Source organism: Rana temporaria, chromosome 8 (assembly GCF_905171775.1).
Source record: "Rana temporaria chromosome 8, aRanTem1.1, whole genome shotgun sequence".
Taxonomy (NCBI): Eukaryota; Metazoa; Chordata; class Amphibia; order Anura; family Ranidae; genus Rana; species Rana temporaria.
The window spans coordinates 138,657,877-138,802,055 of NC_053496.1; the positions used below are offsets into that span (position 1 = coordinate 138,657,877).

A 144,179-nucleotide genomic window follows, 5' to 3' on the forward strand; every position below is an offset into this window, starting at 1 on the left:
ATCTCGCGGCGAATCCGCCGCAGAGACCGCCGTTATCGTGTACACCACCGCCCCCTGAAAAGATGAATATCTCGGTTGTGGCAGCAGCTGCTGCCGTTACCGAGATATTCAACTTTAAAAACAGGACGTCTTTTTGACATGGGGCGGTGGTCAAGTGGATATACATTTTTTTGTTCACAAGGATAAAGATTTTCATTGATTCATGGAAAAATTGTGGATTGGTTTGACAGCAGCTTTTAAAGGAAATGTTTAGGACTTTATTATTTTCACTTATTAAATTGATGTAAGCCACTTTGGGGAGTTATGTAGCCCACTGAGTGCTGTTTTTTTGTGTAATTGCATATGTAAATTACTGTCTAATGCAATGCAGCATTTTGCAAAAAGTTAAAATGTAATAGGTGAATACAATACCTGAATCTGCCCTAACTGTAAGACAATTTTCATATATTAAATGCCACCCTGAATTCATGCCACACACCTACAGTGACCTGTAAAAAAGACTGTGTAGAAGAATCACATTATCGGAGGTGGCAGCAGCAATGTAATTGACACATCATTTTTCTTAAAACTAAAATAAATCACCTAATGACAGAAGCCATCATAACAACCTTCTTTCTGTCCCCAGGGTCCTCACATCAAACACAGTGTGTTGATAAAAATAAATCATTTGCTCCTTACTTTGATTGATTAAGCTAAGTAATTCCTTTCTTGGCAAAGCTGATTAATCACTTTAGTTGTAACTGGTGTTTGTCAACAGAAGAGATCCTGCCGTCTTGCTATAGACTCCAAATTTACTGTTGTTTACAAGGTAAACTGAAATTTGAAAAATCTGGATGAAAGGTTGGTTTGGAAATAACAGCAAACCTATGAAATTAGAATTTTCTTATTTAAATGAAATAGAGAAGTTTGCTTACCTTGTGTTCACCAGCTTTTTTCCTTCTATGTAAAATATCTGACACTTCTACAGATTGTCACATGATACTGAAAAAATCTTATGATTTATCAAAGAGAAATACATTGTTGCTAATTTACTATTACCTTCATATAAAACACTTATAAGGCCATGTATAGAGCAATTCATTGAAGAAAAAAAAAAAGACAAAGGAGTTTTAGAGCCCATTCACACAGCGGCAACATGACTTCCAGCGCGATCTTGGGAGGCAACTTGGACACGACTTGAGTATAAATCACAGCGCAACATGAGGCAACTTACAAGGCAACTTTAAGTTGCCTCCAGGACAGGAGGCTTTCCAGTGGCCAATCAAACAAGAATCAGCTCTGTGGGAGGGGGGAGGGAGGGGGTTGTCTGAGAAATGTATGTTCTCTTCATGTATTGTTGCTTCTGTTAAGACAGTGACTTCTGAGGCGACTTCCATTGAAATCAATGGGTACAAGTTGCCTACAAGTCGCCTAGAAGTCGGATTGAAGTAGTACAGGAACCGTTTTTGAAGTCGGAGCGACTGCAGTAGTGTACATTAAGACGGCTCGATTCACTTACATTGATTTCTTCATGCAGCCCGACTTGAGGCGACTAGGGGCGAGTCGGGCGACTTGGGGTGACTTGAAGTCGGATCCAAAGTCGGACCTGTGTGAATGGGCTTTTAGTGTGTGTTTATTTGATAAAAAAGAAACAGAAAATCTTAAGATTGTGTAAAAGAGACATATACTGGATTTTTCCGATAGATATCAGAATTCTGTATAGTTTACGACTGGGATCTTTCTTACTTTTTACAGTTAGTTAGTCTTGTTGAAAAAAGACATAAGGCCATCTAGTTCAATCAAAACAAATAAATGTATCTTTTATCAGGGAATAACTGATTAGAAATATTTATGTGGTTGAACTAGATAGAAGGACCAGTGTCTTTATTCAACATTACCAACAATGTAACTATTTGTGTATATACTGTACTTCCGTTGCACTGAATGTGGCGTCAGTGTGACCTGGAAGCGATGATGGATACAGGAAAAGGCCGTTCCTTTCCTGTTGGGGCAAGTTTTAAAGCCCTGTGTGATCTGACATGTTCTTATATATACCGTATATATACCGTATATATATATATATATATATATATATATATATATATATATATATATATATATATATATATAATCACAGTGTTCCCATAAAATGGCTGCTGAAATTCCCACCTATATAAATAATAAAATATACCTATATAGAGCCCACCAGATACAGTCTCAGACAATGCAGCAGCAGCAGCAGCATCCCCAGATGCTGAAAAAGCACAAATATGTGCCTGAACATGTCTTCATATATATCTCCAAAAAGGCCCATAATCAGGTGACACTCCTCAACCAATAAACTTCTTTTTATATATATATATATTTTTTTTGCCTACAGTTCACAGTTAAAGGGACCGTGTGGGCATTATTTTTATATACAGCTCGCTATCCTTTTGGGCTGCTGTTATAACACAAATGGGTATCAGGCAAGCTGCATATTAAATGTTTTTTCTCTAGATGTCATGTGTGGTGGATACAGGTGAAGATCCTAATGCCCATTGTATATGAATAATAGGTGATACCTAGTTTACTGTCTTTTTGTTATCTACAGTTTACAGTGGGGAGACCCTCTGGGTATTCTCTGGCCCAGATTCACAAAGCACTTACGCCGACGTACAAACCAATATGCGCCTAAAAACAGGCTACACCCCACCGACGTATCTTGCTTACGCCGGTGTAGAGTGGGCGCACATTTAGGCTGGGAGCATGATAAAGCTCTCATTGATTAGCCATTCAAACATGCAAATGAGGGAAATACGTTGATTCCCGAACGTGCGTGTGCCTGGCGCATTCTACGCGAGATGCGCGTAAGTTGTACGTCCGGCGTAAAGTTATTCCCCATAAAGGAGGTGCAACCCAGCAACAGACATGCTCAGGTCTGCACCAGGGAACACAAGTCCGCATATTGTGCGTTGGACGTGTGTCTGGCTGGGCGTACTTTATGTTCACGGCGTACGCAGTGATCCGGCGTAGCTTAGGCAGTTGTGCCGGCGTGGCTATGAGCAGGCGCAGGGGGGTGCGTCCACGTCACGGCGCATGCGCAGTTCGTGATACGTACCTGTCTGGCGCTCGGCCCATCATTTGCATGGGGTCATGCCTCATTTGCATGGGCTCACGCCCACTTCCACCTACGTCGGCATACGCCTTACGAAACCCACGCCACGCTGGCGCAGCGTTGGGAGCACTGGCTTGCTGAATGCAATGCTTGCCTCTCTGCGTTGCGTTGGCGTAGCGTACAGTGTTTGCTCTACGGCGGCGTAATGTGCGCCTTGCTTTCTGTGAATCTGAGCCTTTGTGTATACATTTGTTGCCTATGGGCCGGGGTGCCATCTGTCAGAGACACTGATTGCACAAACAAATTTAATATGGCTGACTATCTACAAACTGTGTACATTCTATGTAAGTGTAATTGTAGAATGGTACCGATCTGTGATATTCCTAAATTTTTTCATACAATATGAATGTTGTTATATTTGGATGTAATACTGTAGGTTTATAAATTGAAGGTACTTTTCACTCTATACACTGAGGAAGAGTTTATTTAAACATGTTGGGTCATCCACACGATCCATACACAATCTTTTTATTGTATTTTATGAAAATGTGTCCATTTCTAATGTGTATATATACTAGTTGATATTGAAAGTCCCTCCACACTTCTGTTTAAGATTTCTTGTAATAGACTAATGGGATGATGTCACATTACAGCAATGTGCCAAAAATGACAGCCTTATGTCTATAAATGTAGACGCCACCAGGAGTCCTTGGGGAAAACAAAAATTTAAACTAGTTGGGAAACCACATACAATTGCCATTGAAAAAAATGGTTATGCAGCAAGCTAGCTTAAAAGACATCTTGTTCCATGTTTAGTGAGATCATTTGGGTAACTTTTGTGTCATATTAAACAAGTAATTAAATATAAAATGGAATAAACAAATATGTTCAGTATGTGTAATGGATTGGCTTACAAGGTTATCCCTGTTACTGCGGTTATCATCACATTGTATTAAAAGCATGGCACTTCTGGCAGGGCAAGACCCTTTCTATTTAGTCTTCCACTCTGTCAGAGTATTCCTGCAGTCTAAAAGATAACCCTTTGACCTTTTCTCCATCATGGGATTTAGGGAAATGTGGGTTATAAATTAGTTTAAATTCAGTAGCAAAATACACAATGAAGGGCTGCCGATTTCTGTCTGCTCTTTCTGTCAGCACACAGTCTGCACAGAATAACAACAGTCTTATGTAAAATAAGGATCAGATTTTAATTACAATTAATATTCACCACAAAAAAGACATTTGAAAAATGCATGTATTACCATGCATTTTACATTCAAGTAATTTACTTTACAACTTGCATTTAAGAATAAAAACATATATTAAACTATAAGGTCTTGTAATTCAGTTTTATGGCTCATTTGCTAGTTTTCAGTGGTCCGGCAGAGTGCCAGACATGTATAATGGGGTAAATAGCATCATTCTAGATAATTGGTTGCATACAATCTGTAATCTATGTCTGCCTTATTTCTACTATATCCTTGCCAGATTTTTGCAGCCTGTTTCCATTTATGAAGCAAACACTGACATGATGGAATACATATCACCTCCTTTGGTGGTCAGCCTTAATTATTTGGGTTTTAGTTCATGTGACTGTGCTAATGAGTATATAGCATGTATGTGTGTATATATATATATATATATATATATATATATATATATACACACACACGCGCACACACAATCTCTACATATATTTAGGTTCACATAAGTACAGAGCTTTGTGTTTTTCTCACATTTGATAACTTGGTGAATACAGTTTTTGGTTTCTGTTGTCATCATCATTAGTCAACATGAAATGAACCGTCCATACACCAACATTATTGCAGGTGTTGGTTGATAACTAAATGCTGATCTTAGCTATTCAGGCCCCATACACACCATAGAATCTATCCGCAGATAAATCCCATCAAATGGGTTTCTGCGGATAGATCCTATGGTGTGTACACGCCAACGGATATTTATCCGCAGAGAAATCTCCCCTGGGATGGATTTCCAGCAGATGGATATTTGCTGACATGCACAACAAATCCATCTGCTGGAATCCATTCCAACGGATGGATCCGCTCGTCTGTACAGACTTACCGGATCCATCCGTCTAAAGGGATTCCCCGCACGCGTCGTAATGATTTGACGCATGCGTGGAATTCCTTATATGACAGCGTCGCGCCCGTCGCCGCGTCATAATAGCGGCGACGGCGCGACACGTCATCGGCAGAGGATTTCAGCGCGGATTTCAATGCGATGGTGTGTACACGCCATCGCATAGAAATCCTCTGAAATCCTCGAGAGGATTTATCCGCGGATACGGTCCGCTGTACCGTATCTGCGGATAAATCCTCTCGTGTGTATGGGGCCTCAGGTGTGATGACAATTTTCATAAAAAAATCTCTAAGGGAATTTAACAAACGAATAATTGTCTGATTTTTTTTTTTTTTGCTGTATATAAAGATTTTCAAACAGCTGTTATTCATGCAGGCAGTTTAATGTTAGGCTTTCTGAACCCTTTTTTTTTTCTATATTATTAAGGAAATAAATCTTTACCAGCTATGGATCAAATACATCACCGAGGTCAAAATAACAAAAACTGATCCTGTGCTCATACAAGGCAACACAGAACTCTTAGTTTATTGTAGAAGTGAAGCTTTGATATTATTACAACAGAACTGGAAACTTAAATGAACTGGCACACCAAGATTAAGGTTTCAGTAGATGTGATGCCTAAATATATGAAACAGCATGCAGTACATAGGTAGGCCATATTTGTATAACCGGGGAAACAATGAAATGGGCCACAGGCTCTGTATCCAAGAATCAGAGGTCTAAATCTTAATATGCCGCCCATGAATTATAGCTGAAAAAATCATTAGTGACTTTCAAATATTACTTTCAAATCTTCCACGTAGTAACTTTCTTTAATCTATCAACATTTAATCCACACTCTTGTGCTACCTAGAATAATGTGCAAAAGGACTAAGATATTGTCTGAACAAATGTATGTATCTAAAATTGTCACGTAGCATTACCCCATGGTAATTTCAGGAAAACTACAGATTTTTTTTTTTAAACAAATACATATTTTTGTGCCCTTAACTGCTATCCATACAGTGATATGTTTTTTTTTTTTTGGTTGTGTAGACACCCCTGCACCTTAGCTCTTTATAGCTGTCCATTTCCGAATCAGGTAAGAAAGCATAGATTTTCCCAATGCAGTAGAAACTTTTTTAATCTCTTAGCTCTGCTGTCTGCTGTCATAATTTAGTGGTGAGGAGAGATAATAAATTAAGTTAAGTTAGTCAACTATTTCTACACTTTCTGTAGTGGTGTGATGTGGTGATGTAATGTATACCTGAAACAATGTGTGTGTGTGTGTGTGTGTGTGTGTATAGGTGGAGGAGGAAACCTTGATGGGAAGTGGAGAAGACTTATGTCAGCAGGACTCCAGCGCAAATGTGAAAAATGTACTGACTTTTCATATGTGCTTGCACACTTGCTACAGACATGAGATGTATAGTGAAGCTAACGTTAACAAAGTATCTAAGGATGCTTCATTGGCATACCTGTGTTTGCAGCAGCTATGACTACACACGACCGAGAAACTCGTCGTAAAAGAAACATTTTCCTCGACGAGTTACTTGTTAGGCTTGTCAAGAATCTTGTCAAGCTTTCTTTGCATACACACTGTCAAGACAAAATCTTGTCGTTCTCAAACGCGGTGACGTACAACACGTACGATGGCACTATAAAGGGGAAGTTCGATTCCACTGGCACAACCCTTGGGGTTGCTTTTGCTAATCTCATGTTACTGCGTGTTAAGTAAAAGTTTGGTAAGAGACGATTCGCGCTTTTCAGTCTGTTACAGCGTGACGAATGTGTTATCTCCATTACGAACGCTACTTTTACCGAAGGTGCGCTCCCGTCTCATACTTTATTCTGAGCATGCGCGGGTTTCTAAGCATACACACGAACGTGTTTCTCGTCGTAAACCAGCCCGACAAGAAACACGACGAGGAAATTGAGACTCCCAACAATCTTGTCGAGATCCATGACAGTTTTGTTGACGAAAAACATACACACGACCGTTTTCCTCGGCAAAAAAGCTCTGCCACCAAGTTTCTTGATGGATTTTGTCGAGAAAAACGGTTGTGTGTACGAGGCCTTAGCTTTCCCCACACTGAGAACAGAAAATGTTATATTTACCACAAACTCTTTTCTATCATCCATTTGCTGGTTGGTACAATCACATTAAAATGTGTTTACCCACATTAGGTAATAAAATTGATTACAGTGTTCAACATCTACATTATGTTACAAATATGAAGAAGCAAATAAATTACAACAGTTTATCTTCGATCTCATGATAAACACCTTTGCTTCACTCTACAGCATAAACTACTATGGGATTCATTGTATAATCATCATGTAGCATAATATAAAGAGCAAGTACTTCTTTGGTCAAGGATATCCTTCGTATTTCACCCAAAAAAATAATTCTGGCAAAAACAGTCTGCAAGGGCTTGGGTTAGTTTTACAGTTCTCAGGAAAATAATATTGACAAGAGAGTGTTACTATTTAATAACCCAAATCCCTAAAAAATGCCAGAAGTCATGGGTAAGGTGTTGTTGGGAACCTGTTTGAGCTCGCTTGGTAAGATAGGAATAGTGTCAGAAATTGTCACTTCGTGCTCATTGTCCTGTTCTTCAAGAATGCCTTCCTCCAGGGGGATAATTTTGATAACCTTTTCCTCAAAGTGAACTTGTTTCTTTTTAGCAGAAGAGTCTATAGAAGTATCTATGTGAACTTGGTCTGTTGTCTTAGGTGGTTGACGATCCTTCTTTACTTTGAGTATGCTCCTCATTTGGGTTAGTAGAGACTCTCTCTTCTCCCGCAGGGAGCCATTGAATGTGTAAGTTTGTTCTGTGTCTCCAGCTCTTGTCATGGCAATGGCTGTTGTAGAGGGGTCTGTGTAATGTTCAGCCTGCAAAACGCATTCCTTGCTCTTAGTCTTCTTCCGTTTACTCAAGAAAAGATAGGCAAGACCGGTGACAATTAACATGGTTCCTGTGAGCAGATATAAGAAATTGATAAGTTATTGATTTTCTATATTGTACTAACATTATCTAGGTTAGATCTGCATAGATTACTAGTCATGTGTTTCATTTAAAGAGTTAGTTCACCTTTGCAGAATAACTGATTATGCAGTTAAGGGGCAACAGTACATAAAAACAAACTTTGCATCAATGAACAAAATTGGATAAAGTAGAGCTGCACGATTCTGTCTAAAATGAGAATCACTATTTTTTTGACTTAGAATAAAGATCATGATTCTCTCACAATTCTCACGGCGTAACATCATCTTTCACATACAAAAAAATAAATAAAAAATTGGGCCAACTTTACTGTCTCGTTTTTTTAAATAATTAATTAAAGTGTATTTTTTCACGAAAAATTGAGTTTGAAAGACTGCTGCGCAATTACAGTGTGACATAAAATAGTGCAACAACCCCCATTTTATTATCTAGGGTCTCTGCTAAAAAAATATATATATAATGTTTGAGGGTTCTTATTATTCTAGCAAAAAATACAGATTTTTAACTTGTAAGCAATAAATGTCAGAATTTTTTTTTGTCTTTAATGCTGTAATGTTTTAAAGTTCTACAGTTTAATGATTCAATGATCTAATGCTGTAATGCTTCAAAAAGTTTTAATGTTTCTAATACTTCTATTTCACGTCTCCTGTCTGTAGTAATAATATGCAACTTTGATATATATTTTATAGATTTTTTATATGTGTGTTTTCATCTACAACCACATCCATGCATTTGCATATATATATATATATATATATATATATATATATATATATATATATATATGTATCTATATATATATATCTATATATACATACACACATTTGGTTTTATCTAATTTAGAGCGCTGGGATGTGGACACCTTTTAAGTAAAGGAGAATTTAACATCCATTATGTGATACAACTTCCAATCAGTTGCTCTTCTATGTATGAATCTATAAATCAATTACACTATGCAGACATTTGTTCTCATTCTCCAAGGCTCTGATGAAAAGGGAACCCCTCGAAACACGTCAGCCTACCAAAGCATCTGCCCTTGCATGGGCACTACTCATTTTAAATGAACATGTTGTAATCTAGTCTCTATAAATACGTAGTAATTTATTTTTATTTATTTATTTATCTTCTTGGTTTTAATAAACTGTATCCATTTGATCCATGTGTTAGATCACGCACCTTTTTCCTCTTTCTTCACTTGGCTATCTACGGACCACCCCAGGTCAGTCTAGGCAGCGGGATTCGCATGTTTATCCTACACAAACTCACCATCTGAAATTTCTACCACTTCACACCAATACCGCCTTTACGAGCGCAGGAGTAATATACTTTCTGTTCCTACCTACACTATGTCTGCGCTCTCTGATCGACTTTGGTACTATGTCTGTGGTCTCTGAACTACTCTTGTAGTATGTCTGCGGTCTCTGATCCACTTTTGTAGTATGTCTATGGTCTCTGAACATCTCCTGTAGTATGTCTGATTGGAGAGCAGCAACCCTGCTCAAAGACGGTGGGGAAAAGTTCTATCAGGGGACAGGAGGCTGAGTGTAAGTAGATGGAGGCTCTCTTTGACGTAAAATAAGGGATGGAGGCTGCGCTTGAGGTGACAAATGCTGTCTAACAGTATACCACAAGCAGCCTTTATATAAATGTTATTTTAAATGTATTTGTACTTGTAGAACTAGGCCAGAGAGTAGAAAGAGTGTTTTTTTATGTTTTTAACTTGAAATGTACCTTGGTGTCCTTCACTAAGGTCTGTACTTAGAAAATGTCTGCCACAGCCCTGGTCCATGCCTATTTCTGCACTGACCGGTGAATACCTTTTTCATAGCGCCGTTCGGCACTTAGAAAAAAAATAAGTAGGTTTTGTGTTGCAGTTTGGACACTCTGCCTAAAAAAGGGTCACCATCACTGTCCTAGGTGATCCTGTGTCTGTGTTTTTGTGTTTTAGTAAAAAAATGCCTGCTATACCTTATTTCACAGTGCCGCTCGGCGCTCACCTGACTGACCAGTTCTCTTTTCCTCTCCTCCTCTTGTCCCGACTGACGTCAGTGGGGGAATATCGGCTCCTTCGGCTCGAGCCTTCAGATCGAGAGGGGAGAGAAGTGGCCGGTCACGTGAGCGCCGAGCAGCGATGTGAAATAAGGTATAGCAGGCATTTTTTTAATAAAACACAGACACAGGAGCACCTAGGATAACAAGGCAGAGGATTATATAAAATGTCTCAGTGGGTTAGCAACACTTTTTCACACTGAGAGCACTGGCATTGTAGGGGTACTGATGGCATTGTAGGGCACTGATGGCACTGTAGGGGCACTGATAAACACTGTTGACACTGTAGAGGCACTAATGAGCATTGTTGGCACTGTCGGGGCACTGATGAGCACTGATGGCACTAATCTAGTGTGTGAGAAGAGGAGAGAGAAACACTGCAGCAGCACAAGCGCAAGCTGAACCAACCTTTAAGCCAGTTTGTTGACAAGTGTTCGCTTTGTCATTGAATGGAGTGATCACGTGGTAAAAGTCCACTGTAATTGGCCCTTTACCCCAATCCGTGATGCACTGGGTCTCAAGGACACAGCCATCATGGACACTTCCAGCTGCGCGCCCCAGGGGGGTGCTTGAAAAGCACGAGCACAGGAGTCTATCATATGATGGCCTTCAAGAACTAGCTGGCCATGCTGTAGTTGTTGTTTGGCTATAGCATGGTCGGGAAGTGGTTAAACACTGCTCGAAAATAAAAAGGGCATTTTGTTTAGTTTTGTTGTGTTTTATTGTATAATGGTTGTGAAAAAAAAATCATTGTTGCAAATCATAATAAAAAGAAAGTTATTTTTTTCCTTAAAAAAAAAAAAACAATATATATGTATTACCTTGTTATCTTAAGTAATCACAAAGTTATTGCCAAATAAACAGGTCCATAGCAAAAATTGCTCTTGTCCTTGTGAACAGGTGTGAGAGGCGCAGTGGTTAACTCAGAGGAAAAACCCAAACTAGGACTGGGGTTACCATGGCTGTCGAAGCATAGGGTGTGCTCAGATAGCAATATGATCTTGAAAAGCCTGCAAAGGCCCAGACATATGATTTGTTCCACCTTACAAAAAAACAGTTGCACCAGAGGTGCTCAACCGTACTCAAATTCTGGAATAAGTGGTCTAAAACTGTTAAGATAAAACAGTGTTTTAGGCACAAAAATTGTGTGGATGAGTTGGTGTCCCATGTGGAGCAAAATCCTGATAAAGACCTCCAGGATCTGCCCTCCAAGCCAGAAACCCCTGGAAACAGGATAAGGTAAATAGGCCACTAAATAGGCCACTAAGGAGATGGGTGAGACATCTGTGGGTGCCAGATATGAATGGCCTCCTAGCATAAAAGGAGTCTCTTCTGTGAGAGAGACATTGCACATAAGGTGCTGGCAGTGCAAAGGACTGGGAAATGTGGCTGCCAGTTTACACCACATAATATGAGCCTATGGAATGTGACATGGGGAGGCTTATGCCACTGTTTGCCAAGCCTGTTCTAGCAGCACACCTAGAAATTGAGATTGGAAGGTAGATATGTCCTGTTTTAATAGCGTCATGACCAGCATAGTCATATTAAACTCACCTTGGTTCATCCCAGTCTGATATACCTTGCCAAATTTGGCTCAGTTCAAATAGAAATACTGTGTACCTGGCAATGTTCAAGACTACCCAACTATGGTGCTCTCAGTGGAGACACCTAATGGAACTGTCAAACATGTCTAGGGTGTGGTTAAGGTATTACACAGTGTAATAATGGGCTGTGCATTGATCCAGAAAACCATAAACCAAAATGTATTTAAACAACAACAGAATTCTTAAAAAAAAATCCAAAATCATAGCATACACTTTCTTTTTCTACTATCAGCCTGTAAAAGTAAAAATTTTTTTATAAGCTTTCCTGAAAAATCAACTTTCATGCTGTTAGTGCTGCCAGTCTGCTGGCCATCTCCACAGCTTCCTCAATTTCCAGCATGCTTTGCAGCTTCTTCTCTGCTGTGGCCCTCTCAATTTCTAAGGACTACATATCCACTGGCACCTTGCTGCCTTCAAGCAGTAATTCCAGTACTGACTGCACCTATTGAAATTCTCCTTCTCAGCACCTCTGTAGTAGACACAGGCTCTGTCCAATGTGTGACACAGCAGTACCTGCTCACAGGACATAGTGAATGTATGCTGAAGAATTCAATGAAGTATGTTCAAGATTGTTCATATTAATAGGAGTATACTAGAAATAATTGAAATACAATATGGAAATGGGCGGAGCTGCATGCTGACTTCACCTTGTCACCGAAAGTCACCCAGAAGTGTGTCTATGTGCCAGCCAGAACGGTTCTCATTATTGCCCAATAAATCTTACATACTTGTAAGTGAAATATAAGCTTTAATAAATATCCCTATGGGATTTCATACTATGTGGAGCATTTACTCTTTTATTTCATTTTGAGCACATATAGCAATTGGTTAGCGAAAGGAAGCTATATATGGGCTTTATTTATTTCGGCCAATATGCGGATCAGAGGAAGAGCATGGGAAACGTTGCTTGAGTGGATTATTACATCATATGCTGTTTATGACTTCTCTAGTACTAGAGCAGCGGTTCTCAACCTCTTAGTGCCGTGACCCCTTGATAAAATTTCCCAAGTTGTGGGGACCCCTAACAGTAAAATACTTTTCGTAGCGTAGGTTGTCAGCACCCAAGGCAAGACAGGTAATTTGGGCCCCTAACCCATAGAAATGTAGTGGTCCCTGAGCCCCTCCACTCTATTAAAACCTCATATGGTACATTTTAGGATGTACCGCTCTATCTCTTTGTTCTCCTTTCTTTCCCTTTTATCTCTCGCTATCCAAATTTCTTGTCTTTCCCCATCTATCTCTAACCATCTTTTTTTTCTCTTATTCTTTCTCTCTCTTTTTCTTTCTTCCTCCACTCTTTTCCTCTCCCTTCCATGTATTCTCTATTTTTATTCCTTCTCTTACTCCTTGGGGGGGGGGGGGGGTGAGTGGCAATGCTTGGGGGTTGTTCTGATCACCCTTAGGTGCTCTTGATCATGGTCATCTGCTGATCCAAGAATGTAGTGGGGCCTTTTAATGTCAACTAGAATCACAGGTAGTGTTACCCACTGTCTCCGACTTTGTGGTTTCTCGTAGCAGTGACACCTATGCAGAAATCAGGAGATGGCGTTTCCTCCAGCCCCTCCCACCTCACAATCCTCACCAGTCAGTGGACCTCTAGTCTCTGCCCCCCAGCCATGCCATGAACTGAATGGGCGGCTGCAAAGAGGCTGAGTGGGCAGACGTGGGCTCCAGGAACAGCCCAGCTGGGCAGACGCAAAAAGGCTGGGAGAGTGGTGCAGGCTTCAGGAACAGCCCAGGATTTGGTGACCCCTGGCAAATCATCATTTGACCCCCGAGGGGGTCCCGACCCCTAGGTTGGGAACCACTGTACTAGAGGGTCATATACAAGTGGTAAGCCAGCATTTGGGCCCGGATTCACAAAGCACTTACGCCGACATATCTCGAGATATGCTGCGTAAGTCTAACTATGCGCCGTCGTATCTATGCGCTGTGCCCACAATCTGAGATATGCCTAAAAATAGGCTTCCTACGACCGACGTAACTTACCTACGCCGTCGTATCGTGGGCGCATATTTACGCTGGCCGCATTTGGCGCTCCCATTGATTTTCTATGCACATTTGCAAATGAGGGAGATACGCCGATTCACGAATGTAGTTGCGCCCGGCGCATAATATACGCGGTTTGCGTAAGTCGTACATCCGGCGTAAAGTTATTCCCCATATAGGAGGCGCAACTCATGCAAAGGTTTGGACCAGGGAACAGAGCCGTTGTATTTTACGTTGTTTATGTAGTATGTGAATAGGGCTGGGCGTAGGTTACGTTCACGTCGTAGGGCAGTGCTCCGTCGTATCTTAGGGAGTAGTTCCGACGTGATTCTGAGCATGCGCACAGGGATGCGGCCACGGGATGGCGCATGCTCCGTTCATTTTAAGTACTTCTATGGCACTTGCCCCATCATTTGCATGGGGTCACGCCTCATTAGCATTGCTCACGCCCACTTCCACCTGCGCTGGCTGAGGAAACCCAGCGTATCTTTAAGAGCGAGTGCTTTGTGAATCCAGTGCTCGCCTTTGTGCGCTGCGTCGGCGTAGCGTATATTAGATACGCTACGCCCGCATAAATATATGCCGATGTATGTGAATGCGGGCCTTTGTGTCTATTTGGTAGAGGCAACTCTATTTGGTGTGGGAACACCGTTCAAGATCCTCTTGGTGGAACATTTTGATTATAAAAGTATTTTTCTCTCTCACAGTGTGGAATTTTGCACCATTATTTTGGGACTATCTGGGCCAGATTCACAGATGAAATACGCCGGCGTATCTACTGATACGCCGGCGTATTTTCAAATTTCCCGCGTCGTATCTTTAGTTTAAATCCTCAAACCAAGATACAATGGCATTTGGGTAAGATCCGACAGGCGTACGGATTCGTACGCCTTCGGATCTTAGGATGCACAACTTTGGCACCCGCTGGGTGGAGTTTGCGTTGTTTTCCGCGTCGGGTATGCTAATTAGCTGTTTACGGCGATCCACGAAGGTACGCACGGTCGTCGCATTCTCTTACGTCGTCGCTAGTCGGCTTTTCCCGGCGTAAGGTTACGGATGCTATTTCAATGGCTTATATTTAGACCAGCCATGTTAAAGTATGGTCGTCGTTCCCGCGTCAATTTTTTCTTTTGCGTAAGTCGTCCGGGAATAGGAAAGGACATAACGCACGTTGCCGTTCCAAAAATTACGTCGGTGCGACGTCATTTCGCGCAAAGCATGGTGGGAAATTACAAAACGAAGCATGCGCAGTACGTTCGGCGCTGGAACGCGCCTAATTTAAATGATACATGCCCCATTTGAATTAGGCAGGCTTGCGCCGGACGGATTTACGCTACGCTACCGCAAGTTTACAGGCAAGTGCTTTGTGAATCAAGCACTTGCGCTGAAAACTTGCAGCGGTGTAATGTAAATGGGATACGTTATGCCGCCGGATTTGTCCATGAATCTGGCCCTCTGTTTTTACTTTCTGTTAGTTTTTTGGTCTAGTGCAACACAATTGGTTTATAACATTAAAATAAATAGTCGTATTATTTACATTTTTGACCAAAGATATGATTAAAATTAACTTTATAGGAAAGATATGACATATATACCTATATAATTGCTGGTTATTTTTTTATTTACTTTTTTTTAAATCCATACCTGACCTGTTGTGCTTGGATTATATACAATGTTTTTTTTAAATGCATATTCCTTCGAAAATGGAGAAACTATTATGCAGCCAAAATTGTTATATTATTCTCCTGACAATAGTTAAACTAATATGAACCAATGGTCACTGATGATTACACTGAATTCATTCACATTCCAAAGTGCTGGGGGAATCCCTACGAATGCCAAAGTAGGAGTTGAGGGATTTCAATAATGTTGAGTGAGTAAACCAATAATTGGATCAGAACTGTTTCAGAGCTGGGCCTCCTGAAAAACTAGGCAAGGTTAGAATTTTCATACAATACTCGGGACGCTTATTTAGACTCCAGGAAGTATTCTTTGTTAACTAATTAAATACAATATAAAAATAGTGGAGCAATTTGTAATGTTCTGTAAAAAGTATATTTATAAAAGAGTACACGTAGAAAGAGAAGTGAATTATGGCGCTAAGTAGAGGGAGGTTGGTGAGATAGGGACTTGTGGATGGTTCCTGGGCAAAAGTTTTATTGAAGTCAGTGTAATGGAGAGATAGTGGCAGGCACATGGAGTCTGGCTGAGCCCAAAAGCGGAATGGAAAAACGTCATGATCTGTGTAAAGAAGAAGGTGTGGGAAGCACCACTATTTAAGCACAGTGTGTTATTAGCAAATAAAAACAAGGATGTTAATAAAAATTTGCACTTGCATTAATTGAAAAGTTCAACACATGCATTCCTAATGGAGGAACTGCAGAGCTCGGCAGGGTCAAGGCTGGGTCTCTAGGTTCAGGCTGTGGGAGCTGCTGGAAGGTGATGTTGGTCTGGCTGTGGAGGTTCCATGGGTGGCGGTGGGTCAGCCACAAAGCAGAGGGTGGCTGGAGTATGTAACAATGAGCTGACAGGCTGGAGTGAAGGGATGGATGTGTAGCTATCGGCTGGTGGCATGGAGCAAAGGAGCCAGAGGCAAACTGAAGCTGGAGCCGAGACAGCGATGTAGGCAGGTTCCAGGAGGAGGAGGTGGGTGGCATGGCTACGTGTTTCGGGGGAAAAAGGACTACCCATTTGTCAAACCATGCCATCCTATTGGTCTGAGTACTTATAAAGGCAAATGGGGAGGATACTGGGCGGGGATATGCAAAAAAAGGTAATCTGGCTAAACAGATTGAAACAGAAAAAAAAAACAATTCCCGACGCCAACATGGCAGCATACTTGTGATAGAGCTCTGCCTCTTATCCACTCCCTCAGGACCAGTAAAAAGCATAAATAAAGGAGTAGTTATTCCCCCCCCCCCCATTCTTTTTTTTCCCTCATACCTCAACGCGCCAGCAAGTAAGTAGTACTATGTCCCCACCTCTTCCTCAGTGCAGCCTATGTCTGGGTTCAGCCTCTCCCAGTGCACAGTCCCAGTGCTTGGGCTGCTAAATGCACTAAATAGCCTGGGAGCCCCTTCTGTAGGCCTTGATGGGGCCTGCAGTGTTTCCTCATTAGAAAAATCTGCCATTATGTAAGTGGCAGCTATTTCATTCCTTTTTTCTTTTGGTCCCTTGTACCACACAGGGTTGCCTTTCTATTTATTTCCCAAACATATGTTTTTCCCTTTACCTTTTGTCTTTCTTGCCTCCCTTTGTCTCTATTGTTGGATAGTTTTAACTTTTTTGTCTCCCTCTTGCTTGCCCGGGCAGAGATCCATGCCACACTGCCTGGGATATCCACGATGTCCCTATAGGGCCGGAGGAGCCGCCCAGTGCTGCTTTTCTTTACTGAGGTCGCTCTTGATGATGTCATTTGGCCACACCGGGGCCAAACATGCGTGCTGGCCAGCAGGGAAGGTCAGGCGCCATCTTGGTTTAAGGCAAGGGGTGCTTTCTTGCTATCAATGGATGGGGAGTCCTGGGGGGGGGGGTATCTTGCTCTCCTGGGCAATTCAAAAGGCTTAGACTGTCTTTGTTTGTTGGACATTGCATAGCCACTTTGATCTGGTTCCTGCAAACCACATAACCTACTTTCCATGCTTTTTTGATGCAGAAAAAAAAATGCTACAATATTTAATATTTTTGGTTTCTGTTTAATACCTCTTTAACCCCTTAACGCCCGCCGCACGACTATATACGTCCGCAAAATGGCACAGACAGGCAGATGGCCATATATATACGTCCCTGCCTTCTAGCGGGTGGGGGGTCCGATCGGGACCCCCTCCGCTGCGTGCGGCGGGCGGATTCCCTCGGGGAGCGATCCGGGACGACGGCGCGGCTATTCGTTTATAGCCGCTCCGTCGCGATCGCTCCCTGGAGCTGAAGAACGGGGAGAGCCGTATGTAAACACGGCTTCCCCCGTGCTTCACTGTGGCGGCGTATCGATCGAGTGATCCTTTTTATAAGGGAGACTCGATCAATGATGTCAGTCCTACAGCCACACCCCCCTACAGTTGTAAACACACACTAGGTGAACCCTAACTCCTACAGCGCCCCCTGTGGTTAACTCCCAAACTGCAACTGTCATTTTCACAATAAACAATGCAATTTAAATGCATTTTTTGCTGTGAAAATTACAATGGTCCCAAAAATGTGTCAAAATTGTCCGAAGTGTCCGCTATAATGTCGCAGTCACGAAAAAAATCGCTGATCGCCGCCAATAGTAGTAAAATTTTTTTTTTTTATAAAAATGCAATAAAACTATCCCCTATTTTGTAAACGCTATAAATTTTGTGCAAACCAATCGATAAATGCTTATTGCGTTTTTTTTTACCAAAAATAGGTAGAAGAATACGTATCGGCCTAAACTGAGGAAAAACATTTTTTTAATATATGTTTTTGGGGGATTTTTATTATAGCAAAAAGTAAAAAATATTGCATTTTTTTCAAAATTGTCGCTCTATTTTTGTTTATAGCGCAAAAAATAAAAACCGCAGAGGTAATCAAATACCACCAAAAGAAAGCTATATTTGTGGGGAAAAAAGGACGCCAATTTTGTTTGGGAACCACGTCGCACGACCACGCAATTGTCTGTTAAAGCGACGCAGTGCCGAATCGCAAAACCTGGCCTGGGCATTCAGCTGCCTAAAGGTCCTGGGCTTAAGTGGTTAAGGTTCATTCACACTGGTGTATTGATATGTACACCCATGCAAAGGGACTGTCTTCACCTGTGCAAGATGCAGGTATTCCGTGCAGACCCATACAGGCAGCCTGCATTCTGATCCTTGCATCAGACCCACATGGGAGTACATTTGAAGAAGCTTGTGCAGATCCGTGCAGGTCTGTGCAGCCAGCCACCTGTAATTGATCTAAACCAGGGGTGGGCAATTATTTTTTCGATGGGGCCACATGAGAAACTAAAAATATTTTGGAGGGCCGGGCCAAAAGGCTAAACTCAATACTGCATAAAATCAATTGTATTTCTTTATAAAAAGCAGTAAATATCATTGTTGGACAACTGGTACGAGTACTTGTTATAGTTAAACAATGAAAAAGTGAGGTTGCCTTACAAGAAAAAATTTTTTATTAAACAAAATTTCCCAAAACAATGAACATTTTCCACTATTTGTGACTCATATTAGTGAAAATTATGGTTTATGTATGTCTTATTGTCTTAGTGATTGATTCACATCACAACTTCATTGATAGCTTTTTTTTGTATGATTTTTAGTTTTGCTCATTACTGCCACACACGTGCAATGCATGGCTGCATGTGTGTGGCAGTGATGAGCAAAAGCAAAAATCATACAAAAATAAGGGTATCAATTTCAAATCAATGAAGTTGTGATGTTAATCAATCACTAAGACATACATAAACCAGTGTGCCATCAATTGCTGCCAGTGTGCCATCAATTGCTGCCAGTGTGCCACCAGTGTGCCATCAATTGCTGCCAGTGTGCCATCAATTGCTGCCAGTGTGCCATCAATTGCTGCCAGTGTGCCATCAATTGCTGCCAGTGTGCCACCAGTGTGCCATCAATTGCTGCCAGTGTGCCATCAATTGCTGCCATTGTGCCATCAATTGCTGCCAGTGTGCCATCAATTGCTGCCAGTGTGCCACCAGTGTGCCATCAATTGCTGCCAGTGTGCCATCAATTGCTGCCAGTGTGCCATCAATTGCTGCCAGTGTGCCATTAATTGCTGCCAGTGTGCCACCAGTGTGCCATCAATTGCTGCCAGTGTGCCATCAATTGCTGCCATTGTGCCATCAATTGCTGCCAGTGTGCCATCAATTGCTGCCAGTGTGCCACCAGTTTTTTTTTTTAAAGTTTATTTTCATACATTTTTCTCAGTTGTACCTTATCCTCTTAATTTGTCTCCTTTTCCCACTCATTTCTTCCTTTTTTCCTATTCTCATTTCTCTATCATCTTTTTATTTTTCACTCGTATTTTTTCTCTTATTTTCCTCTGCTTTTCTGTTTTCCTTATTTTTCTCTTTATATAGTCCCCTTTTTTTCCCTATCTGTTCTTCCCTCTTCTTCCCCCTTTCTTATCTCCTTTTTGCCAGTGCCACCATTCATCTTTATCGATTTACACTTTCCTGTCTCCTCCTCCATTACCCCCTTTCTCGTTTACCTGTTTTGCTTCTTCTGTGTCTCCTTTACTTGTCTCCCGATCTGATGGCTTCACTTCACACGTGTCTTCCTCCCTCCTGTTGTTTTTTGTATGGACGTAATCTGTCTGGGTGGGCGGGGTCTCCAGACGTCATACGTCATCAGCGGCCCCAGCCCTGGCAGCGTCGGCTTGGCCTAGCTACTGCAGGCAGCAGAGCGTGTGCGGGGACAGCAATAGCTGTTTTGATTGGATCCGACCTGCTTCCTAGCAACCACGGATCCCTGCACAGCACTCATGCTGTTCAGTGTCTCCGGCTTCTCCCAGCCCTGCTCTGATGATAGATGACATTGGGCAGGAGAGCCTGGAGACTAGAGGAGACACAGGCACAGCCGCATAGAGGGAGGTAAGCGGTGACTGCGGCCTGTGTTAACCCTCTCCAGGCCGTGGTCCCCGCTTACCTCCCGCTGTGCGGCCCGGTCATAAACAAATATCGGACTGCGGGGCCCCCCGAACCTCACTCAGCTGCGGGCCCCATAGCGCCCGCGTGGGTCGCTATGGCGGTAGTTCCGCCACGGCCATCCACTACAATGCTATTTCTAGCGATCCGCCCGGGGGCCGGATTAAAAGGTCCGCCGGGCCGTATACGGCCCGCGGGCCGTAGTTTGCCCACCTCTGATCTAAACAGACTGCCTGCACAGGTTACATAGCAGGTTGAAAGAAGACCATGTAGTTCAAACAAAAAAATCCACGGTTTTGTTGTCGGAATGTCCGATCGTGTGTATGCGGCATAAGAGTCATTAACCTCTACTCTCTGAATTCTGTCTTTTTCTTTCCATTTACAAATTGATCTTTCCAAGCATGTAGACGTTACCTTACACATGAGCCATGTGTGGGGAACTGTGTCAAATGCTTTTGCAAAATCCAAGTATACCACGTCCACTGCCACTCCTCTGTCCAAGGTTTTACTTACCTCTTGATAAAAATAAATCAGGTTTGTCTGACAACTTCTGTCTTTTATGAATCCATGCTGTCTGCTGCTTAAAATATTATTTTCCAGCAAGAACTTATCTATGTGGTCTTTTATTAAACGTTCCAGTATCTTCCCAACTATAGAAGTTAAACTAACAGGTCTATAGTTACTTGGTAAAGACTTTGATCCCTTTTTAAATATGGGCACCACATTGGCCCTGTGCCAATCCAGTGGTACCATTCCAGTCATTAACGAGTCCCTAAATATTAGATACAGTGGCCTTGAAATGAAAGAGCTCAATTCTTTTAGGATCCGTGGGTGGATGCCAACTGGTCCAAGTGCTTTATCCACCTTTATTCTGTCTAAATATTTCTGGACCATACCACTTTTGAGTCATTGTGGAACATTTGGGGCTGTGTCACTACCACCCTCATTATGGACATGAGCTCCCCCATGCTCCATTGTATACACAGAGCTGAAGAAAGCATTTAATAAATTAGCCTTCTCTTTGTCCCCAGTCACCCACTCTAGATTATTTTGTAAAGGGCCTACATGCTCAGATGTGAGCTTTTTACTATTAAGCTATAATATACAGGTCTGGACAGTACACCTGTGCATTCCATGGATGAAGGTGACCCCTTTGCATGGGGGGTATGGATTGGTACGCCCATGTGTACAATGAGCTATAATGTCTCGTACACACAATCAGTTTTTTGGACTTTTGGATTGAAATGTGTCTTTCATACACACGGTCACACTAATCTTGTCTGAAATTCCCAACATCAAGAACGCGGTGACGTACAACACGTACGACGAGCCGAGATCAATGAAGTTTAATAGGCAGTTCGGCTCTTCTGCTTGATTCTGAGAATGCGTGTTTTTTTTGCACGTCATAATTGCATACAGACAAACGCGATTTGCGTCAGGAATTTTTCCTGTCATGAAAATTGAGATTCTGCTCTCAATCTTTTCTTGGCCAGAATTCTGACAGAAACAGTGTGATGGAGCATACACACGGTCGGAATTCCTGACAAAAAGCTCACATCTAGACATGTGCAATGGCAACACTATCTTACATGCCTCTAGTGGCCATCCTCAGTCGCTCGTAAAAAGTATACCCTATAGTCAGTATATTAGATTAAAGAGAAATTGTGTCCTCAATAAAGATTATGAGATAGCTGCTAGGGACCTATACTCCCGTTTGAGGGACAGAGGATATAGTCATAATACCCTTAAGAAGGCCTATAATCGAGCTGCCAATATTGACCGCAAGGATTTGATCTTCCCTCTCAGGAGGGTCAACACCTTGCAACCAATACGTTTGCTTACTCAATACTCTACCTGCCATGTACAGTTTAGGGAAATTTTGGATAGGGCCGACAACACTGTGAGTAAATTCATTAAGGACCGACCGGAAGTCACTTACCGCAGAGCACCATCTTTAAGAGACAAGCTCGTCCAGAGTCACCATAATCCTTTGGAGAACTCAGCATATGTGATCAATGGTACTTTTTCATGCAAGGGATGCCCCTTTATCCTCAGTGGATCTACAGTCGTGTTGCCCGGTGGACGCACCCACACCATTTGGCATCGGGTCACATGCCAAACCATTGGCGTGGTATACCTGGCCAAATGTCTGTGTGGGTGCTTCTACGTGGGCAAGACTAAAAGACCATTCTTTAAGCGTATATCGGACCACATAGGACCCATACGGAAGAAGCTATCCACCACCGCCATTAGTCGACATGTGGGACATGAGCACAATTTTGAGCCTACTATGGTCAAATTTGCTGCTCTGGAACATGTGCCCACACATGTCAGGGGTGGGGGCATTGACCGTAGTCTTCTGCAACTCTAAACCAAATGGATACAAACCCTAAATGCCACCCAGTACCCAGGGTTGAATGAGTATATCAGTTTTAAATCCTTCTTATAGGGATTCCCTATTCTATGTTACTTTCTAGATTTATCTCCCCTGGGCTGTATTGAGTAGTTGGCCATGCTGCTCCTAATTGACCGCCTGGGGTTCTCCAGTAAGGAATTCATGATGCCTTCCATCCTGCATCGTTTGTTTGTATTTTTCCCTCCCCCCCCCCCCTTTACTCTTATCTCCCCGTTTTCCTTCATGTGTTTCTCTTCTTTGCCCCCCTTTCTTACTTTTTTCTTTGCTTTCCCCCCTCCCTTTTCCCCCCTTCCATGTCCCCTCCTCCTCTTGTATCCGTCTGCCCTTATCCCCTATTTCCTTCGTATCTGTCCCTACTCTTTACCTTGGGCTACCAAGGTATTTTGTCATTACCATCTAATACACATGCATTAATTACACTTATTTTATGAATGCCTTTTGTCTTAATAATTATTTTGGATTGTGATCATCACTTGAATCATGTATATATTCCTGTCTGCAAACTGTTTATGTGAATCGCTCTGCCACTGTATATGCGCCTTTGCCACCCTGCCGTTACCTATGGTGGGTTTTATGTCCCTGCCTTTTTTTTGTTAGTAAATGTATGGGACGGTTTCCTTAGTTATTAAGCTGTGGTTATGTGTTTCTCCGCCACTGGGGGATCTTTTTATTACTCTGCGGGACTTTTCCCTGTCGGCGCTGCTGCTGGTGTTTGGTCCTCCTTAATTCTCCCCTTCCATTCGGACACCCAAGGGCTTCACTTTTGTGAGCCCGTTTTTTGTCAGTGTCTTCCTCCCTTGGACTGTTGACTAGTGCCCACTCTATCGGCGGCCCGGCCCCTCCCCGCCATTGGTCAACCTAATGTGCCCATTGGCTGTACCGCTCTGCGGTACCTGTCCCTCCCCTGGCGCGTCGTGATTGGCCGTTTCCTCGGCCTTCCCCCCTTTTCAACCCAGGGGATGCTGGGGACTGTAGGCTGGTGTCCAGCTCTCCCTCGGCGCCTGCGCACTGACATTGCGTGTCCGCCCACGTCCGACCACGCCCCCTATGACGCGCGGACGTGTGGGAGGGGCTGGCGGGTATATCTGGACCCTGCCTTGCCGTGGAGCTTCAGTGTGTTGTACACTCCTGTGGAACCACCTATGCTACTGACGCTGATTGACCAGGTATCCTCGGTCAGCGCCTTCGCTGCCAACTGCTGATCCATTAAACTTTGTTTCTGTCTCCTTTATGCACTTTTCATCTGCCCCTGTGAGCTTTTATATCTATTCTCATTTATTTTCATTTCAATGTTATTCTTTGTCTAAAAGGATACTATATATCTTTCTGTTTGCTGCTGCTTATTAGAAACATTTTCTTTTATAAATGGATCTTTTGGACCAGCTGTATGCTTGAGGTCCTATTGATTGTCATATGAAAACCATTATATACAATTTTTTGTGCTTTATTTTTCTCTTTCCCTTCTCCTTCTGATTTTCTTACATTATGTTTTTCGGATCAGCTTTTTTAGGTCTGGTGAACTAACTGCGTCCAACTTAGGTGGATACTCCCACAGATGCTTTGTATGTTTATTTAAGCACTGTGAGTGAACATTCTACTCATTACCTTTTATATATATTTCATGTAGGCATTTCATTGAATATGTACTGACAACACCACTCTTTCTTCATAGCTGAAAATTTCAAATTTTTAATTTTCGAATTTCGAATTTTTAATTTTGAAAAATTCGAAAATGAAAAAATTATTTCAGTATCCCCTTGATCCCCTTGACCACCATTCAAAGCTTTTTTTTTTTTAAGGGGAAGTCCAACGTTTGGCAGCTGTCACTGGAACAAGTGACCTCAATGTAAAATTTCCCCTCACCTGTTCCAGAGACAACTGTAAAATTGTAGGTTTCCCATCACTTTCTATTTCAGTGGCAGGGGTCTTTGGACAGAAATTTAGAGTAAAATGTATAAATAGAAACACAGATATTAAGTATCTGACAAAAGTTCAAACTTTTCCCCACTGTATCCGAAAGTAGAAAATAATGTTTGCCTAGAAGTGATGATCTATTCATAGACATTTCCAGGAGCACAACACTGAGAGTGACCAAAAGTCAGCACTGGGGTTGTTCATGACATATAGAAATGAATGATGCCCTCAGGCAGGGGTGCTACATTCTTTTTTTCATACCTGGAATTGTGACATGCCAGACCAGTACTGGGTGAAGGAAGCAGGCTATTGACAGTATGCCATACCCTAGGAATTTCTGAAATCCCCCCATTCGTGCTGTTTTCCTTAAGCATACGTACAGGCGAGGTTCTGACTGCCACCTAAATTTAAAGGGGAAGATGTATGTATTACATTATATACAAAACAGTATTTGACATAAAACTAGCTTTCTAAATTAATGAGCAAATTAATACACAGGTATTACCTTATACAGTGTGCAAGAAACATGTGTATGAAGAAAGCCCCTTCACAGAATGACACTGCTGCGGATGAAAACCTGTAGCAGAAATACAGAGATAAGGAAAGAATATAGAATCTGCACTTATGCATATAAAGTATAGCACAGTAGAGACTTCTTAGAACAAACAGTATTCACGTCGTTACATAGTTAGTCTGGTTGAAAAAAATAAAATAAAAAAAGATATAGGTCCATCCAGTTCAACCTACAAATGAAATAAAAATGTGATTCCATCACATATTCCAAACATGTCTGAACAGTGGGCAGAGCCATGTAGATTATTCCTTTTTGCCCCAGTGGCTTACTGTACATCCAGAACCACAGGTGTATAGTACTGTTATAGCCTAATATTATACCACCAGCCATCTGTGGATTATCTCATCGACTGTTAGTTGATGTGAGCAGTTTCAAGCAATGGTTGGAAAAAGTTAGTTAAAACGATTGAATGTCCATGTCAGCATAATTACATATAGTCTAATTATTCTGTATATTTTTACATCCCTTTGTGTATAATAATATGTAATAGATTTTATGAATAATTTATTGTAGTTGTATTTGTACATTATTTTGATATTTTAAACATCTCCACTGCCCACTATTGTTCATGTACTGTATTATTATTGTATGTATAATAATAAATGTGGTATCAATAAGGACCAGCCCTCTTTATTATAATTATTCCTAATATTATTGAGCCAATTTGGCAATCATCAGTGTAGTAAATGCACTGATCCGTATAACTTGGTATGCATAATCTTTTGGGTAACACCTTTTAATAACCAAGCCCTACAAAAAAAAATATATAAAAAAAACAAATAAAAAAAAACATAATTCCTGGTTACTGTTCCGAACCCGACTTAAAATTATTTTTTTCTACAGTGGAAGACATATTTTCTCAGTTCACAATATAGATTGGCTGTAGTTAAAATATTTTTGTGGACAATTTTGCATGGTAAATGAAGAGTAATAAGCACAAAAGAAAGTAGGGGAGACACCGATGATTATATGCATCTCTACAATATTCTATCTAGCAGACAATTTTTTTTCCCTCACGCCTGTATGTGCTGCTCCAGCTCCTCAGGTCATGGTCATGGCTCTTCTCAATGATCAGAGAATGGAAACTCAGGAAGATATAGGACACGTTCGTCCTCACAGGAAGATTGTCGCTCTCACAGTAGAAGGGAAGTTTCACGCTCTCGCTCTCCTTCAAGGCATCACTGCTCTTCGTCACGCCACCGCCAGGATTCACACCATGATCAGGCCAGGCCAGGAGGTTGCTGGGCTTGCCCCAAAAAGGCATTGGCCGGGAAGACGGCTTGTGCGGACTGCTTCAAGGAGGTGACAAAGGGCCATGAATCTGATAAAACTGAGCTAGTATCATTGATGAAAAAGGCGTTTTAGGATACACTGCAGTCGTTTGCAATGCAGACGCAAGTGTCAACTGCCCCAGTTTCTTCTACCTCTTGCTCCCTGTCACCTCAAGAACGTCCAACTGTGCAGGATAACCCAGAGACACAAGCTCAAGCACAAGCCACGGATGCATCCTCTGCAGAAGAAGAGGATGACCAGTATGATGGGTTTGATTTAACCATAGTTTGATATTTTGTGAAAGGAATTAGGCAGACCTTGCTGTGGCAAGATGCAGCAGAAGAACAGCAGAAGAAGCAAAGAAAGTTATTCGCTAACATGAAACGAGAGACAGTGAACTTTCCCTTTGTGGATGAAATCCAAGATATAATCTCTGATGAGTGGAAAAGCTTAGACAAGAAAGTATTTTTCAAAAATCAGTTTGCCAAAATGTATCCTTTTCAGACAGAGAAAGTGAAGGTTCTGGAGGAGCCCCCTGTAGTGGACGCGGCTCTCATGCGCCTTGAGATTATGTCGATGGCTGAAGCATCCATCGACATAATCAAAATTCTGGCAAGAGTCATGCTAAATGCGGTGACGGCCAGAAGAGCCCTGTGGCTCAGGCCCTGGGTGGCGGATCCTGCGTCCAAGCAAGGTTGGTGCAGAATACCCTTCGAAGGTCACTCCCTGTTTGAAAATAAGCTTGATACGGCTATCTCCAAAGTGACTGGGGGAAAATCGGGATTCATCCCACAGGATCAGATGCTGCTTCTTAAGAAAAAAGACTTTCAGAAGCACGGCGAGACCTAGAGGCAGAGCCACCAGGTCCTATAAGCCAGAAAAGGAGTTTCGCCGACAGTGGCCGAACTCAGCGACAAACCGCAAGTCTGGAAGACCAGCCCCCTTCGGGGGACAACAAGCCCAGAAGTACTTTTGACTACACACCGGCTCACACTTGCTGGGTGGGAGCCAGGCTGTTCAGGTTCCGTCAAGTGTGGGCAGAGAAGATAAAGGAGCCGTGGGTGATATCGACCATCAGGTATGGGCACAAATGGAAGTTCCTCAACCGACCCCGCAGAACCTTTGTCTCAACAAAAATGCCCCCAGAGAAAGAAAAACGGGAGGTCTTTTGGAATTACATCCAGACCCTCCTGGATCAAGAAGGGATAATCGCAGTACCTCAACGGGAGCGTTTTTCCGGAGTCTACTCGCCTCTATTCTTTGTTCGGGGGCGTGGAGGCCAGTAATAGATCTCCGAGATCTCAACAGATCCATCAAAAAGGATAGTTCAGGATGGAGTCGCTCCAGACAATCCTAAAAGTTGTCCAACCAGGGGATTGGCTACTATCTGTGGATCTCAGGAATGCGTACTTCCATGTACCCGTGGCTCTGCACTACCAGAGATTCCTTTGATTCGCGATTGGACAACTTCACTATCAATTTGTGTGCCTACCCTTCGGGCTGACCACATCCCCCAGAGTATTCGCAAAGGTTCTAGTGGCTCTGGTGGCACACCTGCAACTGCAAGGTATCCGCATACACCATTACTTGGACGACATCTTACTGCTGAGCCAAGACAGGGACACGCTCCTAATACACCGAGACACAACTTTGTTGACCCTGGAGAGTTTTGGATGGCTAAGCAATTGAGAAAAGAGTCACCTCCTGCCGACTTAATCCCTGGTGTATTTAGGTGTGAAGATAGATACCCAAATGGCGTCAGTGATGTTGCCCAGGGACAAGATGTTCGGCATACTCAAGAAAATGTCAGAGGCTTGAAAGGAAGCACATATGCCGACAATAGAGTGCATGCGACTCCTATGCATAATGACCTCAACTCTCGCGATGGTCAAGTGGGCTCAATGAAATTCACGCCTCTTCCAAATGGGTCTTCTGGATCAATGGAAATCAGGGGGATCTTAGTCGGAAAATCCAAATCACAGCCCAGATGAAGGTCAATTTAGACTGGTGGTCAAGCCAACAGAATCTTACCTGGTGCCATTCCTTACTCACGACGAGATGGCAAATAATCTAATCAGATGCCAGCGGTACGGGCTGGGGAGCCCTATACAAAGACCAGTGGGCCCAAGGCCACTGGACTTTCCAGTTGACCGACGTAGTCTCCAACATTTTGGAGTTGAGAGCAGCCTTCCAGGCCCTCCTGGCCTTCAAGAATCAAATTAAGGGAGCGCCTATTCTTCTGAAACAGGAGAATGTGACGGCAGTGGCTTATGTCCGAAGGCAAGTGAGCACTCGCAGCAGTACCCTCCTGAGGGAGGTAACCCCGATCATGAACTGGGCTCAGGCCAATTTACAATTGCTAACGGCAGTATATGTGCCTGGACATCTAAACACTCAAGCAGACTACCTGTCCAGAGTGGATTTGAACAACAACGAATGGGCCCTGTCTCCACAGATCTTCCGGAGCCTAGTGACATGGGTCTTCCTTCCAGATGTAGACCTATTTGCCTCCGCCATCAACACCAAACTACCATGGTTCTTCACCCAGTTCAGCCACCCACAGGCTGCAGAAGTGGATGCTCTAACAGCGGAATGAAAATTCAGAACAGCATATGCCTTCCCGCCGATCCCGGTGATCCTCCACTTCCTGCAGAGGCTACCACAAGAGAAAGTATCTGTCCTGGCAGTAATTCCAGACTAGCCAAAGAGACCTTGGTATCCTCTACTGGAAGGAAGACCCATGCCACTAGGCTCCGGAAGATCTGTGGAGACAGGGCCCATTCGTTGTTGTTCAAATCCGCTCTGGACAGGTAGTCTGCTTGAGTGTTCAGATATCCAGGCACATATACTGCCTTTAGCAATTGTAAATTGGCCTGAGCCCAGTCCCGGATCGGGGTTAACTCCCTCAGGAGGGTACTGCTGCGAGTGCTCCCTTGCCTTCGGACATAAGCCACTGCCGTCACATTGCCCAGTTTCAGAAGAATGGGCGCTCCCTGAATTTGATTCTTGAAGGCCAGGAGGGCCTGGAAGGCTGCTCTCAACTCCAAAATGTTGGAGACTACGTCAGTCACCTGGAAAGTCCAGTGGCCTCGGGCCCACTGGTCTTTGTATAGGGCTCTCCAGCCCGTACCGCTGGCATCCGATTAGATTATTTTCCATCTCGTCGTGAGTAAGAAAATGGAAGGTAGAGGGCGCTCAACCACACAATAGTGATTGTGAAATGTGGAATACCACACAACAACGTGCAACAATTAATAATAAAATAAGTTTCCAAAAGCATATGTGAACAGTGATTGCTGAAACAATATAAATCAATATACAGCAGAAATGTCCCACACAGATGTGCATGAATACGCAGATTCCTCTGCAGTGTAAGCAAAAAACACTGAAGTTCACTGTGTTAAACACCAAAAAAATAAAAAAATAGAGTCCCAATAGCATGCATAGAAAGCCAAACGAATCTTGACAATTGCTGTGATCTTCCTAGTGGAGAAAAGTAGAAAATGCCACCACCATACTTTTCAAATTTCACTTGTTTCCACCCAAGGTGCTTTGTATATAAAGTGCTCTTACCAGAGCCTGTTGACCACTTTACTTAAAAAGATGGTCATACGGGCTAGTGCGGGATTGTGCCTACACACACATGGATATGGACTATTGAATCTCGTTTCCAGGCGTTCCAGATAAGGATGATATGCAAAAAAAGAGAACCGGTAGACGCCGATAGCGTAATAACGTTTTAATAATAAAAACAACTAAAAACAACGGAAAGCCAAATGGCCTCTTACTTTAAAAGTGCCTACCCGGCACTGGGACTGCAGGCCTGTCACCGCCAATCTGCGGTTCAAAACTTGGTTTATCAGGATCGGATACCACCGCCGTAGTTCCACCATAAACTCCTTCCTGTCAGCTTCACCAGAGCGGGGGGGCGTCTCGTGACCAGAACTGCCTCCAACGTCCGTTTCGATTACTCGTCTTCAGGGGGGCGTGCCTGATCACATTGCATCTCTGTATTTGTAGTCAGTATGGCTACTCAATTGTCCAATTAGGGAAAGTTCCAAACTACACAGCCCCAGTGCCGTTTAAGCATTCATCAAAATCATTAACAATACCATAATCAAGCAAATGCATACATTGAATAAAACATCCCTACAATAGTATTGCAAATTTTTTTTCCTTAAATAGCTCCTGCACGGAGCTAGACGAAAAAAATAATAAAAATAAAAATAAAAAATAAAAAACGGCATCTCTCGGGTCCCTCCGGATGTGCAATGCAGCCATCCAGAGAGCATGATACTCAAAGGTAAACAAATTGAAAAAAATGTTCACTCCGATTGAGTAAAGGGCTGGTTGGATCAGGTGGATCTGAATAAATAAAATTAGTGATGTTGTGATGTTAACATAGTATGCAGCCTGAACAGAAGGGATGTTGGAAAAACGGCCTCCCCAGCTCCCCTCTGCACGTGCATGAGCAAACCAGCGTTTGAGCAAAAGGACAGCTAAATGAGTCTAATCTGGAATACCATAACAACATCCATGCTCTACCTCCAGATGAAGAACCCCTACTGTCTTTACCCCAGAGCTAGTGATCAGATGGACCCAACATCCCACAAGAAAATTAGGAATACCGATATATCTAAGGGGCAGCTAAAAATCAGTCATAAATAGAACAAAGTTGGCAGAAATTTACCAGCATACTGATAATCAAGGCAAATCACCAGACTCGCCAGATGATACATATAATAAACCTTTCTACCCAATTGTCTCAAGGTGTATAACAATAATAATGGAGAGACATTACAGATTATATGGCAGATACGATGACTGACCAAATAAAAATATATAATCAAAAAACATATTATATAAAAGGTCAAATGATATAAGAAAAGGGCATGAAGCCCCCACCGTACATCCCAATTACTACCTCGAACCCAAACTGGGGGAGATAGACTTGAAAGATAGTAAAGACTTATTACTAGCCCTTCAAAACATTGAAGCCACTGAACATATGATTATTGTTACAGTGGATATTGAATCGCTCTACACGAACATAAGACATAGTGATGCTTTGACTGCCCTTCGGTGGGCACTCAAGCGGCACTCCAAATTGAAAAAGGTCCAAATAAACTTTTTGATTAGGGGACTGGAATTGGCCATGAAGAATAATTATTTTTGGGCGAATAATCAGTTCTTTAACCAAGTTGGAGGCGTGGCCATGGGTGCCCGCTATGCACCTAGTGTGGCGAACATTGTTTTAAATAAATGGGAGCATGAAACAATTTTTTTGGACCAACATGAATCACTCAGATTCTATAAACGCTACATTGATGACATCATTCTGTTCTGGGAGGGGTCAGAGGAATGTCTACAACGGTTTATAGCACAGATGAATGCCAACAAATATGGGCTAACCTTTGTGGCGGAAACCAGTATGTCTTCTGCTAACTATTTGGATCTCACTATAAGGAAAAAAGATTCTAAGTTTCAAACCGTGACTTTTTTTAAACCGACGGACCGGAATGGGTTTGTACCCACACATAGTTGCCACCATCCCTCTTGGATAGGTGCAGTGCCCAAGGGTCAGTTCATGCGTCTTAAACGTAATTGCGATACCAGAGAAGATTTTGAGGCACAGGCTGAACTCCTGACCACTAGGTTTCTAGAAAAGGGGTACCCAGCCGATGCACTCCGGAGAGCGCATGATCAAGTTGCTGTCTTGGATAGACAATCTTTGTTAGTTCCCAAACCAAAAAAAGAGTTTAAGAACGAAGTGCCTTTTATCTCTGGGTTCCACAGGCAGTACCGGCAGGTGGAGGCAGTGTTTAAAAGACACTGGCACATTCTTATGAAGGACAAGGATTTGGCGAAATCCATTTCCGATGTGCCCAAATTTATTTACAAGAGAGCACCAGGCCTCAGAAATAAAATTGCTCCCAATGTCCCAGATCCGCCAAAGAAATTGATTACCTTTTTGGACGGATCAGGGTTTCACTATTGTACGAGGTGCAAAGCATGCAAAACTACACGCAAGTCTGGTGCTAGTAAAAAGTTGACCCAGTTTAAATCTAATGCTACGGGTGAATCTTTCAAGATTAAGCCTTTTATTACGTGTGGGTCAGATCATGTTACGTATGTTCTTGAGTGTCCGTGCTCTCTACAGTACGTGGGGAGAACAACACGTAAACTAAAGACACGAGTAAACGAACATCTGGCGAACATAAAAAAGAGTTTTCCCAATCATAGCGTCTCAAGGCATTTTGCCAGTCATCATGACAGTGACCCTGGTCTTTGCACTTTCTATGCTATTGACAAAATCACTAGGAATTGGCGTGGGACCCATATGACACGTAGTGTCTCTCAAAATGAAATGAAATGGGTCCATAGATTGCGCACAATGCAACCATCAGGTCTCAACATTGAGCTAGATCTGAATTGTTTTTTGGCCAATGATTGATTCCTCAATGTTTTTCTAAGGTCTTTGAAATTATTACCAGGTTTATTAATCTTCTTTTGCTCTATCGCGAGCTGGATATTATGATGTCTATCCAGTTCAAGTCTATCTCCCCAGTTTGGGTTCGAGGTAGTAATTGGGATGTACGGTGGGGGCTTCATGCCCTTTTCTTATATCATTTGACCTTTTATATAATATGTTTTTTGATTATATATTTTTATTTGGTCAGTCATCGTATCTGCCATATAATCTGTAATGTCTCTCCATTATTATTGTTATACACCTTGAGACAATTGGGTAGAAAGGTTTATTATATGTATCATCTGGCGAGTCTGGTGATTTGCCTTGATTATCAGTATGCTGGTAAATTTCTGCCAACTTTGTTCTATTTATGACTGATTTTTAGCTGCCCCTTAGATATATCGGTATTCCTAATTTTCTTGTGGGATGTTGGGTCCATCTGATCACTAGCTCTGGGGTAAAGACAGTAGGGGTTCTTCATCTGGAGGTAGAGCATGGATGTTGTTATGGTATTCCAGATTAGACTCATTTAGCTGTCCTTTTGCTCAAACGCTGGTTTGCTCATGCACGTGCAGAGGGGAGCTGGGGAGGCCGTTTTTCCAACATCCCTTCTGTTCAGGCTGCATACTATGTTAACATCACAACATCACTAATTTTATTTATTCAGATCCACCTGATCCAACCAGCCCTTTACTCAATCGGAGTGAACATTTTTTTCAATTTGTTTACCTTTGAGTATCATGCTCTCTGGATGGCTGCATTGCACATCCGGAGGGACCCGAGAGATGCCGTTTTTTATTTTTTATTTTTATTTTTATTATTTTTTTCGTCTAGCTCCGTGCAGGAGCTATTTAAGAAAAAAAATTTGCAATACTATTGTAGGGATGTTTTATTCAATGTATGCATTTGCTTGATTATGGTATTGTTAATGATTTTGATGAATGCTTAAACGGCACTGGGGCTGTGTAGTTTGGAACTTTCCCTAATTGGACAATTGAGTAGCCATACTGACTACAAATACAGAGATGCAATGTGATCAGGTACGCCCCCCTGAAGACGAGTAATCGAAACGGACGTTGGAGGCAGTCCTGGTCACGAGACGTCCCCCCGCTCTGGTGAAGCTGACAGGAAGGAGTTTATGGTGGAACTACGGCGGTGGTATCCGATCCTGATAAACCAAGTTTTGAACCGCAGATTGGCGGTGACAGGCCTGCAGTCCCAGTGCCGGGTAGGCACTTTTAAAGTAAGAGGCCATTTGGCTTTCGGTTGTTTTTAGTTGTTTTTATTATTAAAACGTTATTACGCTATCGGCGTCTACCGGTTCTCTTTTTTTGCATATCATCCTTATCTGGAACGCCTGGAAACGAGATTCAATAGTCCATATCCATGTGTGTGTAGGCACAATCCTGCACTAGCCCGTATGACCATCTTTTTAAGTAAAGTGGTCAACAGGCTCTGGTAAGAGCACTTTATATACAAAGCACCTTGGGTGGAAACAAGTGAAATTTCAAAAGTATGGTGGTGGCATTTTCTACTTTTCTCCACTAGGAAGATCACAGCAATTGTCAAGATTCGTTTGGCTTTCTATGCATGCTATTGGGACTCTATTTTTTTTTTTTTTTGGTGTTTAACACAGTGAACTTCAGTGTTTTTTGCTTACACTGCAGAGGAATCTGCGTATTCATGCACATCTGTGTGGGACATTTCTGCTGTATATTGATTTATATTGTTTCAGCAATCACTGTTCACATATGCTTTTGGAAACTTATTTTATTATTAATTGTTGCACGTTGTTGTGTGGTATTCCACATTTCACAATCACTATTGTGTGGTTGAGCGCCCTCTACCTTCCATTTTCATTATCACAATTCAGTATTGTTCTTTGAGGAGCAGCTTATTTAGTTTAATTTAGTACTTATTTATATTTGGCGCGGAATTTTCTATTCTACATCGTCGTGAGTAAGGCATGGCACCAGGTAAGATTCTGTTGGCTTGCCCACCAGTCTAAATTGACCTTCATCTGGGCTGTGATTTGGATTTTCCGACCAAGATCCCCCGATTTTCATTGATCCAGAAGACCCATTTGGAAGAGGCGTGAATTTCATTGAGCCCACTTGACCATCGCGAGAGTTGAGGTCATTATGCCTAGGAGTTGCATGCACTCTATTGTCGGCATATGTGCTTCCTTTCGAGCTTCTGACATTGTCTTTCCGAGGTTTGCCTAGGTTAGCCGAGGTGTCCTCTGGCCTTTATGGTAGTTTCTGAGTCTCTGTTGCACCCCCCGCCTCTGGCCGCATGTGGCATTGCATGCCATTGAAGTCAATGCGGAACTGATTATTTTAGTTTCCATGACTTCAATGGGAAACTCGCTTTGATATGCGAGTACTTTGGATTGCAAGCATTCTCCTAGAACGGATTATGCTCGTAATCATTACAAGCATTACATTTATAATACATATAAATAAAGGTGAGTTATTTAATAAGTCTTTATTTAATAGATACACCTCGTAGATGGAAAACAATAATAGGCTCTCAGTGATTCAAACCTTTCCTACTTTATTCAAAATGAAAAATATGGTTTTAAGTATACTTTAAGGGGGTTGTAAAGGAATTTTTTTTTTTTAAATAACAAACATGTTATACTTACCTCCACTATGCAGTTCGTTTTGCACGCAGTGGCCCCGATCCTGGTCTTCTGGGGTCCCTCGGCGGCTGTCGCGGCTCCTCCTCGCAACAACTACACACAGATATGCGAGCGAGCGAGCATGGTGTGTAGCTGTTGCGAGTGCGCTCCCGTGATACAGCGGCGGCCATAGCCGCCGCTGTATTACTCGGCCCCAGTGCACCGCGTCATTGGATGTGAGTGACAGCAGCGCCAGCCAGTGGCTGCGCTGCTTTCAATCCATCCACTGCAGCCAATCAACGGCCCGGGCTTCGACTCGAGGAGGATGACGGGGGCGAGTGCGGGACTTTCGAAGGGTCAGGTAAGTAAAACGGGGGCTCGGGGGTGAGAGGGGGGTCAGCATCATCTAAAGTTTTTTCACTTTAATGCATAGAATGCATTAAGGTGAAAACAAATTTTCCTTTACAAACCCTTTAACTACATCAACTTTTTCATTTTGCTCTGTGTTGTTCTTCTATGCGTGGTTGAAAAAAGTAAAAAATGAATGAATGTTCTTTTATCATACAAAAAGAGTGAATGGGGTAATGAAATCTGTGTATCAATTTACAAAGTCAAAGTTTAATGTATTTTACCGTACACACCACAATACTCACAATAAATAATAGGCCAGACTTGGAAACTGTCCCCTTTGCAGAGTTTCAAAACCAACACCGATAAGCACTGTAGAACGAACAGAGAGAGATACAACTTAATAAAACTTTGCAACAATGCAGTTATATTCTTGAACTGTATAACTAATTTTTCAGATAACTATACAGTAAGGCCCCTTTCACATGTGCGGACCGTATGTCCGCATTTTCATCCATCCGTTGCGGATGAAAACGGGACATACATTGGTCCCTATGTGATTGCGGGTGTCAGCCGATGACCATCCGCTGACACCCGTAATCACCCGCCTCCGCAAAGATCCGATTTTTCGGACGGAAGAAAATCCATTTTTCTTCCGTCTGGTGGATCGGATCGGGTGAACACAGACATATGGTCCGTGTTCATCCTATCCCCCATAGGGGAGAGCGGAGGAAAGACAGGGCGGTCCCTGCACGGTGTGCGGGGACCGCCCTGTCACCCGACGGCTCAGCAGGGATTTTACGGAGGATCCCAGCTGAGCTTGACGGACACATGGAGGCGGATCATTACTGAAAGGGCCCTAAGGGAAAAAAGTATTTAATCCCCTGTTGATTTTGTACGATTGCCCACTGACAAAGAAATTATCAGTTTATAATTTTAACAGTATGTTTATTTTAACAGTGAGAGACAAAGTAACAACAAAAATATGCAGAAAACTGCATTTCAAAAAAGTTATAAATTGATTTGCATTCTAATGAATGAAATAAGTATTTGATCCCCTATCAATCAGCAAGATTTCTGTCTCCCAGGTGTCTTCTATCCAGGTAACGGGCTGAGATTAGGAGCACTCTCTTAGGCCTCGTACACACGACCAGTTTCCTCGGCAGAATTCAGCTTCCGACCGAGTTTCTGGCTGAATTCTGCCGAGAAACCCGGCCGTGTGTACACTTTCGGCCGAGGAAGCCGACGAGGACCTCGGCGAGGAAATAGAGAACATGTTCTCTATTTCCTCGTTGTTCTATGGGAGCTCTCGGCCCGCCGAGGTCCTCGGCGGCTCCAGGACTGAACTGGCCGAGGAACTCGATGTGTTTGGCACGTCGAGTTCCTCGGCCGTGTGTACGGGGCCTTAAAGAGAGTGCTCCTAATCACACCTTGCTACCTGTATAAAAGACACTTGTTCACAGAAGTAATCAATCAATCAGATTACAATCTCTCCACCATCACCAATAAAACAATTGGTAACACACTACTCCATGAAGGACTGAAATCCTGCAGTGGCGGCAATTTCCCCCTGCTTAAAAAAGCACATATACAGGCCCGTCTGAAGTTTGCTAATGAACGTCTAAATGATTCAGAGGAGAATTGGGTGAAAGTGTTGTGGTCAGATGCGACCAAAAACAAGCTCTTTGGCATCAACTCAACTCCCCGTGTTTGGAGGAGGAGGAATGCTGCCTATGACCCTAGGAACACCACCCCCACTGTCAAACATGGAGGTGGAAACATTATGCTTTGGGGTGTTTTTCTGCTAAGGTTACATGACAACTTCATTGCATCATGTACCCTGAAATCTTGGGTGAGAACCTCCTTCCCTCACCCAGGGCATTGAAAGTAGGTCATGGCATGACAATGACCCAAAACACACGGCCAAGGCAACAAAGGAGTGGCTCAAGAAGAAGCACATTAAGGTCCTGGAGTGGCCTAGTCAGTCTCCAGACCTTAATCCTATAGAAAATATGAGGAGGGAGCTGAAGGTACAAGTTACCAAACGTCAGCCTAGCAACCTAAATGACTTGGAGAGGATCTGCAAAGAATTGTGGGATGAAATTCCTCCTGAGATGGCCAACTACAAGAAACATCTGACCTCTGTGATTGCCAACAAGGGTTTTGCTACCAAGTACTAAGTCATGTTTGATATTATTATTGTTTTATCAATATTATTATTATTTTATTTCTTGTGATTGAACTTGATGGACTTGTGTCTTTTTTCAACCTGACTAACTATGTAACTACAGTATGTAACTATGTTTTGCGAAAGGGTCTAATACTTATTTCACTCATTAAAATGAAAATCGGTTTATAACTTTTTTTAAATGTGTTTTTCTGGATTTTTTGTTGTTGTTATTCTGTTTCTCACTTGTTAAAATAAACCTACCATTAAAATTATAGATTGATCATTTCTTTGTCAGTGGGCAGACATACAAAATCAGCAGAGGCTCAAATACTTTTTTCCCTCATTGTATCCTTTTTTGCATGCTGTATCACCAAGACAGTAACATTAGCTGGGCATAGAATATAGCCTGGTACACACGATCAGTTTTCCCGCCGGGAAAACCGGCTGACTTTTGCCCGGCATTTTTTGGCAGTTTTCCTATGGGAAAAACTGCGATGGAGCATACACACGGCCGGGATTCCCGGCCAAAGCTCCACCACAGTTTTCCCTTTCGGGAAAACCAGCCGTGTATACGGGGGAAAGACTGACCGAGCCGGTTCTCGGCTTTGCCCTTGGGATTCCCGGAGGAAAAACACGATCATGTGTACGAGGCATATCACTTTGAAGTGGACTTGAAGTCCAAACATAAAAACACAGTTTCATAGGTGGTTGTACAACACAGCAAAGACTGTAGCAGATTGTGCAAAAAAATCCTGTATAAATATGAATATGTGGATCCCTAATACTTCTTGGCCACAGCTTCCCCTCTTATCTATTCAGCCTTAGTATTGACTGGGCATATAAATATTTAGACCTAAAGAGTCCCTGGAACTCTACAGAATTTGTGAAAGTGTCTTGCGGGCAGTCTAAAAGTGGCACAGTGTGCGCCAAATTCATGTACCTGTGTAGAACTTGTACCTGAATTTGGCACAATGCTTTTACAACCATCACAAGCATCTCTTAGGAGAACTGGTGGCGTAAACTTGCTATTGAAGAACATTTCTCACGGTAATGAATCTTCAATGTAAGCGAATTACAGTACCAGAATCATTGAAATCCCTACTTGAAGAATTTCTCAAGATTTCAAATTTTTTCTAATATTCTAATGTAGGTGAAAAGAATGCTTAATATAAATATTAGTTTTAAAATCACTGCGTATCGTGGTTAGAGCTGCTGCCAAGCATTGTAAGCTTTGTGGGTTTGATTCCAAAGTTGATTCCATAGTTGCTTTTGACTTGACTGTTTTATTTTTCCAATATTGTCATATTTAGAGTCCACAAATTACATTTCAAGGACATAACTCACAGGACATATTTAAAATCCTAGAAATGAAAAGTGACTACTACACTTTATTCCATTGTTGTTGTTTTTTTTCTTGATCTTTCTTCATTGGAGATGATATTTTTTGCATTTTTTTATGATAGGCAACATAGACAATATTGGAGTTAATAATAGTTTTAAACAAGAACAGTACTTTTTTGGAAAAAAATAAAAGGTTTAGTAGTCTTGAACCTACAGCCATACATACAGGAGACAAATACTAACCATTACACTAACCTAGCAATTCTTCATTACTGCTGATTACTTTAAATATACAATTAGGGCTCATTTACACTAGCTAAAGGGGCTCAGTAAAATCCTGTGGTTGAGCTTATTCCTCCCCCTTCCAACTATTACCCACCTTAGCTGCAGAGACAGTGGCAAGGGGTGTACACATACTGTAACTGCAATGTTTTACTTTGTGACCAAGGCAGGAATTGTGACCCCTCTCACTTTCAGCAGGAATAGCGCCCACGGAATGTGACCCATTCCAGTGAATGGGGCTGTTCTGTAAGCGCCCCACAACTGCAATGTTATGTATGTGGTTGCAGTGCACTAGTGCCGCAAAGTGAGCATAACCCCAGACTATGCAGAATATTAACATTTGTTTTGTTCAATTACATCCGAAAAAATATAAATACATTGCAGTAACAATTAAGATTTTTTTTATAATACTACATGTTATTTTTTATACACACATTATTATACAGGATTTATATAGCGCCAACAGTTTGCGCAGCGCTTTACATCATGCTCGGCTGCAGGGATCAGAAAATGTCTCCCTGCCTGTGATTAGCGCAGCGGGGTGCCGACTTCCTGGCAGGCTCTGCACATGGACTGTGCGAACGCGCTCATCCATGGCCGATACTAGGCAGGGTGCACAGGGTGCATTGCACTCAGGCGCCTGCAGAGGTGGGGGCGCCAAACATCTAACAAACTCTCTAACAGAAGCCCTCTCTGTGTCCATCACAGAGCCCCCCCCCTGGGTCCCAATAAAGTACTCTGCTTCTCTTCCTGTATTTTGTTTATTGTTAAGAGATCATGTAAGGATCCCAGGTTAATGAAGACTTCGTGGGGGGAGCATCTCTGTGGTTGAGTCATTGCCATAGAAACATTTGTAAAGGGGAGGAGTTAGTAAAATGACGATGCCCATGTGGGGGCGCCAGAAATATTTCTGCACCAGGTGCCTGTGACCCTAGGATCGGCCCTGCGCTCATCCTTACCCCTGACTCATCTTCCCTGTCTTCCTAATCATTCTCTATGTTGCTCAAGCAGCCAACGATGTAAGAGCTTACATAGGGTTGATGATGTCATTATTTTCACATGACAGTGTTCAAACTTAGCCATTGGCTACTGAGCTAAAGCATTGCATTATGAAAACTCTGTGTACTCGAGCTTTAAAGTGATTATAAAGGCAGATGTTTTTTTATCTTAAGGGCCCTTTCACAGTGAGGTGCTTTTCAGGCACTTTTGCGCTAAAAAAAAGTATCTGAAAAGTTTACGTAAACCTATTTCCATTAAAATCATTGAATGCTTTCACACTGGGGCGGTGCGCTGGTGGGTGAGGTGAAAAAATTCCTACAAGCAGCATTTGAGCAGCATATTTGGAGCGCTAAAAAAGCACCTCAAAAATGCCCCTTTCCATTGAAATACATGGAAAACACCTCAAATGCTCATCCGAAGCGCCCGAAAAGTGCCTCAAAATCGCTCAATATTTTACTGGCCATTTAGAAGCTTCTGTGTGCAGCAGCCCCTTTCAGTCCCCTAATATTTACCTGAGCCCTGCCCCCTTCACAGCCAGCGCTCCAGTGAGCGAGGAGGGGGCAGAGTAGAGAGCTGTGACTTACAGTCTGCAGCTCTCTGCTGGGGGAGCTGTCAGAACCAAGCGATTGGCAGTGTTTGATCGCTTAGTTCTCCACCTAGGTGGATCTGCAAATCTGCAAAAAAGCTCAAACTCATACTTCTTTTTTAAATAACAATGAATACAAGAACAGGAAATTTTAAAGAATACCCTTCATGGGCTATTTGCATGTTCTTGTAGTCATTGCTATTTAAAAATTCCCTACCCCTGACACTGTCCCAACCCCTAACACACACGGTGTCACTGAAATGGCAAGTGAGTGAGTAACTTGTATAGCGCAGCAAATGCGAACTTAATCGCCTCAAGGCGATTGGAATCCAGCGTTGTACCGGTCTTTCAGAAGAGGTGGGTCTTTAGTTTTTTCCTAAATGCCCGATGGTTTTCCTCTAAGCGTATGGTGGTGGGTAGAGCATTCCAGAGCCGTGGTCCTTGGACCGAAAATCTATGTTCAGTGAAGAGAAACAGAGCCGGTGCAAGCAATAGGCAGCTTAAGCAGCCACGTGAGGGTGCCAGGAGGGGAGGGCGGTAAAATCCAAGGAGCTCAACCCAGGAGCTCAACCTCGGAGCCAAGTGCCGGACTCCAGTCAGGGGCACACTGGACAGGGGTGCAATTGCCCCCCGGGCCACTCTGATGCCTCTTGAAAAGGCCAAAGAGTTTCCTGATGTCAGGGAGGCTGTGATACTACCAGAGAGAGGAGGAAGAGGACGGGCGTGGAGATCCTTGGGATGGCCGGGTACTGGTGTGGCAGGGTGCTGTGTGGTAGGAATGGTAGGGTGCTGGGTAGAGGACTTGGGGACTTGGTGTGGGAGATTTGGGGGGAGGATTTAAACCAGAATGGGGGGGGGGTGCTGAAAGAGGAGACCGGGGAAAAGATTTGTGCTAGAAGTGGGGAGATTTTTGCTGAGAGGGTGATTGGGGGGTGGATTTGTCCTTGGGGGATTTAAAGAGAAGCCCTTCACACTTCACCCCTACACAAATATGGCACAATGTGAAGGAAGTCTCAGGGCAGCTGTGGACACTAGAGGTGGGGAGTTGCATTGTGAAGGGGAGGGGGGGCATAAGGATGGAGGGGTGGGGGCACCAAAATGATCCTTCCCCTAAATAGGCAAGAATCCCTGCACTGGCCCTGAAGAGAAATATCTTTATTTAGGAGATTGGGAGTTTTGTCTTATGTGAGGAGTTTTCCCATCAGTTATTTTCCCCAGGGGCAGAGGAGCAAGAATGGAAAGGAATTCTATCCAGCTGGGACAAAGACAGCAATAGAAACCTCTGAGAGGCTCTAACTCTTTCTTGCTCTGTCCAAAATAACAACAGCAAAAAATAATTTACAGGGAAGCAGATGAATCTGATCCCACAACTATTTTTTTTCACTGTAATATTGTGTTTTCTTTGTTAATGGACACATAGCTCCTCTAGTTACATATCTTCCAGTAAGATTTTATTAAGACTGCACTATGTGTACACATTCACACAGACCCAAATTCAGGTTGCACAATATAAGCATTTATGTCTTTCCTTGATTTGGTTAAATAATCACTTTATTTACAGTGATATTACTGTACAAGCAAATGTATATCATTTGGGCTGGGGTAAGTGTATTTTTTGGTTGTATCCTGTATACTTACCAGTTTACTATGTACTTCAGACACCCCTACACGCTTTGCATTACACAGTCCTGACCTCTGCAGTCTTTGCGATACATACTCCTGATCTTTGTATGCTCTGCATTATGCACTTCTGAGCCCTGTAGTCTGTGTGTTAAGCACTCCTGACCCCTGAACTCTAAGCATTACATGCTCCCCACCCCAGCACACTATTCATTACACATTCCTGACCCCTGCACTCTCTGCGATACCTACTCCTGACCACTTTAATGTGTGTATAACCACTTCCAACTCAGCAACTGTACATATACGGTCAGGTGGGCGCTTCCTCCTTCTGAGTGGACATTCAGGAACGTCCCTCAGAAGGAGGGGGATTGCACGCACGTGCCCGCATAGCGGCACGATCCTGATGCGCTTGTGTCACCCGGACGTGGAGCATCTTCGATCAGCAGGAGGGCTCTGTGATTGGCCCTCCTGATCACATGACGGCTGTGTCCAATCACAGCCATCATGTGATGTAAATAGAGAGCCGGTTGCTCAGCGATCGGCTCTCCTCTGCTCACACAGAAGTCGTCGGTGAGGAGAGGAGAGCGGATCAGTGAGTATGAGCTGTTTTTTAAAGCTTTTTACACACTGATCACCAGCCTAGTGTCCCCACACAGTGTAAACACACAAGTCCCTAAAATAGTGTCCCCACACAGTAAAAACACCTGTCCCCCACATATGTAACAGTAAAATAACATGTCCCAATGAGCATCTGCACACATAAGTGATCACCTGCGCACATCTGTACATGGTCATCTGCATACAACTGTCCGTGATAACACAAACCAATTATTATACACTTAACAGGATTTTTTTTTACCAAAGACATGTAGCAGAATACATTTTGGCCTAAATTTATGACAAAATTAAATTTTATTGGATCTCTTTTAAAATAGAAAGAAGAAAATAATGTTGTCTTTTTCCAAATTTTCGCTCTTTTTTCACTTATATCGCAACAACAATAAAAAACAAAGTCGTGAATAAATACCACCAAAAGAAAGCTCTATTTTGTGTGGATAAAAATGTCATTTGGATACAGCGTAGCATTACCGCGCAATTGTCATTGAAAGTGCGAGAGTGCTGAAAGCTGAAAATTGGTCTGGGAAGGAAGGGAACGAAAGTGCCCAGTATTGAAGTAGATAACACACTCCTAATTCTGTACGATGTCCATTCCTGAAACTTTCACTCTGTCTTACTCCTGCACCCTAAACCAGGAGTATGAAATGGTACAATGCAGTGTTTATCATTCAGGGCTCAGGAGTGTGTAACGCAAGGATGTTACACACCCCTGAGCCCTGAATGATAAACACTGCATTGTACCACTTCATACTCCTGACTATTGCACTCCGTACTCTGGGTTTTATATGACACACCCCTGATCACTACAAATGGCGGAGGCAGCACCCGAGAGCCAATGGAAACATCGGATGGGGTGCCGACATTGTTGGATTCCAGGTAAGTTTAAGGACATGGATTCCAGGTAAGTGTAAGGACATGGATTCCAGGTAAGTGTAAGGACATGGATTCCAGGTAAGTGTAAGGACATGGATTCCAGGTAAGTGTAAGGACATGGATTCCAGGTAAGTGTAAGGACATGGATTCCAGTGTCCTGATATTAAACGTTTTTGTGGGGGAGGGATGGAACTCCGCTTTAAGGTAGACTGTGCGCAGAAAAGCATATGTAATGGAACAGTTACATTTTTTTTAAATATGATAGTGCTCAGGTTTGTACCTTACTTATGGCACAGTCATTAAAGCATCTTTTGTGGGTAATGTGGCATATGTATGCTGTATATACAGTGAGTCGGCTTAAAGGAGAAGTTCAGCATGAGCTTTTTAGGCTGGGCTTCTCCTTATGCCTAGTACACACGAGAGGATTTATGGCGGATTTTGATCTCCTGGTTGTACTAACCAGGTGATCAAAATCCCCGCGGAATTCTGTCCGCGGTGACGCATCGCGATGATGACGCGGCGACGTAGGCGACGCGGTGATATAAGGACTTCCACGCATGCGTCGAATCATTACGATGCATGCGGAGGATGGATTCGGACGGATTGATCCGGTGAGTCTGTACAGACCAGCGGATCAATCCGTTGGAATGGATTCCAGTGGATAGATTTCTTAGCATGTTAGGAAATTTTTATCCGCTGGAAATCCATCCCCGGGGACAAAAATCCGCGGAAACAGATCCGCTGGATTGTACACACCAGGGGATCTATCCGCTGAAACCGGTCAGCGGATCAATTTTAGCGGATCAATCCTCTCGTGTGTACGGGGCCTAAGAGTCACAGGAGTGGAAATTTATTTTGCACTCCTGTGACCTGTTTTCAGCTCTCCGGCTGACGTCACTGCCATCAGTCGAGGCAACACGTCATCCCAATTTCCAAAGTCTGGATCCGCCAGCTGCCTTGAATGATGGCAGTCTCAGCAAGCTGCTGAGACGGCCGCTCCCTGCCCCTCCACAGCTCAGCGCTCCAATGAGCGTTGAGGAGCACACTCTCCTCTTGGCATCACAGTCTCTCCCCTCGGGCATTACAGTCAGCAGCTCTCCTCTCGGGCATCTGTGAGAACCGAGCCATCGGCAGGGTTTGGTGGCTCGGTTCTCAGTACAGAGACACCGGGGGACAGCTGCAGCATCAGTCTGATGCTGCATTCACCTAGGTAAGTATAAAAATCCCCCCCCTCCCAAAAAAAAACATTCTTCTCTTTTAACAGGTGCCGCAGTACTAAGCAGAAAGGTCAGTGTCAAATGACATTTTCCAAATATTTTATGCCAAATGTGTTTGCATTGTAATGGTGTTTATAACTGTATTCTCTGCAAGAGCTGCCAGGTTTTTGCACTACAAATAGACTATACTAAAAGTTGTAGCTAGCTATACAAATACATAAATACTTATTTTTTTCTTAGATGTGTTTATGACTTTATTATGATAAATCTTCCAGTGCCTGGTGGGATTCTTATCAAAAGTGCTGCAGGTATATCCTACACCCACATTTTTGCTGGTCACATCCACTTTTCACAGCAGTGTACTATGCATGGCACATTCTGCTCCTTTAAGTATTATCCCTTTTTGTCAAGTTCAAAGTTGTGGTTTGTGATGTGAAGACCTTTAATATTTATGTTCCCCCAGGGTTTTCTTTGTGCAGACTTTTTTGGGGCCAATGGTCTAGAATACAAAGGTTCAACCGCCCCGACGTTGGCTATGTGCTGTTGTTTCAGGAAGAGCTGTTTGTGAAGCAACATGTAAAATTCAGTAACAGCAACAAGTAGAGACATTTGCATGAGTGTTGTTGATCCAGTGATACTATAAAAGTACGTAAGGAGATAAAAGGTGAAGTGTTTGCTTAAAGTGGAACTAAACTCTGTTTTTATCCCACCTCCTCGACCAGCAGAGCAAGCTTCCTTGTAAAAGGTGGAAAATCTGCGCTAAAACCCCTTACTAAATTAATAAAATAGTGAAAGTTAAAAATGTATATAATGGACCAAAAGTATTGGACCAAGGAATGTGAAAGGTCATTAAGTGAAAATCACTTAAATATTCGGTAAGTGCAAATGGTAAATCAAAAATTAGTGCGCTACCACCTAAAAATTCCACAAACAATTAAGGTTGTAAACAACAAAAAATATATATGTCAAGGGACAGTTCATAAATAAATCTTATGATCAAATGAACTAGTCAAAGGGAGGAGACCATCAGCCAAGGGAACATAGAGATCAAATTCAATGTATGCTGGCAATGTTCACATACTTGACTGCAGGTAACGAGGAAAATTCTGTTTATCAAAGAAAAAAGGCGATCACTGCCGCTTACCGGAAAGGATGGATCTCAAGCTATAGAGATCATATCACGGAGGCACATCATGGAAAGGGGCTGCCGACCACGGATGACCCTCCTGGGATTCCTCCAATGGGATGTCCCATCAGCGTTACACTGAGCTCCTGCTACAGTGCAATCCTCCGATCCGACCACAGCTGATCCTCCAAGTATTCCTCCTACGAGATGTCACGCTGGCACTGCAATAAGCTCCTGTCTCAGTGTAATCCTCTGATTGGATTCAAGCCGACTGCTCAGTTTTAACTTTCCCGCTCACACATCTTCTTCACAGACAGCACATGGGCGCCTTTTTTCTTTGATGAACAGAATTTTCCTCGTTACCTGCAGTCAAGCCGTCTTCTTTCCATTTTATGTGAACATTGCCAGCATACATTGAATTTGATCTCTATGTTCCCTTGACTGATGGTCTCCTCCCTTTGACTATTTTTTTTTTTTTTTTTGACTAATTAATTTGATCCAAAGATTTATTTAGGAACTGTCCCTTGACATACATGTTTTTGTTGTTTACAACCTTAATTGTTTGTGGACTTTTTAGGTGGTAGCGCACTAATTTTTGAGCAAGCTTCCTTCCCAGCCCTTCCATCTTATCCTGGTCTGTTTCCAGGTTTGGAGTCTTCGGCCACCTTGACTGGCTGTTCCCGGTTGATGAAACCCCACACACTGGAATTAATCCATCCCGACACCAAGAAATGCTAAGAATGTACATTGAGCTGCATATGTATGTGGATCAATGTACATTTACTAGAAACATTGTTGATGGGCAGATTAGACACTTAAAGGGCAGAAGACATACTGTGCCTCTTAATTAAAAGCCAGCCAGCAATATTTCATTTTAAAGCTATAAGATAATGTCACATTGCAACATAAAGGCTGCATTCACACCTCAGTGTTTGAATCACGGCCAGTTTCTCTGTGATTCTGCCCTCCATTTCAAAACGCTGAGTTTTTAAATGACAAATCGCAGAATGCATTCGAGATGCCATTTATTTGAATGGCACCTAAAATTGCGGTGTGGTTCTGCCACGATGGTAGGGTGATAAATCGTGCTGCAATTGCGACAACCCGCATCGCATGAAGCATGTCACCCAGAAGTAGCTCCTGTACTTTTTTTGGGCGACAAGCTTCAAGCAATGTGCGACAATCACGGCAGAATCGCTCTGTGATTTTAGGTGGAATGGCATCCCAAATGTGCGTTCTGCAATTTGTCATTTACACCTAAGCGCTTTAAAATCGCGGGCAGAATCACAGCAAATCTGCCCCCGATTCAAAACACTGAGTTGTGAATGCAGCCACGTGTCTATACTGAGCAAAAGTATTAGGTAAGGGCCTGTGTTGACATGCTTAGGGCTTGTGTCAATGACATCCGTTTAACAAGTTTCTGAGAACATTTAGAATTATTGAACACGTGCATTTCACTTACAGTTGACCTCCTCCCTTCAAGTAAGTTTTGTATTCTCAAAGATTTGTATGGGAAGGCAAGACCCTTTAAAATGATCAAAAGTCTACCGACAAAGGCCCTAAAGGGACACGCAAAGCTATGTAGAGACCAGCAGCTAATGCCAGCAGGTAATACCAGATGATGTCTGAGGTGACTGGGATCTAGTCTCCTACACCCCCTGAAATAGCTCATTGAGAACCTCAGAGAAAGTTGTAACACAGGCTAATTGTGCACCCTAAGACTACTTTCACACTGAGGCAGTTTTTAGGCATTTAACCACTTGGCGCCCGCACTATAGCCGAATGACGGCTACAGCGCAGACCCCAAATGCCGGGAGGACGTCAATGCCCAACAGTGCCCATCACTGCCCCCCCTCAGTACCCATCACTGCCAGCTATCTGTGCCACCTATCAATGCCACCTATTAGTGCCACTTCTCAGTGCCCACCAGTGCCACCTATCAATGCCACCTATCAGTGCCGCCTATCAGTGACCACCAGTGCCACCTTATCTGTGCCCACCAGTGCCGCCTTATCGGTGCCTATCAGTGCAGTCCATCGGTGCCCATCAGTGCAGCCTCATCAGCATACATAAATGAAGGCGAAAATTACCCGTTTGCTAAATTTTATAACAAAATATAAAAATATATATAATTTTTGTTTTTAAACAAAAAATAAAAACCACGGAGGTGATCAAATACCACCAAAAGAAAGCTCTATTTGTGGTAAAAAAAATTATAAAAATTTAATTTGGGTACAGTGTTGTATGACTGCGCAATTGTCATTCAAAGTGCGTCAGCGCTGAACGCTGAAAATTGGTCTGGGCAGGAGGGGGGTTTAATTGCCCTGTAAGCAAGTGGTTAAGTTCTAGAAATAGCGCATGTAAAGCACCTTTACCTATACTGACCGAGTGCGCTTGCGTGATGTTAGAAAAAGTCCTTTCCCATCTTTGGGTCGATTTGGGGGAAACGCCCCTGCTCATTGCAATGAATGGGCAGAGCTTCTGAAGCGCCAAAAAAGCGATTCGGAAACCACCATAACGCAAGCTTTTATAACTGTTTCTTTAGAGGATAAAAGTGGCCCGCTAGTGCCCGAAAAGCGCTGCTTAAAAAGCCGTAAAGCGCTGCTAAAACTAGCTGCGTTTTAGCGCTAACGCACGGGCGGTCCCAGTGTGAAAGGGGTCTAATTTACTAATGTGGTCTCCTGTGATAGAGGTGTGAACTGTATTGGGAGAAACAAATGACTGAAGATGCCGATATTCTGAAGCAATTAGGTTGATGGAACATATATATTTTTAGGTTTTAACCAGCAGATGGCAGTACAATACTGCATAATAGTACTATAATAATACAATCCTTTGCACTCTAATAATCTGTGACCCCAGAGAACACTACAACCAAACTCTTTTCACATGTGATTTTAGCCTGGGTTAAGCACACCCGGAATCTGGAGAGGTGAGAGGCTATAATAGAGGCTTGGTGCAAGGGACTGCAGTAATGCTTTGATGTCCAGTGAATGGCTAGCACAGAGACTAATGAGGAATTAAGCAACTAGGCACTCAAATTAATTCTAAATTCTTATGTCCAATAAGGCCCATGTAGTTTGCAACTGTTTGTGGCGAAGTGCAAGATTTTCCATTAATCAATAGTTTTATTTGAGAAAATGTTGTATTTGTATCTGGCAGTCTCTTAAAAATGAGAAGAGGCATAATGCTAATCAGTGCTGTGTGCCAGGTTCAATTTCAAACACTGCATTTTATAGCAGAATTGCTATATAAATTCTTCTTAGACCAATTTATTTTTCTTAGAGGAAAATGTCTAAAAGGCCGATACTAAACTCTGGCTGAAAAAAATATATATTCAAGTGCGTATGTTTAGCTCATATAAATCCTTTCTATTGCTCCCAGGCTCTTCCAAATCTCAAATTCCTTTTTTTGCTGCAGTAATTGTATTTCCTGTTAAAAAGCTCCATTAGTTCTCCATGGTCCCACTGTATGTAGAAACATAGGCCCGGATTCACGTAAAATCGCGTATTTTTGTGCGGGCGTAACCTATCCTATTTACGTTACGCCTCCGCAACTTTGACACGCAAGTGCCGTATTCTCAAACCAAAGTTGCAGCGGCGTAGCGTAAATAGGCCGGCGTAAGCCCGCCTAATTCAAGTGTGGTAGATGTGGGCGTGTGTTATGTAAATTTAATGTGACCCCACGTAAATGACGCTTTTTACGAACGGCGCATGCGCCGTCCGTGAAAGTATCCCAGTGCGCATGCTCTAAATTAACCCACAAGAAGCCAATGCTTTCGACGTGAACGTAAATGACGCCCCGCCCTATTCGCGAACGACTTACGCAAACAACGTAACATTTTCAAAATTCGACGCGGGAATGACGTCCATACTTAACATAGGATGCGCCTCATATAGCAGGGGTAACTTTACGCTGGGAAAAGCCTAACGTAAACGGCGTATCTGTACTGCATCGGCCGGGCGTACATTTGTGAATTGTGTATCTAGCTGATTTACATATTTCTATGTCTCGCCCAACATCACAGAGCTGGTGGATGTTAGAGACCTTGCGCTCCTCCACCTACCGTTTGAGGATGCCCCACAGATGCTCAAAAGGGTTTAGGTCTGGAGACATGCTTGGCCAGTCCATCACCTTTACCCCCAGCTTCTTTAGAAAGACAGTGGTCGTCTTGGAGGTGTGTTTGGGGTCGTTATCATGTTGGAATACTGCCCTGCGGCCCAGTCTCTGAAGGGAGGGGATCATGCTCTGCTTCAGTATGTCACAGTACATGTTGGCATTCATGGTTCCATGTTTTGTGTACTGTGGGAGACCAGATATGGTGAATGCAGGGTCCTGGGTTTATTAACACTTTAATGTGGTTGACAAATAAACACAAGCCCGTCTAGTTTAACCCACAGAAAAAAATAACACACACACACAAATCAAAATTTGATTATAGCATTATATGTGTTTCACAGACTGGGCTTGTGATATGTGATTATGTTTCACTTTTTGGATACTTTTAATTTGGTATATCACAGTGCTACATATGAATTTATATTAGCTGGAGATTGGCTTCAATTCATTAGTGAACTTAATTCTGCTAGTACATTTTACACTCCCCTTCCCTACCCTCAGACCAACTATGCTGCAGTCCAAAGGTGCCCCCCTGTGCTCCTTCACCCAGAATGGGGGCACTCTAATACTCTAATACAGAAGGTGTAGAAGGGCAGCACAGTGGTGTAGTGGTTAGCACTTAGCAGCAAAAGGGTCACTGGTTTGAATCCTGGCCATGATGCCATCTGCCTGGAGTTTGCATGTTCTCCCTGTGTCTGCGTGGGTTTCCTCCAGGTACTCCGGTTTCCTCCCACACTCCAAAGACATGCTGGTAGGTTAATTGGACCTTGTCCAAATTGGGCCAGTATATATGTGTACGAATGTGTGTGTCCCAAGCGTGTCGAGATCCTACGGGGTAAATGACCACGCTAGCCAGGCGGACACTGGCTGTAAAAATCACCTTGAGGCAATTCAGTCCGCATTTGTAACGCTATACAAGTTATTCATTCACTGGCCAGATCACCAGGTGAAGAAAGAAAACTGATGCAGCCACCACATCTAATAATTGGTAAACTGCAGTACATTCCATGTTTTACTTTGGGTTTAACCACTTCCCGCCCGGCCTATGGCCGATTTACGTCCGGGAAGTGGTTACACAATCCTGACAGGATGTCCATGGACGTCCTGCAGGATTTCATGCCGCGCGCGCCCGTGTCAGTCTGACACCCTGCATCTCCGATCTCGGTAAAGAGTCTCTCACGGAGACTCTTTACCACGTGATCAGCCGTGTCGAATCACGGCTGATCACGATGTAAACAGGAAGAGCCGTCGATGGCTCTTCCTCACTCGTGTCTGACAGACGCGAGTAGAGGAGAGCCGATCGGTGGCTCTCCTGACAGGGGGGGTTCGCGCTGATTGTTTATCAGCGCAGCCCACCCCTCGGATCGCCACATGGACCACCAGGGAAGCCCACCCTGGACCACCAGGGTGGGCAAAAAAAAAAAGTCTGCAAAAAAAAAAAAAAATGCAAAAAAAAAAAAAAAAAAAAAGCAATAAAAAAAAAAAAAAAAAAATGCCAAACAGTGCCCACAAATGGGCACTGACTGGCAATATGAGTAAATCAGTGCTGCCACCCCAGTGTCCATCAGTGCCACCCCACAGTGTCCATCAGTGCCACCCCACAGTGCCCATCCATGCCCAGTGCCCACCCATCAGTGCCCATCTGTGCCACCCATAAGTATCCATCAGTGCCACCCATAAGTGCCGCCCATGAGTGCCCATCTGTGCCGCCTATGAGTGCCCAGTGCCGCCTATGTGTGCCCATCAGTGCCGCCTATGTGTGCCCATCAGTGCCGCCTATGAGTGCCCATCAGTGCCGCATACCAGCGCCACCAATCTTGCCACCGCATCTGTGCCCGTCAGTACCACCTCATCGATGTCCATCAGTGCCATCTCATCTGTGCCCACCAGTGCCGCCATATCAGTGCCCGTAATTGAAAGAGAAAACTTACTTATTTACAAAAAAATTAACAAAAAAAAAAAAAAACGTCATTTTTTTTCAAAATTTTTAGTTTTTTTTTAGTTGTTGCGCAAAAAAAAAAAATCGCAGAGGTGATCAAATACCACCAAAAGAAAGCTCTATTGGTGGGAAAAAAAGGACGCCAATTTTGTTTGGGAGCCACATCGCAGGACCGCGCAATTGTCATTCAAAGTGCGACAGTGCTGAAAGCTGAAAATTGGCTTGGGCGGGAAGGTGCGTAAGTGTCTGGTATGGAAGTGGTTAATATCAGTGTAAATGTATGTGAATTAGCACTAAAATAAGCAGCTGCGGAATTTCAGCTCAAGTTTTAGGCCATATTCATATCCAAGCTTTGGAGCTTATCTAAAAATGTAATCTACTCTGCTCTAGCTCTAGGCAGTGGCACTGACTCAAAGATCTGGACCAAGAGTCCTTGTTCCAGATCAGTCACATCACTGGCAATGAACTGACAAGGTTCATTTTCACTGCTGTCAAAATATTTCTACAGCCCAAAAGTCTGGCATGAGATAAAGAAATAAATATGTATTGGGGAAACCTGTATTGTATTTACAATAAATTTTTTATAGGAAAATATAAAAGGATATTATTACATACCGGGTATAAAGTAGTAATAAAACGTCTCATTTAGTTGGAACTGGATAGGGGAAAAGTTAGTTCTATCAGGTTGGTATGGTTGTTTTTATCCGCATTGGGAATATATCACCTGGAGACAGTGACCACTGAAAGAGGAAGGAAGGGAAAATCTCAAAATTTGTGTTGCAGAGATATAAATATGCCTTAATAAATATGACTGCTACTTTCATAATGAACTATGGTATAGCAGTAATAGGATGTAAACAAGCACAGGGCTTTGTAACAGAAGTGATCTGGTGTGGCTGTAAAGCCATCTGCCTGGGCTGAGTGCAGAGGAAGCATTAGGGTTTACCTAAGGCCATACTTTATGGTTTAGGCCCCTTTCACACATGCTTGATCTCTCCCTTCTGTCCAAGTCCCCAATTCAGCTAGGGATTTTGCAGAGCAGTGTTGGCAGCTCTGCACATGCTCAGTTTGAAGTGAGTTTCTATGCTGAGCATCTCCTCTCTGTCACATCTGAGCAGCCCATGTGTTTAGAGTCACACATGTGGGCATATACACAGTGGTTAATTACAGCCTACTCCCTCCCTACTGCTTCATGCCCACTAACCAGCGAAACACAATGGGGGTGGCATATTACATGTAGATTGATGGAGGCTTCACCTCCCTCCTATTCTAAGACACAGCCTGGAGGGGAATGACACGGTCTGTGATTGGCAGAAATCCACCCACACCATGTTATTTGCAAAAATAATAATAATAATTTTGTTTCAAATATATATTTATATGACAATTTAAAACCGTTCATTAATAATAATTATTTATTGTTTCTCTGTGTTCCAAGGGCAGTTTTTTTATTTGTTTTTATTTTGAACATTTGACCAGCAGCAGAGGACTATAAGCTCCTTGTGCTTATGTTTACCTGCAGACAGCTTGGGAAAGAGCTAGAGAGCCTCTGTTCAGTGTTCCGCCTATCACGGATGCCTTCTCATCCTCAGCCTCGGACGAGAGGACATCCGTGATAGGCGGAACACTGAACCGAGGCTCTGCTGGGAAAATGAGTGTTCCGCCTATCACGGAACAGCCTGAGGAGGAGGCGCGGCTTTTGAATCATGGATGCCTGCAGTCTGACATACTCTGCAAACAGGAGAAGGTAGGGAGATCGTCGAGGCAGGGAATGGAATGACACAGTGAGGCATGTTACTAATGGCACAGTGAGGCATGTATAACGGCATAGTGAGGTAGGCAATGACACCGTGAGGCATGTAATGGCACAGTGAGGCATGTAATGTAATGTAATGGCACAGTGAGATCTGAAAAAAGCCTGTTTCTGTCAGCAGTTGTTCCTGTCAGCGGTTGTTCCTGTCAGCGGTTGTTCTGGCTACCCCTCAGCTTCCAGACAGACTACTATGAAGGGGGTCGTCTTATACGGCGAGTATATCCCAAAACCAACATTTTAGCTGGGAAATTAGGGGGTCGTCTTATACGCCCAGTCGTCTTATACGCCGGCAAATACGGTACTTGTTTTTTTAAAAAAAAAAAAATAATTACAGTGGCATCATCCATATTCAGAAATAGAAGGGACACTATGAATTGAACAGTGTGTGTTTAGTATCACTTTAACTGAGTATTATCCTGTATATTAACTAGTTACAAACTTTGGGCGTGCCACATACGGCCAAACAAACGTAATAATTGTACACAGGGCATGTGTCGTACATCCAGTCTCTCTGCCCTACTGCTTTTTAAACTAACACTGCTCAAAAAAGAAAAAAAGTGCATTTGTTTAGTTTTGTTGAGTTTTACCACAGTATAACCACATTGCTACACTATCCCCATTGCTCTTTGGTTTTCCATGTACTAAAAGGTAGGTCTGCATTTTATGCACACTGCACCAGCCCAGCTCAGTCATTATATGCATACACATGCAAGCTTTCTTCATCTCAGCTTAGGGGTGGGGGCACATTTTGCCATTATCATCTTGGTTGCCAGGGGATCTTTGCCTGGCACTGCCATCATGCAGAATAATCTGTTGTACAGGCTTTCCCCTTGGTACAGGCTGATTCTTTCACATTTGACAATCACTGTCCCATTCAATGACGCACTGATATTCACTTCTACAGTGACCCCTACCACTACTTCCTTCACTGCAGCAACCAGAATATCCAGCATTGGCTGGGGAGTCAGAGCCATACAGGGAGCAGTGACGTCACCCCCTTCAACACGTGACTGTGCCCAACCCTAGTAATTGGCCTTCAGCCTCAAGCACTACATTATGGGAGTTATCCAATGCTCCCCATACCCCGAGCCATTAAATATTGTGCACCAGCTGCAACAGAGGAAGAAGCAGCAGGGGATTACTGAAGGGGTGAATATACGGGAATATAGTGTAGGCTTTACACTGACTCTGCTCTAAATGAGCAATATGATAAAGGTAATTTTTTTTCCCCCTAAATAGCTTCCTTTACCTTAGTGCAGTCCTCCTTCACTTACCTCATCCTTCCATTTTGCTTTTAAATGTCCTTATTTCTTCTGAGAAATCCTCACTTCCTGTTCTTCTGTCTAACTCCACACAGTAATGCAAGGCTTTTCCCCTGGTGTGGAGAAAGCCTCTTGAGGGGGGAGGGGGCGAGCAGGCAAGTCAGGACGCTCTCTACTTTGCAGATTGAGAAAGGAGCTGTGTGTTAGTTAGTGACCCTCCTGCTCGCCCCCTCCCCCCTCAAGAGGCTTTCACATCCAATATAGGTAACTTTTCATTCTGGCTTTGCTTTTGGGATTGACCTTTTGTTGCTGGATACAGGTCTGCCACCTATTGTTGTTAACTGTCACTGCAGGACTTCATCCACATTGGCATTGCTAATTGTGTTGTATTTTTCCATAGGATTGATTGATACCTCCCTGTTAAATCTATGGGCTGTGTTGACTGGTGCAGTCAATCTACCCATTGACTAATCGGATATTTTCCTGTTTATGGCAGTTCTATCAGCGCCCACCATTTGAACTTTATAATTTTTTCACAATAGGTACGTATGGAGGCTATGTTAGCCCCTACTTAGGGTTATTATCCATGAGTCATTATCTCATGGGATTTAAATCCCTAACTAGCTTTTGAAATGTATGTTGTTTTTTTTTAGTTTGAAATATTAGCCCCCTGCAATCACAATTGTGCTTGGAGCTTCCATGTTGTCGCCTTTATATGCAGCATCTCGCCTCGTTTTCTGACTTGGGGTAGGTACGGCTTTCTCTATGGTACTTATTCTGTCTTGTTGGTTCTCCCACACATTGGATCCGTTTTTGCCGCATATCTCTTGACAAATTTAGCCTTGTTTTGAAATGTTTATGTATATATTTCTTTACTAATTGATTATGTTTCTTTAATAGACTGTAATAAATTTACTAATTGATCCTCACACCCCTGAAGAAGGCAACGATTTGCCGAAACATGTCGGGACTTTATGACGCAATTATTCTAAATCAGTGTCATCTTTAACTTACTGTCTATGTTTTTAATCAATTTATATATTGAATAAAAAATTGTCTTTAATTTTGTTTCAAATATTTTTTGTGACTTGTTAATGGCACCGTTATAATCCTCTTATCCTCCTCACAAGCCTGTACCATTCTATAAGGATGAGGTGCCGTATCTAATAGAGGACACACCAATCACCTTTTTTCATATGTTTTTGACTTTTTAACTATTGTGGTTCTGATTACTTTGCAATTTTTGGAAAAAATATATATTTCAATGTGGGTTAATTGCACTGTTTAAATATGTTGCCCTGCAGAGTTGGTAAGTCCTGAGAAGCAAGGATTAACTCTGCTGGCCAGGTTTTCCTAGGCTTTTTGGGAAATGCACATAGCTTACTGTACAAAATCAGCAATATTGAATCCGACTGAACTCCCGCACATACACAGGAGTGACATTATCCCTGCCTTGCTAATGAAAGCGGCCTGCATTTGAGACCCAGTAGCCAGCCACCCCGAAGATCAGGGCTCAAGTCCTGCGGGAACGGAGTCCCTGCACTTTTTTCACAGCAGGAACGCAGTTCCCTTTGCAGGACTAGAGCAGCCGAGCCGCCCGAGCCAATCATTCACTAAGCGGCGATGCCCAGCTCGAGTCACTGTCAGGGGCAGGCGAACCTTAGTAATCCTTTATGTTACTGGCCACTTCCTGTATATGGATTCATGGGGTGGTGTACGGGTATTCCGTCACTTCCTCGATGCCACAATGTCTCCTGGGAGCTTTTGTCATTGTTCCCAGGAGACATTGCAGAGGTCTGGCGGGAGTTATCGCGGGATTTAGGAAGAACTTGCTTAAAGTTCTTGCAGTTTAGTAAATTATGCATATGAGCGTATCATTTTTTTTTTTGGTGGGGGAGTGGATCTTGGAGTTCCCACACTTTTTTCCCCAGGACTAGACCCCTGCCGAAGATGTCAGCGGTCGGGCAGGGAGCTTAAGGATGCTGCATCACTGGAGCTGAGGTGAGTATATGTCTGCTTTAACCCTGGCCTCTTTTGCAGGTATAGTAACACTTTTAAATTAAGTGCCTATACGGTTTAAAATCACCATGCTTTGCACATGCTCAGTTGCTCTCTATTCTGTAAAGCAGGGGTGTCAAACTCAATTTCATTCTGGTCTGCATCAACATTATGGTTTCCCTCATTGGTATGGTTGGGTCTGTAAGACTATGTGAATTTATCCAGGGATTTTTTTCTCAGAGAATAGGTGCATGAACTCAACCACACCACCCTGCTGAATCGATTTGAATGGTGGGTCTGGTTAACTTGCCTAGTGGGATGATCTTAAAGGGGTAATTAATACCAGGAGTGTATTAAGTGTTGAGTTCAGGGAATACGCTATGCACAGAGTGCAGAGTTCAGGGGTGCATTGTGTACAGTGTGCAGAATTGAGGAGTGCATTAAACACAGAGTGCAGGTTTTAGGGGGGTGCTATAAACAGTGTGCAGAGTTCGGCTCTCTTGCACTTTCCATATCTCACTTCCATCTCTCCTCCGCTTTGACCTCTGCACCTCTACTCATCCCCCATCTCTGCACACATCTCCCTCCACAGCCCTCATATCTCCCTCTTCAAAAGCTTCCTTGCATCTCACCTGCCCAGCCTGGCTCTACTACCTCCCAGGACTGTAGGTGGCTCTGTCTCCCGCTTGCATGAAGAGCATAGGTTGGCATCTGTGTACCCAGGCACAGGTGGGGATAACAGTGAAGCTTACCACTTGATGCCCACTCCTATACTGCCCCTGCATCTGCATCTCCCTTGTACCCACCACTGCTGCTAAGGAGACACAGAACAGATCGCTCTGCCTTGACAGGGCTGCAACCGGGACTAGAGAAGTGGTATAGAAAAATGCTGCTCCTTCTGTGGTGCTTGCCCAGCGCTGCCAGTGTCTTTTGGTGGAAGTGCCTGCCAGTTCTAAATATACATTTGGCAATGGTAACACTGGGCAGTGTGCTTTGGGCCCAACACCATTGATTGGGCCCAGGGTAGCTATCCCTTTAAAAATGCACTCTGATGGTCCAGCTTTCAGTGGCGGACCTTCCGGAAACGGCGGCTCCTGTGTTAACGCACCCTCATGTAGACGGAGGGTGGGAACCCGGAAGGAAGACCGGAGGAAAATGTCAGCCGTCTCAACGCTGACATTGCGGCAAAGGAGGACTTTGTTATGAGGTAAGTCTATCTGCGATGCATACTAGCACAATATGACATTGCCTTGCCTCTACCACCAGTGGTGTACAACTACTTTAATGTGTCTTTTATCTGCTCGGAGTTCATCTTTAAACTTTCACCAGATGATGGTTGTGTTGAATACATAATTTCTTTCATGACGGTTTCACCCAGGTTTTTAAATACACACGCTTTATTCTAACTACTTCTAACAATGTTCTAGTTCTGACACTTTTATACATAATATATATTTCAAAATGTCAGAGGTTAAGTTTTTGCCCATTTACAAAAAATACCTAAGAATATGAAAACTGGAGGTTCCTTATTTTTATTACCATAGATGTCTTCACATGTATTTTACTACAAGGCTAAAATTGATTGCACTCAACAATTCACACTTTACTAATGAGATTTCACTTATCACTCTCCAATTAACAGCCCAGTTCTAAAGACAATGAAGCGATGATGACATTATATTGTTTTTCCTCTCAGCAACTTAAGTAGGTTAGAATCCTGGAGAGATTAACATGTTTCCTTGTGAGCTCTAATTATTTTATATCTTATGCGTGTAATGTATTCTTTGTCATTCACCCTTTACATTTTCACTTTTATGACAGAATTTATAAATTGTACTGTAAAATGAACTGAAGCATTTCAAGCCCAAATTGGCTTTTAATTATGAGAGGCTGTAATTTATTGCAAATACTATGGGTATGTGTAACCGCAATGTGGATGACAGCCATATGAGGGAAAATGGTTGCTCATCTAAATGACTATTATATTTCATACTTACAGAACAATCATAATGTAACATAACAGAGTGCCATGGCCCTCTAAGGATCAGGTTCACCGCTACCAAAGTTTGAGGCAAACCCTGCATGTTCAAGGTTTGCAGTCCTGATGAATTTATGCAGGAATTTGCCAGACTGGATATTTTGTAGCCATAATGCACTGCTTTGTCTTAGGCCTCGTACACACGGTCGGTTAACCAGAGGATAACGGTCTGATGAACCGTTTTCATCGGTCCAAACCGATCGTGTGTAGGCCCCATAGGTTATTTAACCTTTGGTTAAAAAAAAGCCAGCTTGCTTTAAAATTTAACCGATGGATTGCTAACCGATAGGTCAAAACCGATAGGTTAAAAATCCACGCATGCTCAGAATCAAGTCGACACATGCTTGGAAGCATTGAACTTCGTTTTTCAGCACGTTGTTGTGTTTTACGTCATCGCGTTCTGACACAATCGTTTTTTTAACTGATGGTGTGTAGGCGCGACGGACCATCAGTCAGCTTCATCGGTTAACCTATGACAACGGTCCATCGGTCCGTTCTCATCAGATGGACTGATCGTGTGTACGCGGCTTTAGAACTTAGATTAACTGGTCAAAAAGGCCAGTAGGGGGTTTTGGATAAGCCACCTCCCCTCACTATATACGGGTGAGGTCTTTTTTTTTGCTCAACCAATGAGTTGAACGTAAAAAAAAAAAAAAATACTCCATTACCCCATCCACACACTCAATGTGGGTATCCTCCTCACTGAGCTATTGTATTCTGACAGTGGACAGACTTCCTTGAAGTCAGAACACACCAATCAGTGCTGCCAGCACTGATCAAACAGGGAAAATCCAACGGGCTGGTTTTACAGAAATTGTTCAGTAGATTGACTTCTGTACAACCAGCCTGCCCATACATGGATAGAAATTCAGTTTTTGCCCTTCGAACCGGACAAATTTTGATCCATATATAACAGGATTAGGACTTGTAGGCACTGGCAGGTCTGTTAAGATAGATGTAAACCCTTACTGAATGTTATGTATATAGCAAAACGTGTATCTTAGAAATATGTGGGGGAAGGAATTGCAATTTTGTTTTCAGCCTTGGTTAAATCTTAATGATATCCTGTAGCCTGTCTCTATCAATATGCACTACAGTGATAACAGCATGTGTTTTTTCACAGGTCACATTTCCTAATTATTGCTGGCTACAATTTTTTTTTTCACAGGCCTTTTTTTTAAAGCGTAGAATATGACTGTGCAATGTACATCAGCATGAAGGCCTATAGTTTCCTTCAAGAGAGCATGTGACAAAATGATTTACAGGCAGGAAAATGTGGAAGACATGCCACATCGTTTGCACCCCATAACACAAAATGCCCAGTATCATCATTTGCAGGCTTTCCAAGTGTTAATATCATGTTAAAGCTCATATAAGATTTAGACCACCTTCACACTGAGGCAGTCTTCAAGCGCTTTAGCACTAGAAATAGCCTCTGAAAATCGCCTCCCATTTGTTGCAGTGTGTCTTTTCACAATGGGGTGGTGCGCTTGTGGGACGTTAGGAAAACCCCATACACACTATTCGATTTTCTGAAGATTTTTGTCTTCAGATTTACCAAAACCATGTAGTGCAAGGGCCTGCCTAATTGCATACAAATTAAAACATACAAATTAAAACTCTTAGGCCCTGTACACACCATCGGATCTATCCGCTGGACAGATCCGCTGCGTCCGACTGCCGGATTTATGTCTGATGGTTGTACACACCATCAGACAGAAATCCGTGCGTAAAGAATACGCGGGGCGTGGCCGCGCCGTCGCCGCGACGATGACGCGGCGACGTGGGCGGCCTTGAAGTTTAAAGCTTCCACGCATGCGTCGATTCAGTACGACGCATGCGGGGGATGGCGGTCGGTCGGACGTGTCCGGTGAGTCTGTACAGACGACCGAACACGTCCGACGGATAGATTTCCAGCGGACAGATTGGTTAGCATGCTAACAAATTTTGGTCCGCTGGACCAGTTCCAGCGGATAGATCCGGTCGTGTGTACGGGGCCTTAAGGTTTGACCTCATAATATATGTTTCCTGACAGACTCCATGGCAGTCTACATGTGGGTTAACCCCGCCTCCTCTCCAATGCTATAGGACCCCATTCCCATAAATTTGTGCTTACCACTAGGGACTGCTTTCTTTTTTGTCCTCCTCCATGGACCTACATTGCGTGTACTCACGTTTGGCGTCCAGTCGGAATGGTTCCTGAATACGGCATACCAACTATGCGGTGCAAGCTCAGGGCCCAGCCATGGGCAGGCAAGTGTCTTTTTAGGCACAGGATACCCCAGTGGTGGAGGGGAGCTGCCTTTGTATGCCAAGAGATGGACGTCCGGCAAGTCATCGTGGCTGGCAAGGTCTGCTGTTTCTTCTCCTCCATGGCAGCCGTTTTTGTTATATATATATATAGGCCCGGATTCACAAAAGAACTTCCGACGACGTATCTCGAGATACGCCGCGTAAGTGTAGCTATGCGCCGTCGCATCTGTGCGCTGTGCCCACAATCTGAGATACGCCTGAAAATAGGCTGCATCCGACCAACTTAACTTTCCTACGCCGGCGTATCGCGGGTGCATATTTACGCTGGTCGCAAGGGGCGCTTCCATTGATTTTCTATGCACATATGCAAATGAGGGAGATATGCCGATTCACGAACGTAGTTGCGCCCGGCGCATTATATACGCGTTTTGTGTAAGGCGTACGTCCGGCGTAAAGTTATTCCACATATAGGAGGCGCAACTCATGCAAAGGTATGGACCAGGGAACACAGCCGTCGTATTTTACGTTGTTTACGTAGTACGTGAATATGGCTAGGCGTAGGTTACGTTCACGTCGTAGGCAGTGATTCGACGTATCTTAGGCAGTTATTTCGACGTGATTCTGAGCATGCGCAGTGGGATGCGGCCATGGGACGGCGCATGCGCCGTTCGTTTAAAGTACTTTTATGACGCTTGGCCCATCATTAGCATGGGGTCACGCCTCATTAGCATGACTCACGCCCACTTCCACCTACGACGGCTTACGCCGAGGGAACCCAGCGCAGTTTGGGAGGCAAGTGCTTTGAGAATTCGGTGCTTGCCTCTCTGCGCGACGTCGGCTTAGCGTATATTAGATACACTACGCCAGCATTAAATATGCGCCAATATATGTGAATCCAGGCCGTCTCTGTTTTTCCTCCCCTTCGGTAAAGCCTTTTTTATTTTCCTTTTTACTTTGTTTTGTTTGTTTGTGCCCCTCATGGCGTCTGAAATGCTATTGCGTTCCAGGATACCACACTGTTCCGGGTTGCGGCTGCCGCTAGCGTCTGGGTAATCCTAGATCCCAATATCCAAAAGTTTGTAGACGCTATTACCTTTAAGGAAACCAATGAAGATTGTTTTCCCAAAAAAATATGTAGCAGAATACATATTGGCCTTTGAAATATGATATATTTTTTTTTCATTTTTTGGGGGATATGTTTTATAGTAGAAAGTACTTTTTTTTGTCAGTCTTTTTTGTTTAATGCTCAAAAAAATAAAAATGCAGAGGTGATAAAATGCCACCAAAAGAAAGCTCTATTTGTGGGGAAAAAAGGACATACATTTAATTTGGGTCACACGACCACAAAATTGTCAGTTAAACTAATGCAGTACCTTATCACAAAAAATGAGCTGGTCATGAAGGGGGTACATCTTATGGAGGTCAAGTGGTTAATGCAAGATTCCATATGATTATATTCTGACTTGATACTGAAACCGAATTCCATTTTTTTTTTCTTTCTTTCATATATTGTTTCTTTTACTTCCTTGGATTTTATCACACTTGCCATTTTTGATTTAAATGTTACATATCTTTTATTACAGTCATGAGAATGGACGTAAAGCTGTTTCTGATCTTTTATTTTTATTTTTTTATTTCTCAGTTGGAAAAGGTACAAAATACCCAACTTTATGCTTTTCTTCTTGACATTGAACATTATGTGAGACACTGAGATCATCAATATGAATATAATGCCAGTAATGAGCATTTAATCCATTCTGTGAACATGCTAAAATCAGTCCTGGTGATGGTTTCAGAGCTGTCATTCTTTATTGTCTAGCTGCCAATGTATTTGAGGTGACACTCTCAAGAGCCTTAGAACTGTCAGTTCATCAGTTTCACAGGATCTTTATTTGCCCCTGTAATTGGGATACATTTTTAAGGGATGCATCACAGAGACAATGAGCAGAACAGAACCAATATGTGATTTTTGTCTCTGGAATTTGGATTATTTACTGTTTGAACCTTTTATGAAACCCCCTCTTTTATGGAAAAAAAAAGCATGAGCTGTCCTACAAAAAGATCCTGTCCCCAACCATTCATGTGTAGTGCATGCCTAGATAGGTTGCTAAGTGACAGGAAAATCTAGTTTTTAGCTGGGTGGTAGTCAGCCCAGTTTTTGATTTATATAGTTGTGCATTTGGTTTCTCCCTAAGCTTAGTGAAGTTGTGGCTTCTCACTGTTAACAGTAGTGATCACTAGCATCACTGGCTAAAGTCTGAGGCATTCCTGCTAGTCTGAGATATGAATATTCATATATCTCTCAGTCATACCAGTAAAGAGCTCAGGCCACTGGGGCTTGATGGGGAGGGTATATGATTCAGAGAGGCCATGTGCTTGTTCTCTTGCCTCAGCCTGATAGACTGTTTAAGCTGCAAGGCCCAGAAGCCTGATTGGGGCCTAGCATGCGCCAGGTGTACTGCCCTGCACACCTGGCCTAGGAGATTTACCAGCTGGGGAAGCTGCCATCTCCTCATGCCGCGTACACACGGTCGTTTTTTGTGATGAAATAAAACAACGTTTTTAAAAACGTCATTTAAAATGATCGTGTTTGGGCTTCACATTGTTTTTTGTCTTCTAAAAAACGTCGTTTTTTGTGTCATAAAAAAATGATCGTGTGTGGGCTAAAACGACGTTTAAAATCCTTGCATACTCAGAAGCAAGTTATGACGCGAGCTTGAATGGAACAGAGTGCCGTCGTACGTGTTGTACGTAACCGCGCTTTGCAAGAGCATTTTCAGAAAACGATGGTGTGTGGGCAACGTAGTTTTTTAAAATGAAGTTTGAAAAATGTTGTTTTTTTTCATGATAAAAAACAAAGTTTTTTTACGAGACAAAAAACGACATAAGGCTTGGATGCTGATCTATAGTGATGTTTATTAAGTCTTGTACACACGACCGAGAAACTCAACGGGCGAAACACATCGTTTTCCTTGTCGAGTTCCTTGTGAAGCCGTCCAGAAACTTGACAAGCCAATTTTCTCCATTCCCGTCAATGAAATAGAGAACATGCTCTCTTTTTGGCTCGTCGAGTTTCTCGACAGTTTCCTCGACGAAAATGTACACACGACCGGTTTCCTCGGCAAAAAAATAGCTCCCAGCAAGTTTCTTGGAGCTGGGAGGCCCATACCTGCACTCCTGAGATTTCATACTCGATCCAATCTACTAATTCTTCACTATACTGAAGTACTGCTACATGTAAAGTTGAATACTAATGAGAACAAACCAGAACAACGGCACCATTCAAAATGATCTAAAGCATTAAAGGGCCCTTTCGCACCTGCGGACCGTTCAGATCCGCCTGTCAGTTTTTTCAGGCAGATCTAAACGGGCGCTCCATTTACCTCTATGGAGCATCGGATGTCAGCGGTGACATGTCCGGTGACACCCGATTAACCCCCGATCCGATCCTCTTCGCTAAAATGTGACGGATGCAAACCCTATTTTGCATTCGTCTGGCGAATCGGATTGAATGAAAACGAACAGATGGTTAGTTTTTAACCGATCCCCCCATAGAGGAGAGCAGAGATCTGACTGGTCCGTCTTTGCACAAGGTGCAGAAACAGACCTGTCATCTTCCGGCTCAACGGAGCGATCCCCGTTGAGCAAGCGGATGTCCAAAAGCGGATCCTCCCGGGATCCGCAGGTGTGAAAGGGGCCTTAGGATATGTGTACTTGGTATAATGGTGCACTTATTCCTCATGACTATAACACAACAAGTGCTACTTAAACAGGTAAATAAATAAATGTGCAAAGTCCCACAGTTATAATGATGATAAAATATTAAAAATAATTTTCATTAATAAAAAATGGATAGTAAAAAAACGTGACTTATAAGTTCTCCTTCAACAATTATTATTGTGTGATTAGTGCCACCTCTTCCATCACTGGGTGTAATCCCCGCTCACCTCAGGAAGCGACCCCCTTGGGTCTACTGGAGCTCACAATCATAAAGTTCAAAGACGGTCCAATTTGGAAGGCGCCGCTATTAGCATATAGGTATTTACACTGTCCTTTAATGTATAACCTTCTGTTCTCTGGAGTGACTCAAGAAAAAAGGGAACAAAAGCTTTCTGAGGTGAGCGGGCATTACATGGAAGAGGTGGTACGAATCACACAAAAATAATTGTTGGAGGAGCACTTTATCTACATGCTAAGAGGTCACGTTTTTTACTATCCATTTTTATTAGTGAAAATTATTTTTTATATTTTATTATCATCATTATAATTGTGGAACTATGCACATTTATTTATTTACCTGTTTATGTTTTACTTATTGTGTTATAGTCATGAGGAATATTCCAAGTACACATAAGTCTGTGCAGCAATTTGGTGGCCTCAAAAGTGAAGTATTTTTGTTGATCTGGTGACATCTGGGGCTTTAGGGATATAAGAGCCAGTGTAACTTTCCAGGGTACAACTCCCACAGTGTTCCTGATTTGGTCATTCCTTCCAGTCTCAGAGCTCATGAAGTGCTATTTACAGGACAGTGAGGTTAGAGTCCTCTTCTTTGGAGCTAGCATTGATTATCGGAGTATCTGATAGACTATACCCCTCCCCAGTTACAAATTTATCAGCATTTAAAACTCAAAAGACATCCTATAGACTGGTTAATGAGTCAGTGTGCACGGAGTCGTTATTGACTGTGTTTATATTACATTCAATCATCACCAATAAGTGACCCTTTGGGTCAGAGGGGGTCTAGGCGGAGCCGCTTCTTCTCAGCAGCCAATTGGAAGAGTTTTCCTTTGTGGGGCTGTTCGGGGTTCTTCGCGGGTTCCTGGTTCCAGGTGCGGCACCCACCTTTAGGGTGTGCGCACATCACAGGCTCACCACCATGGCCTACTAGGCCGGGGTCGCGTGCTACGCGGAGTTCCTGACTCTGAGCTCTCATAGCCCGGAGCAACTGATGCTGCCAGGGGACCCCAGTGACTTACTGGGTTCCCATACCTATTGAGAAGATCCCAAGCTGGGTGCTGTTCGGTGGGGGATCGGTCTGAGGAGAACCCGGAGGCAGGTGATCCAACAGAGCTTGAACGAACCACCGGGGATCTGGGTGACCGGACACTGACAGGTCACATTCAAACTGTCAATCGGTGACCCCAAAGACAAGCTGGGAGGATTTGCTCTATCTTTAAAACTTTTAAGCACTAGGCCTGTGTCAGAGGTCTCACCTTAACATCCCAATTTATTTAGAGCCAAGTCGGTTGCAGAGACTTGTTCCTCCCAGAGGTTCTAAGTGGCGCTCTGGCTTCCAGGCCTGTGAAAGAGGTCTGTCCAGGGGCACTTTACCCACTCCGGCTGGAGTGGCGACTAGACGAATATAATTGCTAAAGGGCAAGACTGCCTTTATTATCCATAGCCTGATTCTGTGAAGTTGCTCTTCCCTCACCAACCTGTCCTGTCTACCTCAAGTTGACATGTTGGTCGTGTTTGACCAGAGAATAAAGCATTGAAAATGTCAACCAACGATCTGGACATTCTATTATTGCTCTCAATACCACCATCACCCCTAGACACAGTATAGAGGTAACTTAAATACGCTGATCCCAAATCTAACCAGCGGCTCCTCCGGGGGTAGCGCTACACTTATCTCCTATCTTTAGAAATTCAGAATCACTAACTCAGAACAAGTATGCTTTAGCCCAATTGTCGTGTCACACATTTGGACTGGTTTAACAAACAAGTTGAGAAACTCTCTACTTAAGGCTGGGTTCACACCTATGCAAATTAAATGCGCGTTTCCACGCATTCAATTCGCATTGCAGGAGAATGTGACTGGGCGGTTACAGCCTAAATATGCGCCCAGGCTCCGACAGCGTAGGAAACTTACATCGGTCGGATAAAGCCACATTTCAGGCGTATCTATCATTAAGAATCAGGCGCATAGATACGACGGCGCATCTGTGCACTTACGCGGCGCCGCCGATCGGCTCTCCTCTACTCGCGTCTGTGAGACGCGAGTGAGGAAGAGCCGATCAACGTCTCTTCCTGTTTACATCAGGATCAGCCGTGATTGGACACGGCTGATCGCGTGGTAAAGAGCCTCTGCCGGAGGCTCTTTACCGAGATCGGAGATGCAGGGTGTCAGACTGACACCCCGCATCACTGATCACCGCGCCGGTATGTTATCCTGCATGACGTCAATAGACGTCCAGTCAGGATTTCAGAAACACTTCCCGGATGTCAATTTACCCACTTGCCGACCATCGCACGACTATTTACGTTGACAGAATGGCACGGGCAGGCAGATTGGCATACAGGTAAGTCCCTTTAAATTTGCCGCACAGTGGGCACGCGCATGTGCCTCGCGAGTGCGGCCGCGGGTCCCGGGGACTCGATGTTCCCGGGATTCCCGCGACTGCGGTCGGCAAGGGCAGAACAGGGGGATGCCTTTGTAAACAAGGCATTCATTCCCCTATTCTGCCTAGTGACACTGTCACTGATGACCGTTCCACGTGACCGGTCATCAGGGATGTGTTACGTGTAGCCACGCCCCACAGCAGTAAGAATCACTTCCTAGGGAACACTTAACCCCTGCAGCGCCACCATGGCCCCTTCACTGCCAGTGTTATTTTTACAGTAATCAGTGCATTTTTATAGCACTGATCGCTGTAAAAATGAGTCCCAAAATGGTGTCAAAAGTGTCCAATGTGTCCACCATAATGTCGCAGCCCCGATAAAAATTGCTGATCGCCACCATAACTAGTAAAAAAAAAAATATTAATAAAAATGCCATAAAACAGTCCCCTATTTTGTAGACGCTATAACTTTTGCGAATATACGCTGACAATCAATAAACGCTTATTGCGATTTTTTTACCATAAATATGTAGAAGACCGTGTTGACCTAAACTGTGGGAAAAAAACATTTTTTATATATTTTTTGGGAATATTTATTATAGCAAAAAGTAAAAAATATTGAATTTTTTTCCCAAAAAAATATCAAAATTGTCGCTCTTTTTTTTTTTTATAGCGCAAAAAAAAAACACAGGTGATCAAATACCACCAAAAGAAAGCTTGATTTGTGGGAAAAAAAGGACGTCAATTTTGTTTGGGAGCCACGTCGCACGACCGTGCAATTGTCAGTTAAAGTGACGCAATGCTGAATCGCAAAAAGTAGCCTGGTCTATGACCACCAAAATGGTCCGGGGCTGAAGCGGTTAGAGGGTGTGCGTGTTTTTTTTTTTTTTGGGGGGCGGAAGGGTGTACGTTTTTTTTTGAATATTTAATTTACTATTCTTTTTAAATGTTTTACTGGTTCTTGGGAATAAAACGATTTGGGTGGTACAAGGAATCTTATCATTCCAACTTTAAAATTCACCAAAAACAACCTTCATTTCACCCTTTTTATTGACTGAAATGCATTTTGCCAAAATCTCTAGATATGAAATTGTGTTCGTCCCTAATGGAAATTCAGGTGAATCAAAAATCCCTGAACCAGCACTTGTATTTTGATTAGGGGTGTAACGGATCGTCACCGATCCGTGATCCGAACGGGCCACCCCGTTCGGATCGGCACACCCCGCGATCCGCGGAGCGCTCCGGAGCCTAGGCCTAGGAAAGTCCCCGGCTTCGGCCTAGCTCCGGAGCGATCTTGCTCCACCCAGTCTGCTTGCCAGAGCCCAGCGTGACACGCCTCCCCGCCTCCCTGGGGAGGCGTGTCACGCTGTGCACTGGGCTCTGGCAAGCAGACATGGAGAGGGAATAGTAGCAGAGAAGCACTAGTGTGAGAGGAGGAGGGGGGGGGGGGGGGAGAGCACATTTCACGGGTGGATTAAAGAGGAAGCAGGTGAGGCTCTTTGGGACTTGTTAAAAGTACAATCTTGATGTTTTTACAGCTATATATATATATATATATATATATATATATATATATATATATATATATATATATATATATATATATATAGAGAGAGAGAGCTGTAAAAACATCAAGATTGTACTTTTAACAAGTCCCAAACAGCCTCACCTGCTTCCTCTTTAATCCACCCGTGAAATGTATGTGTGTATGTGTATGTGTGTATATATATATATATATATATATTACACACACATTTTTTTTTTTTTCCGCTGATCCGAAAATGATCCGATCCGTGACTCCTGATCCGAGGATCGATCCGATCCGTGAGTTTTTTGATCCGTTACACCCCTAATTTTGATCATATCCAATTATTACAATTGCAAAGAAAGTATGTAAATATCTGACAGGCATGGATATCCAGAGAAGACAGCAAAGCAGTGATTTCATTGAACCTATGTAGTTATTCACATATAACCCTCCTAAATGTAAGACTATGTATGACCATAAATCCGAGAGAAAGCTGTGATCTAAGATTAACCTCAATGTCAAAATAAGTATCGCAACCTCAGTACTCAACACCTTCATTGTCAAATTCTGGCACTAGCACTAATTGGACCCCTCGGCAACAAATACTACACACAAAAAATACTACTTTCACATATGTTTCAAATAAAATATTATTTCATTATTTCTTATACTATGTATTACTTTGTCTTGTAACTGAATATGTACCTTAAGGCAGAACAAATGGTTGGTATTTTAAAAGATCAATGACACTGTACAAATAATATACAGTATAAAGAGGAAATCACTGTGAAGATACAACAACAAACCTGGGAATATTCATTTAAAGACATTTGATAATGTTTTACTGACTAATTGCACACAGCTGCATTTCTATGTAGGGATTCACAGTTTCAAAGGATTTCAAATATTTCGTTTTCAAATATTATTCTGAATGTTCAACTGTTCTAGAATTCAACTTTTTTTTGTATATCCTCATTTGGAAAAAGATGGTGGTTGTATTGAATGAACTATGCTCTGTTGCATAGCCTGTAATGATACATGTTCTCTATGATAAAATCTGAAGTAAATTCAGCATTAAAGTGGTATTAAAATTGTAAAATGTAAAATGAAAATGTATTCTGTTGCAGCTTACCAATTATTAGATGCGGTGGCTGCATTCTTTTCTTTGTTTTTTTCCCTTCTATTTTCACCTGGTGATCTTGCCCGCATTGTCAGTCTGGGAGCGGGGAGTGTAAACAGGAACCAGTAGATTTAACCACTTAAGGACCGGACCAATATGCTGCCTAAAGACCCAAGGTGTTTTTACAATTCGGCACTGCGTCGCTTTAACAGACAATTGCGCGGTCGTGCGACGTGGCTCCCAAACAAAATTGGCGTCCTTTCCCCCCACAAATAGAGCTTTCTTTTGGTGGTATTTGATCACCTCTGGGGTTTTTATTTTTTGCGCTATAAACAAAAATAGAGCGACAATTTTGAAAAAAATGCAATATTTTTTACTTTTTGCTATAATAAATATCCCCCAAAAACATATATCATTTTGTTTCTCCGTTTAGGGCGATACGTATTCTTCTACCTATTTTTGGTAAAAAAAAAAAATCGCAATAAGCGTTTATCGATTGGTTTGCGCAAAATTTATAGCGTTTACAAAATAGGGGATAGTTTTATTGCATTTTTATAAAAACATTTTTTTTACTACTAATGGCGGCGATCAGCAATTTTTTTCGTGACTGCGACATTATGGCGGACACTTCGGACAATTTTGACACATTTTTGGGACCATTGTCATTTTCACAGCAAAAAATGCATTTAAATTGCATTGTTTATTGTGAAAATGACAGTTGCAGTTTGGGAGTTAACCACAGGGGGCGCTGTAGGATTTAGTGTTCACCTAGTGTGTGTTTACAACTGTAGGGGGTGTGGCTGTAGGACTGACGTCATCGATCGAGTCTCCCTATAAAAAGGATGACTCGATCGATGCAGCGCCATAGTGAAGCACGAGGAAGCCGTGTTTACATACGGCTCTCCCCGTTCTTCAGCTCCGGGGAGCGATCGCGACGGAGCGGTTATAAACGAATAGCCGCGCCGTCATCCCGGATCGCTTCCCGAGGGAAACCGACCGCCGCATATAGCGTGGGGGGGTCCCGATCGGACCCCCGACCCACGTCTAGGCAGGGACGTACAGGTACGCCAATGTGCCTGTACGTGGCATTCTGCCGACGTATATCTACATGCGGCGGTCGGGAAGTGGTTAAAGTGGTTGTAAAGGTAAAAAAAAAAAAATCCCTAAATAGCTTCCTTTACTTTAGTGCAGTCCTCCTTCACTTACCTCATCCTTCCATTTTGCTTTTAAATGTCCTTATTTCTTCTGAGAAATCCTCACTTCCTGTTCTTCTGTCTGTAACTACACACAGTAATGCAAGGCTTTCTCCCTGGTGTGGAGAAAGCCTCTTGAGGGGGGAGGGGGCAAGCAGGCAAGTCAGGACACTCTCTACTTTGCAGATAGAGACCTTTCTCTATCTGCAAAGTAGAGAGTGTCCTGACTCACATGGAGTCAATCACATGAAATGTACTACATTGTGATGGACTTTCAGAGAAAACCAGTGCCAATGTATGTGTGGTTAAGGTGCTCCTTAGCTGTGTGTTAGTGGGCACCCTGACACTCCTGCTCGCCCCCTCCCCCCTCAAGAGGTTTCTCCACACCAGGGAGAACGTGTCGCATTACTTGGATCTCCCTTGAATGTTGTTTTGTAGTGTTTCTCTTTAAAAGAATAAATGCATTTTTAGGGCATCCTTTTCGCAACAGGTTATAAATCTCTCTAAAATAATTTACACATGAATCCATATAGTATCTAGTCTATATTTCCCATCATCATTAGCATCCTGTCCTGTTTATGAACCTCACTAATGATCAACGTTTGTTCTTGCAAAGATATGTTGTTTAGAGGGATTGTTTAAACTTTAGTTGTTTTGACATTATGGCATCTTCTCCCAGCCCAGACAATTCAGCAGTTCATTACACTTTAAATATGTATTGATCTCTTATTCAGCGGCTGATGCTCAAATTTTTTTGGGGGGGTGCAAACAAACAAAAAAAAAACATCAATTGCAGCCTCACTGTGCCCATCAATTGTTGCCACTGTGCCATCAAACGCAGCCACTGTGCCATCAATTGCCGCCACTGTGCCATCAATTGCCGCCACTGTGCCATCAATTGCCGCCACTGTGCCATCAATTGTCGCCACTGTGCCATCAATTGTCGCCACTGTGCCATCAATTGTCGCCACTGTGCCATCAATTGTCGCCACTGTGCCATCAATTGCTGCCACTGTGCCATTAATTGTTGCCACTGTGCCATCAATTGTTTCCACTGTGCCCATCAATTGCCGCCAGTTTCCCCCTGTAAAATGCCGCCAGTTTTCCCCGTAAAATGCCGCCAGATTGCCCAAAAATACCGCCAGATTGCCCCCCCCGCCCGCCACTTACCTTTCTTGGGGGTCAGCCATCCTCCTCCATGATCCCTCGATGTCTTCTCCCACCCTTGATGTCGCTTCAGCCAATCAGGTGACCGGTAACCAGACCCGGTGAACCCGATTGGCTCAGACGCATGTCAGTGTTAACCAGGGAACACACACCCTGTGAGCCCTCTGGTTAACCATTTGAAAGCCGATTACAGCCCACAGGCGGTAATCGGGAAGTCTATCAGAGCCGCTGGCCAGCGGCTCTGATAGACACTTCCAAAACACACCCACCGCTGTTATTTGGATGGCCGGCGCTCAACAGGGGGCCCGGCCACCTGAATAGTGGGCGGCACTGGCGACAATACATAGATTCATGCAATGCATGAATCTATGTATTGTTGAGTGACAGTGCAGGAGAGAGGGGGCGGTGCTCCTGCGCCCACTATCGACGCACTACCACTGCTCTTATTTCCTCTGAATTTTTTGGCGAGTGCGTATCAAGTTTTTTTTTGGTTAGATGATTAGATATAAAATTGCTGCAATATTTTGTTTGTGTGCAATAGGTTATAATTGCACGAAATGGAGACCTTTTCTGTGTGGTCTGCCTTATTCTGCATAGACCTTCTACAAAAGCTTCCTAATCCTGCACTGCTACCTCCTTCCCCATTCTCTTCCATATAAATATCATTCTAAAAGTCCAACACACCACCTACTGAGTCAGACCTACAGTAAAGCCCTTGCAGTCATGCTCCCACTGGATTGAAAGATCTGGCATTGACTTAGCAGGTGGTGTGCCAAACCTTTCAAAATAGATCAGCACTTTCCACAGAGACAGCACAACTCTTCACCTGATGATCCTCCTCCTGCCATGTCAGACCATTGCAGGGAGAGACACAAACAGTTGTCTCAAACAATCACATGAAATGTACTACATTGTGATGGACTTTCAGAGAAAACCAGTGCCAACGTATGTTTGGTTAATGTGTTTCCTTGAGGTCAGTGTAAGAAAGCAGTCAGGATATATGCTGTTTTAGATGACCAAAGCAGTCATTCTTTTGCAGTTATTCTAAATGTTTGAGGTAAACCCAGATTTATTTTCCTACATAAATACATTGACACAACAGAACTTAAAACAAGTGTAGCGCCTACCCTGATTTTCCAGGAGCCTGAGGCTGCATTCACACTATAATGCGGCGTATTTTGCCGCGACAAATTGCGGCGTATTGTACCGCGACAAAACAGGTCTTTTTTTTTTTACAACACATTGTTGTCTATGCCGAACGCCGAAAGCCGCCTGAATAAAGGGTCCGGGACTTGTTTTCAGGCGGCAGGCGTACGGCGTTCGGCGTGAGATGTGAACCATCTCCATAGACAAGAATGTAAAATCACCCCTCCAGCGGCACGAGCGTCGGGCGTCGGGCGTAAATACGCGAAGGTGTGAATGCAGCATGATAGTGACTACCAGGGATATTGATGGCCAACATACATTCTCAGGGTGCAGATTTGTGGGCATGGTGGGTGATGAACAAGAAAGAAATTGGGCGCCAGTCACTTTTATGCTTTAAACAGAGTGAGGTTTATTTCTTGAACAGGAAAAATGTGGGAGAGAGGGGAATAGGGCACATGACACCCTTTGTAGCGATCAGTAACAGGCAGATTGGCAGACTCCTTAGACAAAAATAGGTGAGATAAGGTAGACAGTAGCATACCTCCCAACCCGCACGGATTCTGCGGGACTTTCCCGCACAGACTGCATCTCCGCGAACGGGTTAATTTTCCCGCACAGGAAGCTGTGCAAGAAGGGGGAGCACGGAAGGTGGAAAAGGTCTGAGGGGAGACTTGCTACAATGACCGGAGCGGTGTATGGACTGCGGCAGCTGAAGGGAAGAGGAGAACCAACAGGCTGTGCACAGGTGAGAGGCATCATGGGGCATAACCCCTCCGCTCAACAACTTTAATCCACGGCCCCCCTGCTCAACAACTCCGATCCACGGCAATCCCCCCCGCTCAACAACTTCAATCCGCGGCACCGCGCAACAACTTCGATCCGCGCCCCCCCCCCGCTCAACAACTTCGATCCGCAGCAACCCCCCCCCGACAACTTCAAACTGCTCAACAACTTTAATGAAAAATGTAAAGAATGTCCCGCAGTGGATTTTTTAAATGTTGGGAGGTATGGACAGTAGTACAGGAAAAAGAGCCTTTAAGCTGAACCAGCACATCTGTACTTTGTAGGACAGGCTGCCTCCTCTAGTAACTGAACTTTACTCACAGCTTCATCCACTCAGATTCCCTTGGATAAGTTCTCTCTGAAATCCTCCCAGCCACTGCATAGCCTCCAACTCATGAAAAGTCCCCTCTGGTATTTCCTTAGAAGTCCATTCCTCTAGAATAAATTCTGGATCTTTGGCAGGCTTTCTTTTGCATAAACTTGATGGGCCTCGGACAGGCCTAGCAGCCGGCAGCCACCTGGATATGCCTCAGGCTTCAGGCCTAGCAGCGTACTGGTACCAGCAATTCAGAAGTTGGTAAAAGTAATCCGAGTGGCTAAAGAGATTACTTTTACAGGCAGCGGAAGGGGTGCTGCAGTGAATTATGGGCCGTGACACGCAGGGCCGATCCGCCCTATAGGCTCACTATGCAAGGCGCTTAGGGCCCCACAAAGCTGCGGAGGGCCCCCCAAATTACTAGAGGCCCCACCTGGTGAGAAGTCATTTTCGTCCCCTCACCCCGCTTCTCAACTCGCTGGCTGCATGGGAAAAAAGGTAAGAAGTCATCAGTCAGCACCCCCCGCTTCTCACTTTAATGTAAGATGTCAGTCAGCAGAACACCCCCTCCCCCCGCTTCTCTTTAATCTTTAATGTGACATGTCACTGTCGGCAGCACCCCCCCCCTCGCTTCTCAACATTAATGTGACATGTCATTTTCGGCAGTCATTTTGCTTAGGGCTCCAGGGAGGTCAGGATCGGGACTGGTGACGCGCCACTTGAATTTGGCGCGAACGGCCCATAATGTTCGAAATTTGACGAACAATCGAACATACAGTGTTTGAGTCAAACATTGGTTTGACTCAAACTCAAAGCTTATCCCTACTGGGTAGCTTTAGGACAGTTATGTTCCTTATGTCTCATTTTTACCACTATGGTAGATTAACCACTTGACAACCGGGCCTATTTTGGCACTTCTCTCCTTCATGTAAATATCAAAAAAATTGGGCTAGAAAATTAATCAGAACCCCCAAACATTATATATTTTTTTTTAGCAGACACCCTAGGGAATAAAATGGCGGTTATTGCAACTTTTTTCTTGCACGGTATTTGCGCAATAATTTTTCAAACGCCTTCATGAATTAAAGAAAAATAACAAAACAGTAAAGTTAGCCCAATTTTTTTGTATAATGTGAAAGATGATGTTATGCCAAGTAAATAGATACCTAACATGTCACGTTTTAATATTGCGCACACTCATGGAATGGCGCCAAACTTCGGTACTTAAAAATCTCCATAGGCGACGCTTTAATTTTTTTTACAGGTTACTATTTTCGAGTTACAGAGGAGGTCTGGTGCTAGAATTGTTGCACACGCTCTAACGCACGCATTGATACCTCACATGTGGGGTTTGAATGGCGTTTACAAATGTGGGCGGGACTTGCATGCGTGTTCGCTTCTGCGCGCGAGCTACTGCGGACAGGGGCGTATAAAAAAAATAAAAAAAAATAATTTAATTTTTTTTTTATGACTTTTATTCCTATTGCAAGGAATGTAAACATCCCTTGTTATAGGAATCACTGTGACAGGTGCTCTTTATGGAGAGATGTGGGGTCAATAAGACCCCACATCTCTTCTCCAGGCTTACAAGCATGAGATCGTGAAAAAAAATTCACCGATCTCATGCCGTCAGCCGCGATTGTGGCTTTGTTTACTTCCGGGTACCGGGCGTGACGTCATAACGTCACGCCCAGGCCTCCGACGGTCATAGAGATGACTGGTGACCATCTGGTCACCAGTCATCTCTATGCTTCCCAGCCAGCTCCGGCCGATTCGTTCTCCGGGACCCCGATGGCACGCTGTTGGATCTTAAATGTAATTTTTTTTTTGGCCGCTAGGTGTCGCCTCCGTCGTTTTCCCCGTCGAGTATGCAAATTAGCTAGATACGCGAATTCCCGAACGTACGCGCGGTCGATGCAGTGAAGTTACAACGTTTACATTAGGTTTGCGCGGCGTAAAGTTGCCCCTGCTATATGAGGGGCAACCAATGTTAAGTATGGCCGTCGTTCCCGCGTCGAAATTTAAAAATTTACGTCGTTTGCGTAAGTCGTCAGTGAATGGGGCTGGACGCCATTTACGTTCACGTCGAAACCAATGACGTCCTTGCGACGTCATTGGAGCAATGCACCCTGGGATATTTTCCGGATGGCGCATGCGCGGGAACGCGCTTAATTTAAATGCTCCACGCCCCCTACCCGACTAATTTGATTAAGGCGGGCTTGCGCCGGGTGATTTACGCTATGCCGCCGCAACTTTACAGGCAAGTTCTTTGTGAATAAAGCACTTGCCTGTAAAACTTGCGGGGGCGTAACGTAAATGAGATACGTTACGCCCGCGGAGTTTTACGCCCATCTACGAGAATATGGGCCTTACTGTATTTTTGATGATCTGAACATCTAGAAGAAATTATTCTATTTATGTGATGGCTGTATTTTGAAAGAATTGCTGGATTTCTGTTTATTTTTAACAGAAACAAGTACTGTCTGTGATTCATTTTTTTAATTTGCACCAACATCTAGATTTTCAGGGCAAGTTTTCTGGATGTACCTCCAAGGTCCAAGCAGTGATGGTTGGACCTTAAAGAAGGGGGTACACCCAGAATACTTGTCCTGAAAATTTGGGTGTTAGTGCAAGTATAAAAATGATCACAGACAGTACTCCTTTTTTTCTGTTGCAAGTGCAGTAATAAGTACTTCAATCACCTCAAGCGTGATGTTTATTGTTAATAAGGTTCAAAAATGTAAAAACTAAATATTCTCTGTTGTATGTCATTGTCACAAATAACACAAAGGGGTTAACCATGTAAATTTCAGGACTACTCAACGACTGTAAAAACTGCACAGAGACCCTTTACTGGCGTGATTCCTCCCATCTACAGAATTCTCAATTATGCCGACTATGTGCATTTCCGAATATAGTCAGGAAATGCCACCTACTAAAGCAACACGTAGCAACAGGGTGAATAAGCTATGTTCCTAAGCTTTTGTCCTGATCTAGATAGAGTCTGCATAGTTCAAACTGCAGGATTAAGAGATCAGTGCTCTAAATTCTACTTTTACTTATATGTCAACTTGCATCCTTTCAACCTTTCTATTGCTGTTTAAAATGAGAACAGTAAATCATTCCAAAAATGTAAATTAAAATGCATCGATTTTATTTGAAAACAAACAGAAAATTGTGTATTAAAATAGTTGGTTGGATATTTTTCATGGTTGTACTCCAAAGATATGTACAATATACCAAAGTTCTTAAGGCAAATCCTAAAGCCTCGTACACATGACCGGTTTTCCCGACAGGAAAACTGCCAGGAGAGCTTTTGGCCGGGAAAACCGGACGTCTGTATGCTTCCTCGCAGTTTTTCCGTCAGGAAAACAGCTGGGAACCTGCTCTCTATTTTCACTTTTTTTTCTACCAGATCTACTACTTACCTATGGGAAAGACTGTGAGGCAGTGCTGATGGAGCATACACACGGCCGGGATTCCCGGCCAAAGCTCCATGGCAGTTTTCCTGCCGGGTTCTCTTTCCCCTCGGTTTTCTTAGCGGACTTTTTTGCCTCCAGAAAATCGACCGTGTGTACAGGGCTTAAGGTGTCAAAACTTGTTAGGGATTGTCCTGAAATATTTTTTTTATGTAAATCAATGCCCATGAAGGGTAGATTAACAAAGAGTCACTATATGGGCAATTTATGAGGTAATCCATGAAACAAAATGGAGAACCTTCAAATGTGGATCATGCAGTTATTGTCCATACATTAATGATGATAAAATAACATACTTCCAAATGGGGGATGTACTGTTAAACAGAAACTTTGTTTAGGGTTAACCTTTCAGCATGATATATTTACTATCCTACATATTATATCAGCAAGCCCAAACAAGGTATAGTATCAATGCTCATGACTACACCATTAGTTTTGTAGATCCACTATCTCCTATTAACCACTTAACCCCCGGACCATATTGCTGGTCAAAGACCAGAGCACTTTTTGCGATTCGGCACTGCATCGCTTTAACTGACAATTGCGCGGTCGTGCGACGTGGCTCCCAAACAAAATTGATGTCCTTTTTTCCCCACAAATAGAGCTTTCTTTTGGTGGTATTTAATCACCTCTGCGGTTTTTAGTTTTTGCGCTATAAACAAAAATAGAGCGACAATTTTGAAAAAAAATTATATTAGGGCTGTTACTGATCAAAATTTTTCTGTTCGATTAATCGTTTTTTTTTAATAGATTAATCGACAAATTTCGATTAATTATAACGCACATACAGATCCAAATACTTTTAGCTGATCTCCTTGCAGGCTGATTCCCAGTGCAGCTACCAACCACTGTAAAAATGGATAGCAGGATACAAAAAACACACAAAGGCAATGCTCAGTAGGTAACCAAATAAATATTGCACTGGAGATAAAATTGATGTAGCTACATAAACTGTAAAAATGGTGCGAGTAATACCAAACGATACCAAAAGCAGTCATAAAAACATGTAGCTAAGTATGATACTGGTATAAAAATTTGTACAACGATACCACTGCTGAATCCAGATGAGGAGGAGGTTAACATCAGTCCGTCGGCATGTAGATGTCCCATGAAGGGAACTATCACAACTCCCAGTGGATGGTTGTAGAATCCCAGGTTGATAGAGGAAAGTGATAGAGGGAAGTGTAACAGCCCTTGCGTGTGGCAGATAGTAAGGTCCAGCCGGCATGCAGATATGAAGGCACCGCAAAGGAGCCCTTGAGATGGACGCGGCAAGCCCCGCCGGTGTCTGTGACGTTACTGGATCTCCGACGGAACTCCCTGAAGGCCCAGAAGCCAGCGGAGAGGTGAGTACCAATCAAAAGAATTTTAATTGATCAAAAAGATTTTGATCGATCAAAAAAATTAAAGATTAATCGATTAAAAGTTAACTTGCACAGCCCTAAATTATATATTTTATACTTTTTGCTATAATAAATATCCCCCAAAAATATATATATAAAAAAAAAAAATTCCTCAGTTTAGGCCGGTACGTATTCTTCTACATATTTTTCGGAAAAAAGAAAATCGCAATAAGCGTTTATTGATTGGTTTGGGCAAAAGTTATAGCGTTTACAAAATAGGGGGTATTTTTATGGCATTTTTATTAATATTTTTTTTTTACTAGTAATGGCGGCGATCAGCTTGACACATTTTTGGGACCATTGGCATTTTTATAGCGATCAGTGCTATAAAAATGCATTGGATTACTATAAAAATGCCACTGGCAGTGAAGGGGTTAACACTAGGGGGCGGGGAAGGGGTTAAGTATGTTCCCTGGGTGTATTCTCACTAGGGGAAATTACTGATCTTCTGTTCATACATTGTATGAACAGAGTATCAGCATTTCTCTCCCTGACAGGACTGGGAGCTGTGTGTTTACACACACAGCTCCCGGTCCCCGCTCTGTAACGAGCAATCGCGGGTGCCCGGCGGCGATCGCGCCCCTAGTGGCCTGCGCGAGAGCCGACGTTATATTACGTGCTCTCACACAGGGGAGCCGACCTGCCGCCGTAAAACAATGGCGGCTGGTCGGCAAGTGGTTAAACACACTATCACCATTATGATCTCCCCTGCTTAACATGCTTTATAGCATACAATTGGATACACTAGGAGCACAAGAAGGGATTTTTACTGCATTATTTTGCGACTTGAGATGAGATAGATATTTACATTGTAGGCTACTGTGCCTACTGAATTAAAAGCCCATTTTCTATAAACTGCTCCACTGAGCTGTTGTTGTGAGAGCAGGTGGGTGTAGTGGATAGTGTCGGTTATGATATTGGATAATTGATTTTGCAGCAAGGCATCACCGGTGTCCACTGGACATGATGATATCACGTGAATGAGTTCTTTCCCCTAAGAGGTGGTTCCAGAATGCATATCCTGGATGAATGGTGGATACTCAAGAAAAGGAGAGTCTCCAGCATTGTCTTTGCACATTTGAGGTGGACACAGTGATAGAGACATGGTAGAATTGATTAAGAGTAAGTAGTAGACTATCGTGTATGGTCAGCATGTTAGTTCATATGTAGATGATTTTTTGCCATAAATACCCTGTGTTTGTGCTCCTTTTCAAAGTGTGCAGGAGGGCTCTTCCAGCTTGGTTTAAATAATGTTAAACCATTTAAATGGTGTATCAGTTTACTACATTCAAGGGTAAATCATTATAATCTTAAAGTGGATGTAAACCCAAAATATTTGTTATTTATTTTTTGCTGTCACAATGTAGAGTATAGGATTTCCTATCATCTGTGCCCAGTCTTGCCACAAAGAGTTAATCCAGCTCTGAGCAATCCTCTTATTTTTCAGTGAGATAAACAGAAAGGAGAAATGATTTGTCCATTCTTCCCCCTTGCTGTGAATGACAGGTTATTTACATATCTCATGCACTAGCCTGGCATTTTTTAATTCCCACCACTTTTCTGAAGTCATGTGGTTACTTTTCTGGATTTTGGCTGGATGTTGGTGATCATAGCAGAATTTAGTGTAAGAAATACATAGAAAATACATGTTGACAAGGGAAGTGTAGAGGTGGGCGGGAGTCTACTGACATCACGACTCCACCCACCGAGCTCCAGACAACAGACCCACCCACAGAATCTGCAGTTTTTCAGTTCTTATAACAGACAGAAGGGAGACATTTGACACATGCAGGAGGTATGTATATCCTTATAGATCAGCACTATGGCAGTAGTTTAAAAAGGATGAGAGTGGGTTTACATCCACTTTAAGCCATTTAAGTTGTGTATCAGTTTACGTTGTACTAAATTCTAGGGTAAGTAAATTTACTTATGCATATGGCATAGTCTGTGTGCCCAGTTTTGTCTTTGGGGCAACAATTCATGGAAGTTATAGCATTTGTAGCACATTTGTGCTCAGGGACTATTCTGAGTCAACCTGGGCCACTTAAACAGCCAACCTGTAAGGCCGCGTACACACGGCCGAGAAACTCGACAGGCAAAACACATCGTTTTGCTCGTCGAGTTCCTTGTGAAGCCGCCGAGGATCTCGGCGAGCTAAATTTTCCCATTGCCGTCAAGGAAATAGAGAACATGTTCTCTTTTTGGCCGACGAGATCCTCGGCGGTTTACTCGTCGAAAAGTGTACACATGACCGGTTTCCTCTGCAAAAAAAAAAACACAGCAAGCTTCTTGCTGGTTTTTGCCGAGAAACTCGGCCGTGTGTACGGGGCCTAAGTGCTTTCCAGTGCTGTTAGAAACTGACTGAAACCCGACTATAAATACTTTAATGTTCATAATCTGTAAATGTGCCATGAAGTTTTCAGTTTAGCCAGCCATATCAGCCAACAGTTCTACCCATGGTGGAAGGAAAGAAAATTGTACAATTTACGCTTTGCCCTTTCTGGCATACTTTTCAGAATGCAGGTTATAAAAAGAACCCAATACCTAATCTAATGCATGGGATTATAGAAACAGTGTGAAGGCATTTTTAACTCTATCCAGTGACAATCTATTTATGAGTTTGTGGGGCAGCACTCAACAGCCTAAAATGACCATTTTATAGAGACAATATCAATGAACAGGATAGAAATCAGATTTCCTACTCTCTTCTCTCTGCAGCAAGCAACTAAGTCCCAGCATCAGCAGGCAGCTGGCATGCGCCACTCCGTTTTTGTGGCGGTAGAGGAATGTGTCTTGACTTCCGAATGAATGGAAGCAAGCAAACATTGATTGGTAGGCTGCATTGATGGGTGCTAGTGAGTCTGCATTTGATGGGCGCTTGTGAGGCTGCATTAATGGGCGCTGGTAGGCTGCATTAATGGGCACTGATGAGGCTGCATTTGATGGAGTGGAGTCAAGGGGGGCAGCAAAATTAGGTTTCGCCTAGGGTGTCAAAAATCCTTGCACATTGGCTGAAAAAAAACATGCAAATGTGTACAAACACACGTTAAAGCTAGGCACGTTTATGCGCGTTCGCACATCTGATTTTAATGCATTTTAATGACCACAATAAATGAACATTCAGGCCAATAGAATGCATTAATAGCTCGATGCATTAACGCACATAAACACAAGTTTCATTTTTGCCAAACATTGCTATAAGATGCATTGCTTGCTTTTCAAGTCAACTTTAGCCTGCTTTGCATTTTTTTGGCTTGGTAAAAAAATGTAGATAAAAACAACAAACGACAAATAACAGATGCCCAAATAACAATCTTGGGCCAGATTCATGTAGAATCGCGGCGGCGTAACGTATCACATTTACGTTACACCGCCGCAAGTTTTATGGGCAAGTGCTTGATTCACAAAGCACTTGCCTGTAAACTTGCGGCGGCGTAGCGTAAATCCGTCCGGGGCAAGCCCGCCTAATTCAAATGGGGCGTGTATCATTTAAATTAGGCGCGTTCCCTCGCCGAACGTACTGCGCATGCTCCGTTTTGAAATTTCCCGCCGTGCTTTGCGCGAAATGACGTCATTTTTTGAACGTCGACGTGAGTTACGTCCTTTCCTATTCACGGACGACTTACGCAAAAAATTTTGGGGGGAAATTTGACGCGGGAACGACGGCCATACTTTAACATGGCAAGTCTAAAGATAGGCGACGAAATACCAGCTTTAACTATACGCCGGGAAAAGCCGACTAGCGACGATGTAAGAGAATGCGACGGCCGCGCGTACGTTCGTGAATCGCCGTAAACAGTTAATTAGCATACCCAACGCGGAAAACGAAGCAAACTCCACCCAGCGGGCGCCAAAGTATTACACCTACGATCCGAAGGCGTACGAACCCGTACGCCTGTCGGATCGAAGCCAAAAGCCGTCGTATCTTGGTTTGAGGATTCAAACTAAAGATACGACGCGGCAAATTTGAAAGTACGCCGGTGTATCAGTAGATACTTCCAGCGTATTTCTTCTGTGAATCTGGCCCCTTATGTCTGAAGGTGGTCAGTGAACTTGGCAACTGTCTACTGGAGGGAAGAACATACACTTTGACAAGTTAGATTACTTATCCTGTTTGAAATTGTTACCTGCTGAAAGACTAGCTCCAGCATATTGCTCTCTTCCTTTGAAATCATTTATAAACATTGCCAAGCTAAGTTTATGTAGTATGTTAGTAGCACTCTTTGCTGAACCTGATGGGAGCTTGTCCTGCATGTGGAAGGGTTGTGCCTGCATGACTGACCCTACCTTTGTATTTTAAGGACAATTTTATTGTCTTCGACATACCAGGTTACAGAATTGTATTCAGGTTTCCAAAATTGTGAGATAATCAAATTCTAGAGTATAATGTGTTTTATGTGATGACATTTAGAGTATTTACATGGCTGAAGAATTGGCAACAAACACTGAGAAACACAACAAGACCCAAAGATAAGAGGAAAACCTACATACAAAGAGAACAGAGCAAACACTTACTGATAAACAGCAGAGGGACAACTAAATCCACAGAGATATGCAAAGGATAAACAAATATAGACACCAATACAAAGACTTCTGCAGCCATAAACATACAAATCAAGAAAAACTAGAAATATGCATAAACAAATATAAAATAGACAAAGGGAGGCCAAAAACATATGGATGGGAAGGTGCAATCTGACAGTCCTCTACTTTGTGGCTTGTGCAGGTAATCTGTAAACATGCACGCCTAAAAACATCTGCATTGACTATAGATAAGACACTTTCACCTGATTATATATATATATAGGGCCATATTCTCAGAAGAGTTACGACGGAGTATCTCAGGAAACTCCGTCGTATCTCTGTTTTTTGACCCGCGTATCTATGCGAGTGATTAGAATCATTTTCGCATAGATACGCTGTAGATCCGACAGGTGTAAGTCACTTACACTGTCGGATCTTAAATGTAATTCGCCGCTGGCCGCTAGGTGGCGTTTACATTCAGGTCTCATTTGTTTATGCAAATGAGCCTGATACGCCGATTCCCGAACGAAATTGCGTCGCGTAACCGTCGCTTACGTCGTTTGCGTAAGCCTAAGGTTACCCCTGCTATATGAGGGGTAACCTTACGCCAGTCCCACGTATGCCATGTTAAGTATGGCGTCGGGTCCGCTTCGTCTTTTCCCGTCGGGTACGTCGTTTTTGTAAGTCGTTCTTGAATACGACTTTACGTCAATGACGCACAAGTCGGCGTCATTGACGTTTTCCGTCGAGAACTGGAGCATGCGCACTGGGCTATTTTTAGCCCGGCGAATGCGCAGTTCGATCGGCACGGGGGCGCCCTTAATTTAAATATAAGCCGCCCCCTTTGAATTACACGGGGATACGCCGGGCCTTTTACACTACGCCGCCACAAACTACGGAGCAAGTGTTTGGGGAATACAGCACTTGCTCCTGTAAGTTGGGGCGGCGTAGTGTGAATAGCTTACGTGACGCCGCCGCAGGATCTTAGAGAATCTGGCCCATAATCTCCTATCTCAAAAAAGAGAGTACACCCCTCCCTTTTTTTGTAAATATTTTATTATATATTTTTATGTGACAACACTGAAGAAATTACACTTTGCTACAATGTAAAGTAGTGAGTGTACTGCCTGTATACCAGTGTAAATTTGCTGACCACTCCCTGGAGACTGGGCCACAGAGCAGTATTCCAACATAACGACCCCAAACACACCTCCAAGGTGACCATTACCTTACTGTTATACAAGCTGTACACTCACTAGCTTACATTGTAGCAAAGTATAATTTCTTCAGTGTTGTCACATGAAAAGATGTAATAAAATATTTACACAAATGTGAGGGGTGTACTTACTTTTGTGAGATACTGTATATACAGTTGGTATGGAAAAAAATCACCCACTTTAAAATAATCACATTTTATTGCTTTGCAGCCTGAAATGAAGACACACGTTTTTTGTTTTATTCAGCTGTATTTACTAGTGCAACTTATAACTTCCAAATGAAAGCTATAACACCGACATGTCAATTTTTTTTCGAAAATTCAAAAAGAGGTTCACGGAGTTGAAAAAAGGATCTCCCCCTTTTGTCAGTATTTTGTTGGACCACGTGTTGCTTTAATTGCAGCCTTTAGTCTGTTGGAATACGTCTCTACTAACTTTCCACATCTAGACTTTGCAATACTTGCCCACTCTTCTTTGCAGAACTGCTCAAGTTCAATTAAATTTGATGGTGACCGTTTGTGGACTGCAGTCTTCAAGTCATCCGACAGATTTTCAGTGGGGTTTAAAGTGATACTAAAGTCCAAATTTTTGGTGTAAAAATAACAAACATGTCATACTTACCTGTTCTGTGCAGTGATTCTTGGGTCCCTCTTCAGCGCTTCTGGCCCCTCCCTCCTGTTGAGTACCCCCCCAGCAATCAGCACCTGAGCCGAGCCACAGCTCTGTGTGTCCATTCAGACATGGAACCGTGGCCCGCCCCCTCTCTCTCCTAATTGGCTCACTGACTTTGATAACAGCATCAGGAGCTAATAGCACTTTGCTGCTGTCTCAGCCAATGAGGAGGGAGAGTCCAGAACAGCCGAATCTCTCGTGCAATATGGCTGGATAAAGATGGGGCTCAGGTAAATATTAGGGGGGCTGAGGGAGGCTGCTGCACACAGAAGGCTTTTTATCTTAATGCCTTAGTGCCTTTACAACCACTTTAAGTCTGGGCTCTGACTAGGCCATGCAAGGACATTCACCCTTTTCTCCTTCAACCACTGTTCGGTCATTTTTGTTGTGTGCTTTGGGTCATTGTCATGTTGGAAGGTAAACCTTCTTCCTATTGACAACTTTCTGGTAGAAAGAAAACTAGCATGGGACTTTAAATGAGGCATATGAAAAACGTACGCCTCCATCCCTGTTGGATACAAAAAAGAGGGGAGATTTTGGGACTTTAGATGAGATGCGTTTTTAAGCAAACAGTAAGTATAAATAAAGTTGTAAACATTTTTAATCAGGCTCACACTTACCACCCAAACAGCAAGCCAAATTCAACTGTCTAACTGTATATGTTAAAAGCAGAGGATTGGTTGCACGCATTTGCAAGTACATGATTAAGCTGCAGAGCCATCTTTTCTTTTTCTTTATACCATACAGGGATGGAGATGCGTTTTATACCCTTATACATTTATCCTTTTTTTTTTCAGTGCTCTTTACTACCATACCAAGCATAGGTGGAGGCGGGGACACACCCCTAGTCACCTGCCCTCTATCTACCCATCAGTATTTATATGCCTCTATTGAGAAGACTTTAAAAGTTTAGCTAGGACTGCAGAACGCAGAGAGCCTTGTCGATGGCTCTGCAGCTTAATCATGTACTTGCAAATGCGTGCAACCAATCCTCTGCTTTTAACATACACAGTTAGACAGTTGAATTTGGCTTGCTGTTTGGGTGGTAAGTGTGAGCCTGATTAAAAACGTTTACAACTTTATTTATAAATACTGTTTGCTTAAAAACGCATCTCATCTAAAGTCCCAAAATCTCCCAACTTTCTGGTAGAGGGCAGCAGATTTTCCTCAAGAATGTGATGGTATTTTGCCCCATCCAGTTTTCTTCTATCCTGACAAGTGCTCCAGTACCTGCTGCAGATAAACATCCCCATAACAGGATATTACCACCTTCATGCTTTACTGTAGGAATGGTGTTATTTGGATCTGGTAATATCCTGTTATGAAGGTGTTTGTCTGTTGCAGGGACTGGAGCACTTGTCAGGATAGAAAAATGGATGGGGCAAAATGCCATCAAATTCTTGAGGAAAATCTGTTGCTCTCTGCCATAAAGTTGTCAGTGGGAAGAATGTTTACCTACCAACACGACAGTAAGGCCCCTTTCACACTGGGGCGGGAGGCGTGGTGGCAGTATAGCGCTGCTAAAAATAGCGGCGTTATACCGTCGGATTTGCCGCGGGATTCGGCCGCTAGCGGTGTGGTATTAACCCCCGCTAGAGGCCGATAAAGGGTTAATACCGCCCGCAATGAGCCTCTGCAGAGGCTCATTGCGGGCGGTATTGCCGCGGTTTCCTATTGTTTTAAATGGGAAGGAGCGGTGAAGGAGCGGTATTCATACCGCTCCTCTCACCGCTCCAAAGATGCTGCTTGCAGGAGATTTTTTTATCTCCTGCCAGCGCATCGCCTCAGTGTGAAAGCCCTTCGACTTTTTACATTGAGGTTGCTGGGCAGGAATTTTTATAGGCGGTATTTAGGCACTATTTTTAGCGCTGTACCGCCTGAAAAACTCCTTAGTGTGAAAGGGGTCTAACCCAAAGCAAACAAAAATTACCACACAATGGTTGAAGGACTTAAACCACATTGAAAATCTGTGGAATGACTTGAAGACTGCAGTACACAAATGGTCACCATCAAATTTAACTGAACTTGAGCAGTTCTGCAAAAAAGAGTGAGCAAATAGTGCAAAGGCTGTAATTAAAGCAAAATGTGGTCCAACAAAATAGAGGCAGTCCCTAATTTACGAACGCCCGGCTTACGAATGACTCCTACTTACGAATGGGTCCCAATGCCGGCTGCTTGTGCTCCACAATGGTCCTGGATACCTCCGAGAAGCTATCTTGCCACATTCCACACTGCAGTACTTCATGTACTGCATGGCCAGAAGAGCCCCAGAAGCGCTCGGAACATGCCACATTCCTGCACAGGGGGAAGCCAGAACATCCCACATCCCTGCACAGGGGGAAGTTATACTTACAAGCAGTGTTCCGACTTACGAACAAACCTACAGTCCTTATTGCGTTCGTAATTTGGGGACTGCCTGTACTGTCAAAAGGGGTAATCCTTTTTCCAACTCAGTATTTCTGCTTTTGATTATTTTTCTGACATGTTGGTTATATCTTTCACTTGCACTAGTAAAAACAGTTGAATAAAACAAAAACTGTGTCCTGCGTCATTTCAGGCTGCAAAGCAATAAAATGTGATTATTTTAAAAAGGGGGTGATTCTTTTCTATACCATATATACAGTGTGTGTGTGTGTGTGTGTGTGTATGTGTGTATATATATATATATATATATATATATATATATATATATATAGCTCCCAACTGTCCCTGAAATGTCCCTCCATTCCTCTTTCCTCTCCATTTGTCCCTCATTTTGGTCTGATCTATATAGTTGTATATAAAATGCACTTTTTATCTTTCAAAAAGTGTTTTCCCAGCGCTAAACCTTTCATCCAATTTCTAAATTGCTGCATATGTAAATTTCAAAAGCCAATATAAAGGAATAGTAGTGGTAAAAAAAGCCCTTGTGGGTTTAACTCATTTCTTTTTAGGTTAATTGTCCTTTAAGGGGGCATGGCAGTGTCCTATGCCTACATGCTTTTACTAGTAGGTGTCCCTCATTCCTATCTCAAAAAGTTGGAAGGTATATATATATATATATATATATATATATATATTATTGCTGTTACTAATCAAAATTTTTGTGTTCAATTAATCGTTTTTTTTTTAATCGATTAATCGTCTAATTTCGATTAATTATAACGCACATACAGATCTAAATACTTTTAGCTGATCTCCTCCTTGCAGGCTGATTCCCAGTGCAGCTACCAACCACTGGAAAAATGGATAGCAGGATACAAAAAACACACAAAGGCAGCGCTCGATGGGAATAGCATTAAAACTTTTATAGTCTTCAAGTAGGTAACACAATAAATATTGCACTGGAGATAAAATCGATGTAGCTACATAAACGGTAAAAATGGTACGAGTACTACCAAACGGTAACAAAAGCAGTCATAAAAACAACATGTAGCTAAGTATGATACTGGTATAAAAATGTGTACAACGATGCCACTGCTGAATCTAGATGAGGAGAAGTTAACATCAGTCCGTCGCCATGTAGATGTCCCGTAAAGGGAACTATCACAACTCCCAGTGGATGGTTGTAAAATCCCAGGTTGATAGAGGGAAGTGTAACAGCCCTTGCGTGTGGCAGATAGTAAGGTCCCGCCGACATGCAGATATGAAGGCACAGCAAAGGAGCCCTTCAGATGGACACGGCAAGCCCTGCCGGTGGCCGTGGAGTCACCGGATCTCCGACGGAACTCCCTGAAGCCGGCGGAGAGGTGAGTACAAATCAAAATAATTTTGATCGATCAAAAAAATTAAAGATTAATCGATGAATTAATAGTTAATTTCCACAGCCCTAATAAATATTACACAACCTGGCAATGCAAGGAATAAAGTTAAAGTAAGACATCTATTACGCCAAATCTGCTAGCCTTGTTATGGTTACATGCATCAAATTTTTTTTTTTCTGTAAACACCTGCACTGCTACCTCTATTCAACCTATAAATAACACCAGTAGTAAGCTAACGCTAATATGTGCAAAAATTAAATGTAAAAATCTGCACTGTGGCAATTCTGCTTTAACTTGCTCATATCAGGTTGGTGTAAATATTTCAATCTCAGTATTTGCTGATGATATTGAACTAAGCAGGGCAGTAACTTCACAACAAGATATTGAACCTTTACAAGAACCTGGCAAAACAAGTTTAACCACTTAAGGACCCCTTCACGCCGATATACGTCGGCAGAAGGGCACAGGCACATACCTGTACGTAGCCTTTAAGAGCCCAGCTCGTGACCCGGTCCGAAGCTCCGTGACTGTGCCCGCGGGACCCGTGGACCTGATCGCCATCGGTGTCCCGCGATCGGTCACAGGAGCTAAAGAACAGGGAGAGGTGTGTGTAAACACACCTTCCCCCGTTTTTTCTGTGTGGCAGTGACACTGATCGTCTGTTCCTTGATATAGAGATATCAGTGATGTCACGCCTACAGCCACGCCTCTCTACAGTAAGAATCACTCCCTTAACCCTTTAATGTCCCCTAGTGGTTAACCCCTTCATTGCCATTGTCATTTTCACAGTAATCAGTGCATTTTTATAGCACTTGGTCCCAAAAATGTGTCAACAGTGTCCGATGTGTCCGCCATAATGTCGCAGTCACAAAAAAAAAAAACGCTGATCGCCGCTATTACTAGTAAAAAAAAAAATATTAATAAAAATGCCATAAAACTATCCCCTATTTTGTAAACGCTATAAATTTAGCGTAAATCAATGGATAAACGCTTATTGCGTATTTTTTTACCAAAAATAGGTAGAGGAATACGTATCGGCCTAAACTGAGGAAAAAAAAAAATTATATCTTGTTTGGGGATATTTATTATAGCAAAACGTAAAAAATATAGAATTTTTTCAAAATTGTCGCTCTATTTTTATTTATAGCACACAAAATAAAAACCGCAGAGGTGATCAAATACCACCAAAAGAAAGCTCTATTTGTGGGAAAAAAAGGATGCCAATGTTGTTTGGGAGCCACGTCACACGACTGCGCAATTGTCAGTTAAAACGACGCAGAGCCGAATTGCAAAAAGGGGTAAGGTCCTTAACCTGCATAATGGTCCGGGTCTTAAGTGGTTAATGTATGGTAATGAACGTGGTGGGCTAAAAATATGAACACATGTAGGCAGGTGGCCTACTGTATTGTATGTTTGATTAGCACTTGGCTGCCCAGATCAGGGGCAAGGGGTTAATGTTTCTTACGGCCTTCTCTGAGTGTGTTTGTGAGCTTTTTCTGGGATCCCTCCTCCCTCCTGTGTACTATAAAAGGGAAGAGGTCCAAGCACTATGGGGTATGAGAAACACCACTACGAAAAAAAGGAAAAGGATCTGGGGGTCCTAGTTAATGACAGATTTAGCAATAGCATGCCATGTCAAGCTGCAGCAAGCAAGGCCAGCAAACTATTAGCATGCATAAAAAAAGGGTATTTACTCAAGAAATAAACCTATAATTCTACCACTTTACAAAACTCTGGTTCAGTGCATCTTGAGTATGCTGTCCAGTACTGGTCTAGTACTGGTCACTGGTTTTCAGGAGGGATGTACTGGAATTGGAGAGAGTCCAAAGAAGGGCAGCAAAACTAGTAAGATGGCTGTATGACCTTAATTATGAGGAAAGGTTACATGCTTTAAACTTATTTTCCCTGGAGAATAGATGCTTAATAGGAGATATGATTACAATACATAGGGCTTCTAGTATAGGGAGAACACTGTTCAGTCTCAGGTTGCTCAAGAGAACGTGTGGCCTCTCAATGAAGTTGGATGAGAAGCGGTTTAACCTTAAACCGTGCAGGGGGTTCTTTGCTGTTATAATGGTAAGGATTTGGAACTCCCTTCCACAATTGGTGATGTCAGCAGGAAGTGTCAACAATTTCAAAAAACATTTACCGTATTTATCGGCGTATACCGCGCACTTTTTCCCCCTTAAAATCAGGGGGAAATCGTGGGTGCGCGATATACGCCGATACTGCCGTTCCCGGGCGCCGCCAAAATAAGCCGAGCGTACTGCGCACTCGGCTAGGCTCGTCTCCGCCCGCAGTCACGCGAGAGGAGCCGAGAGAAGCCGAGACAAGTCGAGAGGAGCTGAACACACAGGAAATCCGGCTCCTCTCGGCTCGGCCGAGGCGCCTCATTCAAAAACGAACACCGCTGCAACCTCGGGCAAGGTGGGGATGGACTGGACGGACCCTGCGAGGAAGCCACAGACGGACACCTCCAATGCCGCAGACGGACACCCACAAGGCTGGAAAGACCCCGTGCAAAGAAGCCGCAGACGGACACCCACAAGGCTGGACGGACCCCGCGCAAGGCGGCAGACGGACGCCGGACAAGGCCGCCGATGGACAAAAATGTACGTTTTTTTTCCCCTTAAACTACTTTTTTTCCTTAAACTACTTTCCTAAGTTTGGGGTGCGCGTTATACGCCGGCGCGCGGTATACTCCGATAAATACGGTAGGCATCTTACTTAGCTTATACAATATACAAGGATATGGGAAGTGGTAGAGACATAAATACATACAAAAACCCACACAGGATGGACTGGTGTCTTTATTCAACCTTACCCACTGTGTAGTAAAATTAGTAACTGCAACGACTAATGTAGTATTTCTGGGCTCTATAGCAGGCATATTAGTTTCTGCACTGTGCACTGTAATGGCATGAAATGGTAACTTAGTCCAAATAATGCTAATAAATGATGTCAGAAAAAATATCAAATAAAATTTGTAGCGCTAAAGCATGATTAAAATAATTTCTTCATCCCCAGTATTGTTTATGCGACCCAGATGTTCTCATTACAATTTAAAAAAACATGAGGAGAAGCATCATCGGCATATTAGCAAAAACAAGTAAATCCATGTACTCACATGATAACTGGTTTCTGCATAATCCAGATTGTGTACTGCATTCTGCAACTTGTCTTTACCACTCAGAATGATTACTTGTGCTAGCTAAACTCAATCAGTTTACAACTACAGGGAAACAGACTTTGTCCAGAGGTTTGGCAGACACAGTTAACTATTGTTCTTCCTATGTTGGCCTTTAGGATAAATAAAATATGTATTACATAAAGTGGATATCTCGAAAAGTAACAATATATGCTTGTTCCTTCTGCATGAGTGTGAACTAGTGTTACTGAATATATAATATCCTGAAAATTAGGTGCATTTTATCAGAATTACAAAAGATCCTACTTCTTGATACATGTGGTATTTAGGTGTTTTCCCAAATGCTGCATGTGATCCTGAAAATGTCAATTTACTACTGCTTTATGTGGGATTTACTGCATAAAACAAATACACTCGTTAAATACCTCATAAAACAGGGGTGAAAATCAAGCTGAATGTTAAAAAAAAAAAAAAAAAAAAAACTGGCGGCAATAAAAATTAAGAAAAAAATGCTGCGGGGTCTGGTATGGATTTTGAGCGGAACCCTACTCCAAAATAAAAAAAAATATGGCATGAGGTCCCCCCAAAGTCCATACCAGCCCTTATCCAAGCATGCAGGTGGCAGGTCAGGAAAGGGAGGGGATGAGCGAGCGCCCCTCCCTCTTGAACCATACCAAGCCACATGACCTCAACATGGGGGGGTGCTTTGGGGCAGGGGGCTCTGTCCTCCCCAAAGCACCTTGTCCCCATGTTGATGGGGACAGGGGCCTCTTCCCCAGAACCCTGGCTGGTGGTTGTGGGAGTCTGCGGTCAGAGGGCTTATCGGAATTTGGAAGCCCCCTTTACCAAGGGAGTCTCTTGATCCCGCCCCATGTCTTCACACACACACATACTAGTCATTCACCAAAATAAAAAAAGACAAACAGTTTTTGACTTGTCCTTTATTTAAAAAATAAAGCTTTGTCGTCAATACCACCGACCCGAAAAAAGAAAAAAAAGGGTCTGCTCCAGCCGTCTGATAGTCTTAAATAACTAAGGGGCAGGCCACCTGGATATGTCACAGGGGGACCCCCCCTTGTGATGTCATCAGCCAAGAGCATGCTAGGTTGATGTCTTCACAAGGGGGGGGTCACTCAGTGATGTCACCAGCTGGTCCCACCCCTTAATTATTTAAGAACTGTCAGACAGCGAAGGCCTTCCTAGGAGCGGGTCTTATTTAATTTTTTTTTGGGTTAGTGGTGGCATCGTGATTGATGATGAGTCTACACTGGGGGATATTTTTTTATTAAAATGTTTTACATAAAGGACTTGTCAAAAACTGTTTCATGTCCTTTTTACTCTAAACATTTTATTCACAGGGGGAGTGGGATCTGGGGGCCCCCTTGTTAAAGGGGGCTTCCAGATTCCAATAAACCCCTGCCACAGACCCCCACAACCGCCGGTCAGGATTGTGGGGAAGAGGCCCATGTCCCCATCAACAAGGTGCTTTGGGGGGGCAGAGCCCTACTACCCCAAAGCACCCCCCCATGTTGAGGGCATGTGGCCTGGTATGCTCCAGGGGGAGCCTGCTTGTCCCCTCCCTTTCCGGTCCGGCCAGGCTGCATGCTCAGACAAGAGTCTGGTATGGATTTTGGTACGCAATTTTTTTTTTTCATTTTGACATGGGGATTCCCCTCAAAATTCATAGTAGAAAGCCCGCTGACAGCCTGGTATGGCTTTGGCCAATTATGGCAGCCAGGGTGGCTTTGGCCAATTATGGCTCAGGGGTCTAGTACACGCCCCACACAATAAAAGGCCGCCTGCAGGTCGGCCTTGTGTAGTGTGTTGCGGTGGTTAAAAGAGAGAAGACAGAGAGAGAGAGAGAGAGTGTCATTTTTAGTAGGTAGATAGAGCAGGCAGGCAGGCTAGTCAGTTAAATTTACAGTGTGTAGATGATATATATATGCATCCCAGGTGTTGTATATATATTTATACACTGTATAGTTTAGCTAGATCAGCTCTTCCTAATTTACTGGCAGGCAGGTGATTGTGCTAGCTGCAGTATTCTCACATGGTGTATTGCCTGTGTCCTCTGCAGTGTGCACAATAAAGCTCCATGGTGTGTGTACTGCCTTTGTCCTCTGCAGTGTGCACCTAAAGCTACTTGGTGTGTACTGCCCGTGTCCTCTGCAGTTTGCACCTAAAGCTACGTGGTGTGTACTGCCCGTGTCCTCTGCAGTTTGCACCTAAAGCTACGTGGTGTGTGTACTGTCTGTGTCTGTGCTATTTTTCTCAATGATTTTCATCCATATTGCAGGGACCAGACATTACATTAAAGCCGCAAACATTTGTAAATTACTTTTTTCTTATAGTAATCTCATTTTGTGCAGGGACAGTTCTAAACACGTGCCACTTCACAGGCCTACTATAGACACCCAGCAGGTACGATATTTAAGGGAATTTTTTTATTTTTTTATTTTAAGCATCATTAAAATCACTGCTCCAGAAAAAACGTCCGTTTTTAAAACTTTTTTTTCCATCGATACATGTTCCCTGGGGCAAGACCCGGGTTCTCATAGACATTTTATGATGATAACTTGCAAATTAGGCTTTAAAATTAGCACTTTTGAATTTGAACGTTCGAGTCCCATAGACGTCAATGGGGTTCTAAATGTTCGCGCAAACGGTCGGTCCGTTCGAAGGTTCTGGTGCGAACCGAACGGGGGGGGGGTGTTCGGCTCATCCCTACTTGGCACCTGCCCACAATGCCAAAAGCACCAAAACCTGGTTCAATGACTGTGGGATTACTGTGCTTGATTGGCCAGCAAACTCGCCTGACCTGAACCCCATAGAGAATCTATGGGGCATTGCCAAGAGAAAGATGAGAGACATGAGACCGAACAATGCAGAAGAGCTGAAGGCCGCTATTGAAGCATCCTAGTCTTCCATAACAACCCAGCGGTGCCACAGGGTGATAGCTTCCATTGAGGCAGTAATTGCTGAAAAAGGGGCCCAAACCAAGTACTGAGTACATATGCATGCTTATACTTTTCAGAGGTCCGATATTGTTCTATGTACAATCCTTGTTTTATAGATTGCATGTAATATTCCAATTTTCTGAGATTCTGGATTTGGGGTTTTCATGAGCTGTAAGCCATAATCATAACAATTATGACAAATCACAGCTTGAACTAGCTGGCTTTGCATGTAATGAATCTATCTCATATATTAGTTTCATCACTTAAGTTGCATTAGTTAAATACATTTTTTGTAGATATAATATATGCTTCAAAATATAATCCAAGTTTTAGACAATTTTTTATTTTATATTATCAGCAGGTAACAGTCTAACTACCTAGAGATCCAGCAGCCAGACAGACAGATCTTGTAATTACCCACAAATTCTCTTCACCTACAGCTGACCCTATCATAAAACATTATCAATCCAAATCTGGTTATATATCACAGCAAACACAAGTATAGCCAACCTGAACAATCCAAAAATGTGATATACGAGCTGAACGCTGGATGCTGCTGTATAGTGACAACTGTTGTTATCAAACAGCTACAGAAGCATCTTCATAATTTCAGTTCTGTTGTTAAAGGATCACTAAAGTTATTTTTATTTTATTTTTTAAATAACAAATGTTATACTTACCTCCGCTGTGCAGCTTGTTTTGCACAGAGTGGCCGCGAACCTGGTCCTCTGGGGTCCCTCGGCGCCTGTCTCGGCTCCCCCCGCAAGGACTCAACACCTTCATGCGAGCGACCTCGCATGGTGTTGAGTCTTTGCGGGCGCGCTTCCGTGATACAGCTGGCGGCCGTAGCCGCCGAATGTATCACTCGGCCCTGCCCCCCAGCGCGCCGCCTCATTGGATGTGATTGACAGCAGCGCGAGCCAATGGCTGCGCTGCTTTCAATCAACTAATGACAGAGCCGGGAAGACGGCCGAGAAGCCTGCGCGTTCACGCCGCTGGATTTCCGAGGGGTCAGGTAAGTAAAAGGAGGGTTCGGGGGGCCTCTAATCGGCAGATGTTTTTTCACCTTAATGCATAGAATGCATTAAGGTGAATTTTGTTTTACCTTTACAACCCCTTTAACTGCCAGAGACTGCCAAGACAGACAACAACTGATTAACAGAAGTCCAAGCAGGAAAGCTTAATTTGGTTGACTGAGCGTATTATAAATTGATAGAGCACTCTCCAGAGCCCTTAAAGTAATTGGACTTGTCTATACAGGTGACCATCCTATGGCAGCTATGTGGAACTTTACAGACTCATTTTGTAGATTTCCATATGCTTCAAAATATAATCCAAGTTTCAGACAATTTTTTATTTTAGATTATCAGCAGGTAACAGTCTAACTACCCATTCATACTTGCTTTAATCAGACAAAAGGGGTTCAGTATATATTTTATGCAAAGTGTTGGTACCAGACTCTACTGAGAACAATAAGCATTATTATTATCCAAATATTTTCCACCATCTTTATCCATATTTGGGCCAGATTCGATACCACATCCTTTTCTAGCACATATAATATCCAGGGCCAATATCATGTCATCACACTAATGACCGGTACACAGGGCCGTCTTAATAGCATCATGTGCCCCTGGGCAAAGTAATGCTCTGGGGCCCCTACAATGATGACAGTGCAGGTAAACAGACATCAAGTAGGTAGGAGGCAGACTGCCTCCCCTGTGTATCTATCACTCTCAGTGCCATCATGGGGCCCCATGGGCAGCATGGGCTCAAGGACCAGCTGCTTTGGGGAAAGTGCAGGCCCCCCCATGCAGCTAGGGCCCCTGGGCAGTGCCCAGGTGTGCCCTCTCATTAAGACAGCCCTGCCGGTACACACTATATGAAAATCGTTCGACAGATCATCTTTTTTGCTTTGGTTGCTAGTCTCATATTAAAAAAATTAAGAGTTTATTAAAAGGGGCAAAAATTCTCATACAACAGAATAAAAATTCGGAAGGGATGTAATGTGTTGTAGTGTATTTATATAGTATTTTCGAATGACAACTGTATTAATTAAACTAAATCTGGTATCGTACAAGAATAGTTGTGTTTATCCCATCTGATAATATCGCATGAACTGTCATGATTGGCTCTCCAAAGCTGTGTACTAACAATCGGCTTATCGTATGATCGCTTCTAAAGCTGTGTTTTTCGTACTATTTTCGGATCGTGTGTACGGGCCATAACGTTTCAAAACTATTTTACATATCTGTTGGCCATTCATACATGCTTCAGTTTTATCCTTTCCCCATAAGAAAAGAATATGGTACTTTGTATGGAATACAATTTCCAACCAATAAATTGATGCTCAAACATTGGGTTATCTTTGACACAAGCTTTTGATATATCTCCTTTATATAGGACTGCAAAACACCACCCAAATTGAACCTATTGGTTCTATCCACTCTATGAGTGATATTCAAATGGGGATTTGTTTTATATGGTGCAACCTGCCATAGGAGACATCGGTGTCCCTGAATACCGGGGGGCCTCCTGCCCCACACTCTTGAGCGTGGAGCTTTTTAAGCAATAGGTGAGTCCTCTTCATTGATATTTGTGCCTTTTCCTTATCTGATGAGGAGGATGTATATGTGCTTCTGCATTTCAATGAAGAGAATACAATGATACAATGTGAATGTATTTAATATTTTTTGCTCTACTTTAGATGCAATACTTGTTTTATGCCATGATGAAGAATGCGTAGCATTCGAAACGCGTCGGCTTTTCAGCTACAACTTTACCTCCCTTATGGTGATGGTACCGTATGCCGGACAGTATCTGCATCATTTATGTTTTGTTTTGTATTATGTGTATTTATATAACTCTCGAGATATTTAACAATTTTGTACATGTTGTAATTGTTTTTGTAATAAATTGATATTTTTTCATATATATTTGAAATTTTTATTATTCGTTGCCTATACAATCCCACTCCATGAGGTATTTTCGATTAATTTCTAGTACTATGGGATGATGGCAACTACATGCTATCATATGTGAGTTGGTTCTTTTTTCCTAGAATATGGTACTTTTACTTCTCACACACCTAAAAGAGATATATGGAAACTGGAAAGAAATGTTGTGGAGAGATCCAGCGGCCAGACAGATTTTGTAATTACCCACAAATTCTCTTCACCTACAGCTGACCCTATCATAAAACATTATCAATCCAAATCTGGTTATATATCACAGTAAACACAAGTATAGCCAACCTGAACAATCCAAAAATGTGATATATGAGCTGAACGCTGGATGCTGCTGTATAGTGACAACTGTTGTTATCAAACAGCTACAGAAGCATCTTCAGAATTTCAGTCATGTTGTTTAACTGCCAGAGAACACCAAGACAACCAACCACTGATTAACAGAAGACCAAGCAGAAAGTTGAGAAGATCATTGCATGCTTTATGCAAGCAGAAAGCCCCTTTAACATGGCATACATGGAATATACAGAGGGTGACAATAAAGGTGATTACATAAGAAATCACATCCATCACATTACCAATCGCTACCATCTGTTATCTTAACAGTAGACATGTGCATACTGAAATATTTTGTTTCGGAGTTTCATTTTCGTCCGAAAAATTAATTTGTTTAGTTACTCCCAAAATTAGTTTTTATTAATTTTGTTTAGTTAAAAAATGCATTCGTCCAAAAATCCGAAAAAATTAAAGGTCGAATCTGTCATTGAAGGCTTATGGTGTCTGTCAAATGATCTAAGAAGATTCGACGAAGCAGCTAAACTGTACAACGCCGCAATCGTATATTTCTGGTCGAATGTTCCGCCTACAAGCTATAGAAGAATTCTAATGTTGTATGACACTAGTAATAATTATATTTATAAATGATTACTACTAGTCAACCAACATTCAAATTCTTCTATAGCCTATGGGCCAAGCATTTGACCAGAAATGTACGATTGCGGCGTCGTACAGTTTAGCTGCTCCATCGAATCTTCTTAGAGCTTTCGACAGACACCATAAAGCCTCGTACACACAATCAGTCCATCCGATGAGAACGGTCTGATGGACCGTTGTCATCGGTTAACCGATGAAGCTGACTGATGGTCCGTCGCGCTTACACACTATCGGTTAAAAAAACTATCGTGTCAGAACGCGGTGACGTAAAACACAACGACGTGCTGAAAAAAAATGAAGTTCAATGCTTCCAAGCATGCGTCGACTTGATTCTGAGCATGCCTGGATTTTTAACCGATGGTTTTGCCTACTAACGATCATTTTTTTCCCCATCGGTTAGGAATCCATCGGTTAAATTTAAAGCAAGTTGGCTTTTTTAACCAATGGTTAAATAACCTATGGGGCCCACACACGATCGGTTTTGACCGATGAAAACGGTCCATCAGACCAATGTCCTCTGGTTAACCTATCGTGTGTACAAGGCCTTAGCCTTCAATGACAGATTCAACGTTTGTATGTTTTTCTCTGCTTCATCGAATCTTCGTTGTTCATGTCGAATGCTCAACCCCAACACTGTCTTTATAATGTCGAATCTTTTCTCTCTATGTAGAATAATCTTAGACTAATAGAGTTAAGGTTAGGCACATTCGACCACAGATTCAATAGACACAGATTGTTATTCTCAGCGTGATGTCGAATCTCCTATCTACATCGAATTGTTGTCGCAATGAAAACAAAAATAAAGCATTTTTTTATGTCGGATCTTTTGGATTTCAGATTCTGCGTGTTTGTTTTCATTTGTTAAAACGATAACGAAAATACCCAAAATTCGGATTAAAATGCATTAAGATGAAAAGGAATGCACATGTCTACTTAACAGTCGAATATCCATCCACATTGAATGTCAGGGCTAGAGCATAGGTTTTACCGACTTTTCTTGAACCCAAAAAGTTGACAAAAGTTTTCCAGTATGCCGGTTTCTACAGAGCTCAAACAAATGATAGACTTTTGTTGACCAAAGATAGTCACACACTAATTGAAATTCAGCCTGTCCCTGTTGAACTAGCTGAGTTTTGATCAGTGTATGGCCAGCTTAATTCACCCAATATGGGAATCTCAACATATTTTTGGACATTTGCGGGTTTGCATAGACGTAAAATAGTTCACTTAGAAGCTAAAAAAATTCATACATACTTACATACATAAGTCAGTTAAAATTAAAAATACTTCTGTGTTCTTACATGTCAAAGTTTGTACGTTGACAGTGTTGATTATTTAACTTTATAATGTGTGTTTGATTTACTAAAGGCAAATAGAGTGCTCATTTTGCAAGTGCAGTTGCACTCTGCAAGAGAATTTGCTCCAGAGCTTAGTAAATGAGGGGAAGCTTTGCTGACTTCTATCATCCAAACATGTACAAGCAAAAAAATGCTGTTTTCTTTTTCATTGCATGTCATTGGGGTTTCTTTGAATAGTGAAACTTCACCCTAATAGCTAAGCTCTGGAGCAAATTCCCTTGCAGGGTGCGAATGAACCTGCACCTGCAAGTGAAATATGCCTTTTGTGTGTTAATTAACTAATAAATGCACTTTGGCGACAAACATTTTTGCAATTGGGTGAAAAAAGCAAGACTTACCTGCGGATGTGCATACCCCCAGGAATCTACAGATGCCTTCTAATACCACCCAGCCTGCCTGGCACTGCATTGTAAGCACCGGCTAGGGACACTGCACTGTCACTGACTTCAGCATCACAGACTTCACAAGCAGCACGCTTTCAAGCTGTGGAAAGTTGTGCTCTTCTGTTTTGAAAACAAGAATCCCAGAGTGTATGTGACCGTGAAACAACAGGCTTTGTCCACAAACATCCAGTCTCTGCTCCTGTTCTCACCTCCTCAGTACATTCCATGACTCCAGCCCCCCTGTGTGTACTGGCTAGTGGCATTGTTCTGTTTAATAATTACCTGCACCAGGCTGCAGGGAGGGTGCCCTCATTGAATGCAGCCTAGAAATCTGATTAAGGCATCTAAACCCTTTGACGCTGGAAGGCTTAATCTCTGCATGTTTAACTCCTTTATTATTTTTTTTCCTTTAAATTGTTTTTAACCTTTACTTTGCAAGTCAGATGACCGAGTAGCAAGGAGGTTGTTTGTGTTTTGGTCTAATCAAACACATGACAAGTTTTGCGACCATCGGTCAAAACGTGCCTATTCTTCTGCGTTCAGGAAGAGGTTGAACCTCCCCTAACCGCAGCAGCTCCCAAACAATCCTAAAAGCCTATGGGGGTTATTTACTAAGGGAAATCCATTGTGCACTACAAGTGCACTTGGAAGTGCAGTCGCTGTAGATCTGAGGGGAAGATCTGCTGATTTTATCATCCAATCATGTGCAAGCTAAAATGCTGTTTTTTATATTCCTTGCATGTCCCCCTCAAATCTACAGTGACTGCACTTGCAAATGCACTTGGAAGTGCACAGTGCATTTGTCTTTAGTAAATAGCCCCCAGAGTACACATGGATACATAGGGGGTTATTTACGAAGGCAAATCCACTTTGCACTGCAAGTGTACTTGAAAGTGCAGTCGCTGTAAATCTGAGGGTTAGATCTGAAGTTCGGCTGACTTTATCATCCAATCATGTGCAAGCTAAAATGCTGTTTTTTATTTTCCTTGCATGTCCCCCTCAGATCTACAGCGACTGCACTTCCAAGTGCACTTCCAAGTGCAATTTCCAGTGCACTGGAAGTGCACTTTCAGTGTAAAGTGGATTTTCCTTTAGTAAATGACATCCATAGGGTTTCAGAGTTGAGTTTAGGAGCTTTGGCAAAAAAATAAATAAAAAAATGCCAAAAGCTCCTAAACTCAAGTGTACATGGAGACTAAGACAGGGTTATAAACTCTGTTGTGGTTTTTGTTGTTGCCATCTATAGGTGAGGTTTGTTGTCATCCATTAGGGAGGTTTCCCTTCATTTTCTGTTTGAAATCCCTTAAAAATTACAGAAGCCATGGTTGCAGTGTTGCCAACCTACCAGATTGAAATTTACTGGCACGACACCTGAAATTTACTGGCGCAGCCACATTTTTACTGGCATTTCACAAAAGTTACTAAATTAAATTTTTAGGTGCAAATTTCAGTATTTAGGCTACAAACAAGTACGCTAGGCAAATAGCAATGTGATTTAAAGTGGAGGTTCACCCTCAAAAAAAATTCTGACATCACATGGAGTCGAGCCATCCTACCGACAGAATGCGGGTGTTTTTTTTTTTTTTCTCAGCACATACCTCGTTATCACGATTTTCACCCCCCGGCAATCCCGCGGGACTGGGCGTTCCCAAGCACTGCCTGTGATTGACAGGCTTCCGAACGGCGCATACTGCGCATCACAGGTTGCCGACAGAACCCGACCGTCGGTGCGCAGGCGCCGTATAGAGCCGCACCGACGTTCGGGTGAACCTCCACTTTAAGGTAGATATTAAGGTAAAAAATGTTTTTGTTATTTTCAATATTATAAGGGCAAATTATTTAGTCACATCACCCCCTGCCTCCATCGTCCGCTGCCTCCATCCCCCTCTGCGGTGCCACCAACAACCCCTGTCTCCATCCCCACCCTCTGCGATGCCACCCTCCCCCTTTGCGGTGCCACCAACACCCCCTGCCTCCAATCACCCCCCTGCCACCAACACCCCCTGCCACTAACACCCCCTGCTTCCAATCTCCCCCAGGCCCCCTGCCTTCAATTACCCCCTGCCTCCATCCCCCTCTGCGGTGCCACCAACAACCCCTATCTCCATCCCCCACCCTCTGCGGTGCCACCATCCCCCTCTGCGGTACCACCAACACCCCCTGCCTCCAATAACCCCCTGCCACTAACACCCCCTGCCTCCAATCTCCCCCTGCCTCATTTGTCCCTTGCCTCCATCTCCCTCTGCGGTGCCACTGCAGCCACCATCACCCCCTGCCTCCAATCTCCATGCGCAAGTCCAAGCCGAACCGATTTCGGCTATTTTTACTGGCCCATTCCCGCAACCACAGACATTTACGAACGGGAAAAGTGCCAGCTTTTCGGACTGTTTGTAAAAATATGGACGGTTGGCAACACTGCATGGTTGTCACTAGATTTGTCACTAGATTTAGGCTCCATGTACACTGCTCCTTGATGATTAAACTTGACAGATAGTAACCCACGTTTCAAAACGTCCGTTTTGATGCTTTACTTGCCGCGTTTAGCAGCGTTTTGTCGTGTTTTGCGGTGTTTGCATGTTTTTTTTTCAATGGCCAAAAACGAAAAACTCCTATAAACTAAATGCTGCTAAACGCGAGTTACTGCATTGCGCCACGTTTAGCCATATTTAGTCGCGTTTGGCATCTAAAATATGGAAAACTTCTGCGTCTGAACCCATTTTTTTGCTTTAAAGAAACGCTGTTAAACGCAACTGCCTAAAAACGGCAATAAACGAGACTGTGTACATAGTCACATAGGATAACATTGAATGAATTCCCTTATTGCAGCCTCACCTTGCGTCCAACTGCCTCTGAAAATACGTTTAGCAGCGTCCCCACTGGAAACTGTCCCCTCTATTCCTGTTCTGGTGACAATCAAAAATTTGGGATTTTCTTTCACTCTCAGTGACAACAGCAAACATGACAAATAGATGGGGGTTTTCCTGTTAGGGTGATTCCCCTAACAATAAAACCTGACAGGTGTTTTAAACCTTCTCTACTCTATCTATTACATAGTTACATAGGGCCAGATTCACGTAGATCGCCGCATCTCTGCGACGGCGTCACGTATCTCATTTACGTTACGCCGCCGCAAGTTTTACGGGCAAGTGCTTGATTCACAAAGCACTTGTCTGTAAAAGATGCGGCGGCGTAGCGTAAATCCTCCGGCGCAAGCCCGCCTAATTTAAATGATCCGGGTAGGGGGCATGGATCATTTAAATTAGGCGCGTTGCCGCGCGATCGTACTGCGCAATGCGCCATCCCTAAAATTTCCCGACGTGCATTGCACTAAATGACGTCGCAAGGACGTCATTGGTTTCAACGTTAACGTAAATGGCGTCCAGCGCCATTCACGGACGACTTACGCAAACGACGTTACATTTTCAAATTTCGACGCGGGAACGACGGCCATACTTAACATTGGCTACGCCACCTAGGGGGCAGCTTTATCTTTACGCCGCGTATCTCTTACGGAAACGGCGTAAATTTACTGCGACGGGCAATCGGCGTAACGACTCATTTGCACATTCTACGCCGACCGCAATGGAATCGCCACCTAGCGGCCGGCCTGGAATTGCAGCCTAAGATCCGACAGTTTAAGTCACTTACACCTGTAGGATCTTAACCACTTGAATACCGGCCGCATGTAAAATGACGGCTTCACAGTGGCTCTGGAAACTCAACAGGACGTCAATTGACGTCCTGGATTCCTCCGGCCACTGGGGGGCGCGCGAGCGCGCCGGCGGCGGCGCGTGCATGCCCGGCGCGTCCGAGATGCCGATGCGCGTGCCTGGCGGTCGCGATGTCCGCCAGGCACCCACGATCAGCAGTGACAGAGCAGGGACGTGGAGCTCTGTGTGTAAACACAGAGCTCCACGTCCTGTCAGGGGACAGAGGAGACCGATCTGTGTCTCTTGTACATAGGGACACAGATCGGTTACCTCCCCCAGTAACCCCCCCTCCCCCCACAGTTAGAACACACCCAGGCTACACATTTAACCCCTTCCTCACCCCCTAGTGTTAACCCCTTCAATGCCAGTCACATTTATACAGTAATTAGTGCATATTTATAGCACTGATCGCAGGATAAATGTGAATGGCGCCAAAAATGTGTCAAAAGTGTCCGATGTGTCCGCCATAATGTTGCAGTCCCAATAAAAAAATCACAGATCGCCGCCATTACTAGTAAAAAAAATAAAAATAGAAAAAATAATAATAATAATAATTCTGTCCCATATTTTGTAAGCGCATATTGCGATTTTTTTTTTTTATTATTATTTTTTTTTTTTTTACCAAAAATATGTAGAAGAATACGTATCGACCTAAACTGAGAAAAAAAATTTTGGAAAAAAAAAATTGGGCTATTTATTATAGCAACAAGTAAAAAATATTGAATTTTTTTTCAAAATTTTTGCTTTTTTTGTTTTATAGCGCAAAAAATAAAAACCGCAGAGGTGATCAAATACCACCAAAAGAAAGCTCTATTTGTGGGGAAAAAAGGACGCCAATTTTGTTTGGGAGCCACGTCGCACGACCGCGCAATTGTCAGTTAAAGCGACGCAGTGCCGGAAGCTGAAATTTCACCTGGTCAGGAGGGGGGTATATGTGCCCGGTATGGAAGTGGTTAAGGAGATCTATGCGTAACCTGATTCTATGAATCAGGCGCATAGATACGACCGTCGGAACTCAGATACGACGGCGTATCAGGAGATACGCCGTCGTATCTCTTTCTGAATCCGGCCCATAGTTGTTAAAGTTAAAAAAAGACACAAGTTCATCAAGTCCAACCTGTGTGTGTGCGCTTTTATGCCAATATTACATTGTATATCCCTGTATGTTTTGGTCGTTTAGATAATATTTTTTTTAAATTATCTATGCTCCCTGCTGAAACCTCTGCTTGTGGAAGAGAATTCCACATTCTTACCACTCTCAACGTAAAGAACCCTTTACACAGTTTCCAGTTAAACCGCTTTTTAACCTCCCTGGTGGTAAGATTATCTCTGTTTTTTGATGCTGGAAGCTATATCATTATTTTTTTTCATGGAAATTTGGCATTTTATATTGTAGGCCTGAATTTCTTAGGAATAACTTACTTAAATCTGTCCAAACCAGAGTCTAGTAGACATCCCAGGTATGATAAAATTTGAAATACAAAATCATAAATTACAATATAAAAAATAACTATAAATAATTATAACACATAATAATATAATAATACTAATAATAATTATTCAATAATGTAATCAAATCAAAAACACTGAAATTTGCTCAGTTGCAGAATTGTCGCTGTCATTACTTTCAGTGTTTGATGTCAAATTTCCCCACATATCTCTATCGCTCAATTCTGCAAGTGATTCTTATTTATTTGTTTTCTAGCTGGTCTAAAAGCACTTTTGATGTAAAGGAACACTTTTTCGTTACTATGGACAATCTCCAGTTTCCAGGCAGAAAGAACAGTTTTTATAATATAAAAATGCATGCAGGGCACTGAACAGACCACTAGGGACAAAGGGCAAGTGTAATTATTTGATACTTGTATCTGTACTGTGTTTTTTACTTTTTGAATTTGGCGCCAAACTCTGTCCCCGTGCGTCGCAACGCTCGGGATCAGACCTAGGCACTGTGAATTGAGCGAGGAGACAGCTCACAGACACAGCGGGGAGACATCGCAGGATCCAGGGGACAAAGTAAGTAACTATGCCTGGATACTGCGATGCGATCCTTAGTCTGGCTCGGGGTTACCGCTTTTGGTAGTAAAAACTCACCCCGAGCCAGACTCCGCCATGGAGGTTAAATGCCCTTTCGCGGAAAAGTTTTATCCATATTGTGGAGTCACCAGTATGGTATTTTTTTTTTTTTTGTAAAATTATATTTATTGAATTTTCAAAACACGTATACAATAACAGGCCACATACGTGACCAACATTGACCGGTTAAAACACAGAGGCCGGTGTACAAAACCAGAACATGACAAAACTTAAAAAAAAAAAAAAGGGGGGAGAGAAAAAAAAAGGGGGGGGAGGGAAGGAATGGGGGGACAGAAATGCTCGCATTAAACACCGTCAACGTTCGCTGAACGGACTAGGATGAATAGAAATGAGATGGGGTCAGAGCACAACCGATCCCCCCCACACAATATACATAAGACTCTTTCACCTACACCCAGCTCCAGTGCTAAACCAAATGGCGTATGGCCCCATTCCCTCTTAAGGAGCTCATTTATAACAATAGATTACCACAAGATCCTCCACAAAATTGAACAGTCACCCCTATGCGTATAGATTATATTTCTCCACAATTCCCTCCTACAGGATTCCCCGACCACTGTAGCTGCTAGACACTAAACTTCTCCATCAAAGTAGCTTAGTCTGACACTGTATCTGTGGAGGCCATCCAACCCCCCCATACCTTATCGAACATGGTCAGTGCCCCTCTACTCAAGTATGTGGCTTTGTAGAATGGGATGGCTTTGTTGACTAATACCTTCCAGGCTGTCACCGTCGGGGCAGAGGAACTTTTCCAAGAAAGAATAATTATTTTCTTAGCATAGAAGAGCCAGTATGGTATTTGTACTTTCAAATCATATCCCCTTTCAATTATCTCTTCTCCAGTCAGAATAAGTTCAGTGTTTGTAATCTTTCCTCATAACTAAGATCCTCCAGTCCCTTTATTAGTTTTGTTGCACTTCTCTGTACTTGTTCCATTTCCAGCACATCCTTCCTGAGGACTGTAGCAAGGCACGCATTTACTCTCTTTGCCGCCCCAAGGCCAGGTCCTTCAATGCCGCCCCCCGCCAAAAAAAACTGAAAGTCCCCCAACCTGTGCCCATCATTGCCACCTCACCTTGCCCATCATTGCAGCCTCACCATCATTACAGCCCCCCTCATCATCATTACAGCCCCCCCTCACCATTATTGCAGCCTCAGGCCTCTACACATGACCGAGAAACTCGTCGGGCGAGACACATCGTTTTCCTCGACGAGTTCCTTGTTAGGCTTGTCGAGGAACTCGACAAGATTGCTTTGCGTACACACTGTCAAGACAAAATCTCCTCGTTCTCAAACGCGGTGACGTACAACACATACAATGGCTGGGGAAGTTCGATTCCACTGACACAACCCTTGGGGCTGCTTTTGCTAATCTGATGTTACTGCGTGTTAAGTAAAAGTTTGGTAAGAGACATTTTGCACTTTTCAGTCTGTTACAGCGTGAAAAATGTGTTATCTCCATTACAAATGCTAATTTTACTCCCGTCTCATACTTTATTCTGAGCATGCAAGGGTTTCTTAGCAAACACACGCTCGAGTTTCTCGACGAAAACCAGCCCGACGAGGAACACGACGAGGAAATTGAGACTCTCGTCGAGGAAAAAGAGAACTTGTTCTCTTTTTTTCTCGTCGAGTTCCTCCAAAAAAAATTCTCGATGAAAAACGTACACACAACCAGTTTCCTCGGCAAAAAGCTCTCCCACCAAGTTTCTTGATGGATTCTGTCGAGTTTCTCGGTCGTGTGTACAAGGCCTTACTGTGCCAAAGAATGTAGCCTCACCAGTCAGTATGTGCATTAAGCACATTGGGCATCTCCTGCTGTGTCACGGAGCTCACTGTGAAAAGTTTGGGTGCGCTGTGATAAAAGTCCCGCCACCCTCCTACACCAGCTCATGTAATAGACAGAACACTGCCCCTATCACACAAGCTGGTCTAGGAGGAGGGTGGGACTTTTATCATAGCGTGCCCAAACTTTTCACAGTGAGCTCCGTGACACAGCAGTCTCCCACTGTGTGTTACAACCGGTGTCGCCCCTGTACCCACTGCTGCCCCGAGGTCTGGCCTTGGTTGCCTTGTCGGGAATCTGGCCCTGATTGTAGCCCAAAACTGGACAGCATACTCCAGGTGCGGCTGGACCAGAAACCTTCAAAAGGCTCTTAATTTTTTTTTTTTTAGGTCAGCAGCTACAGTGCCTGTAGTCCAGCACTGTCTTTCTGCAGCTGGATCTTATCGTGCGGGTCCCCAGTGCTATCATCTTGCATACAGGAGCTGGCTGTCATTTCCTGAGGAACCACAGACGGCTCCCCACTGTTCGTGTGCGATCTCACATTCTACAGCCTCCTGAGGCATATGACTTGTCCCAGGAGGTTGTGGTAGGGGGCGGGGCAAACAGCGTCATCCTTGCCTAGGCAAGGACTGTAGAAGTGAGAGTGAGCACCAATAGGTGACAGCGGGTACTCTCACCCCCCCCCCAAAAAAAAAAAACTGTGCCTCCATTACAGACTGGTGGGAGGGAGCGAACCAGCAGGACTTCACTTTTAGAGTTCTGCTTTAGAGGCAGTTAGCCACTGTACCCTAACATAAAAGACCTCAGCATGTGCATATCATTGGATGTGATTGACGATGGATGTACATCATAGGATTGTTTTTTTTTTTTAAATAAAGAACTTGTCAATGCAAAAGTGTAATTTGCCTGTTTTATTCTACTGTATACTTTTTTTTTGTTTTGAGTACCAGGTACCCCTTACTCATTCACATGGGGGGGGGGGTTGTGAAGAGGAGGCCCCTGTCCTCATCAACATGGAGACAATGTGCTTTGCCAGGGAGTCAGTGGGGACCCCCTGTTGAGGGCATGTGGCCTGGTATGGTTCAGGAGGGGCCTGCCAGGCTGTATGCTCATGTAAGAGGCTCATGTGGATTTTTGGGGGACCCTATTTTTTTTGTGTGTCGGGTCTTCCATTAATCTTTATAACAGATCCTTATCTAGGATAAGGGTCTGGTATTTCGTAGATGTCAAACACAAGGCCCGTGGGCTGAATCCAACCCTCCGGGCCATTTCATGTGGCCCTTGCACCCAGGGCTCTTTTCAGTTGGAATGTAGCAGAGACTCTTGCCCTCTGCCTCTTGCTTCCTCTCAGTGCCTCTCACAGATCTCTGCCTGGCCTGCACTCATATCAGGGACAAGGGAGTTGCAGGTGCAGGTTGGGATGGGGTAGTAAGCTGCACTGTGCTCAGGTGCACAGATGCCTACCAATGATCTCCCTGCAAGTGAAAGAGAAAGGTGGATCCGCCTACACTGCTGGGAGGTACTAGAGCCGGGCCAGGTAGGTGAGATGCAAGGAAGCTGGGGTAGGGGAATGAGGGCTCTGGAGGGAGGTGTGTGCGGAGGTGGGGGATGGGGAAGAATGGTTAAGAGGTCAGAGCGGAGGTGGGGTGGAAGTAGGATGTGGACTGCCTGTGAAAGAGCTTATCTAAACCTTGCACTCTGTATGTAGCGCACTTCTCAATCCTGCAATCTGTACACAGCACTCCCCTGAACTCAGTGCATAGAGCACCCCTGAACTCTGCAATATATACATAGCACATCCCTGAACTCTGCTCTGCACATAACGCACCCTTGGTATTTATTCCCCCTTTTCCCACTGTTACTGCAATTTAGAAACATCAGTCGTTTGATGCGGTTCAGCGGTGGGGGCATGGTTGAGTTTCTGCACCTATTATCTGAGATAAAAAGCCATGCATAAATGTATATAATTCAGAAAAGAGTACACCACACACAGGATGGGCTGTGGGTGTCTATGATAGTGCAGTGCCATGTCCTCAATATATTGAAAAAGCAAATGTTAGGAATGGACAAAAATTGACTTTATAAGCACCAATTATAAAAATATGAATATGTTTTATTGATACAATGCCCAAAAAGGGTTATTGGACCAACATCACAGTAAATACATATACAAACATTAAAACAGAAAGATTAACACAGAAACAACTGTATTTAGCAGCAAAAAAATATTATCCAATAATGATCCAAAGGAAGCATCAAATCTCGTAAGAGATACAATGACTATCATACATAGTAGATCGCAGACAAGCTTGTCTGCAATCTACTATGTATGATAGTCATTGTATCTCTTACGAGATTTGATGCTTCCTTTGGATCGTTATTGGATAATAATTTTTTGCTGCTAAATACAGTTGTTTCTGTGTTAATCTTTCTGTTTTAATGTTTGTATATGTATTTACCATAAATGTATATAGTCCTACAGATACAACTGGCTCTTTGAGGGCATCCACAATTCTAAAGTGACCCATGACAAAATTGCGCTTGACACCCCTGCTGTAGATGAAGGGAATCCCTTGTCTTTTGATTACATACAGAAATAAAGTAGTTGAAGCCATCAATTTAAAAGCTGTTTTTGTGTAAATGCCAGGTTTACTTTGTTAAGGACAATTTATTTTCTGAATTAGACTCCATTCACACCTGAGCGACAGCCGCGTTCGGCGGTAGCGGCGTATTTTGCCGCGAGTGTGAAACTTTCAATTTTTTTTTTTCAAAGTCTTCCCATTGCTGTCGATGGGCAAACGCCAATGTCGCCTGAAAAAAAGGGTCCAGGACTTTTTTTCAGGCGACAGGCGTTCGGCGTCTATGAGATGTGAACCATCTCCATAGACAGCAATGGGAATTCTCCCCTCTAGCGGCAGAAGCGTCCGGCGTCGGGCGTTTTGTCGCTCAGGTGTGAATGCAGCCTTAGTCAAACTACAGTGCTATAACGCAGGTGATAGAGCCCCGAGATGACCTATTATTAAGTGCACATATTTGAATACCTTTTACTGCAATTCAGTGTTATTAGTGTATATACATATATGTATAAGTAAATTATGTGTTATTTATCCTTTTTGTGTGGGCGATAACTAATATACTGCTTTTGAAATCTTTAGTGATCTTGTATGCAGTTTTTGCAAAATCTCCTGAAGAAGCCATAGTCTGGCGAAACATGTAGAGAGGAAGTTACTGCATCATCATTGTAAAAGCCGTATGAATATCCCTTGATGGTTTTGTATGAAATGTCTTCTATTTTAAATGTACATAATAAAATGAATATTTTCTCATATTTACTTGTGTTGGAACCTTTAAAAACCTGTCTTTGCTCTTTCTATACATTTTAATCCCTGGAATGTGATTCCGGGGACTTTTAGACTCCATACAGCTCTATCTTCTGAAGTCTATACATGTTTCTTTGTTGTGGAAAAAATGCAGTAAAATGCACAAGAATGCATCTGGTGGAAACTGTTGCTTCTCTGAACTGGGCTCTGCTGAGTAGGGCCAACCGTCTCAACAGCAGGCTCCCCTTTCCCCACCTGACATCCAACTTCTCAGTACCTTGACAACAAAACTCCTATCTGATTACTATTGAGAAGTAATCACAGAGTTACATTTTACAATGACAATTATTCTCCTGAAATAGCACGCAAAGTACTTAGAAATAATTGTTTTTGGAATCCTGGAAAAGCTCCAAACTTAAACCTGCATACAGTACAGGATGCATTTACTGAGACGAAGTCTGCAAATCAGAACATTTGGCACATTGCTGGTTTGGAAAAGCTTTATTACTGGGCCAGTAAGCTTGTTCTGATTTATTGAGCATTACAATCACATGCTTGCATGTACTCACTGTGACACCCAGGGCCGCTTATAGAAATCACGGGGCCCTGTACAGCCTACCTGACGGGGGCCCCGTGCACAAATTCCCAAACAAAAATCCCCTTCTAGCACAACCCCCTCTAAATTACCCCCTGCCCCCCCAATCTCTCCTCCCAGCACATATCCCCCCATTCTTCCTCCTCACACATATCGCCCTCCCCAAATCCCCATTACATTTGCCAATGCCAGCACAGCCAGGAAGAGGTGTGCTGTGTTTTGTTCTCCCCTCCTGTCAGAAGAGTGCTGGTCTTTATAGTACATGAGACCGGATCGCTCCTACTATAGATTGCATTGCACTGTACACACACACACAGCGCCCCTATCTCCTCCAAAGGCTGCTCACTGCTCAGTGCTCACCTCCCAGCAGCAACAAATGTGGATAGGGGACGGTGTGTGTACAGGGCCATGCGATCTACAGTATGAGTGATCCGGTCTCATATCCAGCGCTCTTCTGACAGGAGGGGAGAACAAAACACAGCACACCTCCCGCTGGCACTTCTTCTCTCACCGCTCCAAGCTGCTGTCTCCTCATTCCAGCTGTGAGTGCGGGCGGAGAGGGGGTGGGGGAAGCAGCTCAGCAGCGGCCAGCCAGGGGGGCATAACAACCTACTCCGGCATCCCCTAAATCCAACCCTGTGTATCTCACCTAGCAGCTGAAAGCAGCGGGAGCGGGATGAAGAGAAACCGGCTTTGAGTTGCTGGGTGTGAGACGCTGACGCTGTCATTCTTTATTCTCTGCTCCACTGATCCTCCTGCTGTCCGGGCCCCAAAAAAATGCTATACATTTAAGATGGTGCTGGTGTAAGACCAGAGACAGTACAAAACAGATTATAGCGCACACATGCAAAAATGACATTTGTCCTGCAAGGCTAGTTAAAAACACCTGAACATATTCAAAAAAACGGGGGTTTGGTCACACTATATAGTCATATAGTGCTAAGTAGACATGTGCAATTTGTTTAGTTTATAATTCGTTTTTTTAACGGAAATTCGGAAATTCGTTAATTTCGAATTTTCGTTTTCATGAATTTTTTATTTCTGAATTTTCCGAAAAATTAAAATTTCTGAATTTTCGTATTTCCGAATTTTTCAATTTCCGAATTTTCGTATTTCTGAATTTTTACATTTCCGAATTTTCGTATTTCCGAATTTCGGATTTTCGGAAATATGAACATTTTTCTTTTTTTTTTAATAAAAAAAATCCCGAATTTTAGACATTTCGAATTTTTCATTTTTTATTTTCAAATTTTCGAATTTTAGAAATTTCGAATTTTTCTTATTTTTTTAAATTTTCGAATTTTTCATTTTCGATTTTCAAAATTTCGAATTTTCGAATTTTTCATTTTAGAAATATCGAATTTTCGAATTTTTCAATTTCGAATTTTCGAATTTTTCAATTTCGAATTTTCGAATTTTTCAATTTCGAATTTTTCAAATTTTCAATTTCGTATTTCCAAATTTTTCGATTTCCGAAATTCAGATTTTCTGAAATTCTGAAATTTTTCGGTTTTATTTTCAAATTTTTCAATTTTAGAAATTTCGATTTTTATTTTTTTTTTTTTCGAATTTTTCATTTTCGATTTTTCACATTTCTAATTTTTCAATTTTCGAATTTTCAAAATTTTTACTTTCGAATTTCGAAATTTCCAATTTTCGAATTTACGAATTTTCGAATATTTCAACTTCGAATTTTTAAATTTCGAAATTTCTAATTTTTCATTTTTTATTTTCGAATTTTTCAATTTTAGAAATTTCGAATTTTTCATTTTTTTTAAATTTTAGAATTTTTCATTTTCGATTTTTCAAATTTCGAATTTTTGAAATTTCGAATTTTTCAAAATTAGAATTTTTCAAATTTAGAAATTTCGAATTTATGAATTTTCGAAATTTAGAATTTTCTAATTTTTGAAATTTCAAATTTTCTAATTTTAGACATTTCTAATTTTCGAATTTTCGAATTTTTCATTTTCGAAATTTAGAATTTTGGAATTTTTCATTTTCGATTGTGGAATTTTCGATTTTTATACTTTTAGAATTAATCCCAAATTAAAAAAAAATCGTACTTCCGAATTTTTTCATTTCCGAACTTTCCGATTTTTTTTAATTTCCGAAAAAAATATGTTTTCATTTTCGTTTAATTTTTTTTCGGAAATTTTGTTTTTTCCGTTTTATTCGTTTTTTGCTTTTTCGGAAATCCGAAAATTCGGAATTCCGAATTTTCGAATTTCCGAATTCCGAATTTTCGAATTTCCCGAATTTAATACCGTATGAGATTGAAAAGTTGCAATGACCGCCACTTTATTCCCAAGGGTGTCTGTTAAAAAAAATATATTATATATAAAAAAAATGTTTGGGGGTTGTTTAGCTCTGCAGGATTAAAGTGGAGTTCCACCCATAAATATTAGTCCTTTAAGAATTTTTTTTTATTTTTTAGATGCCTTCAAAGTGTTGTTGCTAGGCAGAATAGTTAATCTTCCCACTTCCTGCACCTAGGTGCTTAAGCTTCCTAACCTACACCGCACAGACTCCTGGGAATGTAGTGGGTGTAACTTTCCAGGAGTCTGTGCACTCCCCAGTCTCGAAGAATCATGTGACTTGGACAGTACAGGTGCTGAAACCTGATCTGAAACCTATTACACTGCTTGTGCAGCACTGACCATGTGCTAGATCTGCAAGGCTGAAATCCAGGAAGTCATACAGTCTGGCTTCATGATGCCCACACTTAAGATGGCCCCAGTCAATTTCTATTTTATAAAGTGTCTAAATGCTGTAACAACCTAACAAAACGGACCTTAGTTTACAGACTAACTTTACTAGAATACATTAAGCTTGTGTATTACAGGGGTATTTATATTTAAAAAGTGAAATTGTGGCCGGAACTCCACTTTAAGTGTGTAAACTGTTAACATTGAACAAAAGGGTTTTTATTTGTGACCAAACCAAAAACAACGATTTCTTCAGCACACAGGGAAAAACATTAAAGCAAAAGTCTGCTTGTTTCCAGCATAAACAAAAAAGTCTGTTTTTCTTCAGCACAGCAATAAATCAAAACAAAGGCACATACGGTTTTAGGCAGAACTTCCAGTCCTTGCTGACCCTTTACCAGCTTCTCAGCAGTACACAGCTTCTGCAGACAGGTGCACTCCCATACTCCTCCACCCCCTCTTTCAGCACTTCCTGTCTTTTAGGCTGGTTTCCTGGAAGTTCTTAACCCCCTGTGTGCTTGACTGACAGTGGTCAGGAGAGGAGGCTCTTTCCCTCCCGAACGTCACTTTAGAGCCTCCGAAACTCCGGGCCCCAAACGACACTAACAAGGACAGAGAGGACTGTAGGCCAGTCCTCTCTGCAGTGGCGTCACTAGGGTTGGTGTCACCCGGTGCGGTAAAACATGGTGTCACCCCCCTCTGTCTAGGCTGCCCAGCACCAAGCAGGCAGCGCACGAGCACGGGGCGCACCCCAAACCAGCCCCTGTAAATGATAGTATAGGGCAGTATAGTGGCAGGTTAGGGTAGTATAGAGTGGTATAGTGGCAGGTTGGTGTAGTGGGGTGGTATAGGACAGGTTAAGGTGGTATAGGGCATGTTGGGGTGATATAGGGTAGTTTGGGGTGGTATAGGGCAAGTTAGGGTTGCATAGGGCAGGTTGGGGTGGTATAGGGCAAGTTAGGGTGGTACAGGGCAGGTTGGGGTGGTATAGTGCAAGTTAGGGTGGCATAGGGCAAGTTGGGATGGCATGGGAAAGGTTGGAGTGGTACAGGGCAAGTTAGGCTGGCATTGGGCAGGTTGGGGTAGTATAGGGCAAGTTATGGTGGCATAGGGCAGATTGGGTGGTACAGGGCAAGTTAGGGTGGCACAGGGCAAGTTGGGGTGGCATGGGAAAGTTTGGGGTGGTACAGGGCAGTGTGGGGTGGTACAGGGCAGACTGTGGTGGCACAGGGCAGGTTGGGGTGGTGCAGGGCTGTTTGGGGGGGTACAGGGCAGGCTGGGGTGGTATAGGGCTGTTTGGGGTGGTACAGGGCAGGCTGGGGTGGTACAGGGAAGGCTGGGTGATACAGGGCAGGCTGGGGTGGTACAGGGCAGGCTGGGGTGGCACAGAGCAGGCTGGGGTGGTAGAGGGCAGGCTGGGATTGCACAGGGCAGGCTGGGCATGTCAGCTACAAAAAAAAAAACGGGATGGTATCACCCCTCTAGCGGGTGTCACCCGGTGCGGACCGTACCCCCCGCACCCCCCTAGCAACGCCTCTGCCTCTCTGGATCAACTTGTATTGCCCAAAATGTCTCACCCCCTCTGGGTGACCTCCTGAACCCTACACCATTGCCTTAAAGGGACCACACTCCGAATATTGGCGCAACATAGCGTCCTATACAGGGTTCTGAGTAGTTTCTAGCAAAAAAATTATGGTTTTTACATGTAGGAGAGAAGTGCCAGAATAAGCGCGGTATGGAAGTGGTTTTAATGATAACAGAAAACAGGACAAAAGGAAGGGTAAATCTTCCTAACAGGGGCACAGACAGTGACTCAAACTGACAAATGTTCAAATCCCTTTCCACTCTATCCAAAACTAGAGTAAAACTTTTGCTTTTAGTTACACTTTCAGTTCCGCTTTTAAATACTCCCACAACTTTCTCCTTTTAGCTTTCCTAAAAAGTTCAATACAGGAATGCAGCCTGCAGAGTATTATGTGAATGAAGGAACTCTGTTTTTCGTCCTCTTTTTTTTCCTTTGTTCACATTGTAATGTAAATATATTAATGATACACATCTTATTTAAGGCCCACTGTCTTTTGAAGAAGCATATCCTGTATTTCACGCATACAATGGTTGTGTCATATATGGGGGAATTACTTTTTTCAAAGGAGCATGGTTAATTTCATGTAAGTTTACAGTTCTTAACTATCCAAATGCCTTTTACTAACAGCTATATGTGTACTGTAATTCATTCATGCACATGGAAAACTACAAAGGGGCAGTGAAGCGTGAGCACTCCATATAAGGAATGTGAAAAAAAGCAGAACTGGCGACTTTAAAGGATTCTAAAGCCTGCTTTAAGTTAATGTACTTTAAATCTTTAAAGTAAATGAAATTATCCTTAGCATTGTTGTAGGAAATGTTGTACAGAATAAAAAAAAATGGGAGCATTTTACAGTAAGTAAGAGGCGTTTTTTTTCTGTTTTTAAAGCGATTGTAATGTCTCGTTTTTTCTATTAAAATAACAAACTTGTTATACTTACCTGTTTTGTGCAGTTGTTTTGCACAGAGCAGCCTCGATCCTCCTATTAAGTGGCCCCACAGCAAGCAGCTTGCTATGGGGGCACCCAAGCCGAGCTGCAGCTCTGTGAGTCTATTCAGACATGGAGCCTCAGTTAGGCCTCTCCCCCTCTCTCTCCTCATTGGCTGACTGAGTTTGATTGACAGCAGCGGGAGCCAATAGCACTGCTTCTGTGTCTCAGCCAATCAGGAGGGATGACTAAACCATTTGTGCACATCGCTGGATAGAGAGGGGTCTCAGGTATGTATTAGGGGGACTGAGGGGGGCTGCATAGAATGCATTAAGATTTAAAACCTTCTGCCTTAGAGGAACTCCACCCAAAAGTGGTGCTTCTACTTTAATGAGACCTAACCTTCTGACACGCCACATTTGGCATGTCATTTTTTTGGCAGGGGGTGGATACCTAGTTTTAACAGGTACCCAGCTCACACTTCTGCCCGCGTCGCCTAGGTGACTCCTCCTCTCCCCCTCCCTGTCGGCAATCTTCTGGGATACGTCACAGGCCCCAGAAGATTGCCCGGCCATTCAGGACAGTGCAGCGTGACTCATGCATGCTGTGAAGTCGCAAGCTGTTCACATTTAATAAACACAAAAAGGACTGGAGCTCCTCTTAAGTCCCCTTTCACATGGGGCTGTCTGTTTTGATGGACTCCGCTTGCTAGTGGGGGATATATCCATTGATCTCCGCTGAGCAGGCAGATGACAGATCCATCCTGCTCACTGTGCAGAGACGGACCTGTCAGAGCCCCGCTGTTCTCTGTGGGAGAACAGATAAAAATGGATCCGCCTGTCGGTTTTCATTTGATCCGATCCGCCAGACGGATGGATAATAGGGTTTTTATCGTTCTGGATTTGGCGGATTAGTTAGCACCTGACTTCCCTCACTCAATAGAGGTGCACGGAGCATCAGCTGATCAGACAGTATGTGTGAATGGGCCCTTAAGCTGTCAAAAAACGCAGTGTGACAATGTTTATAAATAACACTTGCTCAGACCTACAGAAAGATACAATGTCACATATTGTTACTTTTGTATCATTCTGTTCATTTATCAGATCTAAGGCTCTGTTCACATCTAGGAGTCCAGGATCGCGGGCAGAATTGCTGTGATTCTGCCCAAGATCTTGAATCATGGAGACACCCATGCGAACCCCGTCACTTCCAATGGCACCCTAATTGCAACGATTTTGCGCAAACAGAATCGTGTGACGTCTGCCGCCCAAAAGAAGTTCTTGAACTGCGATTTTGGGATATTCGGGATTGTGGGCAGAATTACGCAGATTCACGGATGCCTAGATGTTAAGGGAGGATAAGGGTTAAACTTGATCTGCACATGATGTCAGTTAACCTCCCTGATGGTAATCCCGAGTGTGGCTCGGGGTTAAATTTCAGTACTATTAGCGGTAATCCTGAGCCACACTCGGATTGCATTGCAGGATCCTGGTGTAGGTTACTTACCTTGTGCCCAGGATCCTGCAATATCCCCCCGCTGTGTCAGTGGGCTTTTTCCTCCCCCCCCCCCGATGCCTCGCGACGCATGGGGCGGAGCCTGGTGGTAAATTCAAAAATGACAAAATTCATAATACATACAGTACACTGTAATCTTACAGATTACATTACTGTATGAAATTATTTCATATACCATTTGTCCCTAGTGTTTTGTCCAGTGCCCTGCATGCACTTTTATATTATATATACTGTTCTTTCTGCCTGGAAACTTGAGATTGTCCATAGCAACCAAAAAGTGTCCCTTTATGTCAAAAGTGGTTTGAGACCAGCTAGAAAACAGCGATAGTAAATAAGAACACTTGCAGAATTGAGCGATATTATATTATTATTTTTTATAGTTATTATATTATAATTTATGATTTTGTGTTTCAAACTTTATCATACCCGGGATGTCTACTAGACTCTTGTTTGGACAGATTTAAGTGTGTTATTACTAGAAAAAGCCAAATTTCTATGCAAAACAATTGTACCGCTTGAGACGCAAAAATCTGACATAATCATACTGCCAGGGAGGCTACAGTAACCTGACAATTAAAAAAAAGTACATTTTTTAAAATAAGAATGTTACTCTGTTTAACCCCTTATTAACCCGTAATCAGACCTAATGAACTCCTTAAAGTGATTGTAAAGTCTTGTTTTTTTTTATAACAAACATGTTTTACTTACCTCCTCTTCGCAGTGTGTTTTGCACAGAGAAACCCAGACACTCCTCTTCTCTGGTCCCTCTTCACTGATCCTGGCCCCTCCCTCCTGTTGAGCGCCCCCCACAGCCAACAGCTAGTTATTTGGGTACCCAACCTGAGCCACAGCTCCATGTGTCCATTCAGACACGGAGCCCAACCCGGCCCGCCCCCTCTCTCCCCTGATTGGCTAACTGACTTTGATTGACAGCCTCTGGAAACAATAGCGCCACGGCTGTGTCTCAGCCAATCAGAAGCAAAAGATGACTAAGACACTCGTGGACATTGCTATAGAGAGATGGAGCTCAGGTAAGTAATTAAGGGGTGCTAGGGAGGCTGCTACACACAAAAAGTATGTGCATAGAATGCATTAAGAGAAAAAACCTTCTGCCTTTACATCTCCTTTAACCATTGATATTTAGCTTTTTTTGTTTTTGGTTTGTTTTGTTTGTTAAGATAATTACACATTTAACATATATTTACACATTTCCCATTTAAAAAAGGCCAAAATTGAAAGAAAAAAACAAACACTTTATTTCATTTGTAAACAACTTTGCAATGCTTTGTACCAGAATCATATTTTTTGTGTAATTTTAAAAGTGACAAATTACAGAATAAAATGTACACTTGTTATCTGCAGTAACACTCTCTCTCTCTCTCTCTCTCTCTCTCTCTCTCTCTCTCTCTCTCTCTCTCTCTCTCTCTCTCTCTCTCTCTCTCTCTCCCCCTCTCTCTCACTAAAGTATTGGGATGCCTGCATTTACACACACACATGAACTTTAATGGCTTCCCGCTCTTAATCCATAGGGTTCAATATTGAGTTGGCCCATGCTTTGCAGCTATAACGGTAGCTATATCAACTCTTCTGGGAAGGCTGTACAAAAGGTTGTTTAGGAGTGTGTCAATGGGAATGTTTGACCATTCTTCCAGAAGTGCATTTGTGAGGTCAGGCACTGATGTTGGACGAGAAGGCCTGGCTTGCAGTCTCCGCTCTAATTCATCCCAAAGGTGTTCTATCGGGTTAAAGTCAGGACTCTGTGCAGGCCAATTAAGTTCTTCTATCCCAAACTTGCTCATCCATGTCTTTATGGAGCTTGCTGTCCATAAAAAAATTCTAACACAATCGTTAATAAGTTCAAAAAGAAAGATATATTCAATGCAGTATACATTTGTGATGCAACTGGTATTTTATAACAAGCTTCAATTCCCAAATCACGTGGGATAGATAAATATGAAAAAAGAAAACAGTGCGTCCCATGCAGAAAAAGCTGCTAATGGGTAGTAGCGGCTATCCTGAATATAGACACTCCCCCAAATAGGGGGTCTTCACCGTAGCCACAAATATAAGCACAAAAAAACAAAAAAGTACCTAGTAGGAAAACCTCAAAAATGGGGTATCCTTTTTCAACATTAAATAATTTTGTAAATTTTCTAAACCATAAGTATAGTCCCTCCTTACCTATATTAGCCTCTTGTTACCCATAGGATACCCCATTTTTGAGGTTTTCCTACTAGGTACTTTTTGTTTTTTGTGATAGATAAATATGAACTTGAGACATCCCAGGTGACGAGAGTAGAGACAATTTCATCCAAAACATCATTAGTATGATGCATACAAGATCGTGTTGTTCTAACTAAAGGAGTTATCATTTTATCAAGGTATTTAAGCAAGTGGTGCACATACCGACTCCTTCCCTGACACTATCACTTATAAACAGTGTTGCTCATCTTACTTTAAAAAAGTAATTAGTTACAGTTACAAATTACTTCTCCGAAAAAGTAATTGCGTTAGTGACTCAGTTACTACATTGAAAAAGTAATTAGTTACTCAGCAAAGTAACTGACTTTTTTTTTAACATTCTACAATGCTTTGTTGAGATGATTTCCTTTCTAGAATGCAGGTGACGGGCGCTTGCCAGGGAGCAGTGAGTTAATACTCCAAGACAAAATAATGCCAGATCCTTGAGAGAAGAAAACCGGAAACAAATGGTGATCTCGTGTATATCCCAGCCTAGGTGCATCCGTCCCACCATGTATGAGCAGCTAATAGGACTTAAAACCCTTATCCATCTGCTATATATTACATCCAAATTATAATCTGGATTAAAATGTATGTTTATAATATACATTCCCTTGACGTTTACAGAGTCTGTAATTTAAAATCTTATATTAGGCTTTATAAGAATTTTCTATAGTTTATTGTTTATTATTTTATTTATCTTATATAAGCTTTATTAGATGCAAGGGATCTGGAATGGGGATGTCAGATTTTTCTTTGTCTGATGAAGAGATGAAATCACTGACCAAAAATAGCCTGCTGATGATTGGTCTGTATAGGTGTCTTGCACGTACCATGTTGACCACTAGATGTCTCTGTGTACACTGTGTTGTATAGGGAACGTTTGTTCTGTGGAACATTTTGTTCCGGCCATGTGTTCCCTGGATCATTGATCAGGTTGCGCACACAGTGTGTGTGATCGATGTGAGTTGTTCCCCGGAGATAGGTCAGTGTGAGGCAGATGGGGCTCATTGTATCCAGGGCTCCTTGCGATTGGGAGTTTTCAGACCGCTGTGACAGGCCATCACAGAGGTCACATGATTCTAAAGCGGGGTTCCACCCATATTCATATTCACAGCGCCGGCAGAAGCAATTACTCTGCTGCCATCTAGTGGCGGTAGATGTAATTGCGGTAACGCCGCCCAAGTAATGGGAACTGCGTTACCGTGAGGGGAAGAGTAATCAGGTAGATTACTCGTTACCCTCAAAAGGGGCTGCGTTAGGTAACTGTGTTTATTGTAACTCCGTTACTTACAACACTGCTTATAAAGATCCCTTATGAATTTCAGGGATTGTGTACGGTATATGATTGTGTATATGGCAGGAGTGACCGAATATTCCATAATCAAAAAAACAAAAGTTTTCACGTTTACATCAATAAGGCCATTTTAAATGCCTCAGAGACAAACCTTTAACCTTAGCTTGAGCCTAGAAGGCAGGATTAGATTCTAAAAGCAAATAGAACCACCCATGTCTGCTGGTTTGATGACAATATCATGCCTAATATTCATAGATGCAAAGGCCCTTTCCTCCTTCATCAAACCATCTTGTTTAGATTGATCTGTTAAAAAACTTCAATCTCTGCATACACTTTTTTAATATACACTTCTACAGCTGGAAATTAAGTAGGAGGAGCTACTGAACTTTTTACTTTTAAATTAGGTCTACCATTAAATAAGGCTTTTAACCTAAGCTGTCTATACAGTCTATACATGTTTTGTTTCAAAGAAAAACTATTTATCCTATTCTTAGGGTAAAATCCCAATCCTTTATTTATTAAATTTATAAAGGGGTTGTAAAGGTTTGTTTTTTATTTTCTAAATAGGTTCCTTTAACTGCTTGCCGACCAGCCGCCGCCGTTCTACGGCTGGGCGAGAGCACGTAGCTATAGGTCACCTCGCCCAGCAGCCTCCGGCGGCGCGCGCGCCCCCCACTCCTGTGCGCGTGCACACGCGATCGTTCGGTACAGAGCAAGGACCGGGAGCTGTGTGTGTAAACACACAGCTCCCGGTCCTGTCAGGGAGAGAAATGCTGATCTTCTGTTCATACGATGTATGAACAGAAGATCAGTAATTTCCCCTATGTCAGTCCACCCCCCCTACAGTTAGAACACAATCATAAAACATACTTAACCCCTTCCCCGCCCCTTAGTGTTAACCCCTTCACTGCCAGTGGCATTTTTATAGTAATCCAATGCATTTTTAAAGCACTGATCACTATAAAAATGCCAATGGTCCCAAAAATGTTTCAAAAGTGTCTGAAGTGTCCGCCATTATGTCGCAGTACCGAAAAAAACACTGATCGCCGCCATTACTAATAAAAAATAATTATAAATAAAAATGCCATAAAAATACCCCCTATTTTGTAAATGCTATAACTTTTGCGCAAACCAATCAATAAACGCTTATTGCGATTTTTTTTTATGAAAAATATGTAGAAGAATACGTATCGGTCTAAACTGAGGAAAAAAAATGTTTTTTTATATGTTTTTGGGGGATATTTATTATAGGAAAAAGTAAAAAAAATATTATTTTTTTTCAAAATTGTCGCTCTATTTTTGTTTATAGTGCAAAAACTAAAAACCGCATAGATGGTAATCAAATACCACCAAAAGAAAGCTCTATTTGTGGGAATAAAAGGACGGAAATTTTGTTTGGGAGCCACGTCGCACGACCGCGCAATTGTCAGCTAAAGCGACGCAGTGGCGAATCGCAAAAAGTGCTCTGGTCTTTGACCAACAATATGGTCCGGGGGTTAAGTGGTTAAGCTAGTGTATTGTTGGTTTACTTACCTTTTCCTTCAATCTCCCTTCTAAATATTTTTTTTTCTTTGTTTTCTTTGTCTGAATTTCTCACTTCCTGTTCCTCCTCAGTAAGCTGTTCAGTACATCTGCTTGGGGTTCAGTTCATGAAGGCATGTGTAAAGATTGGACTTTCAAGAAGACCAACATTTACACAATGGGGCCACTCAATAGTTCTAGATGCACTTTCAAGTTCCCCATTTCATCCTAATGAATCAATCTCACTATGGGACTTAACCCTAAACGTGACCTTTATCATCGCCATAACCTCAGCAAAAAGAGTGTTTAAAATGCAAGCACTAATGATAACGGAACCTTACCGGATATTTTTCCCAGACAGAGTGGTCCTAAGACCCGCAGAACACTTTAACCCAAAGGTGGTGACTTCATTCCACTTTAACCAGGACATTATCCTTCCAACTCTTACTAACAATCAAGGTGAACCAAATCCCTTAGATGTAAGATCTGCTATTAGTCTATATCTTTCGGCTATAAGTTCCTTTAGGAAAACTGACAACCTCCTGGTGATCCCTCATGGGACCAGAAAAGGGAAGACAGCAACAACATGCACAATAGCGTCATGGCTAGCCAAGTCCATCAAAAAGGCTTACTTGTTTCAACATCTTCCAGTACCTGAGGGCCTTAGGACCCACTCTACTAGGGCAGTGGCAACCTCATGGGCAGCATACTGCAGAGTATCCCTGCAGGCTATATGCAAGGCAGCTAGCACCTGGTCATACACAAATACATTCATGTTACACTATAGAGTGGATTTGGCTCAATTAACAACGGTGGAATTTGGAAAGACCGCTATCCGAGCCAATTCTTGGATTTCATGTTAATAAATAATGTTTTCTTGCACCCACCCAACTGGCTAGTTATTTCCCAGTGTGTGCTGCCATGATGCGCCGGGAAAACAGAAAATTGTTAACTCCCCTTTCCGTAATTTTCCTTTTCTGACACATCTTCATGGCAGCACACAATATCCCACCATTTTTTAAGTGTCAGGCCTCGTACACACGACAGAGTTTCTCGGCAGAATTTGGCGAGAAACTCGGTCAGAGCCGGATTCTGCCGAGAAACTCTGTCGTGTGTACACTTTCGGCCCGATGGAGCCGCCGAGGAACTCGTCGAGAAAATAGAGAACATGTTCTCTATTTTCTCGTTGTTCTATGGGAGCTCTCGGCCCGCCGAGCTCCTCGGCGGCTTCAGGGCTGAACTGGCCGAGGAACTCGATGTGTTTGGCACGTCGAGTTCCTCGGCCGTGTGTACGAGGCCATAGATACAGAGAATGATGCAGGGTATCTGTCTTTCAAATTTATAGCTATGAAAGAAACTAAAGGTGGGACTTTAAATGAGGCGCAGGCATAGAGCCGAGCGCCTCCATCCCCGATACTTATGAGCGAGAGAGGAGGGTGGGACTTTATTTGAGGCATGCACCCCAGGAGATTGGCAATGACAGTTGAAAAAGGGCAAGTAAAAGAATCAGTAGGACCAAACGCATAACATGAAAGCAGTGCATGACAACAATAAGCAGTCAGTTATTTAATAGCGTAAAAATAGAAATAAAACAGATACAATAGTAGCATAATAAACCTGGTACAATAATCAAAGGACATTGCATAAATTCCGACAGTTCATGGTAACGATGATGAAGATAGTTCTAATTGGTTCATACTGAAAAATAGTACAGGGGGCCAATTCATTAGGGCGTATCTCCATGGTATAGAAATAAAATTGAATACGTAGGTACAGTCCACTGGTATGGAAGGGAAAACATTGATAATACCTTGTCATATATTTTGACCAATAGGTCTAATGGCTCGTAGTAATGTATAATTGGTCAAGGGTATAGACATTGTGCAAAATCAATTGATAGAAATATCTCCATAATAATTGTAAACCATGATTACATGATACATAGATATAGTTACTATATATATACAATAATAAATAATACAATAGCAGCAAATATACAGGGGGCATCAGGTAGCTCCTCCGTAGTAGTTATGGCCATGATTAAATGGTAAAGAAATATAGGATCGATGTATAGACTGGTAGATCGTATGTAGCAACAAGTATGAAGGGGGCATCTATTGGCTCAACGCGTTTCGTGGCTAATGCCACTCTTCAGGAGCAGGGTATGAAGTCTGTAGATATTAAAAAACAATATAATATAATATGATATAAGAAAGGAATATGTATACTAGTTATAATTAGGGAGCAAGGGGATAGAATTAGAGTAGTAACTATTCCCCAAATTACTTACGGGTATGTTAAAAGATCATGGGCACAGGCTAGGAGGGCAAGAAAGGTGTCCGGAAGCTAACCAATCCTGTCAGGTTGTGAGGGCGGAGTCACAATCCAGTGTGCTGCCATGAAGATGCGTCAGGAACGGAAAATTATGGAAATGTGAGTATACAAGTTTCTGTTTTCTGTAGTCTCTGCTTCTGGACTATTATCAGTGAGCATTGTTCTCTGTTATCTCTATGGACTGTAAAACAACAGGAAAGAGGGAGATGTTATTTAGTCCTAACACACTCCCTGTCCTGGGGTGACAATGCTGCTCAGTATGGTTGTCACCATAGGACAAGAAGTTAAAGGTGAACTCCAAGGATGATACATTTTGCATACTTACACTGAGCTAGCTTGGAACAACGTAAGTATGCATATGTGGTACCTGATCAGCCTCTCTGAAAGCTGAACAACACTGTAGTGGACTAAGCACTGAACCAACACTCAGTGAGGCTTCTGAGTGTTGTGCCATGTGGCTGACCATTTGCATAGTAACCACAGGGGGGACTTCAGCTGTGACTGTTGTAGCCCACAGCTTCCTAATTGGCCTAGCAGGTATCACATGTCCATACTCACATTGTGCCAAGCTGGCTCAATATAATTATGCAAATATATTATCCTTGGAGTTCAAATGTCATCACAGTTTACCAGGTTAACATAAAGGAATAAAAGTGTGAAAAAAGAAAATGAATGTGACCACCATATCTAGGGTCCATTTAGCTGCAATACAATTATTTTTTGTTCTTGGGTTGACATGTGCTTCACAGTGGCAATAAACCCAAAAGTAAACATGTATTATATTACAGTTTACCAATTTAAAGATGTGGTGGCTGCATTTCCTTTATTTTCACCAGGTAATCTGGTTAGTAAGTCTGTTGTTTTCCCCAGGCTAAGGTTTCCTGCAGAAGTAGCAGTTAAGCCCTGTACACACGGCCAGGATTCCCGGCAGTATAAAGTCCACCGGGAATTCCGACAGGAAAACTGTGGGAGAGCTTTGGCCGGGAATCCCGGTCGTGTGTACAGGGCTTATGCTCCTTCGGCACTGCCTTGCAGTGTTTTCCATTGGCAAGTGTAGTAAATTTGGCGAAAAAAAAAAAAAAAACGCTGGGAATCACGGCGGGAAAATAGAGAGCAGATTCTCTATTTTTCCTGCCGGGATTCCCGGAAGTTTTCCCAGCAAGGGAGCATATAGACGCCCGGTTTTCATGGCAAAAAGCTCTCCCAGCTGTTTTCTTGCCGGGAAAACCGGTCGTGTGTACGAGGCTTTAGAGTATTGAGACAAACCATTTTCCATTGATGGGGGTGGTTACAACGATCAGCTTTTATTTATCTATACAAAACCTTTATTGCAAAAGGGACAAAAACTGTTTGCTGTAACTGATTATAAAGTGTAAGCTGGTGTTTGGCTTCAATTTGTTAGTACAGCTAACACCAGCTAACACCAGCTAACACCAGCTCCCACCCACTCCCACCAGTCTGACAATGCTGCTTTTCAAAGGTGTTTCTGATGCTCCTCCATCCAGAGTGGTGTCTCACTAATTCAGGAGATGTGTTACTGGCCAGAGTTCAGGTGAAAGCAAAGGAAAAAAAAAATTAAGAAAATAAAACTAATACAGCCACCACATCTAATTATTGGTACGCTGCAATATATTACACTTTTGGTTTTGGGTTTAATACCGTTTTAAGCTTTTTTTTAATTAGTTTTTACTGAAAGACAAAATACTCAAAACAGACAAGTTTGAACAAAACAACACGTGGGCTTAAAGCGGAGCTCCGCTGTAAAAAAAATATTAAAAGCCAGCAGCTACAAATACTGCAGCTGCTGACTTTTAATATGAGGACACTTACCTGTCCTGGAGTCCAGCGACGTCTGCAGCAGAAGACAAGCATTCGCTTGTCTACCTGCTGCCCCCACCACCATCCTCGGTGAGGAAACCAGGAAGTGAAGCGCTCCGGCTTCACTGCCCGGTTCCCTACGGCGCATGCGCGAGTCACGCAGCGCCGTCCCCGCTGTGTTCTAGGAGCCGAGTGTTTCCCAGAACACAACGGGCGGGGGCAGGAAGTGACGCACTACCCGTAGAATCCCTGCAGAGAGGACTCCCGAAAGTGGGTGCAAATACCTGTCTTTGATAGGTATCTGCACCCCCCTCCCCCCTGAAAGGTGTCAAATGTAACACCCCTCGGGGGGGAGGGTTCCGATGAGTGGAGGTTCCTCTTTAGGGTGGAGCTCCGCTTTAAGCTTTAATAAAACAGTTCACGTAAATCTATACAGAACATACATTTCTCTAAGGCACTCAAATAATAATAATAATAATAATAATAATAATAATAATAATAATAAAAAATAGACATATGAACATATATTTATTTTATATTTCAATTTCCCTAATGTTTGATGCATTTTTTATAAATTCAGATACCCAGACACTGACTTCTATTGTAGGGTGACCAGACATCTCCAGTTTCAGGGGACAGTCCCCTGATTGGGGACACTGTCCCCGGACCAAGTCTGTCCCTGGTTTTGTCCCCAGATTGGATTTAATAGGGGGCAGGGGCAATTTCAAAGACAGTCAGTGCAGAATTAAAATAAAAAAAATAGAATTACACACCCCCGCTCCGTCGTGCCTACTAGCATAGGGGGGTTGTATTTTTCCCATTATCTGTGCCCCTTTCTGATGACCATGTGCTGGTCCGAGCGGAGGGAATAATTCTTCAGCTTCGCTCGCATGTTCTTCTGCCTTGGCTCAAATCTTGGCCAGCCACCTGCCTGCTTATCTCCTTGCTTTCCCTGGCGGAGTGATCTTCCTCCGCTCCCCATCCAGTAGTAGCCGGGGGCCCAAAGAGTAAGCCCGAGAGTCGCAGATTGTTGCCATTACTAGAAAAAATATGTCCCCGGATTTCATTTTAAAAATCTGGTCACCTTATTGTATTGTAATTAATTGTTTGTGGATTTGAGTCCGGGAAAACTTGCTCTGCACCTCGTTCTGCACTTCTGTTTATTTTGTGTTCTGCAGATTCAAGTTTTAATAACCTGCCTTATGAAGGAGTGTCTTCTTTCTTCTTGTACAGTACAAAGCTGTCATACATGAAAAGTTACAGTGGGAATGCATCTGCTTGGGTTACTCTGTCACCTCAGGCTGAACAGGAATTAGTCATATTGACAAAACACGCCCTCATGTGTGCAGGTATTTGGTGATAAACACTGCCTGCTGCAAGGGTTACATTTATTTTTCAAACATGGCTGTTGATAAAACAAAAGATGACCTGTTACAGTTATTTATACCGCAGTGACTGTGTTGGCAGCTATTTATAAAAGTATCATGCAAAGTGAAAAAAAAGCCTTGTTTTTAGGATAAAAAGGGGCAGGGAACAATTTATTTGGCTCACCAAGGACTTGTTGCCAGACAAATACATGGGCATCAGATGGTTTCGCTCACCTTGCACTCATGTAAAAAAAAAGACAGTCACTGTAAAATACTGCTTTCCCATGTAGGGTTGTTCATCCGGTTATCCACTGTAAAGACTCAGGAAGCATGGCTAATCACCAGTGCAGCCAGATGCAGCAGCCTGTGTTTGCTTTGATGACTCATGAAGCATGGATTACTTTGCACACTAACCTGCAATAATCTTTTAGCTCAATAAATCTCAGTGACCAAGAATGATGTGATATGTGATGTGATAACCTATTAAAATGAAGGTGCCTATAGGTATAAGATAACACTCACTTGCTCTGATCACTAGTACATATCAAGTTACAATCCTAAGTATAATGCTGGGTATACACTAGTTCAGAATTTTTCATTGTAAGAATGTTTTACCATTTTTCTAATAATTAGCTGGGTTAAATTCAGTGGTGGTGCGCCCATTAGGGGTGTTCAGGTGCTGCCCCCTCTATCACGCCACCCCCCTCTGTGTAGTATGGATAGATTCATGCATAGCATGAATCTATCCATCGCTGCTACCCTATATTCACCCCCTTTTCGGACGCCGGGCGCCTGAATTCCAACAGAGGGGGTTTTGAAGCACGAGCCCACCCAGATGTGTTAGAAAATCTGATTAATATTTGCTTTTCTAACACTGAACCGCCTCTCAGCCAATCAGGAGGCACGGATCTAATACCCGTCACCTGATGCTAAAGGCACCAGTGCTGTGATTGGAACAAAAAACAGGAGATCCCCCTGTGCTTTAAATTAGATGAATGTGGGTCTTATATGCCCGGCGGGCTGACAGTGGCCTTTCGGTCCCCAATCTGCAGGCTTACTACACGGCAGCCGGCATTGCCCCGCTTTCCCATCTTCATGACACCTACCAGATGCCACTATGAGCCGTGATGGATCTTGTGGACACCAGTCCACTACCCATCTCTTCTTTGCTATGGCTTCCTCCTGCCCAACGCCCAAAGCCATTAGGACCATGCTTAATTCATTCCCTGCACTTATGGGACTCAGTCAAATATTCCGCTGGCCTGATCTCTCCTCACCTCCCATTGTTAAAAATTCTTCACTGTTCATTGTTTCCTCCGGGATGTGAAAATCCGGCACAATTCTCCTGGTGGACCATGTATAGTTTTACAGATGTTCATTCTCGGTTTACCCCCACTAGAATACTAACTTTTGACGCTCTGCGTTCTTCTCATGATATTCCATTGAGGTAACACTATAGATACTTACAATTGAGGCACTTTCTTCAAAAACTCATAAGGTCCAGCTCCACTCCATACTCTCTGACTCCTTTTGAAAGCCTATGTAGAGCTAGACCCCATTCCCCAGGTACGATAGCGTTGATTTATTCATCTATAATTTCCACTAAGACACCTCCACTCAGGGCCTATCATTCCCAATGGGAAAAGAAATTGGGGAGACAGTTGGACCTGGAGGACTGGAGGGCCATGACTATGGCCCTCTCCAAGTGCTCTAGAAACGTCCTTATATTAGAGAATGCCTATAAAGTGTTATATCGGTGGTACTACACACCAGCTAGATTGGCTCGATTCATTCCAACCTATTCCCCACTTTGCTTTCGAGGCTACTCACAGGAAGGCTCTATGGCACACATTTGGTGGTCTTGCCCGAGGGCGTGCAGACTATGGGTCAGAGTTTATACCATTCTTCGTAACATGTTTCACATAGATCTTAAAAGGCATCCCTTTGAAGCCCTTCTCGGGAAACCTATTGTGGAGTTATTACGCCCAGAGCGGCAATTGGCTCAGCATCTCTTTACTGCAACTAAATTGACCATCTTATGATTTGATGCTCACCTGTGTGCACGCCCCGTGGACCCCTTCTCTCTTCCCTTTCTCTTTCCCCCCCCTTTTTTTTTCTCTTTTTTCCTTTTTCTTTTCCTCTCCTTTATACTGGACTTTACTTCCCTTTTCATTGTTTCTATCTTCTTCTTTTACTTTTTTCTAGGCATTCTTTCCATAATTTTATTTGGCCTTCAGGTTTTGGCCGAGCTGAGATGGTTGTAATTGTAATCTCATAGTTATTGCACTTTATTTCTGATAATTCTTTGTAAGGAATTTTGCCTGAAGGAGACTTCTTTCAGTCACACAGCTTTGCTGACATGACTAGGTGACTATGCTGTGTTTTTTTGACCATGGTCGCCCTATCCACCCAGAGACTTTTGGATGGGTAAACCTTGGTTCTTTGTTTTTCCATTTCATTGTATGGGACATTAGGCTTGTTACCTGGGTGTATGATATGGGTCTCTTTGTATCGTTTTGTATTATTGTTTTTCCATCACCTTGTTTTTCTACTGTACGATGTAACCATCGAAAGAAATTGTTGTTATATGGTGGATTTTATGCCAATAAAACTTTTTGTAAAGAAAAAAAAAATGAAATAAAAAAAAAATTAGGTGAATGTGGTTAGCAAAAAATTGACAGAGTAAATGCAGTCTCCGAATGTATTAAAATTGTCATGCAAACATAAACATGAATGATAGCCAAGCCACTGAAATTATATATACAGTAAAAAAATGTCATTACACGTATCATGGTATAAAATGTAAATTGCAAAGTACACAGGCATTAAAAGTATCCCAACGCGTTTCTGAAGACCATTCTCGCTTCATCAGGGGTATATGCGTGTGTAGTACATCTGTAGGGGGTATAATGAATCAAATGAGTATCAACACAGAGGTGGTATCGTGACAATTAGTCAAGAGGGTCCAAAACGCATGGCCCTATACTCACCAAAAGCTGGATTAGACTACCCATTGCTGGATATGTTATGAAACATAAAAACAATAAACCCATACCCTCGCGGACGGCAACAGCCATCCAACTCCTCCCCAACCGTACACCCTCAAACAGTTAGGCCCCATACTCACGAGCAAACATGTCTGCTGAAACTGGCCCGCAGGCCAGTTTCAGCAGACATGTTTGGTCGTGTGTGGGCGCGAGCGGGCCGAATTCCAGCAAACATTTGCCCGCCGGGCCTTTTCCCAGCAGACAAATATTCCTGGACTTGTTTTAAAACAGCCCGCTGGAATTCAGCCCGCTCGGACATGTACGGTCGTCAGTACAGACCTACCGTACATGTCCAGGCGCCCGCCGTCCCTCGCATGCGTCGAATGACTTCGACGCATGCGTGGAAGCATTTTAAAGGCGGGCCGCCCACGTCGCCGCGTCATTGTCGCGGCGACACCGCGTCATCGACGCGGCGACACCGCGGACACGCCCCGCGTATTGTTTACGCGCGGACTTCTGTACGATGGTGTGTACAACCATCGTACAGAAGCCCTCTGGCAGACATGTATGGTGAAAACGGTCCGACGGACCGCTTTCACCATACATGTTTGTCCGTGTGTACCCGGCCTTAGAGGCACATAATCCCGAAAACGTGCCCTAGGACAAACTAATGAAAATCGGGAGGCGTGGAACCTGATTAGGACATCACTACGTCAGTAAAAACAAAGTCAGAAAACATTGAATGAAAAAAAGTTAACAAAAAGCGTATAAACCAGAGATGCTGGAGAACTAAGGACACAGGCAGTCAGTAAGGACACTCGGAGCGTGTCCGACTTGATCATCTGGGTGAAACAGAAACAGAAACTCACTCAAAGTCTGTTGCATAGAAACTTCAAATCAGGATAGTTTGCAGTGAGAGCTGGGGTCAGCACGAGTCTCAACATGGAAACAGAATACCTGAACACAACAGTGTCTTAGAGATCTCAGGATAGAACACTCCATTAAAGTCCTGCACACAAGGCAACCCTTACACATCCATGGTAGCTGACCCAATAGACTGCACACCCAGTCGGTATCAAAACAGGAAAGAAGCATGGGGGAGGTAGGCAAACTACAGAGGCAGTGTCTCCAGCCATACACTTGAATCCTTGGGGCTGGTAAAGATCTGCACTGTTTCCGCATTGACCACCCGCAGCTTAGCCAGGAACAGAATACTGTATCGTATTCCCTTGTTACAGAGAGCAGCTTTCACAGTGTCGAAGGAGCGATGGTGCTACTGAGTCTCCAGGGTGTAGTCCGAGAACATCATGAGCTTGGCATTGCGGTATGGAATGTCGCCCGCCACGCAGGCCGCCCTGAGCAGCTCATCTCTGTCTCGGAAGTTGAGTAAGCGGAGAATAAAAGTGGGTGGTGCCCCCTCCAGACCCGGTCGTGGCGGTAATCGGTGGGCTCTCTCCACTGTAAATTATGGAGAGAGCTGGGCCGCTGGCAGCAGGGATCATAGCAGATCTTCCGTGAAGACTGTCAGATTATGGCCCTCCACCCCCTCCAGGAGGCCTACGATATGGAGGTTGTTCCTTCAGGTCCGATTCTCAGCGTCCTCCGCTTGGTATTCCAGAGCCCGAACCTTTGTCTGGAGAGACAGGTCAGAGGCCTCATGGTTGGTCACGGTGTCCTCCACATCCCCCACACACTGTTCAGCCATCGTTATTCTGGAGCGGATCTTGTCCAGGTCTTGTCTCAGCAGCCCCACTTCCAGTTGCACTGCTTCTATCTTGGAGGTGAGGGCTGTCTGATGTATAATGAGCCAAGTGAGTATCAACACAGAGATGGTATTGTTACAATTAGTCAAGAGCAGGGGTCTTAGCTGCCATCACCTCTGGAATGCCCGGTGGAGCGACCTCCAGACTCTCCTTGTGGTCCGTCTGCGATGCCATATTGCTAAGGCGCGCTGGTGAATGCTGCGGGTCAGACACTTGGCTCGTCTCGGTCGCGATACATGGGGGAATTTCAGTTTCTTACACCGTTTCGGGGCCCCAAGAGGTCCTAGAAGGCATTCATGAGCTGTAAAGTACACTCCCACCAGTATCTTTCAATCTGTCTCTTCGTGTATGTCTAAAGTGATTTCACCTGATGAGCAGGAACACATAATACTATTTGCAACTGTGTTAGCCCTTGGCTATGTGCATCAAATCTCCAACTACAGGCCAAAGATCCAAGTCCATTTGCATGCACATAAACAAAGCAACAGTTTTCTAAGCATATGTACCTGCGCAGTGTAAACCCTACAATTTTTAAATGTCCAAGTCCCTGGGCATGATTAGTGCTAACAAACATTAACATCAGGCCTGGCTGCAATGAGCTTCCAATCTAAAGTCCAAAACAAACTTTCTTACATTAGAGACTATTTTGACAGGAGAAAAATAAAATGGCAGCATGTCTTTGGATTGTGGTGAGAAACCCACACAGGGAGAAAATATAAACTTCAACGCAAGCATTAGTATGTTGGGGAATTGAACCAGCAACCCCAGTGCTGCTAGACAGAATTGCTACCCACTTAGCCAGCAGGCAGCCTCACACATGTTCTCTGCATCTCTTTGGTGTGAACCAGTCCATAGCCATGCTCAGTGTCACAAGCAATATACAATATATTGGTCTAAGAATTGGGACGCCTGCCTTTAAACGCACATGAACTGTAATGGCATCCCAGTTTTAGTCTGCAGGGTTCAAAATGTATTTGGCCCACCCTTTGCAGCAACAATAGCTTAATTTGTTGGGATTGGGGTGTATGTGGAATAACAAAAAGCTCCTACAGAGGCACCATCCCCTAAGATTATGCAACTATGTTTCAAGAAAAGGGTTGAGAGGGGTGGGACTTTGAGTGTGCCTCAGAGGAGTAAATGAATATATAAATACTTAGGCCCAGATTCAGAAAGTACTTACGCCGACGCATCTACTGATACGCCGCGTAAGTGCACGGATGCGCCGTCGTATCTATGCGCCTGATTATGCAAGCAAGATACGCCTGAATTTTGGCTTCATACGACCGACGTAAGTTTCCTACGCCGTTGTATCTTGTGCGCATATTTACGCTGGCCGCAAGGGGCGCTTTCTATTGATATACGTGGTATACGTGTCGAATATGTAAATGAGCGAGATACGCCGATTCACAAACGTACTTACGCCCGTCGCTGTAATCTACGCCGTTTACGTAAGGCGTACGTCCGGCGTAACGTTAAGCCTCATAAAGCAGGTGTAAGTCATGTTAGGGTATGGACGTCGGAACAGCCGTCGTATTTTACGTCGTTTACGTAAGTCGTACGTGAATGGGGCTGGGCGTAGGTTACGTTCACGTCGTAGGCATTGAGCCATCGGATATTAGGGAGTAAATTCGATGTAATTCTGAGCATGCGCACGCATGCGCCGTTCGTTCGGCCCTTCGTTTGCATGGGGTCACAGTTAATTTAAATGTATCACGCCCACTACCTTCCTAGTTACGCTGGCGCAACGTAGGGAGCGAGTGCTTTGTGAATACTGCTCTTGCCTCTGAGAGTTACGTTGGCGTAGCGCATATGAGATGAGATGCGCTACACCGACACAAAGATGCGCCGAGCTACCTGAATCTGGCCCTTAGATTATAGAAAAATAAACAACTTTTATTTTTCTGCCAAAGGGCAGTAATACTAACAGATTGAAACCTCAAAACTGTAATTTGGTTTTATTTCATGTTTTGATCTGTTATTATTACTGCCCTTTGGCAGAAAAATAAACATTGTTTATTTTTCTATAATCTAAGTATGTATATATTTATTCATTCCTCTGAGGCACACTCAAAGTCCCACCCCTCTTAACCCTTTTCTTGAAACACAGTTGCAACAATAGCTTTAACTCTTTTGGGAAGGCTGTCCACAAGGATAAGGAATGTGTCTATGGGAATGTTTGACCATTCTTCCAAGTGCATTTGTGAGGTCAGGCACTGATGTTGGACGAGAAGGCCTGGCATACAGTCTCCATTTTAATTCATCCCCAAGGTGTTCTGGTGTGTTGAGGTCAGGACTCTGTCCAGGCCAGTCAAGTTCCTCCACCCCAAACTTACTCATCATCTCTTTATGGACCTTGCTTTGTGCACTGGTCCAAATCATTTGGTGGAGGGGGGATTATGATGTGGGGTTGTTTTTCAAGGGTTGGGCTTGGCCTCTTAGTTCCAGTGAAGGGAACTCTTAAGGCATTAGTGTACCAAAACATTTTGGACAATTTCATGCTCCCAACTTTGTGGGAACAGTTGGGGATGTTCCCTTCCTGTCCTAAGATGACTGCACACCAGTCCATAAAGACACGGATGAGCGAGTTTGGGGTGGAGGAACTTGACTGGCCTGCACAGAGTCCTGACCTCAACCAGATAGAACAAATTTTAGCTGAATTAGAGCAGAGACTACGAGACAGGCCTTCTTATCCAACATCAGTGCCTGGCCTCATAAATGCACTTCTGGAAGAATGGTCAACCATTGCCATAAACACACTAAACCTTGCAGACAGCCTTCCCAGAAGCTGTTCTAGCTGCAAAGGGTTGGCCAAATCAAATTTTAACCCTACGGACTAAGACTGGGCTGCCATTAAAGGTCATGTGTGTAAAAGCAATACGTTACCCAATACGTTTAGCTAGATAGTGTATCTGGCAAGATTTACAATGGTGGTGGAAGCCTCCTACACATAAATACTACATTTGATTTCAACATTAAAAGTATTTATTTATTGTACCATTAGAATCAATGGCTGAAACTTGCATTGGACTATAATAGCGCAGATTTTCATTTTTTAAAATGCATTTTAGCCAAGCGCTAATTTTGATATTTACTATAGCGCCTGGTAAAAAATACACTTGAGCTAAAACTAGACAATGCATTTCCTGAGGAAAATGCGAGTGGGAATGCTGAATAGCTGAATTGCTGAGCCCGCACAAAAGCCATTCACCATAACCACTACAGTATCTTTAGGACATACAATCAGTGTTCCTTCAGTACTTATAAAGCCTAATATCACACAGCTCCTTTCTCTATCTGCAATATAGAGAGTGTCCTGACTTGACTGGTCGCCCCTCCCCCCTCAAGAGGCTTTCTCCACATGAGGTGGGGGAGGAGGACTGCACTGAGGTAAGGAAAGCTATTTAGGGAATCAAAATACCATTAGAAACGCTTTCATCCACACACAAAATCAGTTATCGAAGCCTTCAAACAAAACGTAATAAATCCACAACCGTACATGCGATCGATACAGCGACTTCACCGTTTGAAAGACACGGCCCTTGTGAACGCATCGATATGAAATTTATGTTGATAAACTTAAAAATGTGGGCATGTCAGTGATTTAGAAAAGAGCGTCTTTGTGTGTTTTGCAGAAACATTTTAAAGTCTTTTTAACATGAGTGTCAATGAGAGTTTATTTGTCCCTCTTGTCCTTTAGAAGCTCCTGGAACTAAAAATAAAATACGTATCACAAAACTGATAACATTGCCTGAAACCAGACAACCATACCTACGTTTTGATATATAAATTGTGTATGACAAGTAGATCTTGTGGGCGTGAGAGCAATTTGTTCCCTCTTTTTTTAAAGATAACTTTTTTTTCAATCATCTCCACTCTAAAGGTCACATGACACACTCTAAATCCCTTCCATAGGGTTACATTATAACCGATTCCATTTTCTGAAAAAATCGCTAAACGTAAATTGCGTTTTCACAAAAAACGTAAAAGATATCAATCTGAAAAGTCATAGCCGGATACCTGAATATTTTGTGACCGCTTTAAAGTTTGTTTGGTGTCTGTAAGTGAAAGTATGAAGGAGCTGAAACTTTTGGCAGGGCATGTGATTTCAAAGGGAAAAAGGATGTTCTCATTGACTTCAATGTTAAAAAAAAGTGTCTAAAAGCTTAATATTTTAAAAAGTATAAATAGTACAAAAAAACTTGAAGAAGTCCCATCGTTAGCTGAACGAGACGAACATTTTAATAGTTGAATGGTCTCAATAGCTGAAAGTATGCCGAAGTTACGCAGAGCCAAAAAACGTACGGAATAATAATAATAACTAGAAAATGCATTTCCTGAGGAAAATGCGAGTGGGAATGCTGAATTGCTGAGCCCGCACCAAAGCCATTCACCATAACCACTACACTATCTTTAGGACACACAGCTCCTTTCTCTATCTCCAAAGTAGAGAGTGTCCTGACTTCCTGGTCGCCCCTCCCCCCTCAGGAGGTTTCCCTCCCCCTCCCCCAGGTCAGTGAGGAGGACTTCGCTGAGGTAAGGAAAGCTATTTATGGAAAGAAATACCATTACAAAGGCTTTTAATTCACAGACCAATACATGAATTACGCCTTCAAACAAAGCTTAATAAATCCACAACCGTACATGCGATCGATACAGTGACTACACCGTTTGAAAGACACGGCCCTTGTGAACGCAGCGATATGAAATTTATGTTGATAAACTTAAAAATGTGGCCATGTCAGCGATTTAGAAAAGAGCGTGTTTGTGTGTTTTGCAGAAACATTTTTTAGATAATTTAACATGAGAGTCTATGAGAGAAGATTTCAGGCACTTGTCCTTTAGAAGCTCCAGGAACTAAAACTAAAATACGTATCACAAAACTGATCACATTGCCTGAAACCAGACAAGCATACCTACGTTTTGATATATAAATTGTGTATGACAAGTAGATCTTGTGGGCGTGAGAGCAATTTGTTCCCCCTTTTTTTAAAGATAATATTTTTTGTGGATGATCTCCACTCTAAAGGTCACATGACACACTCTAAACCTGCTCCATAGGATTACATTATAACCGATAAAAAAATCACTAAACGTAAATTGCGTTTTCACAAAAACCGTAAAAGATATCAATCTAAAAAGTCATGTTTGGATAGCTGAATATTTTGTGACCGCTTTAAAGTTTGTTTGGTGTCTGTAAGTGAAAGTATGAAGGAGCTGAAACTTTTGGCAGAACGTGTGTTTTGAAGCAGGAAAAAGGATGTTCTCATTGACTTCAATGTTAAAAAAAAGTGTCTAAAAGCTTAATATTTTAAAAAGTATAAATAGTACAAAAAAACTTGAAGAAGTCCCATCGTTAGCTGAACGAGATGAACATTTTAAAAGTTGAATGGTCTCAATAGCTGAAAGTATGCAGAAGTTACGCAGAGCCAAAAAACATACGGAATAAAATTAAAATTAAAACTAGAAAATGCATTCCCTGAGGAAAATGCGAGTGGGAATGCTGAATTGCTGAGCCCGCACCAAAGCCATTCACCATAACCACTACACTATCTTTAGGACACACAGCTCCTTTCTCTATCTGCAAAGTAGAGAGTATGCTGACTTCCTGGTCGCCCCTCCCCCCTCAAGAGGTTTCCCCTCCCCCCAGGTCAGTGAGGAGGAATATTGCACTGAGGTAGAAAGCTATTTATGGAAAGAAATTCCATTACAAACGCCTTTTAATTCACAGACCAATACATTAATTACGCCTCCAAACAAAACGTAATAAATCCACAACCGTACATGCGATCGATACAGCGACTTCACCGTTTGAAAGACACGGCCCTTGTGAACGCATCGATATGAAATTTATGTTGATAAACTTAAAATTGTGGCCATGCCAGCGATTTAGAAAAGAGCGTCTTTGTGTGTTTTGCAGGAAAAAATTTTAAATTTTTAACATGGACGGTCAATGAGAGTGGTTTTGTCACTCTTGTCCTTTAGAAGCTCCTGGAACTAAAACTAAAATACGTATCACAAAACTGATCACATTGCCTGAAACCAGACAAGCATACCTACGTTTTGATATATAAATTGTGTATGACAAGTAGATCTTGTGGGCGTGAGAGCAATTTGTTCGCCCTTTTTTTAAAGATAATTTTTGTTTTCAAAGATCTCCACTCTAAAGGTCACATGACACACTCTAAACCTGCTCCATAGGATTACATTATAACCGATAAAAAAATCACTAAACGTAAATTGCGTTTTCACAAAAACCGTATAAGATATCAATCTAAAAAGTCATGTTTGGATAGCTGAATATTTTGTGACCGCTTTAAAGTTTGTTTGGTGTCTGTAAGTGAAAGTATGAAGGAGCTGAAACTTTTGGCAGAACGTGTGTTTTGAAGCAGGAAAAAGGATGTTCTCATTGACTTCAATGTTAAAAAAAAGTGTCTAAAAGCTTAATATTTTAAAAAGTATAAATAGTACAAAAAAACTTGAAGAAGTCCCATCGTTAGCTGAATGAGACGAACATTTTAAAAGTTAAATGGTCTCAATAGCTGAAAGTATGCAGAAGTTACGCAGAGCCAAAAAACGTACGGAATAAAATTAAGAAGAAGAATAATAAAAAACGAATATCAATACTGGGAATGCTTATTAAAGCATTCCCACTAATTAAGAACTAGACAATGCATTTCCTGAGGAAAATGCGAGTGGGAATGCTGAATTGCTGAGCCCGCACCAAAGCCATTCACCATAACCACTACAGTATATTTAGGACATACAAGCAGTGTTCCTTCAGTACTTATAAAGCCTAATATCACACAGCTCCTTTCTCTATCTGCAATATAGAGAGTGTCCTGACTTGCCTGGTCGCCCCTCCCCCCTCAAGAGGCTTTCTCCACATGAGGTGGGGGAGGAGGACTGCACTGAGGTAAGGAAAGCTATTTAGGGAATCAAAATACCATTAGAAACGCTTTCATCCACACACAAAATCAGTTATCGTAGCCTTCAAACAAAACGTAATAAATCCACAACCGTACATGCGATCGATACAGCGACTACACCATTTGAAACACAAGGCTTTTGTGAACGCATCGATATGAAATTTATGTTGATAAACTTAAAAATGTGGCCATGTCAGCGATTTAGAAAAGAGCGTCTTTGTGTGTTTTGCAGGAATTTTTTTTAGACTTTTTAACATGACGGTCAATGGGAGGGCGTTTGAGGCACTTGTCCTTTAGAAGCTCCTGGAACTAAAAGTCAAATGCCTATCGCAAAACTGATCACATTGCCTGAAACCAGACAAGCATACCTACGTTTTGATATATAAATTGTGTATGACAAGTAGATCTTGTGGGCGTGAGAGCAATTTGTTCGCCCTTTTTTTAAAGATAATTTTTGTTTTCAAAGATCTCCACTCTAAAGGTCACATGACACACTCTAAACCTGCTCCATAGGATTACATTATAACCGATAAAAAAATCACTAAACGTAAATTGCGTTTTCACAAAAACCGTAAAAGATATCAATCTGAAAAGTCACGTTTGGATAGCTGAATATTTTGTGACCGCTTTAAAGTTTGTTTGGTGTCTGTAAGTGAAAGTATGAAGGAGCTGAAACTTTTGGCAGAACGTGTGTTTTGAAGCAGGAAAAAGGATGTTCTCATTGACTTCAATGTTAAAAAAAAGTGTCTAAAAGCTTAATATTTTAAAAAGTATAAATAGTACAAAAAAACTTGAAGAAGTCCCATCGTTAGCTGAACGAGATGAACATTTTAAAAGTTGAATGGTCTCAATAGCTGAAAGTATGCAGAAGTTACGCAGAGCCAAAAAACGTACGGAATAATAAAATTAAAATTAAGAACTAGACAATGCATTTCCTGAGGAAAATGCGAGTGGGAATGCTGAATTGCTGAGCCCGCACCAAAGCCATTCACCATAACCACTACAGT

At 42.8% G+C, this 144,179-nt stretch overlaps 1 protein-coding gene across 1 annotated transcript; it reads right to left on the reverse strand.

The window, feature by feature from the left end:
* Positions 1-7,405: 7,405 nt before the first annotated feature.
* On the reverse strand, positions 7,406-102,934 carry TMEM72 (transmembrane protein 72). Its single transcript, XM_040320778.1, has 5 exons — positions 102,630-102,934; positions 36,346-36,412; positions 25,257-25,328; positions 25,013-25,152; positions 7,406-8,137 (listed from the first exon to the last, which is right to left on the reverse strand). The coding sequence occupies exons 1-5, from the start codon at positions 102,697-102,699 to the stop codon at positions 7,665-7,667; spliced, it is 822 nt and encodes a 273-aa protein (XP_040176712.1). The 5' UTR covers positions 102,700-102,934; the 3' UTR covers positions 7,406-7,664.
* Positions 102,935-144,179: the final 41,245 nt, after the last annotated feature.

Bases quoted from the DNA above. Each gene is read 5' to 3' on its own strand.
- TMEM72 (XM_040320778.1), bottom strand. From the start codon at position 102,699: ATGCAGTGCCAGGCAGGCTGGGTGGTATTAGAAGGCATCTGTAGATTC. The intron at 25,329-36,345 runs GTGAGTATTGTG...TTTCTGCTACAG, and splicing joins AGTCTGGCCTATTATTTATT to GTTTTCATCCGCAGCAGTGT. The intron at 8,138-25,012 runs GTATGAAAAAAA...ATCTGCTCACAG, and splicing joins CTGGCATGTCACAATTCCAG to GAACCATGTTAATTGTCACC.